Source organism: Hemicordylus capensis, chromosome 3 (assembly GCF_027244095.1).
Source record: "Hemicordylus capensis ecotype Gifberg chromosome 3, rHemCap1.1.pri, whole genome shotgun sequence".
In the NCBI taxonomy this organism is placed as follows: domain Eukaryota; kingdom Metazoa; phylum Chordata; class Lepidosauria; order Squamata; family Cordylidae; genus Hemicordylus; species Hemicordylus capensis.
This window is the reverse complement of record NC_069659.1, coordinates 97321796-97465974: the sequence shown is the minus strand read 5'-3', so window position 1 is coordinate 97465974 and position 144179 is coordinate 97321796. Positions and strand designations below refer to the sequence as shown.

At 44.5% G+C, this 144179-nt stretch overlaps 2 protein-coding genes and 1 long non-coding RNA gene across 4 annotated transcripts; all 3 read left to right on the top strand.

Annotated features, from left to right (window-relative positions):
* The first annotated feature begins 28376 nt into the window (after positions 1–28376).
* LOC128349134 (uncharacterized) lies at positions 28377–38665 on the top strand. Its single transcript, XR_008318576.1, has 4 exons — positions 28377–28831; positions 30086–30122; positions 34049–34242; positions 37980–38665. It is a non-coding gene; the product is annotated as an uncharacterized LOC128349134 (long non-coding RNA).
* A 13955-nt stretch (positions 38666–52620) lies between these two features.
* DNMT3L (DNA methyltransferase 3 like) lies at positions 52621–87483 on the top strand. The gene is made up of 14 exons (XM_053305102.1): positions 52621–52793; positions 53403–53630; positions 55937–56029; positions 57863–57937; positions 59795–59839; positions 62128–62207; positions 64481–64593; positions 65546–65720; positions 68765–68849; positions 73615–73703; positions 75704–75779; positions 83750–83889; positions 85272–85357; positions 87180–87483. Exons 2-14 carry the CDS (start codon positions 53555–53557, stop codon positions 87322–87324), a joined length of 1278 nt encoding a protein of 425 aa, XP_053161077.1. The 5' UTR covers positions 52621–52793; positions 53403–53554; the 3' UTR covers positions 87325–87483.
* Positions 87484–95671: 8188 nt separating this feature from the next.
* On the top strand, positions 95672–133363 carry ICOSLG (inducible T cell costimulator ligand). 2 transcript variants are annotated; one of them, XM_053304603.1, is made up of 7 exons: positions 95672–96126; positions 112358–112401; positions 113569–113760; positions 117080–117352; positions 121619–121768; positions 127867–127902; positions 130099–133363. In XM_053304603.1, the coding sequence occupies exons 1-7, from the start codon at positions 96113–96115 to the stop codon at positions 130122–130124; spliced, it is 735 nt and encodes a 244-aa protein (XP_053160578.1). In that variant the 5' UTR covers positions 95672–96112; the 3' UTR covers positions 130125–133363. The 2 variants fall into 2 exon arrangements, with proteins under 2 accessions (XP_053160578.1, XP_053160577.1); XM_053304602.1 differs by having other exon boundaries at positions 113407–113760.
* The last annotated feature ends 10816 nt before the right edge of the window (positions 133364–144179 follow it).

Below are 144179 nucleotides of genomic sequence, written 5' to 3'. Positions count from 1 at the left end.
AGAGACACCCATCCCCACAGTTTGCTTGCGTCGAGCAACCAGGCTGGGCGGCATCTGCCACTGGCCCACATGCATGTCTCCATGGCCTGACACTCTTGTGAGAGAGTGGTCTGTGAGTGAAGGGCTGTCATTTCACATTATTAGCTATTCTGCCTGACACCCCTGTCCCCACAGATTGTTCTTCTCATGAAGGGGTATCCCCATGGCCTTCCACTCTCATGAGAAAGTGGTCCACTCAGGAGCAGAATCCATCGTCATCACAGAGGAGGAATCTCCCATTTATGTTGCCATCGCAACTGCATGTGCTTGTGAACATACATCTTGATTGCTTCATTTTCAAAGAGCTAAGCACATAGTGCCCATCTTGCCATCCCATTCCCCTTCTCTCCTAACTGCCAGGAGCAGGGAACAAGGGACAGAGTGGGAAGAGGGCATGTCCCCATGTGACTTTCCCATTTGACAGGCTTGAAAGCTTGGGATGGGATGTGGCAGCATCCCTGATGCCGGGCAACTGCTTTATTAGCTCAAAGATGGGGGGCGGGGCAAGAAGCACCAGAGGCATGAAGTGGGTGTGATCCCGGGTGGGTATGCATCTTCCTCTCTATTATTACGCTTACAGAAACTGCACAGAATCATAGTTATGGCAGCATCCACATTCTGATGTAACGCTGCCTCTGCAAAACCTCAGGCTGAGCCAATGAAACTAACTACAAACCAAAGACTCAGATTGGTTTGGTGAGGGAAACCGCAGGTCGCTTTTGTCAAGAAACTGCAGTTACATGCATTCAGATGTTCAAAAATTACAACCTGTGTCCACTTTAACTGCGGTTTCATGTTACGTGTGAATGTGGCCAGAGTCTAAAACAAGAAAAAACAGCATGAAAATGATGGCATCTCAGTTATCGTCAGTTCTAATTTCCAATGTAAATGGTTTGAATAATTCAAAGGATCATAATACATCTAAGTCACAAACAAAATCCAAACTATTGTTAATTCAGTTTGGGTGCAAAGTACCCATAGAATATGTGTCACATCCTATTTTGTCAGGAATATGTCGTTCCCTTTCATCCAGATCATATCTTGTCTCAGGCAGGGATCAATGGACAAGCTGGGGCATCTGTTGAGGCAGTTATCTGAATGTGGGTTCAAGTTCCTGGAGGGGCACAGAACTTGAACAGTTCCAAGTGGAGCAAGTCAGATAAAGGAGTCAGGATCTCAGACAGCTCCAAGCAGGCAAGAGAGAACTGGGTATAGCAGGATAGAATAGATATTGCTCCAGCTGATGTTTGGATTGGAGCTATTTTTATAAATGTTGCCCAAGTAGAGTGGGCACCCTGCCCCATCCCCTGGGAAGGGCTCCGTGGCTCAAGGGGCCTTGCCTGATTTTGCCTGATTATTTAGCTGCTGACTCTAGTGGTGCTACAGCATATCCCCTGAGACTGGCAGATCCTCAAGGGACTCCTCCCAGTCAAAGTTAAGACTGTATCCTTGGGTTGTGGCAGGGGTCCTGGGTCTGGATCCCCCAGTTCTCCTGACAAAGAGGGGATCCCAATGCATGGGATCACCTGAGGTCTGGATCATAATGTCGTCCCATCTGGTCTCATCCCCTGAACTGTTCACCTCATCCTATGATAGTGGGGGGTGAGGCGTTTTCCTAAATTTTCATGACACCTACAAACTGAATTATTTCCCACTGAGATTCAACAAAACTTGAACTGAATCAAGAGTCAGATTGCAATGAGAGGCACTCTTCATATCTTCTTAAGACTGAGACATTATTAGTGCATACAGGTGAACCCTGTTATCTATGGGGGTTCCATTCTCCGCTGCAACTGCAGATAACAGAACTATGGATAAGGCACATTGTGGCAATGGGAATGGAGGGGCTAGATTCCTGCAGGCTGGAAATATGGCAAAAATGGTGGGAAAGGGCCCTAAAAATGGTGGGGAAATGGCCCTACCATGCTCTGTGAGTCTCCACTTGTCCAGCAATACTTCCCAGAAGTCCAAAATCTGCCTTTTTTCCATTTTTTGGTGGGGGGAACCAAAACAGCCACAAAATGCTTCCTTTTCACAAAACGGTGGCCAGAAGTGAACTCCAAGGTCATTTTTGGCCATCCCAAAACCACGGATATATGAGTTTTAACCCTATTGTATCCATGGATATTGAGGTCAGTTGACAATTAGGCAACCACAGATATGCAGAACCATGAATAGTGGTACCATGATTAATAAGGTCAGCCTGTAATTGTGTAGGGAATATGATCGAATACTGACGTATTATAGATACCATGACTTGATTGTTTCCACTATCATTTAAGAAGTTGGGAAGAAAAGGCAACCACTGCCATATTATGAACTGCTAGAAACCTGATCCTATACACTTGTCTCCTGACTAACCTTGCAAATGACAGCTCTGTTTATAAATATCTAAGATTCATGAGGTTGTCCCTTTCCCACTGTCACAGCTAATTAACTTCTACGGATAACGATGGGAACTATTTTAGTTCACCATCACAATCAGGGGCACATATGGAATGAGTCTACCTGAATGGGCTGAGAAAACCTCCCCTACAGTCTCCACATATAGAGACCGAACCAAATGTTGAAGAGTGTGCAGGAGGCATGACTAATGCTGGACACCCATCATTTGCAGAAGCACTGGGGCTTGGGATTGAAGGGTTTACATGCAAAACACCGGCAAAGAAAGGTACCAAAATGTGTGAACCTTAAAAAATCATATACTCTAGAGAAAGAATTTTAGAGGCAAATGATGTTCCAGTAATAATTTGCTATATTGCCTTCTTCTTTTTTAAATGGGAGAACACACACACTGTATTGAAAATACTTATAGATGTGCTGTTTGTTTGACTTGGGCTTGTTTTTCTAGCAGAGTATTGCTTAGCTTTTAGAATCTATCAGAATATTATGAACTGCAAAAAATGGGAAATTGATGAATGTTTGGAAAGGAGCTCCAGTATAAATCCAGATTAAAACTAAAAATTTCTGGGGTTTCTGATTAACCATATTTTCTCAAATAAATACCTCATGAGCTATACAAGTTCTTGTATCCTGGGAGCAGGGTGTGCAGGGAATTAAGTGGGTGTGGGGTTACCAAAGCTACTTACAACAAACAATTAAAATACAAAATCAATATTAATGCAACAAAATCAAATCATCACGATTAACAACAGCAGCAGCAATAACACCCTGCTAAGTGCCTTCAAAGAGGTATCATTAAAAGTGCTGGATCTCATCTTTTGCAGGGAGAGAGCAACTGTCCCTATTACAGCATCCCTCCCAGTGGCTGTTGCTGCGGGGGTGGGGGTTGTACGTGCACACACGTGCATGTGTGGGCTCTTTTGGGAAAGGGAACCATTTTTCAGCTGTATTTTCAGAAATATAACTCTGAGAAATCATCGTCATGTTCTTGTTGAAAAGTTGAACCATCATCATCATCATTGTTATTGTCATCAAAAAAGCATAAGACAACAATGTAAGGAGGGGTAACAGCCATTACTTAACACCACAGGTCTGGCAAAACAAAAACGTTTTGTCTTCTGACTGCCAAGAAGTAATTCATCCAGAGATTCAGCAGGCAGCCTCTCTAGAAGTGGGTAATTTTGTCGCATCTCCACATTGAGAATGCTAGTTATCCAATCGCACCCAATGCAGAGTTGCAATAGAATCACCCACTCCTGACAGAAGCTCACTGGAAGGAAGGAAAGCTAGAGCAGTCATATACAGCAGACCCCCCTCCTCTTTGGGTGGCTACTTTTGGCTCCTAGAAGCTTTAACTCACTTGCTTTTAATATGTTGTTAGCTAACCTTTCACAAAACAGTCTCAAGGTGTCTTGCAATACATATATATATATAAAATAACAGACAACCTAATATGGGCACCACTGAAAAACCACCCACTTGAAATTTGAAGGTGGAGCAATTGATTTCAAGTGAGATCTGATGAGAATCTCAGCTGGCGGGCAGCTTTGTGTGGGAGAAGGTACTTTACATACCTTGGTCATGGGTCATCCAGTGTTAAAGGCCAAGACCAGCACTCTTAATGAAGCCAGAATCAAACTGGAAGCCAACAGAGAACCTGGTCCCTAAAGGGAAGTGCAACCCATTCAGAACAGATCAAATCCCACTTCCCTGAACTGATAAATCATGACCAACAGCACCTCTGCCTTGTCTGAAGTAAGCTTCAGTTTTTTAATCCTCATCCAGCCCATTGAATTATTCAGTTAATTCATGTACTGATTCATTCACTCACACCCATAGTTCTCTTCAGATTCACTAGTGTGCTCTAGCACAGTTTGGGAATTACCACTTTAGGGTCAGGGGAGACATGGCTGAGGTGCCTCAGGAAGGAACAGCCAGGATATTGCTTGCCTCTCAGAGCATCTGGCTATGGCTAGCCTAAACCTGCTGATACCAAAGGGATGTGCTCCTATAATTATACCCTAACTAGGCTGTGTAATGGCAGTAGAGGTCTTGTGCCTAGATGTCAATTTTAGGGGCCAGCAGGGCTCAAGTCTCCTCTGGGATTTCCCAAGGGGTTATTCCCCACCACTACCAAGATCGAGGGAGCATCAGCAAATCCCTGTCTTGTCTTCATAAGGACTCAGCCAAAAAAAAGTTCAGTTCAAAAATGCAAGTCCTGCGAAGCTGTATTGTGCTAGCTAATGTCAAAGTCTGATAACAATGTAAAATAATGTCAGATGAAGAGTCAGGCTCCTTTAAAACCCCAGACTCTGATACTGCAAGCCAGTTCATCACTATGAGAAATATGAAGCTAAGTTATAGTAGATCATACTTGATTCTGCTTATGAAAATGTATTTTCCTTATCTATGTATCTATCATTGTCCAGACCATATGAGATTCTCTGAAAGAAATGTCTCTGAATATCAGTAGAGTTCATTCCTAATAACCAGAATGCACAGGTGTGTATGCATGTGGATTTCAATCACATGCCACAATGCAGTTGCAAACTTTCTTTTATAAAAGCCCTGTCACTGTAAGTGGTGCAGTGGGGAAAATGCTTGACTAACAAGCAGAAGCTTGCCAGTTCGAATCCCCACTGGGAAGATGCTGAAATGCATAATCTCATACTGTGCAGGAGGAGGCAATGGTAAACCCCATTGCCTGTATTCTCCTGTAAATACTCCTGTATTTACCAAAGAAAACCACAGGGCTCTATGGGTGCCAGGAGTTGAAATTGACTTGATGGCACACTTTACCTTTAATCAAGAGTTGCTTGATTGGGTTGGGGAAGGGGGGCTTGGGTTTCAGTCTGCATGATATACAGCACAGGACTATGGATGGGGATTAGTGTAGACCAGGCCTGCTCTTCACTTGGCCTACAAGTTAACTCCCATAATCCCTGGTTATTGGCCACTGTGGCTGGAGATTATGGGAGTTGTAGTGCAAAAACACCGGGGGGGGGCAAAGTTAAGCAGGCCTGGTGTAGACCATATGGTAACATAGACTAATGAGCCTGCACCTTCCCCAGAGGTGACCCTGTGTCCTCCCCGTGGGAAATTAAAACATGTGCACCCCTGGTCTTGCATTAGAAGAGCAAGTTATTCATTCTTTTAATATAGCACTCCAACCACATAAAGGAGAGAAATTATTGTCTCATTATTGCATGCAGACCAAGAATGAAGATATATCCTGCCTCAAAACATTGTTCTTTTCAGTTCAGCTACTGCTGGTACTTTAAAAGTCCTGCTCAGTTGTGCTGACAACACCACTAAAATGCTTTGACAAATTCTGCAAATGTCCCCAGTGTTAACACTGGGATTACTCTGATTACAGTTTGGGAAGTATATGCTGCAATGGAGAGGCTGTTTGTGGATTCCTTTTAACAATCGTTTGCAAAGCATCACAGGAGTCTGGGTACATCCAGGCTGCTTTCCAGGAATCAACAGCTGACATTCCAATACTTTGCAAAGAAAAGGACTTGGAGAACTTTTCCTATTCAGAGGCTTTTGAGAATGGCATTGCCATTTTTGTTTGTTTGTGCTACTCACTAATAAACAGATCGAGTACACTAATGATTGCTTTTAACCCATTGGAGCTAAGCAGCATCCGTTTCAAAGGAAAGATTTTTAATAGAGGCAGAGTTAAGATGTTGCAGCTGAACAGAGTGGAGAACAAGCACCATCAGCCGTATCCTAGAAACAGATTTCAACCCAGCAGTGCTTTCAAAACGTTAATTGCTCAAGTAGGGCTGGAACAACTGATTCAGGTATAATTTCAAGCAGTAAAACAAAAGACTCTCACCCAACTAATAATTTTGGAGCAAATAAGTCATGATTAAGGCATTAAACACTGTGTTAGGACAATTGCTATTCACTTCTGTCAGTTCAGACTTTAATATGTTTGCAGTTTAGCATCTAGCATAGTTCTTTCTTTTCCCCTTAGGTGAATTTGTATGAGCTGTTCTGTGTACCTCCAATGAAGGAGTCACTATTTAATGTTTCATTTAACATATAAGCTTTGTTTTGCTTTGGAACATGAAGATCAAACTAGACATTACACGCAGTTGCACAAAATTTTCATTCAGTTTCTTTAAACAAACAAGAGCAGCCCCAGAACACTGTGGGTTTAAGCAAAGGAATGGCAGGAGGTGGGAGGGCAGCTTGATCCTTTCCCCTTCAGCTGTTTTTCTGAGGCACATGGCATACACCCAAGCTGCTTTTCTATCCATGGAGGAAAAATTATGAGGGGCTGCAGGCAATTTGTATCGGCTGCAAGCTTCTTTTCCTGCTTTCCCTGCTATTTGGAGGATCAAACTATATATGATGGTGGCCAACCCATTTGTATAAATCCAGGTCTTGCCAAAACATGTATAAAATGTGTGGGATGGGGAACCCATTAAAAAAACAAATGTGAACGTGGGTGAGAGGTCCAGAAGTCTTCCCCTCCCATGACTTCCCTCCCTGCAATCCATCACCCAAGCTCCCTTTTCCCCATTGGAGATAACGTCAGTTCCAGGCAAATTGATGGAAATAATCCTCAAGGATAAAGTTGTAAAGTACGTAGAACAACAGGCCCCGCTGGGAGAGAACCAGCATGGCTTCTGAAATGGTAAATCTTGCCTCACAAACCTTTTGGAGTTCTTTGAGAGTGTCAACAATTATGTGGATCAAGGTGATCCAGCTGACATGGTATACCTGGACTTCCAAAAAGCTTTTGACAAAGTTCCTCATCAAAGACTCCTGAGAAAACTTTGCAGTCATGGGATAAGGGAATAAGTACATGTGTGGACTGCTAACTGGTTGAAGGACAGGAAACAGAGGGTAGGTATAAATGGACAGTTCTCTAAATGGAGGGAAGTAAGAAGTGGCGTCCCCCAGGGATCTGTACTGGGACTGGTGCTTTTTAATTTATTCATAAATGATCTAGAAGTTGGGGGAAGCAGCGAGGTGGCCAAATTTGCAGATGATACCAAACTCTTCTGGGTAGTGAAATCCAAAACGGTTTGGGAGGAGCTCCAAAAGGATCTCTCCAAATTGGGTGAGTGGGCAAAAAAAGGGCAAATACGCTTCAGTGTTGGCAAGTGTAAAGTGCTGTACATTGGGATGAAAGACCCCAATTTCAAGTATACGTTGATGGGATCTGAGCTGTCGGTGACTGATCCGGAGAGGGATCTTGGGGTCGTGGTGGACAGCTCACTGAAAGTTTTGACTCAATGTGTGGCAGCTGTGAAAAACGCCAATTCCATGCTAGGGATCATTAGGAAGGGAATTGAAAATAAAACTGCTAACATTATAATGCCCTTATACAAAACTATGGTGCAGCCACACTTGGAGTACTGCGTACAATTCTGGTCACCATATCTAAAAAAGGACATTGTAGAACTGGAAAAGGTACAGAAGAGGGCAACCAAGATGATCAGGGGCGTAGAGCACCTTTCTTATGAGGCAAGGCTACAACACCTGGGGCTATTTAGTTTAGAAAAAAGACAATTGTGGGGAGACATGATAGAAGTCTATAAGATCATGCATGGTGTGGAGAAAGTGGATAGAGAGAAATTCTTCTCCCTCTCACATAACCAGGGATCATCCCATGAAATTTATTGTCAGGAAATTTAGGACCAACAAATGGAGGTACTTTTTCACACAATGCATAATCAACTTGTGGAATTCTCTGCCACAAGATGTGGTGACAGCCAACAACCTGGATGGCTTTAAGAGGGGTTTCGATAACTTCATAAAGGAGAGGTCTATCAACGGCTACTAGTTGGAGGGCTATAGGCCACCTCCAGCCTCAAAGGCAGGATGCCTCTGAGTTCCAGTTACAGGGGAGTAACAGCAGGAGAGAGGGCATGCCCTCAACTCCTGCCTGTGGCTTCCAGTGGCATCTGGTGGCCACTGTGTGAAACAGGATGCTGGACTAGATGGGCCTTGGGCCTGATCCAGCAGGGCTGTTCTTATGTTCTTTATACTGGAAGTGAGCTCTGCTAGCTAGGAGGAAAGTGTCTGGGGGAAGGGACTGTAGAGAAGTAACCAGGAAGGAGGAGGATTCAGTTCATCATACCCATGTGTCTCTTTTGCTCTTAAGAACAAAACATAGCCTATGCCCACCCCTCATGCACATGTACATGATTGGGGCACACCTGAGCTACTTTCAGAAATTCATTAGGAACACAGAATGCAATGCATGCAGGAGATAATAGGCTCCACCCCAACCTGCGCTCATTCATCAGAACAGTGGTGCACCCCAGGGCTCCTTATAGACATTCAAATGGAAGGGTATCTGGCTGGGGATTTGCTTGCCACTCTGATGCTGATGTTCTGCATATTCATCATATCCCAATGAGTGCCTGAATAGGGCTCTCAGTTTAAACCAAGAGGCCTGTCTGCTTTGAAGAGACTTGAGCAATTCTTCCCTTAGCTCTAAGAGACTCACTAGGACCAAGATTGAGAACCCCTGTCATGTTCCATTTATATCCCTTTCATTGAGAAAGGCAAAATTCTTTTGAGTATGGAGAAGCAAAGCCCTTTGAAATCAGATTCATAAGGGCAAGTGTCCCGAGTGTCTGAAAAGTAATTAGCTACATTATCTGATCATTACATTTTGTAACCAGAGCTGGAGCCATATACAGGTCCTTCTAGGCCACTAGCAATTGAGTGTTTTTTGTTTTAAACACTTTTGCAAACACATGTGAAGGTAGATAAACAGACAGACCATTGTCGATAGTGCCAACTCATTTCCTTTCCCCAACTGAGGCTGCCTGCCTCCCCTTCATTCCTGCTCCAGGAGTTGGTGCTGATGCCGTCCTGCTCCCACACTAGCCCCTCCCTGCCCCCTCACCAGTTCCCCCACCCCCACCTTGCTGACCCTGACATTACTCCCTTCCCCTTCACTGGGCTCAGTTGCTTTCTGGAGCATGCCACTGCTTGGCCATGATGCAGCGTGAATGGTGCTTGCATGCAGCTTTGCCCACCAGCCTCTCTGTATTGCTGCTGCACCTGCACCTGCACCAGCACCAGCACCTCTCTCCCCAGTCCCAGCAGTAAACTTGTCCACTGTGCTCTGTTTCAGAAGCAGACAAAGTAGACGAGTTTGATGCCAGAAGGGGCTTAGTTGCCCATCTGTTTGCCCATCTGTTGCCTCAGCAGCAGAAGCAGCAACAGGGGTTGGCAGGGGAAGTTGCTGCTGCCGCTGCATGCAAGTTCTCTTCATGCTGCTTTCACTCCCCAGAAGGAAGCTGAGGCTGGCAAGGGGAAGGGGTGTGGTGTCAGGGCCAGTGAGGTGGGGCCGGAGCTGCCAAGAGGTGGAGTCAGCGAAGAAAGCCAGGACACGGGCAGTGGCAGCAGAGGTGAGGTGGAGCAGCAGCAGCAGCCAACAGGTGGGGTGACGCCAGGAACAAGGGGTGGGGGGTCCACAATCACTGCCCTATGGCACACTCACCATCTGAGGGATTTGCTGGTCAATGACCGAATAAACTTATAACCATCTGAGGGAGCTGACCCTGACTGTCATCCTCTTTAAGATCCAAGGTAGAGGGCCTCAGAATGAGAAGGGTTGTGTGTGAACATTGGAAAGCAAGTTCACTTTTGCAGCAGAAGCTTTTGTGAGCGGTTGGCCTGTATACAATCTCCTCAGAGGCCTGAACAGTTCTAGGCCAAGGTGGACTAGCAACTAGAGACAATCCTCAGATACATTATGTTCTATTTCTTTGTTTTATCAATCTAAATTTTATTAATACTCAATAAATGTATTGGGCATTTCCAGTGTATTCCTTACAGTATGTGAGTTATTAGAAAAGTCTGGTGCATGTTGTTGTTCTCACATATCCCATGGAAAGGAGGAGAGAGCTGGTCTTGTGGTAGCAAGCAAGACATGTCCCCTTAGCTAAGCAGGGTCTGCCCTGGTTGCATATGAAGATATTCCCCTTAGGGGATGGAGACACTCTGGGAAGAGCATCTAGGTTCCAAGTTCCCTCCCTGGCCTCTCTGAGATAGGGCTGAGAGAGATTACTGCCTGCAGCCTTGGAGAAGGCACTGCCAGTCTGTGTAGACAATACTGAGCTAGATGGACTTGTGGTCTGACTCAGTATATGGCAGCTTCCGATGTTCCTAAACAGCTTCACAAAGGAATGCAGGCCACAATGTTTGGATGACTTATCACTTCCCATGGATCTGAAGCCCAAGGATTTCAGACCAAACTACATTTTGCTTTTTAGAAGTCTGTTTACAACCTGTTCCTGCAACAGGAATAGGTGTGTATTGACAGTAATTCAAGTGGAGGGGTATTCTTTTAGATTATTGTCATGAGAGTCAATATAGTTGTGGTAGCATAGATGATAGTATAAGCGAAAAGCCTTTCAAATTTGATTGGTGTATTTATAAAGTAAGTGGAATCTATTTATACTGGTAGAAAAGAGAATCTGTTGCTACGTGTGGACTCCAGGGAGTTTGTTAACAGAAAAAATAATGTGGGGGATTGTAACTAAAACATAGGATTGAGATCAGACCAAAGTCATATTTCTGCCTTGGAAGAAGTCTCTATGAATCAGCAAAGCAGTAGTTACTGAACAAAAGCCAATTTAGCTCTAGGAAGTCTGTCGCAAAGCCAAAGTAAAGTAAGTCAATGGAACTACATCAGATTTAATCCACGCACTGCAGTTTAAGCACCATCACTGCACAGAGAGAAGGCACAACAATGCCAGTAAAAATGGAGCCAATCCTAAATTCTGAGGAATGTGGAAGCCACGGATGTGCACCCTCTCTCTGGCTGGGAGGAAGATCACCACATAGAGTGGGGAATAGCAGCAGCCACACCCTCTCTACAAGGAGAGCTGTCTTTAGCGTCAGCCAGATCTGGTTATTGATTTTGCAGCAATGCTTTCAATCGACATTTTCAGCATTTCAGCTAAACCAGAGCTCGGCAGAAAACAAGGCTGCAGCCGCCCACCTTGTCTCAGACAGCTAGAGCTGAGCCATCAAACCTACCTCCATGTCTAAAAAATTGACATGCAATACTTCTGTGGCTGTTCTTCCATCTGTGAAATATTAACACTTACCCACACCTTGAGGGCGGTTTTTGAGGCTGCATGTGTTAGAGTTTGTAAAGAAAGAGCTTTGAAATTCTATATAAAGGAAAAAGGCTTTTTGGTTCGAATATCAAAACGAACATTTTGCCTCTCATCTGTTTCCCTAGATATTCAAGCCAATGGACTAGTCGGCATGTTATGTTAGTTTATCATGTGGTGGCAGCCTCTGTAATAGCATAGCCCTATCTCTGCCACTGAGTATAGCCATTCTCCACATCATTCTTCCCCAACTCCAATAAAAGGTCTTATGCCCACACAGCCCATTCCTGGAACCTTGGTAGGGAAACATTCCACATCCGGTGTAAGAATCACATGGACAGTGGCACTCTGTGTTACAAGCGTGGCAGAGGTAAGGGGTCACCCTATGGAGGCTATTTCAAGTGGCCTCCACATGATTAAAGTTGTGCAGAGACTAGGCCTCAGGGTGTACTTTTATTTTCAAAATTTGTTCCTCACCCCATATTTTACATCTTTCAGAAAGACCTGAATTCAACACACTTAGAGAAGACTCTGCAAGATCAGTTTCATTTATTTTGTATTTGTGTATGCTGCCTTAAGTGGCACAGCAGGGAAATGCTTGACTAACAAGCAGAAGGTTGCCGGTTTGAATCCCCGCTGGAAAGGCATCATCTCACACTGCGCGGGAGGAGGCAATGGTAAACCCCTCCTGTATTCTACCAAAAGAAAACCACAGGGCTCTGTGGGCGCCAGGAGTCTAAATCGACTTGATGGCACACTTTACCTTTATGCTGCCTTATTCACACACCCATTTGACAACTTTGGCACATGTACTCAGGGCAAGAATAAAAAGGATTATTTCATTTGCAATCTACAACAAACTTCATCAGATATCTTGACAATCATCATACCAAAAAGGGCATTCTCTGTGTAAGAAAAGCAGAAATTGTGCAGTAGATTGCTTGCTTCCATGTTAAACCCTCCTCATTTCCTCTCTGATATCGAGATAAGATAAGCTGCCCTCATGTGGCTCCAAATTCATCTTTTGCCATAGACAGACATGCAGTGATGCTTGATTTTTAAAAATGTAAAACCTAGAGGGAAAAACTCACAAATAGTTCTATTGCTATACAAGAAAAATGCATGAGCCATGATCTTCAGATCCATGCACACAAGTATTTTCCCCCTTTCCTTTTCTCTCCAGGAGCTCCAAGCACTGATCTGCCAAGGTCCGTTTTGTACTAATAGTGGCGTGCCTGCTTGCTGTTTCCTACATATGTGCTATTGGCTCTTCCAGACAACAGCCACTGACTGTTTTCATATACTAAATTATTTTGATATCGGGATGACTAATTTGGAGTACCTTTTGTTGTATTTTGAGGGTCACTGCATATCAGGAAAAGGCATGTGAAGTGACCCACAAAACACAGCAAAAACTATCCAGAGTGAGTCATCCCCAAATGAAAATAATTCATTTCCGTAAATGATGGTTGTGGCCATCCTCCTCTATACACCATATTCTGCTTTTGACTTGCAACACAGATCAAGTTAGCAATAGCACACCAGAACCAGAATCCAGTAAATGCATGTAGCTGCATGTAGCATGTAAATGCATGTAGCATGTAGAAGGAGGTTGAGATGCAGTGGGGGCAAAGCTTTTCCTGCAGCATCCTTGTGCTGTCTGAAATGGCCATTCAAAGAGGTCCTAAATCAATCCACCATCCATTCAAATTGAAGTTCAACCAAGTCCACGTATAGTTTAAATGGCCTGTAAATCTGGGTTCTAGTCTCAGGCTGCATTCAGTGCAAAGCTTGTGCTGAACTCAATGCAATAAGTGTGATTATTCTTACCAAGAAAAAAAGAAACATTAACAAATGTGTATCCCGAGTTATTATTCTTCACACTGCTAAAGAAATTGAGTGTTTTATCTCATAAAAACACTCACTGAAATGTGGTATGCTATTTCTGAACATGTAGCAATTATCTGTTGCCAAAAGATCTATTTTCTGTCCATTAAACTTACTTCTGTTTTCCAGTACAGCAAGCAAAACAGAGAGATGGAATTAAAGCTGAGAAGTTGAAAAGACAGATTTTTCACATTTCTTCCCTCTGTAGAAGAGAAAATCTCAAATTATCCTGTGGATCAGTAAACATTACTATTGCTCCTGCTGTTGTTTCAGTAATTATGCTTAATTTAATTTAATTTAATTTAATTTAATTTAATTTAATTTAATTTATATTTACTTATTTTGCATTCCCCATATTTATAAGGTGAATGTAAAATCCCCATTGCTTAGCCTTAGGATGTACATTTGGCTTGAAAATTACTTTCTAGCTTTCTGTCCCACACAGGCAATGCTCACAAGCAAATGATACATACCAAACAATAGGATGTATCATGGTTCCAGGTGGGAAGTTTAGTTCACCTTGTTCACTCACTTTGTGGGGATGGTTGACATGACATTGTCATCTGCCCATTTCTAATCTGTGCTTTCCTTGTGTTTAACTCACCACATTTTTAGTGCAGAAAATCTGGGAAGAAGAAGAAGAAAAAGAGGAGGAGGAGGAGGAGGAATGCATGCAATGTTTACACATCTGGACTGTCGGCAGTGCTGCTGTTCCATCTTTTGGATAGATGTGTGGGTTTGATGGGTTCAGGGATATCTGAGATGACTGCCTCCCACTGCCACACCTCTGCACTTCCATGCCAGAGCACATGTACACCTTTGCCATTTCCCTCTCTTTTCCAGCTGCCATCATTAGAGTGAGGAACCAATATAAAAGGAAAGGCTGCCAGCCAATCAATGAGTCCCTGTTTCATCATGAGCCTTCCCAGATGTGTTTGAAAAAGGTACGTTCAGGCATTAAAAATCTGAAGTAGTATTCTTATACCTGAACTTACCTGTCCCAAACAAAATGAGGAAGACTCACAATGAAACAGAAACTAATTGATTGGCTGGCAGTCTTTCCTTTTATATTGGAATAACACAAAACCTAAAATAATAATCAAACAGTTCTAATTGTCATGCGAGGCCATCATTTTGTAAACTGGACTGGGTACTTATTTTGAAAATCATTTGGTCAATAGTGCCATACTTGAAAAATAGGCAACAATTAACTTAAAGAATGGCTGACATGATGAGGGATATTACTCAAAGTAGTCCCATTGAAATTAAAAGGAAAAATTAGGTAATATTGAACTTGTCCTTTTAATTTCAGTGGAACTACTTTGAGTAATTTCCCTCATCATGAAGGCCAATATGAATTGTGTATTAACTGTGTCCAAAATTACTATTTTAGCCCCCTTTTTTGTTTTAATTTTTATTATTCCAAAATCAGAGTAAATAAATAAGTAGAGCTCAAACTTACAGGAAAAGGTCCATATAAAAACTATACAAATAAAAGTAGTGAATTACAAATGAATTAAAAGGGGGAAATAAAGCAGCACCAGAAGACAACATGAGAACAACTCCCAAGTGTAATGATTGTCTCCCTTGGCATGGAAACCATTGCAGTCCCAGGAATCATATGACCTTATCAGGCAGGGCTGCTCTAGCAAGGAAGGGATGCTGTGCCTGGAAAGTCAGGTCCCATTGGTGACTCAGACCTTTGGCACACTTAACTGCCATTTATATCTATAAATATGAGATTTGGTTGGAAAAGCTCAAAGTTATATCATACCTGCCAACATGTCCCTATCTTCCCATTCAGGTGAATGGGAAATAAGGACATGTTGGCAGGTATGGACCAACATATAATGAAATTACATTGCTACAGGAATAGAAAGTCACACACAGTGCACCAAAGGAAACACTCAAAGAATATTACAATCTTGCAGTCTGGCTTTCCAATCTGCCACACCCCCACTATTTGGGGCTTCCCAGTGAGGGGCTGGGAAAACTTCCCAAAGGCCTATAAGGAAAGTGAAAGAAAAGGCAATACAAATCTCTTGCCCTTCAGATGTCAATCTTCTACACTTTATTGTCCTTACTTCATAACTGAAGGAGCAACTACAGTCATGCCTAAGAACCATGAATGCCAGTACCACTGGGGGAATAGCCAGATTCCAGATTTAAACTGTTCAACAAGCATTTCTTTCCCCCAATGAACCCTGAGAACTGTAGTTCTGTGAGGGGAGACTAGAGGCCTCTAACAGAATTATCAGCACCTCATCAAACTATAATTCCTGGTTTCTTTGGAAGGGAAAAAGTAGCAGTTAAAAGCTGTATACAATCAATACAAGTTTGTAGTACAGTTAGTGCCTGAGACTGTGAGGCATCCATTACCATGTTCCCTACAATATGGGTAAAATCAAGTCAACTACTTTCATTGGTAATTCTGAGTAACTGACTACAGTTTAAATACTACTATAAACTACTACTTAAATACTACTATAACACAACTGAGGAAATATAATTTCATATACATACATCACAGATTAGAATAGCCTACCTAGTCAACAGATGTCATATTCATTTTTTAGAAAACAACCATAAAAATCAGGTTTTTCCACTAGACACTAGAGGGTTTATTTAATCTGGGCTAACTTTTCAAACCACCAAGGTGCAACATCCTTTGTATCTCGAGAGTGACTCTGGATTCATCTCAAATAGTCAATAACTATGATGTAAGAAATCTTTATGGATTTAATAGTCTAGTCCAGCACCACTTTTTAAATTTCCTCCCTCACGCTTGGCTTGACATACACTTCTTTTGCCGCAGTTCTTTCATGCTTTCCAAATTGATTACATCAGTATGAATGATGGCAAAGGAACCTAGCACAAGACACTGGTATTATTTCTGCTGGGTAAAATACACTCAAGGAAAATTCTGTGACAAACTAAATCCTTCAGATATGCAATGCATAGTAAATGGTTGTGTCAGTTAAAGTTTTAATGTTGTACTTTGCAAAATTACATTCAGTACACCCATTCTTCAATTGCCTAGAGAAGCTATGTACACCAGAAAGCTATTATGGGTACAATTAACATTACAAAAGATACATGTTGCTTTGAGAGAGAAATGCCTCCAATGTCATTGCCTTCTAAAAGTCACACCAATTACAGCATATGTACAACCTGGGGGCTATGTACTGAGGAGTGCTACTGCTGAAGAATTACAGTATTCAGGATTTGTTGAGTGTTGTGTTGCCAGCCCTAGTAATTGTGAGTTCAGCTGCCAGCCCAAAGAAGCAACTCGGGTGTTGTTAGATTTCTGCTCCTGTTCTCCAGGTTATAGAATTCTAACAATCAATGGCCAACATTTAACTATTCCCTCTTCCAAAGTGGTTTGGAAAAGAAAGTGTTGCTAGTGAGCAGCAAGGAGAGGCAGAGAGATGTTGTCAGTGACTGTCTGCCAGCTGTGGTCCTCCAGGGGTCCATGAAAGCCTGAGTCAGAGGATCGCATCTTATGTTATGACAAAGCAGAGAAATTATCTAATTAGCCAAGTCAAATCAAACCACTTGGGACAGAAAACCATTGAGTTGCCCCATAGGCAAAGTGATGCTGATGTGCCAGGCTAGGCCAATGCAGATGACCAGACAAGGTCAACTTCTGCATAGAGAGATCTATGCGCAAGATAATTATCTGCGATCTAGTAGGCTGAATATTTTATAGCTACGGATCTGTGAAAATGTCAAAAAGGATGGAAACTGACACTTCCTGTGGAAATAGTCACATTAATCCTGTGGAACTCTGAGTGAGGAAATCTCTGTATCTAGCCATACTAGAAAACTAAAGTTTTCTTTCAAAACAGTGTCATAATTAGGCAGGCCTGTGAGTTAGACAAGTCTAACAGGAAGATGCAGAGCCTTCCTGTTAGAAAAAGAATGTAAAGGGCGAAAGAGCCATTCAATAGCCTTTGCCAAGCTGACTGCTTTCAGTTATGAAAACAGACTGAACCCTCTCTGGAGAGATTGATCAAAAGTCAGGGAGCCGTGACCAAGAAGGCCCTCTCCCAAGTCACCATCGATCTCTCTTCTGGCAGTGGAGAGTCACAGAGGAGAACCTCTCCTCTGGGATGATTGCAATAACTGGATGAGGCATTTCAAGCTTCTACATTATGTGCTTATATATTTGTAAATAAAACAAATACACCCCAGGTCTCCAGTGACCTCTCATCCAAAGGGAAATAATTTCTGTAGTATTACCCCTGGAACTTTCCTCTGCACAGGGCAGTGGGATAATACAAAGCAAACACTATGAAATGAAATGAATTAGGGCCATAGATGGGACATTAATCACATTTTTGGCCCTACACATTTTAAAATATAAATAGCAGTTTTAGAGTATCCTGTCTAGTTTGGAACCCCAGCATGGAAGAAGGGGGTTTAACTCTTTGCCCCACTGTCTCAGTCTGAATTAGGGGCAAAGAGTTAAACTGCTCAGCTATTCACATTTTTAAAAATGAACAATGTGATTCACATCAAAGGAATATAGGAAATAGGAAGCTCCCTTATCCTGAGTCAGACCATTTGTCCATCTAGCTCAGTATTGTCAACACTGACTGGCAGCAGGTCTCCAAGTTTCCAGGCAAGAGTCTTTCCCAGCCCAGCCTGGAGATGCTGGGGATTGAACCTGGGACCTTCTGCATGCAAAGCTGATACTCTGCCATTCAGCTACGGCCCCATCCCCCACTGAACGATGGCTCCATCATGTATAGTTTGACTCACTTCATTTCAGAGTGGTTGCTTCAGTTGGTTAATTGCTCCCCACTTTCCTGAGCAGGGATAAACTCCAGTGGCAACACAACAGGGTTTAGTTTCCTTTAGATGCATGATCACTGGAGATCTAGGGTGTCTTTTTCCCCAAACATATAAGTAAAGCTTACTGGAAACATGACCCTTCTGGATTTTGTGACCCTCCTCAGAGGCCCTTCTCTGTCCATCCATCTGTCACTGTCCCTGACCTCCACCCATACTGTCAGACATGAGGTCATGTCTCATTCAGCCCTTCAAATCTGCCCATAGGTAGATTGTCAGTCTTGGACCTGGGAAGTTTATCTTAAAACCACAATTCAGCCATAGCATCTCTAAATGGTCTGGGCAAGGTTTCATATCATTGCTCTACATTAAAACATGGTTATAATCATAACATATCCTATATAGTTGTCCATGACGGATTAAATAGAGAAATATTGCCTGATCTGAGTTATAGGCACACAGGACAAATGACTGACTTGGTATCTTTGTCTATAAGGACAGTGCTATGAAGTCAGCTGATGGAGTTCAGTCTCCAGACTGTGATGCACAACATCTGTGGCACACACCCATTCACCCACCCCATTGCAGATGGCATGATCAAATGGCTACATTTGAGGAAAGGCTGTCCATGAAATCTATTCATTCAAAAGAGAAGTAGAGATTGAACTCCGTGCATGATCCTGTCTGGGTCAGCTGGCCAGTATGGCAGAAGCTGCAGACAAGCGGAAATGTCACACTTACTCACCCCATCCATGCTTAAGGTTGAAAGCTATCTCCAAGAGGCTGTCATGTTCTCCACACTGAGCGCAGATGGCAATATGGAACATTTCTCAAGTACTTTCACAAAACATGTAGAGAGTGCAAGTTGCTTTACCAATGTCTTGAAGAGTCTTTGGTGCCTCATATGAGGGATTACACTCATCCTAAGATATTGAACTAGTGTATGATTCAGTGTCCGATCTGCCATGTGTCTTTGAATCCATAGAATACTATGAGTATTTTTAAAAATAAAATAAAATAAATTCCTGCCTTTCTCACCAAAGTTGATCCAACATCTAGCAGTCAAATGAAACAGAACAAATCATAAAAGCACAGACAAACAATTACATCACTAAAAGGCAGCTAAAATAAGAACATGAACCATAGCCGAAAGATCCAGAAATGGCCACCTAGCCACCAAGCAAGCATCACCCTTAGGTTTTAACACAGTGCCTAAAAGAGCATAGCGTAGGTGCCAGCTGGGCCTCTGTGGGGAAGGTATTCTGCAGAGCTGGTGCCATCACCAAAAAGACCATGCTCCTGGTGGATGCTAGCTGTTTCTCAGAGGACATGAGCAACTAGAGCAATGCCTCAGATTGCAAAAAGATGTACAGGAAGGTACATAGAAGCTGGTACTTAAGGCATCCAGGTCCCAAACCAATTAGAATTTTGGGACTCATAACCAGCACTTTGGATTAAACCCAGACACAAATTGGCATTAATTCAGATCATATAAAGTTAGTGTGATGTGCTCTCAACAGGCAGCCCATGTTAATCAGCCAAAGAAGTGGAAGCTGATGAAATGTGCTCCTCATCACCAGTCTTACCTGAACCTCCAGGAGAAGACCCAGATCAAAGTGCATTCTCAGATTTAAAAACTTTATCTTATGTTTCAGAAGAAGTGCAAGCTCATCAAACACCATCTTTCAGACTGGTAGCACACCCAACTAACAGCAACTCCTACTTGTCTGAATTCTATTTCCGCCAGTCCTCCCCCATCCAGTCCCAAATCACTGAGCATGGCCACTTTGATTACACAATGCTGTGAAATTGTGAGGAAATGTGTTCTCTTTTATGGTTACCCACTAAAGCAAAGAATAGCATGGTCACCATCGCATGGAAATGTATCATTCATAAATCAGTAGCTGAACTCAGTAATGAACTGGATGAGGACCAATAAACTGAAATCTAATCCTTGCAAGATGGAGGTCCTGTTGGTGGGTGGTTCATCTGTTCCAAGAAGTGGTGTTCAACTTGTTCTAGACATGGTTGCACTCTCCGTAAAAGTTCAAGTTTGCTGTCTCGAAGCACTCTTAGTCCCAGCTTTGTCACTGGAGGTCCAAGTGGTATCAGTGCCATGGAGGTGCTCCACAGTAGACTACTGCAGCCTATGGGGCTGCCTTTGAAAACTATTCAGAGACTGCCATGGATTCTGAACATCCTAGCCCATTAATACATGATGCTGTTTTCTACTGAGTTCAACTATTGGTCCATCTAGATCAGCACTGTCTGCACATGACTCTCCAGGATTTCAAACAGAGATCTTTCCCAAACCTACCTGAAAGTGACAAGGATTAAACCTGGGAGCTTCTGCATACAAAATATATGCTCTGCCACTGAGCCTACAGCCCTTGATCTAACTGGGACAGTTGCTGTGAATATATCTTGCCAAACTGTCTTAAAGCAAAATTCAAGTGCTTGTGCTTACCTTGAAAGCATAGATTATGAAGAAACACCTGTTCCTGCATCAACTTCCCTGTAGCACCATCTTCTGAGGCCTTCTCCAGGTCCCAGGGGGAAAGTCCCCATTTCTGGCACCCCACTTGTGGTGCTCTCTCTCCATGGAGACTCACCAGGCATCTACTCTGATATCCTCTTAGTGCTAGGCAAAGACCTTTCTAGTTCGCTAGCCTTTTGAGAAGATTTTTTTAATGCTGCTAGTTTTTACCTGTTGCTTTATCTTCTGTATTGTTTATGGGTTTTTCTTTATGTTGTTTTTATTGTCCTTGGTAACTGTCCTGGGCAGGAGCAGTCCTTCCATGATATGAGGTGAGGTGGTCCCCCCAGGCAGCAAATTATTGGGGGTACCATAAGGTCCTCAAGATACCCACCACAACCTCATCCCTCTGCCATCCCCTGCCATCTGAGGAGCTCTTTGCAAGTAGTGGCACAGTCATCACCCAGTAAAGAGCTTCTCCTCACCACTACCATCAACTCTTACTCCTACTCCTCCTTTCTGCGACTTTCTGTGACTGCCTCCTCCCATGTTTTCCACTGGCCTGATAATGAGAAGGGGGAGGAAGTGGAAAAGGAAATGAAGAAAGCTGTGAGACTGCTGGAGATGGTCTATAAAGGGAGAAAAGTGTGCATACTGCATGTCATGTGGTAGCAGTTAGAGAAGAAGGAGCTATTACTGCTACTACAATATTTATATACTGCTCTTCAACCAAAGTTCTCTAAGCAGTTTACATCGAAAAATAAATAATACATCAAGAAGATGGTCCCCTGTCCCCAATGGGCTCACAATCTAAAAAGAGGCATAAGGCAGGTGCCAGCATCAGCCACTGTAGAGATGCTGTGCTGGGGTTGGATAGAGCTGGAAGAGCTGAGTACGTGTGAACACAAAATCAAGCAGTGGCAATTACCACTTGAACAAGTTGCTGTAGTAAGAACTAACTGGCCTACTTTCCTTTCACCTTCTCTACAAGTGGACTAAATTTTGCTCCAAATCGGTTAGGTGGTTCACAGGTTAGTCCATTTGCACCTCAAACATTAATGCATCCACCAGCTTGAATTGGGATGGTGGACATCATCACAAACTATGTGTTTGAACTGTCCCTATGTTTCCTTCAACTGTACCAAATTTGGCTTAAATTGGTTCTCACTTGTACTGCATACTTTCACATGTCTGTCATCTTGAATCAGGATGGATGACATCATTACAAACTATGCCCTTGAGCCATCCCTATGTGTCCCTACACCTGTAGCAAATTTGGTTCAAATTTGCACCTCAAACATTCATGTGTCCACCATTTTGGATTGGGGTGGATGACTCACTCCGCAAACCCGGTTTTAGGGGCGGGGTACTTAGGCGGGTTAACTCCCGGGAGGCAACCGGGCTCACCTGTGAGCCTGGTGACTCCCACGATCAGTCAAAATCAGGCTAGGCTCCCCTAGCCCCATTTCAGCTGATCATGGCAACAGCCTCATAAAATTCCCACTTTGGGGAAAGCCTTCTGGGGGCAAACCTCTCCATCAATTACAATCAAGTATCTGCTCCTTAGGGAAGCAGAGTAATAATCAGCATTATGTCTGTCCGTCCATCCATCCATTGTAAGCTTGGCTTGGCTTGAGCTGTGGTTGTGGAATGCCAAGTTTGCAACAGGCGTGGTTTCTTGTCTATAGCTTTATGGGTTAAGAAAACACTGACTGTCTAGACTGACACACTTCTATGAATAAGCCTGCTTTGCCCTTTTGGAACTCACAGTCAGGACATAAAAAGCTGCTCTGCTGCCCAGCATCCTCCTGGGGGAGTATTTAATGAAGTCTGTAGCAGGGTTTAACATTAAGCATTGTCATGTCTGGGTCCACATGAGATAATGTTTTGGCTATGCAAATCTAGTAATTTGCGCAAGCAGAAGATTCTTTTGTGGCTAGTGTTAAACATTCGAGATTAGAGCTGTTAAAGGTCTCGAGACATCTGGTCATACTGTTGGAATTTGTCCACAGCATACAAGAGAAAACATCCACAAAGCAACTACGAAACATTTGAAGGAGACAAATGAAAAGTATAACACGTAATATGGCTTCTTCTGCAAATTGAGGACTTCCGCCCAGTAGGAAGAAATGATACTTGTGTTCAGCCCTTGAAAAAACAAACCATTTTACCGGTTTATGAACCGCCAGGAATGAGATCACTTGTGCTTGAGTGCCATCTAATGGCATATTATGTCATTTACATGTGAGCAAACATTGCACTTCTTTGAAAAGGAGAATACCAACGCAAAGGTCGTTTGTTTCTGTACTGTTTGTTGCTTGACTGATTTTAATGTAGGATGCATTTTCTAGATGAAGAACAGCATACAATTCCTATGGCCCATGGACTGCTTTGGGCATTTTTTTAAATTTAGGTAAACAATATGAAAACATACAGGTTACAAATAAATAAAGGGGTGTTTTGTTTTTTAACTTAAATATCTGTCTTTTAACTTTGCTTGATTTATATATATTCACATGTTGCAAAGCAGACATTCATTGCTGAAGAACCTGGAGAAAGGGAACAGATTGTCTCCTACATGGAATATCAGCTATATATATAATTAAACCTAAGTATGTAGTACACTGCTCTGGGCGCCTTGGAGGACGAGCAGAATATAAAACATAAAATAAAATAAAATAAAATAAAATAAAATAAAATAAAAATAATAAGGCATACCTGTGGCTAATCCCGTGTGTGGCAGCTCTCGCAAGAATTCTTGAGCAGAAGTACCATGATGATTGGGCAGTGGAGATGCCATATGCATATAGCGGGGAGGAGCCTGTGAGAGCAGAAGCACCATAGTGATTGGGCAGTGGGGATTCCCTATGCAGAAAGGGAGGAGTCTTTGGTACCATGGCAATTGGGCAGTGGGGATTCCATATGCAGATAGGGAGGAGGAGCCTGTGATGGTTAAGGACAGTTGGAATGCAACTGTTACTGGTCAGAAGATGCTCTTGATTATAAAGAAGAGGAGTATATATACCGTGTTTCCCCGAAAATAAGACACTGTCTTATATTTATTTTTCCTCAAGGAGACACACTATGGCTTATTTTCAGGGGATGTCTTATTTTTATTAAGTGTGGTACAACAATCTACATTTATTCAATTATAGTTAAGTCATCTTCTTCTGGAACATCGTCATAACTCCAGGCTCGGACTGGCCCATAGGTCAACAGGGCATATTCCCGGTGCACCCTACCCATGCGGTGCCCCTGCGCCCCAACCCTCACCCTTAATTACCTATTCTGCTCAAAACCTGGCGCCCTCCCCACAAACATTCCGGCACCCTCTCGGTGCCCCCAGTCCGGCCCTGCATAACTCTCATATGATCCATATAAGACCCACAGACTGTTGCTGGTCAGTGTTGGGGAGCAGCAGCTTTACTGGTGTGTGTATGGTGTGAGAGAGACCCACAGACAGGGGTGTAACGATACCGGTAGGGGTGGCAGGCTACAAGCTGAGGCATACGGTAGAGGGAAGTACGGTAAAAATCTCCCGCCCGCCAGTGCGCAGAGCGACGCCGAGGCCCGGCGTCGCTTCCCGGCGTACTCTTGCCGCCTCCCGCACCACCGCGCCAGGAGGAGGGGAGATTGAGGAGGAGATTTTCTGAGGAGATTTTTTACTGTACTTCCCTCTACCGTATGCCTCAGCTTGCAGCCTGTCACCCCTACCGGTATCGTTACGCCCCTGTCTGTGGGTCTCTCTCACCCCATACACACACACACCAGGGGGATAGGGGAAAAGCTTCAGCAAGCAGCCTACTACTGAGCCAGGAGAGATCACCACTATGTCTTATTTTCGGGGTATGGCTTATATTGCACAACTGCTTAGAAATCCTGCTACGGCTTATTTTATGGGTATGTCTTATTTTCAGGGAAACAGGGTATATATATATAGAGAGAGAGAGAGAGAGAGAGAGAGAGAGAGAGAGAGAGAGAGAGAGAGAGAGAGAGAGATGGTGGGCAGGGGTCTGTGAAGAGAGGGGTTGTGAGGGAGGAAAGAGAAGGAGGCTGCCACTGTGTGAATTAGATGAGGAAACAAGATGAACAAGATCTGTTAACTCAGGGAGGGAGGAAGGGAGAGAGAGAAGAAGGGAGGGGAAGAAAGACAGGGTAAAGGGCCCGAGCCGGTCAGCGGCGTGAGGGGAATCAGCTGCCATGGTAGCGCCTATTGGCAGCAAGTAAGGGCCCAGTCAACCACTGCTGCTGGGGCTACCGAGTCTATTGGCAGAGGCAGGCAAGGAACAGGCCTGGGCCTGCCAGCGGCCTGAGGGGAACGAGCGGCCATGGCGGTGGCAGCAGTGAGGAAGGGCCTGGTAAATTGCTGCTGCTGCTCCTGTGGGGAGGAACAGGAGCGGGGAGCGGGTTAGGGTGGGGAAGTCTCTGGGATTGGGGGCTGCAACTTGGCCAACAGGTGCCACAACACTGCAGCCACAACCGAGGGGTGAGGGGGATGGAGTAATAGGATGGAGGAGTGACCAAGAGGGGTGAGGGGGATGGAAGCAACCAAATGGAGGAGGAGGAGGAGGAGTGTGGCTCAGATAAGTGTGGGGAGATCTGAGGTAAGCAGGGCTGCAACAAGCAAGCACTAGCATGCAGATGCTCTGCATGGGTTAAGCTAGTTTATAAGGTAATAGGCAAAAGCTACCATGTATGAGAAGAAAGGAGAATCATTGATGCCTTCTTTTCTAACAAATGTAAAACTTTGGAATACTACTACTACTGCCACAATTTATGTACTGCTTTGCAACAAATGTTCTCAAAGCAGTTTACATAGAAAACTAAATAGTAAATAAATAAGATGGTTCTCTGTCCCAAAAGGGCTCACAATCTACTCATAAGTAAGTAAGTAAGATACCAGCAAGAGACATGTTGTGTTGAACAGATGTTGTGCTGGGATTGGACAGTTGCTCTCCCCCTGTTAAATACAATCACAACTTTAAGAAGAGCCTCTCCTCTGTTAGCAAAAATATTTGTAGTCTGCAATATTATTTGCAATAACACAGAGAGCCAAGATGGCTTCAGACATAAATGAGTTCAAGACCCATCAGCATAGTGAAAGATCCAGATAACAAAGATGCATTGGCAATTATTTCAGCTGGGCACTGAAGAAAAATACCATTGTCATATCACCCTGAAAGGCAAGCTGTCTGCTAGCACTGGATATTAGGGATGTGCGGTTCGGTCTGGATCCGGACCGGTTCGTCCCGAACCGGTCCGGATCCGGCGGTTCGATCCCGGACCGAATCGGGCCCTTCTGGGACCGATCCGGACCGAATCCGAGCCGGTTCGGGAGTGAAATTGAGTCTCTGGAGTGTCTCTCTTAGTCTCTTTAAAGTTCCAAGTGTGTCCTCCATTTTGTGTCTCCTTCCCGAAACTTTTGCTCCTCCTTGCATCCATTTTGTGATGCTATTTCCAGGCATTGTATTGGCTGCGCTATTGATCCTTGATTGGCCAGAATGAGTCCTTTGGTCTGGTAGGCTGCTTGGCTGTTGCACTGTTGAGAGCTGGCACCCTGTTGGCCGTGGGGGGAGTGCAAAGGTGGGGGCTCCCAAAGGAGGGAATTTCAAACCTATATAAAACCAAGCCTCTTCTCTGGAAACTTCTCTTGGCTGCAGTTGTGGGATCATCTCTGAGACCTTGCTTGCTCTTTTGCTGCTGGTGTCTGCTGACTGTGTGTCACATTAGTGTGTGTCTGTCTCTCTGCATTCTCTGTGTGTTGTTGTGTGCCACCTTGTCCATCTGCCCTCTGTCTGTCTCTGTCCAAACCTCTTTAATACTTTCCCCTCAACTTTTTCCAACTTTCCCTGTTGTGTTTTCTGTTCTCTTCACCCTTTCTCTCTCAACCCTTCTCCCAAAGTTTTGGCTTGCCCTCCTCCCCCCCCCCCACACCCCCACACCCCATCTTCTGCATTGCTTTCCTGTTTTTGTGCCTTCCCTGACTTTTGTTCCACTTTTTGAGTTTCATTCAATTATTGCTTCTGTGTAAATTTATATATTTGCTGATTTTTGTTTTTAATTAATAACTTCTGCTATTGTTATTGCTGGCTGCCTGTCTGAGTTGTGTTTCTGAGGATTTAGTTTATATTATTGCTGTAATTTGATTCCTTGTGTTCTGATTTTGATTGTTAATTTGTTCCCCTCTGGCCCTGCTCCTAGCTTCCCCCCTCCCTCCCTCCCTCCCACCCAGATAAGATTGTTTCCCTCCTGTGCTGCTGCCCGTTGAGTCTTGCATTCTTTGGATTTCTTTGTGGAATTAGGTTCTGGTTTTGGTTTTGCTCGCTGTGTGTGTCCCACCCACTCCCCCAGTCCCTCCCCCTGGTAGTTGTTACCCCCCCGCCCCGAGACTTTCTGGCTGCCCTTTGGTTTCCTTTTTTTTTACTTTGTGTATAGATTGTTTTGATTCAAATTTGATTGTTCCCCTGTGTAGCCCTCTGCTCCCAGCTTCCCCCTCCCTCCCCTCCAGAAACCCACTCCCCCCACTGCCACCTCCTCCTCCTCCACTCCTGCCCTGCCTGCCCCCTCCCACCCAGACTGAGTGTTGTTCCCCATCCTCCCTGCTGCTGCTGCTGCCTGTTGAGTCCTGTCTTAGTTACTTTGGTTTTTTGTGTGAAATCAATTAGCTTCTTTTGGTTCTGGTTTTGCTGTGTGTGTGTGTGTGTGTGTGTCCCCCATTCCTCCCTGCTGGTTGTTGTTGGTTCCTCCCCCCCCCCCCCGACTTTCTGCCCATTGGTCCCAGGTGTTTTTTTTGGACTTTTTTTCATATTGTTTGGTTTGCTTTGATTGATTCATTGATTGTTCCCCTCTCTGTGTGGCCCTCTGCTCTGCTCCCAGCTTCCCCCCTCCCTCCCCTCCAGAAACCCACTCCCCCCACTGCCACCTCCTCCTCCTCCACTCCTGCCCTACCTGCCCCCTCCCACCCAGATTCATCCCCCTTTACGCATACTAATCCCCCCAAAACACACCCTGCCCTCTGGTCTCTCCCCCTCTTGCCCCCCAACTCCCTGCTACATACCCCAGACCCCCTGAAACACACTCCACCTCCCAAACACCCTCTGGTCTCTCCCCCTCTTGCCCCCCTGACTCCCCGCTACATACCCCAGACCCCCTGAAACACACTCCACCTCCCAAACACCCTCTGGTCTCTCCCCCTCTTGCCCCCCGACTCCCCACTACATACCCCAGACCCCCTGAAACACACTCCACCTCCCAAACACCCTCTGGTCTCTCCCCCTCTTGCCCCCCTGACTCCCTGCTACATACCCCAGACCCCCTGAAACACACTCCACCTCCCAAACACCCTCTGTTGGTCTCTCCCCCTCTTGCCCCCCTGACTCCCCGCTACATACCCCAGACCCCCTGAAACACACTCCACCTCCCAAACACCCTCTGGTCTCTCCCCCTCTTGCCCCCCTGACTCCCCGCTACATACCCCAGACCCCCTGAAACACACTCCACCTCCCAAACACCCTCTGGTCTCTCCCCCTCTTGCCCCCCTGACTCCCTGCTACATACCCCAGACCCCCTGAAACACACTCCACCTCCCAAACACCCTCTGGTCTCTCCCCCTCTTGCCCCCCTGACTCCCCGCTACATACCCCAGACCCCCTGAAACACACTCCACCCCCCAAACACCCTCTGTTGGTCTCTCCCCCTCTTGGGACCATCACTGCTGCTGCTGCTGTCCTCCTCCCACACCCGAATCCCCCTCCCTGCTGCTACATTACAGCTCCTCCTCTCTTCTTCCTCTCTCTCTCTCTTTCTCTCTCCTCATCCCTTCACTTCTTCTTCCTCCCACAGCTGCAGCCACACAGTATCCTACCTCCGACCTCACCTGGAGGTCCCCGCCATCGGTTTTTTTTTTCTTTTGAAAGTTGTTTTATTTCATTTGTCTCTGCTTGGGGGTGAGTTGAGCAACAACACATAAATAGTGTTGTCTCCTCACTTCTGCCCCTCCATCGTTGAACTACCCCGGTTGCCTGTGCCTCGTGCGGCCACCCTGTTGTGTCCCAGCCCAGGGGGTTGGTTGGCGGCGGCGCATCCGTGACCAGCAGTGAGCGGCAGGAGAAGGACCGGAAGAAGAGGGGTTAGTGCGTGTGCAATTGTGCACCTTTTGTTGCCCCCTTTCTCTCCCTAGCTGGCGGTTTTAAATAGGGACACCCCTATCTTGAAATGCATTTGGGTGTGGGGAGGAGGGAGAGGAGATGTACCGTTGTAACTTGTGTCTTCATGCCCAATAAAGAAATTGCTGCTGTGTGTTGCGTTGCATTGCATGCGTCTTGCAGGTGGTTTTTGAACAGGTGCTTTCTTCCAGAGTGTTTCCTTGCCTCTGGGGCAGTCTGAGTGGGGTCAGGGGATCGGATGCTGCCACTACATGCTGGGCCAATGCCACGCCAGAGTGTTTCCTTGCCTCTGGGGCAGTCTGAGTGGGGTCAGGGGATCGGATGCTGCCACTACATGCTGGGCCAATGCCACGCCAGAGTGCTTCCTTGCCTCTGGGGCAGTCTGAGTGGGGTCCTGGGCTCTGATGCTGCCACTACATGCTGGGCCCATGCCACGCCAGAGTGCTTCCTTGCCTCTGGGGAAGTCTGAGTGGGGTCCTGGGCTCTGATGCTGCCACTACATGCTGGGCCCATGCCATGCCAGAGTGCTTCCTTGCCTCTGGGGAAGTCTGAGTGGGGTCCTGGGCTCTGATGCTGCCACTACATGCTGGGCCCATGCCATGCCAGAGTGCTTCCTTGCCTCTGGGGAAGTCTGAGTGGGGTCCTGGGCTCTGATGCTGCCACTACATGCTGGGCCCATGCCATGCCAGAGTGCTTCCTTGCCTCTGGGGAAGTCTGAGTGGGGTCCTGGGCTCTGATGCTGCCACTACATGCTGGGCCCATGCCATGCCAGAGTGCTTCCTTGCCTCTGGGGAAGTCTGAGTGGGGTCCTGGGTTCTGATGCTGCCACTACATGCTGGGCCAATGCCACGCCAGAGTGCTTCCTTGCCTCTGGGGAAGTCTGAGTGGGGTCCTGGGCTCTGATGCTGCCACTACATGCTGGGCCAATACACACATATGATGATGATCATGATGTTCAATCCATGAGGCTGCCATCAAGTGTTTGCTGCTGCTTGCTTGCCATGGCATTGGGCGGGCAGAGTCACAGAGTGGGTGGGTTCAACCTCTGTGTAGGTGTGACTGGGTTCTGGTTTTGGTTGTGTGCAATTTAGAGTCACTGAATAGGCTGCATTGAGTTTGATGCTCCCCCCACAGGAGCATTACTTGAGAACCACCCCCCAGAACCCACACTTTGTGTTCCAGTTCACTAAATAAGGGTTTCCTCCTTTGATCTGCAGGTTCCAAAGCATTGACTGCGTCCCTCCCCCACCCCCGGTAGGTGCTGTGCCCTCCCCCCATCCACTCTCCCCCCCAAAAAAAGTTAAAAACTTGCCACCCACACCACAACTACTCCACCCAACTGCCCGTGCCACCCTCCCACACCAGGGGTCCACCCTTTAACCCCCTATTTTTTTAAAAAAACCCTCCCAGACCCATCTCCCCAATTGGCTTGGTGGTTGACTCCCAAATTCTAAAAGGACACCCTCCCCCTCACTTCAATTGGCTCCCCCCCCCATATCAAAAAGTCTTCCTTTCCCCCCAATTGGCTTCCTTTTTTTAAAACAAACTCCCCCCCCCCGCCGTCTCCAAATCAGCTGCCTTTTTTTTGGCCCCTAAGCCCCTCCAAATTATTTTTTTGACCCTGTCTGGCCTTCCTCCTAAAGTCTCCCTCCTTCTGACCTAGCAGCATGTCTGAGCGCCGTGTGGCGGGCAGGGCTCGCTCAAGGCTGGCAGGCAGAGGTGGGAGAGGCCAGGTGCGGGGTGCGCCTGCGGCACGGGGAGGGAGAGGACACGGGGAGCCTGAGGACACCCCAGTTCTCCCCATTGGAGAATTCTTTGCTCCGGCCCCATCTTTGGTGCGCAGGATTCAGTTCCCCACGCCTGCTGCCGCCAATCGCGGCAGAGGCAGTGGCACCGTTAGGGCTGTGGCGGGTCCCTCCTCGCCGGCGGCACCAGGTGCTGCTGAGGTACCGCCAGTTGTTGAGGTGGAGGAGACTGTGGAGTTGGAAGAGCAGGTAGAGGGCGGTGAGGACCGTGCGGCTGGCAGCGATGCAGCCAGGTTCTCCCTCCCTCTGGGGCCCCTTCCCCCTATCCTTTCGCCGCTCAGTGGGCCCCCCCTCGTGAAGCCCGACACTCTGGTGGGGAGCGGTCTGGCGAGGTGGTGGAGGAGAGGCCTGCCTCTCTGATGCCAGTTGAGCCGGGCCCTTCCTCCACTGTGGAGGGCGGAAGGGGCGGGTTGGGTGGCAGCAGTGGGCAGGCAGCGGCGGCCGCCACCCCCCCCCCCCAGGACTGCAGCCACCCCGCGAGAAACGGCCTAGGACAGCGCCCAGGGCGCAGGAGGCCAAGGGCAGTGGTTCATGGGTGCATTTTGAGGTCCCTCAAGATGCCCCATTCCACACCCGCTGTGTCCACTGCAGGATGCTTGTCAGCCGTGGAAGGGACCCTGCGCACCTGGGTACGACGCCTATGTGGAGACACATAGAGCGTCACCACCCAGGTCTCAGGGGACAGGCTGGCAGCGCTAGTGTGCCTTGTGCATCTGCCACTAGGGCGGGCAGCGGCAGTGTGCCAGCCAGCAGGCAGGCTACACTGCCCGTCCAGCGGTGGATGCAGTCCTCGGGCAGCCAGCGTATTGTTCGTGTGGACCATCATCACCTCACCCACCTCATAGGGGAGATGATTTCCACCGATGACCAGCCGTTTCAGGTGGTCGAGAACAACGGCTTCCGCCGGATTCTCCAATACCTGGCTCCCGAATACGTCATCCCCTCAAGGACCACGTTCAGCCGGAACGTGGTCCCCTCCCTGTACCGCCGGTGCAGGGAGCTCGTGTCGGCCGAGCTGCATGCAGCTCCGGCCGGGACAAGCGTGCATTTCACGACTGACCTCTGGACCAGTGTCAGTGGGATGCACGCTTCTTTCCTGGCCCACACTGCCCACTGGTGGGGACCGGAGAGTGAGGGGACCTCCGCGGGCGATGCTTCCGGGTCCGGCGCGGCTCCCGCTGCACTACGGCACAGGTGGGCCGTCCTGCACGTGGAGACGATGGACACGAGGCACACCGCGGAGGAGGTGGCGGCCGTACTCGACCGCCAGATAGAGGAGTGGATTGGCGGGTGTCCACACCTCTCCCGCGGCTTCATTGTCACCGACAATGGAGCCAATGTTACCGCCGCTGTCGAGACAGTCATGGACTGTGTGAACATATGGTGTATGGCACACACACTCCATCTGACCGTCAGGGACGCCCTTGGCCTTAAGGAGCTGAAGGCGTCCCAGGAGAAGGGGGCCCGCCCCATCCCAGCTGCTGTTGCTGCCACGGCCACGCTTGTGGATAAGTCTTGCAAGCTGGCCGCCCACTTCCACCGCAGCGAGAAGTCCAGGAGACTGCTTCGCCAGAAGCAGGATGACCTTGGCCTTCCTCGCCATCTCATCCCTACGGATGTGGAGACGCGGTGGAACTCCACCTTCCTCCTGTTCCAGCGCCTGTTGGAGCAGGAGAGAGCCCTTGTCGCCCTGGCGAGGGACGAGTCCTTGGATGTCTGCGACTTCTCAAACGCAGAGTGGAAGCAGATGTCCGAGGCGGTGTCGGCACTCGAGCCCTTCCAGCTTGCCACAAAGGGCTTGTGTGGCGACACCACTCCCTTGAGCCAGGCGCTGCCCACAGCTGTTGGTCTCGAGAAGCTGATGGGTGGACTCCATATCTCTCTGACCACGCCAGAGGGTCGTGCTCTGGCTGGGAGGCTGAGGTCTGGGGTTTAAAAGTGGCTCGTTGATGTGCTGAGAGACAGGGAGGAGTATGTCCTCGCTTGTCTCTGTCACCCAGCCCTCAAGGGCAATGCCGTGAGTGCCGATGAATTGCCCAGGTGGAGGGGCATCCTGGTCGAGAAGGTTAGGGAGGAGGAGGCCGCTAGGGCCCGCAGAGACCAGGGTGTTGGTAGTGGTGCGGGGGCAGCCCTCGCGGCCCAACCCGCACCCAGCAGCAGCATGGGTGGCCAGCCGGCGTCAGCTTCCCCTTCCCCTCCCTCTTCCCAGTCCAGCAGCGCGGCATCCCAGGCGGCGCCATCGCAGCAGCCACTTGCTACCGACTCGAGATCCGCCCAGTGGTTTCAGCGGTTCTGCTATGGCGCCATGCCTGGTATGCGGGAGGCTCGACCTGCCAGGCCCCCCTCCAGTGCTGAGCAATGCATTGCGCAGTACTTGGAGGAACCTGTGGAGGGAGACGGCGTGGACTGCGCACAGTTCTGGGCGAGCCGCCGCCAAGTCTGGCCAGACCTGGCGGTGGTGGCTGTGCGCCTCCTCTCCTGCCCCCCAACCAGTGTCCAGAGCGAGCGGGTGTTTTCACGTGCCGGGGACGTGGTGACACCCTCTCTTGTGGATTCTGTGATAGCAAATGAGAGTGGATTCATGGTGTCTCATTGGAAATCTCATTAGCTATCATAGAATCTACACTCAGAACACCTCAGAAAAACAACAGAACCATCACTCCTATCTCTACGGGGATTGCTGGGAGGGACTGAGGGCATTTTTGCCATGGCCCCGGACCCACTTTGGGGGTGCTGCCACCCCACAGAGGTGAGTCTGGGGCAGCCCCAAACCCCCATTCTAGCCAATGGGAAAAAATTTTCTTCAAAAATTCACCAATAATACTAGGAGCCACCAATTGCCTTGGGATTTTGGGGGTTGAGGACACCCATGGGTGGCTACCACCCACCCCAGCTTTTTTGCCCCTAAGGGCTCCACATTGTGAGTTATGGGCAAAAATTAATTTTTTAAAAAAATTGTAAAAAATCAGAGGAAGGTCCAATCGACTTGAAATTTGGGTGGCAGGTAGAACACAATGTCCCCTTCAAAACCAGCCACTTTTTGTGATCCGAACCGGTTTGGTTCAGATCCAAACCGGTTCGAAACCGGACCGGACCGGGGGGGTGGTCCGGCAAAACCAAAACCGAACCACCCCGGTCCAGTCCGGACCCGGTTCGGACCCGAACCGAACCGGGAGTACCGGTTTTATGCACATCCCTACTGGATATATACTGAAAAGAAAACCCAGCTGAATTATCCAAAAACTCTATCATACATAAAGGGGGCAGGAATAAGCAAAGATGGGCTGGAAGGAGGGAATCACTGCTTCAGCAAAAAATTATGTTTAATGAAAGTTGAGTGAGGAATGGAAGGTGCTTTTTAATTCTCCATTATAGGTAATGATCATTTTGGTCAAATATTTTGAAGCACCGAAGAGGCTGTAGAAGACAAGGCCATGGGTCTTTGGACTAACTTAAGTACAGCTATGAAGTTATGAAGGCTCGGAAAGCCAACAGCTGGGCAGAAACTCAAGAGGAAATACTGGCTGATGCCATCGATGAGAAATGGAAGGTTACTCAAGACAGTGCAGGTAAGCTAAAGTGCCATCAAGTCGGTGTCTTGGGGCAGAATATACAGTAGGAGGCACTGGCGGCCCATGAACGCACCGCTGGAGGCGTGGCGGGAGGCACCTTTAAGGGTAAATGAATTCTGTGCTTACCTCCTCAGCCGCCGCAACTGAACACTGTTCAGAGAAGCAACGTGCCACCCAGCATCCCCTGCAGCGAGGAATCACCACTGCCACTCACCTTGCTGACATGGAGCCGAGCCTCTGCCAGCGGCCAGGTGAGTGGAGGCAGCAATTCCCCACCGCAGGGGCTGCTGGGCGGCACACTGCTTCTCTGAACAGCGTTCAGGTGCGGCAGCTGCGGAGGTAAGCACAGAATTCATTTACCCTTAAAGGTGCCTCCCACTCTGCCGCCCCCCCCCCCCGCGGCACATTTACAGGCCACCACTGACAGGAAGGATTTACCATTGCCATCTCCCACGCAGTATGAGATGATGACTTTCAGCGTCTTCCTATATTGCTGCTGCCCGATATAGGTGTTTCTCATAGTCTGGGAAACATACCAGCAGGGATTCGAACTGGCAACCTCTTGCTCCCTAGGCAAGTTACTTCCCCTCTGCGGAGGTAAATGACCTTAAAATAGTGGATATGCTGGTAACCGCCAGGCTCAATTACTGTAATGTCCTCTACACGGGGCTGCCTTTCTACGTAGTCCATAAACTACAATTGGTCCAGAATCTGGCAGCCAGATTGGTCTCTGGGGCAACCCAAAGGGATCGTATAACACTGATTCTAAAAGAACTGCACTGGCTACCGATATGTTTCTTAGCAAATGGGTTTCTTCTTCATTTCTAAAGTTCTTCTTGGAAAAAAGAACTGGAGAGGAAAAAATTAACAGAGTAGGTGGCTGGAAGGAATCCAGGTCAAGAAGCCCACTTCCCATCCATTTAAAAGGCTGGGGCTAGACCTGGATCATCGATGGGCAAAATCACATCTTGGGTGTTTTTTCCCCTGGAAGCCAGATGTGGAAAATGTTGCTCCGCAGCACAGTGGTAGTATCCCTCCTTATGACTTATGACACATTAAAAAAATTGGACATACTTGTGGAAAGGAGCAAAGCAGTTAAAGAGCCTTTAAATGTTAAATGGTGTGGTTGCATCAAAGACTCACCAGGAAGTAAGGATTAGTATATTTCCAGAAATGACAAAATAAAATCCTGTGACTCGCTTTTTTTTTTTAATGACTGATGAATCACTTTTGCCATGTTAGTGACTGCCTAGCTGGGAACATGCATGACAAAATATGCTCTTTCACTGAGGGATCCTGCTGGCAGGTTATAGTGTGTATAGCTGGACCCACATGCTCAGCTCAGGGGCTGCCCTGCAGTCCCTATCCTGGTAGAGCAAGCCAGCCAACATCTGCCATCTTGAGTGACCTGGAGCCACAACCAAGGGAGAGAGCTGGTCTTGTGGTAGCAAGCATGACTTGTCCCCTTAGCTAAGCAGGGTCTGCCCTGGTTGCATGTGAATGGGAGACTTGAGGTATGAGCACTGTCAGATATTATCCTCAGGGGATGGAGCTGCTCTGGGAAGAGCATCTAGGTTCCAAGTTCCTTCCCAGGCATCTCCAAGATAGGACTGAGAGAGCTTCCTGCCTGCAGCCTTGGAGAAGCCACTGCCAGTCTGTGTAGACAATACTGAGCAAGATGGACCTATGGTCTGACTCAGTATATGGCAGCTTCCTGTGTTCCTATGTAACTGCTAGTGAATCTGAGCAGACACCAAGAGAGAGTGCCATGGAGGCTCTCAGGTTCTGTGCCAGATTCCTAGGCTCCAACCATGCAGCCACAAGAGCAGCAGAAGACATTGGCTAACATGCAAGGGGACCCATGACTTGATATGTGTGTAAACTTGCAGGGAGCTTTTCACATAAGAGAATTCAAAACTGTGATCCCTTCACCTCCAGCCTGAAGTAGTATAGACAATGGAGTGGTACAGCTTACAGACCTCTGTCACTTCTTTCTGCTGTTTGTGTAGAACAAGGGAGTTATTCGCACATGGTTTCATGCGGCGGGGTAAATGTTAAGCGAAGCCACTTCAAAGTACACTTGCACTGAGGAAAGCAGCCCCTCCTCTCTGCTCTCAGGTTTGCTTTTTATGCAAGTTCACATGTTTTCCTTCGTGTTTTCCTTCTAACCAATGGTGGGAGGTGGAGAGGGAGAGAGTACTGAAGAGCTACATCTGTATTTGTAAAGAGAGTATCCCTCTTATCATGCTAATGATCCTACATCAGTGCCTCTCCCTATTTACTCCTGTGTTTTCAGAAAAAGTAGCTTAAAACTAGCATTTAAAAAACCCAGAAATACCTTGAGACAAGCTAGAATTCACAAGACAAAGCCCGACTTACGTGTGGAGTGGGTCCAAGGATCTTGAAGGGACCTCGAAGTAAGTTTGGCTGGTGTGTGAACACACACACTCTCTCCTGAAGGAGATTCGGGGTAGAAGCCCTGTGTATAAAGCTTCGTGGCTAGTAAAACTGCTGTGCTTGAAGGCAGAAAGGCCCTAACAGGTATCAGCCAGATACATCTCCCCCAAGTATTTGGGGAGGGCTTCCCCCTTTCCTAAGGATATTTTCCCCTATCTCCTGGGATGCTGTGATTATGATCAAACTTTTGGTTTTTCCTACTATGACACATTCATTGTTTTCTCTCTCTTTTTTAAAAAAAATCTTTTTATTGTTTTTTAACAAAATAACAGAAATAAACAAAAAACACAGGAAAAAAGGATGATAAAAGTAATTTTACCATTAGTAGTTCTTAGACATCTCATAATTACATACATCAATCAGGAGGTCCAGCAGCCTTCTATTCTCCACCTTCCAAAAAAAACACCCACCTGCACAAATCCACCCTTGCCAAGAATTATTAGAAAAAGAGAGAGAGAAGAGGGGGGGAAACACAGAAATAGCCATGTATTATTCTAGAAAGAAAAGCCAAATCTTGGATGAAGGTGTTGACCCCGTGCTAAATTGTAAATTATGAAAGGCTCCCAAGTAGAAATAAATGTTTCATCTGAAGTATTCTGTAAGCAAGCAGTAACCTTGGCCATAGAGGCATATTCCCATAATTTTAATAGCCACTCATCTACTGTCGGGATTATTTGTTGTCTCCATTTAGCTGCGTATAAGATCCTGGCTGTAGTAATCATATACAAAGACAGCTCCAAATACTTAGTAGGAATATAGGATTTAGTCATGTTTAACAACAACAACAACAACAACAACAAACCCTCTGGAGAGTAAGGGAAATTTATGTTTAAAATTTCTTGCATCTTAACGGTGATTTTCCCCCCAGAATTGTTGCACTTTGCTACATGTCCACCCCATGTGATAAAATGTCCCCGCATGGCTCTTACACTTCCAACAATCTTCAGAGTAGTTACTATCCATCTTTGCAATCATTATAGGGGTAATATACCATCTAAAACACATTCTGTACCAATTTTCCCTTAAAATACTATTTGTTGTAAATTTAATATTCCCCTTCCATTGGTATTCCTATTGTTGCATATCAATTGTTCAGTTTAAATTTTGCATCCACTTGATCATACAGTCTTTTATCTGTTCTGTTTCTGAATCATATTTCAATAGCAATTTATATATCAATCCCAGTAAATGATTGGTATTTTTAGTAATTAATACTTTGAATTCTGTTAAGTCTCTAAGTTTGTCACCTTGTCTCTGTATTTCTTTCTGCACTATAGTACTAATTTGTAGATACTGAAACCATGAGGGCTCATTGGACCACTCTGAAGCAAGAGTCTGGATGATCCAGTCCGAAATCCATGACAAGCAACTGGCGTGATGATATAATTTCAAATTGGGAACAGCCAATCCTCCTCAATCTTTTGCATCTTGCATGACCCTGAACTTAATTCTTGGTTTTTTATTGGCCCAGATAAAAGAATTTCTATTCCTCTGCCACATGTTCAATGTTTTATCCTCAATTTTAATAAGGATAATTTGAAATAGAATGTTCATCTTTGGTAAAATATTCATTTTAACCGATGCTATCCTTCCCAGCCAAGAAAGATTTATTTTTTTCCACCTGGTTAGATCTGCCATAATAAGGCTCCACAAAGGTGAATAATTACTCTTGAACAGGTCTTTATTATTTACTGTTAAATTAATCCCTAAATATTTAATTGGTTTTTCTGTCAGTTGAAATCCAGTCTTGTCTTTCAAATATAAAAGTTCTGGGTCTGACAGATTCCATGTAAGGCTCTGCATTTTGTTTTTATTAATCTTATATCCTGAAACCATGCCTTAATGATTTATATGCTCCATTATTGTTCTTGATCTCTGAATCACTTTAAAGGTCTTACCTTATTCTATGTTTCAAGAGATGTAATCATGCATTGTTCTTTTACTATCTTAAATAAATAAATAAATAAATGCTCCATTATTGAGTCCAAAGAGTGCTTTGGTTGAGTAATTGTAAGAACTACATCATCTGCATGTTATTTTATTTTATGTTCTCTTGATCTGCCATTTTAATTCCAGAGACATTTTGTTCCTGCCATATCTTCATCGCCAATGGTTCAAGAGCTAGGATAAACAGCAGTGGTGAAAGGCAACACCCTTGTCTAGTGCCCTTTGTAATAGTGCATTTTTTGGATATCACCCCATTATCTTTGCTGATTGTTCCTGGTAAATGCTTTGAATCCATGAGAGAAAATTAGGACTGCAGTTCATTTTTTCGAATAGTTTAAACAAGAAGGACCAATCAAAATTGTCAAAAGCTTTCTCCATGTCCAAGATAATCATCACTGCTTTACTCTTATTCTTGGAAATATCATCGATTGCATTCAATAGATATCTCAGATTGTCTTTCATGTATCTCTTCAGTACATATCCTGTCTGATCTGGATGTATTATATCAATTAAAAAGCCTTTCAGCCTTCCTGCCAAAAACGCCGCAAAAAAATTGTGATCCACATTCAGCAGAGAAATTGGTCTGTACGATTCTGGTCTAGTTGGATCCGCATTAATTGTTTTCTCAGTGCTGGGTCAAGCTCAGCAGAGGTAAGCAGGGTCTGCATGTTGATTTTCCTCAAGTGAGGAGAAAGACTGGGAGAACCAAGTGAGGAATAACAGAAGAAAAATAACCTTGAGCAAATATCTATGGTAAAAGATTTAAAAGCAAACACCCTTTTATCCATCAAGCTTTCAGAACTACAGCTGATCAGGTGAACTCTCAAAACTCATTCATAGATTCATCACATATTTGAGACAGTAAAAGGCAAGAAGTGTCAGATTTTGAACAGTGCAGCTACTATACCAGTGAAAGGATGGAGACTGGAAGATTTCAAGAATTGATGGGATAATAATGACAAAAGTAGTTGTGCTCCTTTAAAATACACAAAACAATGGAGCAGCTATATGACAAGAGGTAAGAATTTCTCTGATATAGAACAGGAAGTTCTATATTCTGTAGGAGGTTGAAGCTCCAGCAGATCCAGCAGATCTGTTGAGTATTTTATCATCTCAGTCCAGCAGATCTGATGAGTATTTTATCATCTCCAAATGTGTGTATCTAATCCTAGGGGACCAAGGAAAGACTGGGACTTCTGGTGTACCAATCATCCCGCTGCCCAACAGAATCCCTAACTGAGCTGATGGATCTGGTTGCAGAGCTGACATTGGAGCTACCCAGGTTGTTGTTGGTGGGGACTTCAATGTTCATTTTGGGGGCAGGTTGTCAGAAGCTGCTCAGGAGTTCATAGAGGCCATTACGACTATGAGCTAGCTGGTCTCTGGACCAATGTTCATGATGCTGATCACATGCTTGATTGGTCTTTTGTTCTGATCAGGGTGGTGTTCCATGGCTGGGGACTCCTGTAATCTCCCCATTGTCATGGATGGACCATCACTACACAGAACACCTTCAAATATCTATGCTCTGGCAGTTTAGGCAGCAAAGAAGCAGTTCTTTTCTGCCCACATTGCTTCTGCAAATTCACATCCAGCAAAGTTGCTTGGGATGTGAGAGAGCTAGTATGTGCCCCTTTCCCCTTGAACTGGATTGCACAGTTACTGCAGAGTCTGTGGAGGTGTCCAGCAACTCCTCTTATAGGATTATATTGAATCACTTTCAGTTTGTGACTCCTGAAGACAAATTACTTTGGACTGTATATCCTGTTCTCTTGACCCTTACCCAACTTGGCTTATTTCATCTGGTAATGAAATTATTTCATCTTTCATATTATCAAAGATGGTCTGGTAAGTATTAAAATACCTCTCTGAGGGAAGGCAAGATGCCTCTTATTCTTAAGGAGGCTATAATTAGACCATATTTGAAGAAACCTGCATTGGATCTCTCAGGGTTAGCTAATTACAGACTGTTTCCAACCTTCCATGGTTGGGCAAAATAATTGAGCTTGTGGTGGCTTCAGCTCCAGGCAATTTTGGATGATACAGATTATCTAGACCCATTTCAATCTGGCTTCTGCATGAGTTATGGGATTGAGACTGCCTTGGTCAACCTGATGGATGAACTCCAATTGGCTTCTGATAGAAGGAATGTCACTCTGCTGATCCTTTTGGGGGTCTCAGCGGCTTTTGATATTATTGGACATGGAATCCTTCTCGGTCGCCTGAGGGAGGTGGGATTGGGTGTCACTGTTTTACAGTGGTTCTGCTCCTACTTCTCTGATAGATTCGAGATGGTGTTGCTTGGAGACTGCAGTTCTGCAAAGCATGAACTAAAGTATGGAGTTCCACAAGGCTCCATATTGTCTCCTATGCTCTTTAACATACATGAAACCACTGGGAAAGATTATCAGGAGGTTTGGTGCAGGGGTTATCAATATACTGATGACAACCAAATCTATTTCTCCATGTCAACCTCATCAGGAAATTGCATAACTTCCCTGAATGCCTGCCTGCATGTGATAGGCTGGATGAGGGAACAAACTGAAGCTGAATCCAAATAAGGCAGAGGTACTGACTGTGGAGGGTCAAGACCCGAGAGATGGTTTAGATCTGCCTGTTCTGAGTGGAGTTATATTCCCCCTGAAATATCAGGTATGTTGCTTGAGATGAGAATGCTCCCAGATCCAAAACTCTCGTTTCACAGTTGAGGCAGTGGCCAGGAGTGCTTTTTATCTGTTTCGGCTGATATGTCAGCTATATCCATTTCTGGAGATATATTACCTTAAAACAGTGGTGCATATGCTGGTAACCTCCAGGCTCAGCTATTGTAATGCACTCTATGTGGGGCTGCCTTTGTATGTAGACTGGAAACTACAATTGGTACAGAATATGACAACCACACTGGTCTCTGGGACAACCTGAAGGGACCATATAACACCCATTTTGGGGGCAAGTCTCCAACCTCCCATGGCTGGGTAAGATGGTTGGGGGTGTGGGGACTGACCAGTAGGAATGTGCAAATCGGTCTGATATCGAACTGGTTCACACTCAAACCAGGCTGGTTCAGAAGCTCAACCTCAAGGTCAAACCAAACCTCTTGGCCAGTTTGGGCCCATTCCAAGGGTGGTCGTGGGGTGTTAAAATACTGCAGAATAATGAATTACTTAGCGCTGCTGTCAGCTGCGGCCCATATCAGAGTTTCATTTTTTGGCCGCTGCTCATGTGCACAGACCATTTGCATGACCACAAAAATGTACAAATGGCTGATGTGCATGCACGACAGCCCAAAAAATGCCCACTGGGCACACAGAGGGCCAAAACAGACCCAAAATGGGCCAAGTCAGCCCTAGGAGATGCAGGGGGAGGGGGAGCTGCCGAAGACACACACCCCCCACAGTCAACTCCACAGTCTTCAGGTGCCACCAGTTCATCTGGTAGCAACCTGGGAGCAGGCCCTCTCTGTTGTCACCCCTAGGCTGTGGAATATATTCGCCGTGAATATTAGAGGATTGTCTTCCCTGGAGGCCTTCAGGAGAGCATTAAAGACCCATCCTTTTATCCTGGCTTGTAATGGTATTTAGTTTTGATTTTAATTTTAATCTGCTTTTAGTTGGTTTTTTATTTTAATTGTTATGTTTTTGTTTTTGTTGTAGTGTGTAAACCGCCCTGAGCCACTTCAGGAAGGGCGGTATATAAAATAACTAAACAAATAAATGATTTTAAAAAGAATTGCACTGGCTGCCGATACGTGTGTGAACAAAATACAAAGTGCTAGTTATTACCCATAATGGCTTTGGTCCAAGTACTTAAAAGCACACCTTTTTTGTCATGAACCCTGCCGCCTATTAAGTGTTGGAGATGCAGCTCTTGATGGCATCGACTCTTCGCACCAGCAACCCTATTGACCACTAGGGGCATTAGGAGCAGAGATAGCCAGTAAGGGCATTCCCCCTCTGGCCACGTTTTCTCTACTCTAAGTGTCAGGTTTCATTCCCTCACCTGCAGAGACAGACAGATTGCCTTCTTCTCCCTCCTCACTTCCTGTATCTAACTAGTAACGAGGTATGGTAGGTCTTATCTATTTCCCTGATGGATTCCCCAAATAAACTACTTTATTTGGAACTTTAACTCCATGTCTCCAGATAATATTAATTAGCAGTGCTCCCTTACCTGTGCACTTCCACTGTAGCTGGGATAGCTAAAGAAATCTCCCCACCTCAGCTCTCTAAGATTACGATCATCTGGTGAGGTCTGGTTACAATTGCCACCAGCAACTTTGGTGGTGATTGGAGACCTGGCCTTCTCTGTAGATGCCCTATGGCTTTAGAATATGCTCCTTGTCAAAATAAGAGCATCTCCATCTCTGATTGCTTTTAGGAAGATGCTCAAGGCACACCTGTTTTCTTAGGCTTCTAACTGAAATTGAGCCAGCGTAGTGTAGTGGTGGACTAGGACTGGGGAGACCTGAGTTCAAATCCCCATTCAGCCATAATACTAGCTGGGTGACTCTGGGCTAGTCACTTCTCTCTCAGCCTAACCTACTTCACAGGGTTGTTGTGAAAGAGAAACTTAAGTACAGTATGTAGTACACCGCTCTGGGCTCCTTGGAGGAAGAGTGGAATATAAATGTGATAATAATAATAATAATTTTAAACCATTTAATTGTTTTTATCCCATGAAATTAACTTTTTTATTCTGTAATATTATTTTAATTGTTTTTCCTCTGTTTTATATTTGTTTTATTTTAAATTTTGTACACTACCTAGAGATACACATATCAGGCCATGTTATCTTTGTCAAAGCTTGATTATAGGGGGAAAGAGGTACTTTTCCAGGAAACTACAGTGAAACTGATAACAATAAGACAAACTTCATTAAAAAGATTGATTGGCAAGGCTAAATATGAGTCTCTAGTACACTTAAGAAAGCAAAGAATTCATAATAAAAACAGAGTAAGTCACATAACATTACACTGTCTGCATCAAATGGGGGTAAGCCTAAAGCATCACAGATGAATGTCACTAACAGGAGGTAGGTATTTTATTACCAAAAAAATAAGACAGTCACCTTTCTTGGTTAACTGGCCTATTCAAACCAATTACAGAAAATATCTATGATGGTTAAATGTTTGTTTGATAATTGTATTGACTTATTTGCAGATTGAGTGGCAATTTTCCAAGTTAAAAATAACTCTAATCCAGAGAAAGAGAGACTTCTCTATGGTCAATGAAAAAAAATCTCACAAACAGAGTTGTATGGAGAACAAAAGAGGACAACAACCACAGAAGACAATCTTCATTTTCAGAAATGAGCTTGCAAAGCATAAAGAAATGCATATCGAGGTTTAAGGTCAGCTCATAACAAAAAAATATATATGATGCAAAGTAAGGAACATCATGTGATGTACTCAAAGGTGCACCTAGGTAATTTTGGAGCCTGGACCTAAAGGCCATTGGAGCCCCTCCACTCCACTCCATTTTGGAGGCCCCCTCACACACACACACCATGACACACACAGTATTTTTAACATGTGGGTTCTTGAGGACACAAACAGCAACTGAACTCACAAGAATGTAAGAATATAAAATAGGTCTATTTATGCAAGTATGCATTAGCAGAAACATTTTGTGATGTTTGAGTAACAATAAACCACTTTCTAGTTATCCTTTCAGGCAGGCAGAGAGGGGGATAATGGATGCTGAACCTACATCTGTAAATTCAGAGCCAGGCAGATGAGCAGTCATCAGAGCTGCTCTATGGTTTTCAACAGAGGACACAATAGAGTCTGCTCTGCAAGGTTGGCCCCTAGACACCGGGAAGACATCCAAGAGAGAAAACAGAAGGAGGGAGCACCACCAATGTGTGTGCTTATGGACCTTGCTCACATAACCAGGCTAGTGCTGATTGCCACTTCTGGGGTCAGGGAGGAATTTTTCTTCCAGAGCAGATTGGCCAGAGATCCTGGAGGTTTTTTGCATTCCTCTGGTCATCAAGAAGAGGTAACTTCATAGGTTTGTTGACATATTCATATAAATAAAATATCTTGAAAAGAATTTAACAACAAATAATCAGGATTAGCTAACCTAAAAAGAAGAAATATAAAGGATAAAAGAAAAATGAATGTATTTGTAGAGAAATACTTTTGCATCCATCGGTTTGCTTTTTCCCCATTGATATACTGAGCACAAACCATATAGTTGGCTGTTAGCAAGAATTCTGTGATGGCACTGCTTGCAGTGCAGCCAGACAGCTGAACTTATGGATTGATATGTCAGAAATCTTGATTCTGTTTGTACTGGAATCTGTAGTTCTGTGTTCAGTTCCTAACTATTGGCACAGAGAAAATACCAATTACAACATTTCATAACGCTGAGAACTAGAGTCAATGTGAGCAAGGCTGCAAAATCATGCAGTAAGTTTAGTCCAGTATATGAAAAGTAAGCCCCATTAACATTTACAGGCTTTAAAAGTTCCACCTGAAATTGCTTGAGATATCACTGCTAAAATCCTCAGAGTAGTTGGCTCACAATGGTCATGCTATTTCCAATTGCCTCTGGGCAGAAGTGGGTCTGCTGACTTGTCCACTTACTTGGGAGTAAGTCCCATTGAACTCAGTAGAATTACTTCTGAGTAAACATGCACAGGGTTTCACTATTACAATACAAATCCATATAACTTCACAAATACTAAACAAAAGCACTATTCTCAAGTGATACAACATTCACCCAAATTCCAGCTCTCTCTCCCCTCAGATACATATCCAGTGTGGTCCTCAGTCATTACCAGCCTGGTCTCTAGAGTGATGTAGATCTCAGCTGCAATGTCATATGAGGATACGGCCTGTTATTTTCTTGCTTACTAGATCGTCGGAAGCAAAGTGTTCTGTACTCTGTTTTGTTAAAAAGCAGTTTCCTAGTCAACCCCAGAGAACTCCTTGGAAACGTATGAAACATGATGACAGTAGTCTTTGGAGACTATACGGTCCTTGAAGTGATTGACATGTGGAGTGAGTAGGAGCAGTTCTCCTAGGAGAAGCTGTTATTCAGCTACCAAGTGATAGAAAGACAAACTCTAAGCCAAGAGAAAGAACCTTGAAATATTCAGGACTGTGTATATGCAACTGACATGACTGCCTTGTATACTCTCAGCTCTTCAGTAAATTATATCAGGTTTTTGTTGTTGTTGTTTACGTAGACAGTTTGGACTGAATTCAGGCAAGAGAGTGTCTCCTGCAGATAGAAACAAACTTCTGCACACACCACAGCTCTCAGCATTGCATGTGCAAAAGCCAGCTGCATGATGGGGAAAAGACCAAACACAGGAATGTGTGCATAATCTCATGCCTTCTTCAGTACTAATTAATGTGGTATAATCTTTAAAAAATAAACTTTGTAGCTACTATTGGTCCCAAACAATCTCTGGCTGTGCCACTTTTTAAAATTCCGGTATTACATAATTTAACTGGCTCCAATAAGTATCAGCCAGTTTAACACGGCTCTGTGGCAGAGACTAATCTTGCTACTTGCCCTCCTTTGGACTTCTATCCTGTATGTGTTGCTTATTGATAGCTCCAATGTTGGAAGAAAATGGTTCCAAACCCAAACCACAGGGGGGGAAAAGGTGCCTACTCTTCCAGAAGGAAAGGAAGGAACGTGCTGAAAGGATGACAAATCAGTGTTGGGATTATATGGGGGCTGGGTGGGGCCTGGTCCCCTTAGCTTTTCTAACCACCCTCTTTTTTTAATGCTATTTTTAGAAGGTGACAGGGGAGCACAATTTGACTAAAATGGTGGGGAATAAGCAATTAAGGCTTTTGTGTCTCAGGAACGAACTGCAACCTTTCTGCTCATCATTTGAGTAATGTTACAAATAGGTGGGGGAGGCCAGTGGAAGAGCAACAGGATCCAAGGGATGGTGGTCCAGAGAAGGCCAAATAGCCATAACAATACTTTGAGGGCCAGAATCTAAAGAACAGTGCATGTAATTTGACATGCTAAAGGAGGCTTTGAGCTTGTACTTCCCAGACAGTAGAAGCTCGTGTTTCTCGGCCCCTCTCTCCCTTCATAAAGGTAAAGTGTGTCGTCAAGTAGATTCTGACTCCTGGTGCCCACAGAGCCCTGTGGTTTTCTTTGGTAGGAGGGGTTTACCATAGCCTCCTCCTGTGCAATATGAGATGATGCCTTTCAGCATCTTCCTATATCGCTGCTGCCTGATAAAGAACCAGTGGGGATTTGAACCTGCAACCTTCCATTTGTTAGTCAAGCATTCCCCTGCTTTGCCACTTAAGATGACCCCTCCCTTCATGCCACAGACTAAATGAAGGAGATTTTCTGCATGATCTGGCATGTGGGCCTGATGTTCCAAGGAAAAGAAACCATTTTAAATTCCACTGGGTATGGACAAACCCTTGCATATGTGTAAAGGACATCTTTGGTTCCCAGCACTAGTTAGTGGATATGCAGAAGCAAGAGTGATAAATAACAGCCAGATCAGTCCAAGGAGCTCAAGTCCCTTCTTCTTTCAAAACTGGGTTTCCCAGCTGCATTTTTCTGGTAATTATTGTTGGTTGTTTCTAAATACGCTCAGAAGCATCTAAGTCCATTAATTTCAGCTAGTGTCCTACGGAACAGCTCATGTGATGCAGTGCATGAAGTGCTGACCTTGGACTTGGGACAGATTAAGTCTCTCACTTTGCATAGTTGTTTACGGTGGATTAACGGTGGGGGGGATTCCATCTACAATTCTTGGAGACAGACAGAATAGTGATGTGACACATCAGTAAGAAGTTAATTCCAAGCAAATATATTTAGAATCAGGACAATATCTCAAAAGGAAGTTGCTAGGGTTCAAGCCTGCCTGAGAATCACAACTTCTGAACTTTTCTTCTCTCTTCATTTATTTTTTACCTTTCTGGGGCCTAGATCTTGGGGTCGTTGTGGACAGCTCATTGAAAGTGTCTAGTCAATTCAATGAGCTGCAGCTGTGAAAAAGGCCAATTCCATGCTTGGAATCATTTGGAAGGGAATTGAAAATAAAATTGCTAATATTATAATGCTCTTATAAAAAACTACAGTGAGGCCACATTTGGAGTACTCCGCACAGTTCTGGTCACCATACCTTAGAAAGGACATTACAGAACTGGAGGAAGGGCAGAAGAGGGGAATCAAGATGATCAGGGCCCTAGAGCACCTTTCTTACAAGGCAAGGCTACAACGCCTGAGGCTTTTTAGTCTAGAAAAAAGTCAATTGAGGGGGAGACATGATAAAGGTATATACAACCATTCATTGAGTGGAGAGAGAGAAAATTTTCTCCCTCTTCCACAACACTAGAACCAGAGGTCATCCTGATTTCCAAAAAATGTAGGACCAACAAAAGGAATTTTTTTTTTCACACAACACATGGAATTCTCTGCCGCAAGTTGTGGTGACAGCCAATAGCCTAGATGGATTTCAGAAGGACTTAGATGACTTCATGGAGGACAGGTCTATCAATAGCTACTTATCTGAGGGTATAGGCCACCTCCAGCCTCAGAGGCAAGATGCCTCTAAATACAAGTTGCAGAGGAGCAATAGCAGGAGAGAGGGCATGCCCTCGGCTCTTGCCTGTGGGCTTCCCAGAGGCACCTGGTGGGCCACTGTGTGAAACAGGATGCTGGACTGGATAGGCCTTGGGCCTGATCCAGCAGCGCTTTTCTTATGCTCTAGAGCAGTACCTCACAACAACCCTGTGAGGTAGGTGAGATTAAGAGAGACTTATCACTGTGAAGTAAGAAAGGATGTGACCCTCCCCCATTTCCAACACCTAAATCCTCAATTGTGTCATATCTCATCGGCTGTGCCATGTCAGGAAGTCTCTCTCTTTTTCCCAGAAGTATGTGGAACATAATATGTTTCCTCAGGCATGAGGAACAGGCGTTTTGCATATGCTCAAAGAAATATTTATTCTCTTTTATTGCTTCACTTGTTCCATCCCTCCCCCTCTCTGGCAGTGATTGGCTGTCCAGGCTGTCCTTCATGCAAGAAGGAAGCCCGCACAACCAGGTCCCCCTCGTCTCTGCAGTCTCCCTGTCTGCAGAGAGCCTCCTATTTGTTTCAGCCGAATGTGGACAGGAGAGCAGGGTGGTGGGGAGCGGAACCACGGGTCCATTGGACCATGGCTCCATGTTACATGAGAATGCAGCCATACTGACCCAGATGGAACAGTGAGCTGACTCAGTGGAAGGTAGTTGCATATGTTCACTTTCAAGGACTACTGTGTAAAAGATCAACTAGAAACAACATTTTCCTTTTATTAAAACAAAAACAAAAAACGAGGAACTAATAATTCAGAGAATGTGGTTTCCAAGTAACAAGTGTGGCTAGAGCAAGATGTTCAAATGCACATCCTCTCACAGGAACATGTTGCTGCCTCCCCAGCAAAACAGCCTTGATAGCACCCTCCTTCTTCTAGGAACTTCAACTCTCTTGGAAGGCACTCAGGTAGCCACTTCTGGGTGTTCCAGGTACAGCCAGACTTGCCACCTACACATACTATTTTCATTTGGGTGGTATCCAGATGCTGTACTCTGAAGACATTTCCAGTGTCTTCAGGGCCAGCCTGCCCATCAAAGTTACCTAAGCTCCCACTTAGGGCGCAAAGCTCACAGGGGCAGCGACAGGCTGGGTCACATATGAACCAGGGTCACTGCCCTCCTCCTGCTCCCCGTGACCCCCCTGCTCCCTTCCTGTCCCCCTCCCATTCATCCATCCATCCTCCTGACCATATCAGGTGTGAAGGGCAGGAGGGTGGTCACTGGGTGGGTGATGAGGCCTGCCCACCTTGCTGCCACCTCCACCTGCCATTTTGTAGCGGTGGCAGCAGTGCTAAGGTGTGGGAGGGCAATGGGGACTCCCTTACCCCTCATCTACCCACCCTCCTCACTGCCACTTCCACCTACACCCACTGCTTCTGTGTTGAGTGGCGGCAATGAAAGTGAGGAGGGTGGGTGAGCAGGTTAGTGTTCCCCATCACCCACCTGCCCTCCTCACCACTGGTTAGAGGTGGGTCAAGGTGGCAGCAAGGAGGACAGGTGAGAGCTGCCTGTCACCCACCCAGCACTGACCCTCCTGCCTGCCACCTACTGTGGCCAGGAGGGTGCCCACGTGAGGAACACGGACAGTGGGGGACACCTGTGGGGGTGCCCAGGCAGGGCATGGGAGCACCCAGATGGGATTCACCTGAGGTGCCCCTGACCCTTGGGTCAGTCCTAGGGAGGAGACACCACCCCACCTGCCAAACATCTGTGGCTGCACACACTTTCTCCTGTGGCTCATCCACCCAAGTGGCTTCTCCAACACCACCTGCAGTTGCATGCTCTCCCACATCTCCACAGGTGGGAGGAGGCAGGCCCCACGTAGGTCGCAAGTGACCTCTTTCTTAGGTCACAACCTCTTCTCCTCTCAAATGGTCACAGTCATGTGGCAAAAATGATTATGCAGTGAACTTATGCAAACTTACTCAAAGCTTGTGCAATGAACAAAAATTACACTTTGGCATAATGGTTTGGGGTTTTTTTAATAACAATTTTATTGAAGGTTCTTCAGTTTCTTACAAGTATACAAACAGATAAGGAAAATATTAATACATCAACAATACTACAAATCTACAAACAATGGTTTTGACCTACCTTATGAGATGTTCTCACAGCGTCTTGTGGGGCAGGGTTTAACAGCAGAATCTCTACATTTTTCTATCAGAAGCAGTGTTCAGATTATGGGAGGCAAAGTAGGGGGCTCCTAAATGCAGTCCAGAATCAGAGCCCTTTGATTCACCCTGCAACACACAGCTGTAGCTGAACCATGAACTCCCCCACCCGCCCTGCCCCAATCTTTAAGTAGCTAAGGAGCCTGCCTTGCAATCACAGAAGTGCCATCCATTATAGGCAAGGCTGTTGCCTCATCAGACAAGCCCTGTTGTAAGCAGGAGCACTAGCAGGGCACACTGCTGACTAGGGGCGCATTTCCTCCCCCTTTGCACCTGGCCACAGCAGTGCAAATTTTGAAGGTCTGAATCAAGCTAGTGACTCACATGTGATGTTGAACACAGGTACAGCAGCACACTTCCTATCTTTCTGTATCATGCATTTGAGGGGCCTAAAAAATGAACATGGGTACAGTCTTTCACACAAAAATATGTACATGTGTACAGATATATGAAGGCCCATTCACACCTTATATTCAACATTCCAACAACAAGTGGACAGTCTACACAAATACAGATGTATACACAGGTACAGGAATTCACATGTCATGTTGGACGCAGGTACAGAAATACACTTCCTATCTGGACCATGCATTTGAAGGGCCTGTATCCAGGTTCACTTTTGAAATGAACACGGATACAGTCATTCACTCAAACATATGTACAAGTATAGAGACACCAGTACACGCATACAACATGATGTCGGAATACGGCTTGTCACAAAAGGTAATGGTCATGATACTCTATAATTCATGGACTGTTCACAATCAGTCCCCACTATGCTCAGTGGATCCTGCACAAGCTTACAGCCTATGAATCCTATGCACCCTTGCAGTGGTAGGATGGGGCAGCTAACAGATAAAGTTGATTATTTCTTCTTATTAATAAATAAGAAGTTGCCGTTTCTTGCTACAACTGTGTGTGCACTAGGAAGTCTATACTGAAGGAAACCAGCTATGATGCCACTTTTGCTGCAGAATAATAAATAATTAATTAATAAATATCATCATCATCTTTATTTGTTAGCTGCCACAAAACTAATTGTTCTTGGCGGCTCACAACACAGCACTAAAACATGAAATAAAAACCCATAACACATTAAATCATAACAGACCAAGTGGGGGGGGAAGAATACAATACAACAATACAAAGCAATTTAAAAACCCTTTCAAAATCAATTCAAAATAAAATTTGAAAATCAAATTTTAGAAGGCCTGAGAGAACAAAAAAAGTCTTTTCTAGGCATCTAAAAGAACAAAGTGATGAAGCCAGGCAAACCTCACTAGGGAGGCTATTCCATAAACAAGGTGCAACCACCAAAAAGGCCCTCTCCCTAGTAGCCTCCTGCCTCACCTCCTTTGGCGGAGCACTCAGAGGGCCTCTGAAGACCTTAAGGTCCAAGTTGGGACATATGGGGTAAAGGGACTCTCTCAGGTAACCAACAGAATGGTTGCTAGACATATGTACAGATTAGAGTCCTGCTATAATTTAACTGGGGTTTGTGGGAGTCACTGAACATAGTTAGTGACAGCCAATAATGTGACTATTAGGAGACACTTGCAGAATTTGGCTTCTGTTAACATTCGGGGAGGAATAAAATGTATAGCAGAATACAAACCTAACATTCATTTATGTATTCTGCAGTATTATTATACTGCTTTTCAAAATTGTTACAGAGTGGTTTACAATACAAAAGCATAATACAACATATAAAAAACAATAAACTACACAACTAAGAATAGAAGTAGTCAAGCAGTAGTTTATCAAACAGCAGCCTCCATGGCTAGATAAATCAGATATGTTTTCACTACCTTTCAAAAAGTAGCCATTGATGGGGCTGAGCCCACACCTCCTGGGGTGGGCATCCTACACTGTTGGTGCAGACACTACATCTTGCAGATCTCTCAGTGTGACAGAGTAAAGTCATACCGCAGGAGGAAACGTTCTCTGAAACAGCATTTCAACGACTATCAAATTTTTAATCTTTGGCAAAAAATCTATACGATTTAGTTAGAAATCGCACTTTGGGTTTGGATTGTTAGTGTCAAGCGAATAAAATCATCAAATCATCAGGGCAAATTATACACTAATAGTCTTAGTAAAAGATAGTCGCTGAAATGTAGTTAGAGAGAGTGAGATGCCGATTTATTAAGACATGTGCTACCATCCTATAACCAGTAGAGGGCATCAACTGCCTCTGACTAGAAACAGTTGAGTAAGTTTCAGCGTCGTTAAGTCTGGGCGGCATTTCTACACGCGTTTTTAGGGAGGAAATGCTATTCAATGCAATGGTTTACTGTCCCGAGTAAACAGAGTTGCGATGCAGGATACTTAAATGATGTAAGCCTCAAACCCCTTTGAGGTCAACTGGTAACACCACGATCCTATGTGTGTTTCCGCGACAGTGAGTCCAATGACATTTACTAGTAAAAATGTTTAGGAGCGCTACTTTTACCCGAAGTACAACCCGTAACTGAGCGTGGGCAAGCAAAATCTCTTGAAACGTGCGGCTCTCTTGACCGCCACTGAACGATCTAGTTATTATTTTAACACATTTCTATACCGCCAAAATCACGTCTCTGGGCGGTTTACAACAAGCAAACAAACAAAAAGTTAAAACACTAGTTAAAACAAAATAAATGATACAGTAAAAGTTAAAACATTACAATTTAAATTTTAAAACAACATTTTAAAACGATGTTAAAATATTAAAACAATATTTAATTAAAAGCCTCGGTGAATAGGTGCGTCTTTAAAGACTTTTTGAAAGTTGTCAGAGTTGGGGAGGCTATCCACTAAGTAATGGATAGTTAGTCCCATTACTTCTCGTCTTTCGTCTTCCTTCCAAGTGCAGGACGTATAAATTTTTAGCCTGTTAACCAATTGCCATATTATTGCTCCCCAACAACTAATCCTAGCATTTTGCGGCTGGAATTTCCCTTGCAATATTTCCTTTACGGGTTTTCTCGACTTCCCTCCTAATCCTTCTGCCCGGCATCTTCCTGTTTTCCAGCGCGATCACTTCCTCGGCTCCTGCTGCTGCACAAAGGCAAAGCCACGCCCTTCTTTTCCAACACGCTGGCGGGCGGCGCACACACACACCACACCCTTCACAGCGCCGGACTCCGGAGATCAGTGCCTTGAGGCGGAGTAGCTTATGTCGTCATGGCTAAAAAGGAACCGACTGTCATTGTGGTGGACACCGACAGCCCAGAAGAGATCTCCAGCCTGTCGGAGGCAGGTGAGTGAAAGATCGCCCTGCTGGGCACAGACTCACGTGAACTCTAGAACATCAAGAAACAAGAAGAACATCCAGCCACCCAGTTCTTGTCTGATACTATTATAAGATCGTCGCCATAGGGACGTTGCCCAGACGAATATTGTGGTCGCCACTACTCCAAATCCCAATCACTCTTTAAAGGAAAGGATCAGAACAGGACGCCATGCATTTGAAGGGATGCCTGCAGCACTGGGGCAAATTAATGTTGCAGTCACAAAGATGCCAAAGAAAGAAACTTGTTAAAGTAATAAAGTGATAAAGTGAGCATGTTTTGCAGCCCCCATTTCTGTGCTTATTGCCTTGGAAGGTCCTGCTGGGTCCAGTGGAGTTTATCCATATGCACATTTGCTTTGTCCCCAGTGGGCAGCATCCAAATTAGTTAGTCATGACTAAGCGCCACTTAATAAGACAAGTTAGGGAATTAATCATGATGATGAACTCAGTCTGGATTATGCCAAGTTAAACCTTTCTGTGGCAGGGTTCACCCAATCACAAGGATCCTGGTTAAAAGGTTAATCAGGATTAGTGAGCTGAGCTGATTATGTGAATGCAGATATTCAGGATAATCCTAGTCAAATCATTCAATTTAACCAGGCTAGATAACTAGGATTCAATCCTGATGAACTGCCCTGGTTAAATGCTGTTTAATTGGAGTGGTTTGACCAGGATTACCCTGAAATTCTGGGTTCTCTCAATTAGTGGTGTGCATGGAACCAGCATCTGCTTGTTCGAAGGTGGTGGTGGGGATATCTTTAAGGACAGAGGAAAATGCTCTCTTCCCCGCCCGTGTGCGTGTGCACCAGGCATATCTGGTCACTTCCAGTGCAAGGAGGCACCGGGCGGCAAGGAGGTATGCTTCTGCTCCGCCAGACCGTTCTAAAAGGTAGCACTGGCAGGGGAAATGTGGCAGGAGGGATAAGATCACCCTTCCCCATCCTTAAAGATCTTCCCCCCACCTTTGAACCAGCTGAACTGCCAGACGTTCAAACTGGTTCAGAGGCCTGTAAAAGGGCCTCCGAACTGGTTCATGTGCATCCCCTACTCACAATCAGTTCCACAAGGCTCACTAATCCTGGTTAACTTTTTAACCAGGATCCTTGTGGCTGTGTGAACCCAGGCTTTTTAAACATACATAGGATTGCACAGTTAACTAGATGGCTTATGGAGCGAAGAGTTCTTTCTAAACACAAATGGTTGTTTAGTGACTTGAGGAATTCCATGACTCTTGAATATCAAGGCAGCTTTGGACATGCCCTCACTAGGTTAGAAGCTGTGGGCTTCTAGGAAATGTCCACGAGTTACCTGCTTTGTGCAGGAGACTCTCTGCCAACTAAGGTATTCCCAGGGATGTCAGTTGCTTGCTAGCATGGAACTTCTGTGTGAGGGTCTGTAAGCAGATAAAATAATGTGCAGCAGACCTTAAAAGAAGATTCTACCTCCAGCTTTTGCTGTACTGTGTTAAAGTCTTGCTATGTAACCTGAATTCACGAGAGGAACAGGCTTTGCATTTGTATGCAGATGAAAAACAATGTCTTCTGATCCAGAAAGTTCTAGCGAGAGACTGCCTTCACTCCTTTGTGCAAGAGCATGTGCCCTGTGGAGAGATGTTTCCAGCATGAAGTTACAGGTGTCTGCTTTGCTCCTTCTGCTAAGCCAAGAGGTGTGTGCCCAGAGGCACAACAAGGTTCCTGTGATGCAGGTATTCATCGGTGCCAGTTTCCCCAAGAACAATAATCCAACCCACTCATAGACTTTGTAACAGCTGGACAGGCTCAATAATAACGTTGGCATTCGCTAGCAATAAGGGCTGCAGAAGTATGATACACCCAAACAGCGAATGAATATTCTTTCTGAAAGATCCTCTCAACGGGCAGATTGTCAGGGAAATACAGATGCAGATTCATGGCTCCTCTTCCTTTCAAGTAAAACTGTGAGCAGTATTTTTTCACCACACATTGGTTAAACATTTGGAGAGCTACCAGGGTTGCTTTACCACATACTGTTGCTTTGTGGGCCCCAAGTGGCCCTTAAGTTGACCAATTTAGGGTCTTAGCTGGATTGCTCTTTTAGGACATCCATACTACTATTTCATACATAAATCATTAATTATTTTTTTAATCCAGTCTTCAGAATGTGTATGGGCGTGATAAGGCAGCCTATGCTGGCGCCCCCACCATTTGACACGGCGGTAGCAATCTGGGTGACCACAGGAATCCCTTCACAGAGGAATCACCCTCATCATGTCTCTCTCTCTCTCTCTCTCTCAGCCCTGCCATTCAGCTACAGAAGCTCTTCTGAAGTCATTTCTGTCAGTTCTATTGGAGAAATTCCTCCTGCAACTCCCCTAAGACCAAACACAGGTAATGTGTTTTCAAGATTAATTTAAATGCTATGTTGGCAATATAGGAACATAGGAAGCTGCACTTTGGTCCATCTAGCTCAGTATTGTCTACACAGACTGGCTGCAGCTTCTCCAAGGTTGCAGGCAGGAGTCTCTCTCAGCCCTCTCTTGGAGATGCTAGGGAGGGAACTTGGGACCTTCTGCATACAAACATTCAGATGCTCTTCCCAGAACGGCCCCATCCCCTAAGGGGAATATCTTACAGTGCTCATATGTAGACTCCAATGTCCCCTCTAACAGGGATTCCCAGATGTTGTTCGCTACAACATCCAGCATCCCCAGCTGCAGTGGCCTTTGGCTGGGGAATATGGAACAACTGGGAATTCCTGTTAGAGGGAACACTGGTAGTCTCCCATTCAAGCGCAAAGCAGGATGGACCCTGCTTAGCAAAGGGGACAATTCATGCTTGCTACCACAAGACCAGCTCTCCTCCTCAGGTCGACCAGAAGAAACAGAAAGAGAATATTTGATATGCAGCAAAAGTTACGGATACCAAAGTAATGTCCATATGGGAATTGTCTGTCTTCCTGCTTAATGTGATACTGTGCAGCCATTCAGGTGCTTTCAAATGTTGCTCTGACCTCAGCAGTAATGGTTGCTTCAAACTCAAGAAGTAGGCCCTGACTAGCATTAATGCAGAATGGCCACAAGTTGCTTCAGAACAACATCTGCTTCATCACTGTTTTTGACCCTACCAGGTTCCATCTGGAATCAGTTAATAGAAATCAGTAGGCTTAAGCATGCTTAACTCCTGTAGGACTGTAGACAACAATGTGCTCAAAGTTTAACAGTGTCTGACAATATAATGTGTCTGCTATTGGAATATTTTTTTATTTTGCAAACAACACTGACACAAGGCCACAGTGCTAACTGTGCATGTGCACACACAGTAAGTGTTCAGGTGCATACCCTGAGAGAGATTTTAGGCCCATTGCCTGAATGTTCAGTTTCATTGATGAAGAAGACGACGACTTCCAGGCTCCCTTCAAACTCTTAACATTCTATGATTCAATAAGTCTTCTAGCCCCTTTTCTGATATTCATATAAAGGAAATTGTATGGGTATTGTACTGCATGGTTCTTTAATAAGAAATAAGGCTGCTCCCACCTGCCAATGTTCTGGGATACCTGATAAGCACTTGTTTTTCATTGTATTAAAATTATTGAATAAATGTTTTATTTAAGCTTATTGAATTGCAATCCTGCACATGCTTATCTGGGAGTAAGCCTCACTGGATAGAGTAAAACTTCTGATGCATAGAGGTTGATGTACTGCACAATGTTAAATACACCTTGCATCATAACATTTGTGCAAGTGCACTGCTGTGCTAACCACAAGATTGTTCAAATGTGGTTGTGCAACCGATGGGCATTGTTTCCAGCAGCCTTCAGTTCGAAAAATGGGAATTGAAAAATGGTATATAAACATGTATCTATCCATTGTTGTTAATTCTTCCGGTTAGCACAACAGCACTCTTGGGCAACTGCACAAATGCTACATTGCAAGGTTCACATAATGTTGTGCAGTATATCAGCCACAATCAGGGTGTTCAACTATTTCTTTGTAGGCGTTTACTCTTCCTCATCGCTTACAGTCTTCTCACACAGTGTAATCTTGGGTTCATTCCACCCCCAAAAGTTACATGTATACAAGTTTGTGCTTGAGACATAGTTGCTTGTTGCAGTTTGCCCTATAAAAAGTATCTAGTCTATAGGAAGAATGTGGGGTGGGAGTTTTAATTCCCTTTTTTCATACGTTGTCTGTCTTCTCATTCACCCACATACACACCCAGCTGCATCACTGGAGAACTATGGTTTGGATGTGATCTCTGTGAGCTCTTCAGAAGGGAATCTTCCTGCAAACAGAGGTAATCTTGTTTTCAAAAGGAATTAAATGCACATTGGCGTTTGACTGTGAACAGTGTATCTAAAGGTTTGTTCTGTGTGAATCTATGTTGTGTCTGCCACACACCAAAAGTTTACACACAGTTGCTCAGTGCAATTGTGCACAAATATCAGACCTAAAAGAAGGGGAGTGCATTCCTTTTTTGCTAAATCTCAATGTCAGTGTTTCTGGGTCCCCTCCATGGGACAACCCCATGAGGGGCTGGGTTGATCTTTCCTGGTTAGCTTCAGAATCCCTTGGAGAAGGTGTTACAGCTGTTACACCCTGTTACACCCACAGGGGGTTACACCCTGGGTCCTCAACCAAGCAAATGTTCCCTGACGTTGAGCCTCTATCTAGAGGACCCCAACTTGCCCAGCACCAGGGAGAGAGAGCTCCTCATCATTGGCCAGCGCTCCCCTAAATAAGCCCAGGCAGGCCCAGCATGCGAGACCCACCCCCAGAAGTCCTGCCCCTTCGGGCACTTCCAGATTCCTCACTTCCGGTTCCAGGAGCTCTGCCCCTCCACCCAACTGTCAGAGCCAGGCCTGCCATGGCAGTGTTTGACCACACACTGCAGAATTTGGGCTCAGTTCCCTGAATCAGCTCACCCCCACCTGTGCCCGTTTCCCCCTCAACTCCTTTGGGCGCAGCCGGAATTGGCTGTGGCAGTGAAGACAGAAGATGATGGAGCCCTGCCTTCCTGTCATCTTCCGGGGGATGGTGAGTCTTCCACAGCGACTCTGGCAGGATCCTGACACTGAACAAAACTAGCATCCAGATTCTAGGAAACAGGAAGATAACGTTTATGTTTGTTCCACTTCCCAGAGTGTTGAGAACTTCAAGAGCTAAAGGCAGTTCCCATGATCAGTGGGAGCCGCCTGGAGAAGGTTAGCGGGGAGAGCGGGCTTAGCCCGCTCTCCTCGCAGAAGACCCAGCAGTCTATTCCAGGCAGCCAAACCTGCCCTCCACACCACTGCCGGCTCCATTACAGAGCCGGCAGGGGCTGGGGGATCGGGGGTCGTGCGGCCCCCGGAAGCTCCAGCATGCCGTACGCAAGTGCGCAGGGCATGCTGGAGAGACCCCCAAGCCGGGAGGCTGCTTTTAAGCCTCCGGGTTGGGGGGTCTACTCGTGAGTTGCTGCGGCGCGGAGCCATGCTGCAGCAACTCACAATTGTGGAGCCCAGGTTAGCGCTAGCCTGATCTTCTCCCATCATATGAATAGCCTCATACTGTTACTCCGTTTTGGAGCATGTACAAGTAGAACATAAATGGAAGCAAACAGCATGATCTGCAGCCTGACCTCAAGTTTCCAGAGAGAGAGAGGCCCTGCACCCCACAAGATGCCTTCAGCAGTCTGCCCTCTCCCTGCTTCCATCCATGTCTCTATTCACACAGAGAGAGTCACACACAGTCAAACACACAACTGCCCCCTCATTCCTGCTTAAATTAACATCTATTTAGTAGAGCTAGAGCCTGAAACGTATTCCCAGACTCCGCCACCACCTGTGCAGCCTACACACCAACTTGAATCAGCCCTGTGACTATATTTTAACAAAGGACCTAAGAGTCTGGAGGCAAGTATAATTCCATTCCACACACCAATTGACCCTGATGTCCTATTTGTACTGTAATCCAAGAGACTGTTTCACATGACACTAAAAAGAACTTTTGAGCCTGTCCTGCTGATATTGATGCTGTGTGTGAATATTATCAGCAGACAGAATACAACCCAGCCAGTGTTATGTTTACATTAAATACATAAAAATTATAGACCAGTGTAAGCATAAACCAGTTTAAGGCTTGCATATGAAAAATGCTATGATTTATTTTTTTCTAGAAAACATTATATATGATGTAATCCATGGAGTGAGAACTATTGAAGGTGAGATGTTACTTTGTTGCTATTGATGCTGCAGCTGCTCCAGTTACTATTACTGCTATGCTTAATACAACAAATAAGAACTGTTATTAGAACTGCAACATTCCATTAGAGTAACTGATTTAAATCTATTAATGGGTTAAAAAGTGTCCCCAAATTAATTGGGCAGCAGATTTTTTTTTAATTTACTGACATACCACACAGGGTAACATGGGCAGTTGGAGCACTGCCCACACCCCGGCCTCTGTGTCAACACCACTGATGGTGTTGCAGCACAGGGCAGTTCCTTCCACCCTGGCATAAAGTAGTACAAACCCAGTTGTGCAGTGTGATGCCCATAGGAAAAAATGGGTGTCACTTTGCATAGCTGCTTTTGCACAACTTCATGTCAGAGTGGAACTGCCCTGTACTGCAACACCATCAATTGTATTTACACGGATACAGGGGCATGGGCGAAGCTTCAGGTGCCCATGTTACCCTGTGTGGTATGTCAGCCACTATTTTTTTAAATACAAATGCTTTTAAAAGGTGCCATTTTCCCTTACCTGGAAGGGAATATTTCTTCTAAGGTTATCTTTGCATCATTTAAAAACAAAGCAAATGTGTCCATTTTTCAGAATCATTGTTTCTACATATATAAAAATATATGCTGGGTAACAATTAGCTACTCAGTTAAAGTTATATGATTAAGATTTCTTTAATTCAGTGACAGCCCTAGTTAATATTAAAATTGCTGATGTTCTCCTAGAGCAGGGTTTCTTAACCTTGGGCCCCCAGATGTTGTTGGACTACAACTCCCAGAATCCCCAGCCACAAAGGCCATGTCTGGGGATTCTGGGAGTTGTAGTCCAACAACATCTGGTGGCCCAAGGTTAAGAAACCCTGTCCTAGAGTATTTAATTCAATGGCAAACAATCCATTAGCCCAAAACAGCAACAGCAACTTATCTGTGGAAGCAAACAGCCATCATGCACAGATCAGCTTGCTGAATCAACACCTGTGTGTGTGAAAGCTCCCTTGCTTGGCACTCAACACACAGCAATCAAGGCTGATTCCTGGATACAGTACAAGCTATGTGCAAATTTCTAAAAAGACAGTCAAGCACCAATCACCTGTCTGAGGTTATGTGAAGGAACTAAACCCAGGCTTGTCCAATTCAAGCCTCTCTCACCCCATCAAATCTAAAAGCACCAACCATTTTTATCAGTGCACACTTCTGTCCACACAGATATAGAATGGAGCTCCTTTACTATGGCACATTATGGGAAGAGGCTCCCATGCTTCTCCCAGACTTATGTCAAATTAATGACATTAATTTTTTGCTTCAAATTATTTATTTTATTTATATTTGTTTGTTTGTTTGTTTGATTGATTGATTGATTGATTTCTATACCACCCTTCCAAAAATGGCTCAGGGTGGTTTACACAGAAAAATAATAAATAAATAAGATGGATCCCTGTCCCCAAAGGGCTCACAATCTAAAAAGAAACATGATAGACACCAGCAACAGTCACTGGAGGTGCTGTGCTGGGGGTGGATAGGGCCAGTTACTCTCCCCCTGCTAAATAAAGAGAATCACCACATTAAAAGGTGCCTCTTTGCCAAGTTATCAGGAGTTTATCTAAGAAAATGGTGAAAAGGGCGGTAATGTTGACTGGGGGAATGGTATTGCCCCCAAGGGGGTGGGTGGATGTTAAACCTGGCCCTGCAGAGACACTGCCCTTCTGCTGTCTTGACAGCATCACTGCCCATGACTACTTTTAAGCTTTTTTAAAACAATGGGCAGCATCCAGACTCTTAGTCGTGACTAATAGGACCATAGTCCCAGTGTTGAGAGCGCTGATCATGGCTCTCCCATCCCATGTCAGGTATCCTTCAGATCCCTTGGAGGATACACACCTAAATCCTTTCATTTATTATTATTAAATTATGAGCTTGTAAGCATCTGCTTTCTGTTGCCAAAGCAAGTTCTTTTCTTTTAATTTATACACACACACACACACACATATATATATATATGAATGAAAATGACATAGCATTTCTGTCAGGACTGAAGGCAGTCAGTGTAGAGGAGCTTGTTCCATGAAACGGGAGCATGAATAGATTCTTACACTGAATGCTTTCTTATACATTGTGATGTATTCTTAACAGTACATATTTTATTACTTCATAGCTGAATCATTAATAAAATAGATTTTTAAAATTTAAAAAAAACTACATGAATTTGTGGGAATGAATGCTATACACTAATTAGGCATTGTGTATAACTGAATTCCTTTGTGTTTTGTAGAAATCTGTATATGCTGTGGAAAGCTCGAGATCCACACTCAGCACCCTTTGTTTCATGGAGGAATATGTGCTCCATGCACAGTGAGTATTTCTTTATTCCCCCACCCAAAATGCTCTTTTTGTTGTTGTTGCCGATATTATGCTCTCCCCTGGCTTGGACAACTCCTTTCTTGCCTTCCTCTCAGGGGACACAGGTCTTTAAATATGCAAAGGAAATAAATAATTTAAGTAGTATTTTCTATGTAAACTGTTTTGAGAATTTTTGTTGCCAAGTGGTAGATAAATATAAACCTCTCCTCCCAAAAAGAGAGGGGAAAGACAACTTTTAATTCAGTTGGTCCCCATGTGGGAGACTGTAGCCAATTACAGGGTCTGGTTTGTGGTCTGACCCTGATGTCATCTATCCCAGCAGCCAGGCCTAGACTCCGTTAAACCTCTGCGCACTACAAATACCAGTTAGATTGCATGCCAGATTCTACAGAATGTAGAAGGCCTACAAAATCCTATTTATTTATTTCTTACATTTTTATACCGCTTTTCTGCCATGAGTACCCAGAATGTTGGGGGCAATATGCTAAATCATTGTAAACCGCTTAGAGAGCTTTGGCTATAGAGCGGTATATAAATGTAAGTGCTATTTCTATTGCTATGATAAAGGCACCCAAAGCAGTTTACAATATTAAAAAAACAAACCAACAAGTTACATAAGATTTGCTTATTTACTTATCTTTACCCCCTCTTCCTCCAAGGAGCCCAGATACATGGTACATGGTTATGTTTATCCTCACAACAACACGGTGAGGTAGCTTAGGCTGAGAGAGATGTGACAGGCCCAGAGTCTTCCAGTGAGTTTCATGGCTGAATGGGGATTTGGACTCGGGTATTTCTGGTCCTAGTCGAACACTCTAACCACTACACCACCATTTACAAAGTATTGTTATCTCAGGCCACTGATGATCTTTTTTGGAGCAGAGGACAATTGCTCCCAGACCTGGTCACTTCCTTTCTTGTCTTCCTCTCAGGGCAAGAAGATCTTTTAGCACTCTTGGGAAGGTCGGGGACGGGCTGCCCCAACAGTCCTCACAGGCCAGGGATGGTCTCCACGGGAGACAACGTTATGCTCGCCCCTCGCCTGGGCACCTCCTGACTTGCCTTCCCCTCAGGACACACCTGAAAGTATCTGATAGTGACAATGACATTAGCCATAAGTGTAGCAATCACCAGCAGAGTTACCCTTTATTTTCTTTTTTAAAAACCCTATTTACTGTTAAATGTTCTATCTATCTATGCAAATGTTCTATCTATCTATCTATCTATCTATCTGTCAAACAAGTATCTTAAACCAAACAAGAAGCCACATTTTAAAAAAAGTTTCTTTTAGAGAACAACTCAAAACGCCAATGGAGAGGAGAGCTGGTCTTGTGGTAGCAAGCATGACTTGTCCCCTTATCTAAGTAGGGTCTGCCCTGGTTGCATCTGAATGGGAGACTTGATGTGTGAGCACTGCAAGATATTCCCCTCAGGGAGTTGGAGCTGCTCTGGGAAGAGCTGCTCTGGGAAGAGCATAAGGTTTCAAGTTCCCTCCCTGGCTTCTCCAAGATAGGACAAGATTTTTTTTTTATATAGGACAAGATTTTTTTATTGAACCAACAAACTACCAAAGGCTGACAGAGATTCCTGCCTGCAACCTTGGAGAAGCTGCTGCCAGTCTGTGAAGACAATACTGAGCTAGATAGACCAATGGTCTGACTCATTATATGGCAGTTTCCTATGTTCCTGTGTATTGTCATCTGAGCCTATTTATGAAAGCAAAGGTGCTACTGATTGATACAGCAGCATCATGGCTAAGAATATGTGCCTGCCAGTCCCGGGTTGAAATCTCTTCTCAACCATGAGCTCACTAGGGACTTTTATACACAGCCAGCTTTACCGCTGGTTTACTGGGAGGCTTTACTGCGAACTTGAAGTTGTCCCCAAAAATCGACGCAAATAGTGGATATTTTTTACCCTGATATAAATCAGGTTACACTCTAACATACAATGAAAAACCCAAATTATGTGTGAACTGTTCCCCAACAACTTTCAGGGACTTCAGGGTAAATCTGGTCGATATGTGAACACCCCCCCCCACTCCATTCTGGAGCAGCTGCAAGTTAAAGGGCTTTAAAAGCCCCTTGTGAAAAACTCTTAGGTGGCCTTAATCTGCTGTCTATAAAATGGAGAATATCAGTCTTTCCTTTAAAGGGTTTTTGCAGCTAGGATAACTGAAATATTGTATGGGATGTGTTTTGAACTCTTGAGATGGTAAGTAAGATTATTTATTAATGGCATTTTCCCTGGTTTTCTTTTTAAAGGAACAGTTTTTGGAGCGATTCTTCCTGTGCGATCAAGATGGCTACCATGGTGATTGTGCTATCTGTTGCAGAGCGGAATCACTTATAATGTGTGATGATGAAACGTGCAACAGGTGACCAATTCGCAAAAGCCACAAATATGAACTCTAGATGATGCCACATTAGAGCTTGGGGATGCAGGAATGTTGACTGTGATTCAGTCCAATATTGCAATAGGGCCCAGTTTAAAAGCTCAGATAGAATATACTCATTCTTGCCAAGTAGACTAGTTGACAGCCCACCACTAGAATTGGGGGTGCATATTGCAGCATATCCCACATTGGAAGCCAAAATATGTGCCATAGTTCACTGTGATTGCAGCCAGTCAGTGACTACGTATGGCAGCACCTCCCTAACCCAAGAGAGAAATACTTCTGCTGGTTCTGTCCATCTGAAAATCACAGACATCCTCCACGACTCCTAAGGACAATGTCACCTCTCCCTAATGGGAGAGACATTACTAATTGCTGACACTTCTTTGGAGCCACGGAGGCTCTTCAAAAGTATGCCCACAGTTTTCAGATGGATGGAAGCAGTGCAAGTGTCTCTCTCTTGGGTTAGCAAGGTGCTGTGCTGTATGTAAGTCAGTGTCTCTGTAGCCCCCTGCTTGTCAGAGATGCTTGCCCTAATATAATTGCCAACTGAGGTGCCAGAAAGTGAGTTCCTGTTGTCACTCCTAGTCAGATTGGGCCCTAGTGGTCCATGGCTAGTAGGATCATACAGCAACTCAGTTACATACTTTAAGGCCCATCTCACTGTGCACTAAGCTTTAGATATAAACTTACATGTCTTCTAATTCCTTGTAAAGCACCATGCACACAGATGGCCTTCTGTGAATAATGGTCATCCTGACCATTAGTCAGTCATGCGTTCTCTTTTGCATTTTTGGTACAAGATCCAAAGCAGAAATTCTCCTATATTCCCTGCAGTGAAATATGTGAGCATCTGTTGTGATTTAAAAAAAAAAAAATTAAAAGGAAAATAGTGGTCCCTGGTTTCAAAGTATCTCATTTTACATTTCTTTAGGTGCATTTGTCCATCATGTCTTGACACGCTTATAAGGCCTGGTGCTGGAAAGGAAACAGAAGAAAAAAATATTAAATGGACTTGTTTACTATGTGTGCCCTGGGAAAAAAATGGAGTACTGAAGAGGAGGACAAGGTGGCGTGCAGAACTGAAGCGTTTCTATGACCAGGAGTCTGTAAGGGAAAGTTCTGTAGTTGACTTTTATGGAAGTAAAGAATGCGAAGGGTGACTTATTCTTGCATTAACTGGCTACATTTTTTTCAAGATGTACCACACAGAATAAAATTTGAGATCCCCAAATTACTTGCTTTCTGGCAGAGGTTCCATTTAGTTTGAAGACAGCAGCCAGTGGCTGACATCTCGACTAACAAAACATGTTGCACTAATGGAAGGATGTTGTGCTAGTGAGTTCTGTTAAGTTGGGAGTTTGTGTTCCAGACAAGTATTGCACTGATGCATTTCCACTAGTGCAACATGTGGTACACCTCCTGCTGTGAAACCTCTTTCCCCAGCCCATATATGTTGCAGGGAATGGTGCAATGCTGTCCACTATCCTTGTTGTGCAAGTGCAGTGCTTGCAGTAGTGAACCCAGAGCACAAGAGATTGAGCAACTTTGAGCATCTGCTCAGCTACATGACCTTCTTGAATGTGTGTATCATTATACTAACATAGCCTTAATTTGGATGTCAGCATCACTACACTAGGAAAGGAAAGGAAAGGAAAGGAAAGGTTGTGCCGTTGAGTCGGTGTCGATTCTTGGCGACCACAGAGCACTGTGGTTTTCTTGGTAGGATACAGGAGGGGTTTACCATTGCCATCTCCCACACAATATGAGATGATGCTTTTCAGCACCTTCCTATATCTCTGCTGCCTGATATAGGAGTCTTCCATATTCTGGGAAACACACCAGCAGAGATTCAAACCAACAGCCTCCTGCTTTCTAGGCAGGTTGCTTCCCTGTAACACAGCCTTAATTTGGATGTCAGCCACTGTTCCCAGAGAGCTGGTCCTGTAGTATCAAGCATTGAATTATCCCCTTTGCTAAGCAGGGTCCACCCTGCTTTGCATTTGAATGGGAGACATGTGTGAGCATCCCTTGGGGATGAGGCCGCTCTGGGAAGATCACCTGCATACTTGCATGCTGAAGATTCCAAGTCCCCTTCCTGGCACCTCCAAGATAGGGCTGAGCCTGAGAGAGATTCCTGCCTGCAATCTTGAAGAAGATACTGCCAGTCTGTGTATATAATATTGAGCTAGATGGACCCATGGTCGGACTTGGTATACTGCAGCTTCCTATATTCCTATGTACAACTACCAAGAGATACAAGATTCTGTGAAGAAATCTATCGGAATTGTGTATGTGTGTGTGTGTGTGTGCTTTATGTCCAGCAGGTGGTAGTAGTGTTCTTTCAGCTAGTGTGATATACCACATGGTTACTTGCAAAAGTGACATTTGACTGTAAGTCAAACTACACATGCACACATATGCCTGCTGACTCAGAGATGTGTTTCCAGCAAGAACTGCCTCTTCTTCATCCAAAACAGCTGTGGGAGGGCCTACTCCTGATCATGAGCACAGTCCACAAGTTTAATTCTTCCCTTTCTTTCCCCACCCAAAATCATTCCCCCTCAAAAACGCTATTTGCCCCCAAAGTGGCGATTTCCTGCAAACAGCTTGTTTGGGGCAAAACGTGCTTTAGGAAGATTTCTAGCAGGTACATAGCATGAAGGGATCAGGGGCAGGTCCCCAGCTGCCTGAAAGTAGAAGCACTTAAGCTGGAAGTACCCCTCTGAACATGCATTTGTGTGATAATCGAGTTTGAACGCTGGTATTCTTATCAGTCACCACAAATCCTGAAAAGCCACCCATCCAGAAGTATTGCTGTGCATCAAATACATAATAATCTGCCTTCACTGTTAAGTGAAGCTGTAGCTTAACTTGAGTCATCATTTAGTTGTGACCTAAGCTGCATTACTTTCAATGGGATTTGATCACAACAGTAGCCCTATTCAGACATTGAAAGAGGAGTAGGAGTGTGCGAGCTGCCCATTTAGCTGATTCAGTTCAAATCTGGATTGGATTCAACCTGGCCCAGTCCACTTTGGGCTTGGCTGAACTGGATCTGGTCCAATCTGGCCATCGAACCAGGCTGAACCAGTTCACGGGCCAGTTCAGGGATCCTTGAGGATTCCCCTTTACAAGTAAAGGGGGCATTCCCTAATCCTAAAGGCCACAGAGAGGGGTGAGCAAAAGGGTCCTTATTACCTTCTATTTTCAGGTGGAGCCAGAGAGTCTCTGAAAACATCAGAGGCAGCCACGGGGGCCCTCCAAGCCTCCCACCGACCTCCTGAATGACAGCCCGGACTGCCTGCAGCCTGGCTCATACCTCCGCGCATGCACAGAGGCCCAGACCAGGCTGCAGCTGGCCCAGGCTGTCATTCAGGAGGCCAACAGGGACCTTGGAGGATCCCCCACCCCCACCTCCTCTGATGTCTCCAGAGACTCTCCACTGCCACCACTGCCACAGCCTGAAAATAGTAAGTAATAAGAACCCTTTCACTCCCCCCCTCCCCGCGGCCTTTAGGGTTAGGGATTCAGGAATGTCCCCTTTACAAGTAAAGGGGAATCCTTTACCTTAGACAGGCCGAACCAGGCTGGTTCAATTCAAACCACGGTTTGAATCAAGCCGGCTTGCATACTCCTAAAGAGAAGTATGCTGCCTCCCCAAAAATGCTCTGGAAGTTCCACTGATCATGGAAATACCCACCTTTGCTGCTTCAGACAAAGGCTGTAAGTGTGACTGACCCACACAGGGGTGGGTGAGTAAATGATGCACCAGGCAGGACTTTTGGTTCATTTTTGGAGGCTGTACATGAATGCAGCCTACTCTTACAACATCTGCATAGGGCTAGTGTTTCACCATTTGCGGGGGCTTAACTGGCGTATGCTAAGAGCAGTTCATCATTCATCTGAAGAGAGGATTAGCTAGTGCAACAGAAGTATATATTTATATTAGTTTACAATGTATTCTCAAATTGTAATTGTGTCAGTTATGCAATACAAAAACAGTCTCTTGCAGATGTTAATGTGTAATAACTGAAATCACGACCAACTGTCAACATACCTTGTAATTGCTACTGTTACTGCTGGGCTAGTCTGACAAACTAATAGATCACTTGTGCCCCCTCCTCAAAAAAATGTTTTTCAATTGTGTCAGAACCATCTTTGGATATATCAGCCACTGGGTCCATGGGAGCAAAAACCTATACATGTGCTCTCCCTCTTCGACAATATTACAAAAGGTAAGTAGCTGGGAAGTTAGGTTATTATTATTATTATTTATTCAATTTCTATACCGCCCTTCCAAAAATGGCTCAGGGCGGTTTACACAGAGAAATCATAAATAAATAAGATGGCTCCCTGTCCCCAAAGGGCTCACAATCTAAAAAGAAACATAAGATAGACACCAGCAACAGGCATTGGAGGTACTCTGCTGGGGGTGGATAGGGCCAGTTACTCTCCCCGTGCTAAATAAAGAGAATCACCATGTTAAAAGGTGCCTCTTTGCCAATTTGTCAAACTAACATCTTTCCCCCTTCCCCTGTAGTCTGTGTCTTGCCTCACTTGCCCAGATCTTTCTGGAGCAATGCTTTACAGAGACATTGGCTAAGATACCAAGCAAAGGTAAGTCAGCCCAGTAATGTAGTGTAGATGCAAAAATTGTACAAATGATATTACACAGGAGTCAGCCCATTATTTCAAAAGGGTTTGCTCTTCTGTAAGTTTGCACAGTTTGTGTGCATGCTTCTTTACTGGGCTAACAGACCCTTGCATGGTATGGCAGCCTATTTCTATCATGCTCTCATCTTGTGGTGCATCATGATCTGGATTGCATGGCACTGTGGGGCAGGGAGCAAACTGCTGAGCCGATGCTCTTGCTTTTGAATAGGTTGGACAAGGTAGGTAGCCTTTGGGGCCCTTCCAACTCAGATTATAAACCGATCAGTGGGAAAGAAGGACCAGATTATGAATTGACTTCTTGTCCACTGAAGTGGTCAATGACAATAATATATTTGACTGCTAAAGGATATTTTATTCTCTACAGCTGGTTGACATTTTTCAGAAACTAAGCTGTATGAAAGGTGGTTGTTATTTGTTATTTTTTAAATCTTATTTTCCAAAACTATTGTGGCAATTTCTGCCCCACCCCACCCAAAAAGGACCATGATCCAGCCAAAGCTGTTTTAAGTCCCATTGGTTTAAAAGGCAGATGTCTGAGCATGTGCTTCTCTCATTGAAATCAATGAGATTAATTTGATGGGATTGTGTCCTTTTTATACACTATTACCCAAACCTGACTAAATGGTAATCAAACATGTTCTAGTTATCACTTTCAGGTAGGAATTCAGGTTTCACCTTTGCTTTCAGGTAGGATGTATATAGGCATGTACATCATTTATTTATCAATGAACCTGGAATGATCATAAGAAGAATGCTCAGGCCAGAAGTCTCATCAAACCCAGCATCTTGCTTCCCACTGTGACCAAGCAGATGCTTCCAGGAAGCTCACAAGCAGGGCATGAAGGCTAGCTCTTACTCTCTAGCAACTGGTATCCAGTGTTCCCACATCACTAAGGGTTCAAACAGCAAAAGCCCAGGTTTTTGCTCACCTGAGGCAAGCCGCTTCTCAGCACCTTGACCACCTTGCAAGGTCTGCAGTGGGGCTGAGCAACAAGAAGCTGAGGCCAGCAAGCAGCCTCCTCGCCTTAATGCTGTATCCCAAACATTGCCAAAGCTGGATGTAAGCACTGCCACCTGACTTCTGCAAGATTCTGGAAGGGCACCCTGTGAGGAAGGAAGGCTACTGGCAACTGTCCCTCTCCATGCAGCACCTTTCCAAACACTTTGCAAAATTCAGATCAGAGCATCATTCCCCAATTTTTGCAGGGCTCTGCAAAGGATGGTGAGGTTGCCAGAACCTGTGAGGATGGTGGGTTGCCAGAACAAGGTGGCCCTTCTATGAGGCAGGGTGAGGCAACTGCCTAAGGCAGGTGCAAGGAGGGGCACACCGTGCCACAACTACTGGCCCACCACCACTAGGGGTGCCACCCTATGGGTCTTCCTTCTGCCTGCTGCCATTGCCCTTCCTCACTCTACTGGGGCATGCTGGTCATTTCCCCCTCCTTATCCCACTGGGTTGCAACTCTTTGTTTCCCCCGCTTTGATGAGAGCAAGGAGCACCCCTGCCTGCCTTGGTGACATAGTCTGGGAGTGTCCGTGTGCCACAATGCCTCGGCAGCATGGCCAGAGAAATGCAGAATACCCACCCACAGATGGGGTGGAGCATCATATTGTTTTTTGCAGCCAGCAGCAAAATGTCTTGGACCATCCCTGGCCAGAACATGTGGCACCTTTGCAAGAACCTTGCAAGGCTCAATGGGACACACCCCACTCAATCCTTTCAGGGCTCTGGGAAGGGCCTTTGCAAAGATCAGGTCGGAGCAGCCCCACCTGGATCCTTGTTAGACTGTGGAAAGGTGATGTGCAAGGAGAGAAGGCAGACAGCAGTCCCACCGCCCCTACATGATGCCTTTCCAAAGGCTTGGGATTCAGGTTCAAAGAGAGCCTCCCTTCCCTTTGAAGTGGCTGCCTGTTTAAAACACAGGGCAGGAGACAGCAGGGAGGGGGGAGGGGGAGACGACAAAGTCAGGAGACAGCATGCTGCAAGAAAAACATGTTTTGGGGGGCAGAAGTGGTAGGTCTAAGAGCTGCAGGCAGCGGTGAGTCCACAGAGCAGCCAATCTGCTGCTGCCGCCAGACATTCATAAAATTTGGATTTGGATTAAGTTCTGACCCAATCTGACTTCAGCAATGCTGGTTTAATGCTGGGCTCTGATGATGTCAGATATTGGATCAAATTCAGAAACTGAATCCAAATACGGACTTAAATTCAGATTTTTCTCCATAGCAGTCAAATGTCTAATCAGGAAAAATCACCAAAACTAACACTTGGTTCTAGAGCACTGAAACCTGCCACACATGAGGGGAATGGCGTCAGTGCACCCAGTGGTGAATTTTAAGAGAATTGGTCAATTCCCTGGTTTTTGGTATTTTTTTTTTTTTAAATTGTTTTAAAATGGCTAAAAATGGTGAAATCTGGCTTCTTTCAAGTCAGAACTTTACAAAAACTTCTGAAATTGAAGATCCTCCTTGGACCATTATTCCATTCAACACCTTGTGGCGGCATCTTCCTTTTCCCTTCATGAAAAGGAGTAACAGCATGCCCCATTTGCCACCCTCTTACATTTCTGGAATAGATGGGCATACATTTATGAAATCTGGCACACATGAAATCTACATTGGTAGGAATCTGTGTTGTTGCTTTCAAAGCTATGGGTCAGTCCACTGATTTTGGTGAATTTTTGAAAAAAAAATTATTTTAAATTGGCCAAAAATGGTGAACTCTGGCTTGTTTCAAGCCAGAACTTTACAAAAAGTTCTGGATCTGAAGCCCCTCCTTGAACCATCATTCCACCACCCCCTTGTGGAGGATAAAGGACATTTCTTTGCTTTTATATTAATTTTTTCTTCTTCATTGCAGAAACAGGTAGACATTTTAAAGAGGATTAAAAGGATTTCATACCTTTTAATCCCTTAGTGGCTAGAAAAGAAAATGGTTAGAAAATTATTTCTAACCACAAAAACAGAAACATCCAAAATACTTTCACTTTTACAGCGTGCTTCTGCAATGGGGAAGACAAAAATTTAAAAAAACAACAAAGGAATGTCCTTGTTCCTCTACATGGGAGTGGAATGACAGTCTTAGGGAGACTTCAGATCCAGAATGGTTTGTAAAGTTCTGACTTGAAAGAAGCCAGATTTCACCATTTTTAGCCATCGTGGACTTCTTGTGTGCTAGATTTCATAACTCTATGCCCATCCATTCAGGAGATACAAAAGGGGGAGCAAAAGGGGCATGCTGATACTCCTTTTCATGAAGGAATTGGACAGATTCCTCAACATGGGGGTGGAATGATGGTCCAAGAAGTGGCTTCAGATCCAGAGGTTTTTGTAAAGTTCTGCTTTGAAATAAGCCAGATTTTGCCATTTTTAGCCTTTTTTAAAAATTCCCCCACCAAAAGACCACAAGCTAAAATCATTGAATTTTTAAACTTTTGCATTTTTCTCCCGCTTCCACCACCACCACCACCAAAAAGCCCCAAACCCCATGAAAAATACACCAAAGAACATGATTTTGCCACTTTATTGAACCCTGAGTAACAATCACACCAAAATGTGTCCCAAGCATCATTTTGAAAATTCTGACATATTTCCAAAATTAATTTCAATATTTTGGAATTAATTCTGATTTTACTGATGCAATTTTTGGGTGGGGGAGTCAGATTCTGATTTTACCCATTTTTACTGATTTTGTGCAATTTCAGATAAAACCCAAATTTCACAGGCTTATAGTCCATTGCTTGAGGCAACTACCTCACCTCACTCCATTAGTGAGGTGGCCCTGGATTCAGAGAGCCATCATGATGGGTAGCCATTAATAGAATTGTCCTTCATGAATTTCTCTAATCCCCCTTTAAAGCCATGTAAGCTAGTAGCAATCACCACATCTTCTGGCAGTGAATCCCATAAAAGAAATTAAAACACCTGTGAGAAATCTGACATTTCCAATTGTCTGGCCAAACAGAAAACACCAGCTTTTGGCAATAGTCAGGTTTTCCCCCAAAGCTCCGTTAAGAGATAGGATCAACAAGGGCACATCAGGTTCTGCACCCAGGTGCAAAAACTCTGCAATGCATCAGGTAGCATGGCTGTCACAGGTCTGAAGGCTCCTGGGGCAGCCACTGGCACTCTGCACAGTCAACATGCTGAGCTGTCCAGACATAAGCTGTAGAGAAGGACTCATAAAGGGCTCACCTTCAGACCTGTCTTTTCTCATGCAGCACATTCAGGGTTTCCACGGCTGGTTAATAAAGGCAAACCAACACCACATAAAACATTGTTCAGGACTGTATGATATTAATGCAGTTTTACATTTGCATTCTTCAGAACTGAAGAACTATGGGTTTCTGGGGAAAGGCATGGGCAATGGCAGACTGAAGTATTTGGATGATGTTACAAATGTGGTAAGGACACAGGTAAGTACCTGTCACTAAGACAATTAGCACAACTTTACATTTTATTAAATATTCTTTCTGCTCCAAATGTGATTGCATGTTACTGCGGTGGGGCCCACATTTGATGCCAAAGAATAGAGCCTTAATTGATGGGCAGCACAACAGCATTGTTTTGTTTGGTGTTTGTTACATTAAACTGAGAAGGAGAAAAGACTGATCTGCTAACTCTTGGCACGATTGCAGGGGAAATGCTAAATGCTGGTTGCTATCCAATGCAGTTAAGAATGCTTCTGGGGAAATGGGCTTTTCTGAGGCTCAGGTGGGGAATTCCAATTCCAGAAGCACCTGCACCACTCCCTGGACCTGGAAGGAAAGTTAATTGGGGGAAACTTTTTGAAATCCCAAGTCAAGGAAGGAAGGCAGCTCCCTGCGTCTGTGTCCTCCTCCCACCAGAGAGAAGGTCAAGCTACACAGCCCATCCCCTGCCCTCACCTGGGAAAGTCGCTGGGAAAGGAGCAAGATAAAAGGGTAGTGAGGGGGCAGGATCCAAAAGAGCTGTCGTGAGATCTCTGAGATGACACAACAGTTGGGAGGAGCCAACACATCCCCTCTTGACAGTGCACAGGCCCAAGACATTCTCCGGCAGAAGCACATGGTGCTGCACAATCACTCCAGCAGAGCAGAATCTTCAGTGGCAGAGATTTGTTGGGCTGTCTTAGTAGCGTCACCTTACATTATAAGATTGTGAAGAGATGTTGCTGGAAGATGGGTATATTCCCTTCCCCTCTCTTTTCAGCCCAGTGAAATCAGTAACAGCTTTTTGTCCACTGAAATGTTTGCTGAGTACTCACGTAGAATAAGTCTTTTCACAGACCTGGATGGACTTTGGCTTGGTCTGAAATAAAAGGAGCAGCAGATGCTGCAGTTCTTTAATATATTCCTTCTGCATCTTTTCTCCCCAATAGTGAAAGTGGATCAGAGCAAGCAGCAACACAGTTTTAGCAAAAACACTTCCAGAAAATAACTTCAACCTGATTCATGACTGGGTTGGAGTACCAGCATGCCATTACAGGAGTGCCACAAAAACCCACAATCTGTTTTTATCAGTGCCTTTTCCAGGGCCAGATTATGATATCCTGAGGCCCTAAACTCTGGCAAGATAAAAGGCTCCATAGCATCACAAAATGGGTCAGAAGTCCAACCCTGGCACGTCACTCACCACATTGGGTCACCCCACACATTGCTTCACTGTTGCTGCTGCAGTGTTGGTCTGAAGAGGCGAATGCTACCCATAACAGTGATGGCAGGTACTGGTCTAAACCAGGCCCTGGTCCAATAAAATTTCAGTATAACTTACAGTTATTTCTGCACAGATTTATAAACTCAATATGATAAAAAGTTATGCAGCCATATAAATATATATATTGTCTTATTGGAATGAAGCAGAGTCTAAAGCAGAGTCTTTTTTTCCTTTCTCCTTTATTTTTCAACCAATTATCTAAAACTTGAAATCTCATCATTCTTTGGTATTCAGAGACTCCTCATATTTGAGGCCCTAAGCTATAGCTTGGCTTGTGCCTAAATCTGGCTCTGGCCTTTTTCTTTTCTGATGTACTGTAGGTGGGAAGTTGAATTGTCTATTCATGCAGTGCTTTTGTTTTGTTTTAAAAGATTCATACACAATTATTTAAGTTCAGTGTTGCTTATGCTGAACTGGCCACTGAGTAGCCAAACTGTGTCAAGCTAATGGTGTTTGATTCATTATGTACTATATCACAAGAAGCTGAGGTTGAACTAACTAGAAGTGTTAGTGGTTAGAGACAGCCTGCTCAGCAGATTCAATTTGACTCAGGGCTTAGGAACTTCTCCTGTCACTTCCTAATCATGCTAATCTGAAAATGTCAATAAAGCAAAGGGATGCAGCTCTGAAAAGACATCAAAATCAAAAAGGAGCCCAACTGAAATATGAAGGATACTCTCTCCCATCTCAAATAATGACCTTGTTTTGTTTTACTTACTAGATAGAAGAATTGGGCCCTTTTGATTTTATATTTGGTTCTACTCCTCCAGTAGCAAAGTCCTATAATCATCCTTCTGGTAAGGCAAACAATAATATATGAAACAATGGCTATTCTTACCTATAGCTCTTGTTAGTACAGTGTGCTTTACAATGTTGTTGCATTTATGCTCATGGTGGCCAACAGGCTGCACAAGGCAACACTCACATTTCTGACTCACCAGGGCTGCTGCGCATGTGAAAGTCAGCCCTGGCAGTTTTGCACAAGTCCTCAGTTGTGCCGTTACTTAAAACAATGCACTGCTACTTCCGTTGAAAACATGCACTGTTCTGAGTAGCTACACAATTACACTCTTGCACAATACTGCCAGGCCTGGTTTTCACGTGTGCAGCAGCCATGGTGAACTTTCCCAGACAGCAGGCTTTACACTGGGCTTACTGTGAGGCTTTTATGCACGTTCAAAGCTGCCAAAAAAAACCGACGCAAAAAGTGGATCTTTTAACTCTGGATATAAATCAGGCTGCGCTCTAATGTGCAGTGAAAAATCCGAATTGTGTGTGAAGTGCTCCCTCCCTGATAGCTCACAGGGACTTCAGGGTAAATCTGGTCAAAATGTGAACACCGCCCCGCCTCCATCCTGGAGGAGATGCGGGCTAAAAGCCAAATGTGGAAAACCTCATGTGGGTGGGAAATTTATTTGTTTGTTTGTTTGTTTAACATATTTCTATTCCGCCCAAACATGTGTCTTTGGGTGGTTTACAATTAAAATAATTTACATTAAAATAATTTAAAATCCAACATTAAAATTATTAAAACTATAAATCTAATTAAAAGCCTGGGTGAATAAATAGGTCTTCAGTGCCTTTTTTAAAGTTGCCAGAGATGGGAAGGCTCTTATTTCAACAGAGAGCACATTCCAAAGTCCAGGGGCAGCCGCAGAGAAGGCCCGTCTCCGAGTAGCCACCAGACGAGTTGGCAGCAACCAAAGATGAACCATACAGACAATCTTAACTTATCGGCAGTCAGTGTAGCTCTTTCAACACAGGAGTAATATGGTATCTCCTAGATGACCCAGAGACCAAGAGGCCATCACATTCTGTACCAACTGCAGTTTCCAGAGTACGTACAAAGCAGGCCACATAGAGCACATTGCATTAGTCCAGCCTGGAGGTTACTAGCATATGTATCACCATTCTGAGGTTGTTCATCACAAGAAACAGATGCAGCTGGCGTATCAGCGGAAGCTGATAGAAAGCACCTCTGCCCACCACCTCAACCTGGGACACCAGGGAGAGGTTTGATCCAGAAGCACCCCAGACTGCGTACCCGTTACTTCCGGGGGAGTGTGACGTGACCCCATCCAGAACCGGCAGAACAAAATCATCTCTTGATTTCCAGCCCTGCACAATAAGTACCTCCATCTTATCTGGATTCAGCCTCAGTTTGTTATCCCTCATCCAGCCCATTACTACCTCCAGGCAGGCATTTAGGGAGTTTATGCCTTCTCCCGATGATGTTGACATGGAGAAATAGATTTGGGTGTCATCAGCATATTGATAACATCTTGCACCAAATCTCCTGATGATCTCTCCCAGTGGTTTCATGTAGATGTTAAACAACATCGGAAACAACATGGAGCCCTGAGGAACACCATACGAAAGCTCAGATTTTGAAGAACAGCAGTCTCCAAGAGACACCATCTGGAATCTGCCTGTAATGTAGGAGCGGAGCCACTGCAAAGCAATGCCTCCCACCCCAAGCCCCCTCAGACGTTCCAGAAGGATACTATTGTCAATAGTATTGAAGGCCTCCAAAAGGACCAACAGAGTTACACTTCCTCTGTCAATTCCCAATTGGAAATCATCCATCAAGCCAACCAAGGCAGTCTCCACCCCATAGCCCACCCGAAAACCAGTCTGAAATGGGTCTAGATAATCAGTTTCCTCCAAGACCGCCTGGAGCTGGAAGGCCACCACCTTCTCAATCACCTTGCCTAGCCATGCAAGGTCGGTGACAGGCCTGTAGTTGCTTAACTCTGAGGGATCCAAGGAAGGTTTCTTCAGCAGCGATCTAATGATTGCTTCCTTAAGACAAGGAGGCATCCTGCCCTCCCTCAGAAAAGCATTTATAATCTCTACCAGGCTCTTTACAACAGCCTATCCTTGCCAGATAGTATAAGCCATGTCAGGGAAGGATCAAGAGGACAGGTGGTAGGCCACACTGCTCCAAGCAACTTGTTCACATCCTCAGGAGTCATGAACTGAATCTGATCCAGGGTCATCACATAAGAGGAGCTGCTGGATACCTCGGCATCAGACACTGTAACACTTGTGGAGTTACAGTGTTGCCTTGCGCAACAAGTTGGACACTTGAGATTAGACTTACTGCCAAATTTTAAATAAAATATAGAAAATAGATAATAATGTATGTTTAGAACTAGGTCCCACTCACTTCAACTAAATGTACTTCCAAGTAAATGTTCCTGGTGTTATAGCCATGCAGCAAGACTTTACATATGTTTACTCAGAAGTAAATTCAATGGCTCTTACTCAAGTGTGCATAGGGTTGTGGTTGAGTTGTCTAGTCTCATGACAGCGTGGTGTAGTGGTTAGAGTGCTGGACTAAGACTATAGCCATGAGACTTGCTGGGTGACTCTGGGCCAGTCCCTGCTCTCTCAGCCTAACCTACTTCACAGGGTTGTTGTGAGGAGAAACTTAAGTATGTAGTACACCGCTCTGGGCTCCTTTGAGGAAGAGCGGAATATAAATGTAAAATAAAAATAATTAATAATTAATAATTAACAACAACAATAATAACATTATTTCACTTCTAGAGCTCTCCAGAAACAAAATAGTATGAAACACAATAGCAATGTATAGAGATCAGTACAGCGTATTAGCGCTTGCCCTTAATGGAAAGTACTTTGTGCAAAGATGGGGGCTAGCAATGGGCAATAGACTAGCACCTTTACTGGCTATTTCATATATGAATACCATCAAGAGAAGGAGCATCAATTCTGATGTACATAGATTATTCGATTATTATTACTTCTACTGAAAAGTAGGCAGATGAAATATTTGAGAACTTGAATATGGGAGGCAGTATAAGACTCAAGAAGGAAAAACCAAATGAGGAGGGCTGACTTTCTTTTCTAGATATGGAAATTAAATTAAGAAATAATCATTTAGAGACCAAATGGTATAGAAAATCAGCCAAAAAGGACATTTTATTAAATAATCAATCAGCACACCCCCAAATAGTGAAAATACAAACTATTTAAAATGTGATAGAGGGCAGAGGATATCTCCACAGCGGAACATCAAAAGGAATCTAGAGAGAAAGCTGAAAACCTAATTAGGAAGAATGGGTATGAATTGCCTGTTTTAATAAGTTGGAAAAGAGGTAGATTCATTAAGGGTTTGCCAGTACTTAAAATACCATTCATTATTGATAGATTTACATGGCAAACCCAAAGAATCTTGGAAAGACAGGGAATGAAGGTGAATGTGGCTTGCACAGCACCAATGACACTTAGACAATCGTTAAGTTAACTCTAGATTGTATGATAGGAAATGTGATTTACAAGATTGTGACATTTGTGAACAGGCGGAAGGAAACTGTGGAATGAAAGGTACAATATATAATATTCAATGCTTAGGTTGCACTTCTTTCTCTATTGGGGAATCTGGCAGGTCATTGAAAGAAAGATATAAAGAACATCTAGCAGATATGTGGCATTGTGCAAAGAGAACGAAACCCTGGTCATTGCATATGAGGATTAAGTATGAAGGACAAATGGTGCCCGGATTTTAGGGATTGAAAAGAATCTACAAAGAAGGAAAATCAAGGAAGCATTATTAATAGAGAAATTGAGACCTGACATTAATGCTTGGAAGGCACTGGCCGATGCCATGAAGTTTATTAGCCTCTGAGAAGAATCAGGTGTTTCCCCCTTCTCTCTCCGCCCCTCATTATTTCTCACAGGAATCTGTGTGTTATCATGTCTAAGGAATTTAACAGCTGGGGAACCAAGGTTTTCATCTGTGCACATTTGTTTTACTTAACTGAGGATGGTGTGTCACACTGAAACATCTTATGTTTTTATGTTTGCCAACTTTTAGTTTTTCTTTGCATGATAAAAGGCCTTTATTTTTAGAGTTTGGAGTTAATATGCGCGTTGCATCACCAGCATATTGACTTATTTGAAGCTTCCCCTTGATTTCACCCACTGCAACTACTAAACAACCCCCAGTGCAACTACATACGTGCCACCACCCAGCCTCCCCCTTACTGCAAACTGCCTACTTACCCTTTTTTCCTCGGCAAGAGGCACGCCTTTTTTTTTTTTAACCACACAAATGTGTCCAGCTGCATGTTGGGGCTGAGGGAACACCTTGTTATGTGTGGCCTTGGCTATACATCCTCCCCAGTTGCAACAATAGCAATAGCACTTACATTTATATACCGCTCTATAGCCGAAGCTCTCTAAGCGGTTTACAATGATTTAGCATATTGCCCCCAACATTCTGGGTACTCATTTTACCGACCTCGGAAGGATGGAAGGCTGAGTCAACCTTGAGCCCCTGGTCAGGATCGAACTTGTAACCTTCTGGTTACAGGGTGGCAGTTTTACCACTGCACCACCAGGGGCTCCACAATGGAGCTGAGGTTCCTAGTAAGCAATTATATCTGGAGTCCTTATTTGGAGAACCTGCAAGCACTCAAGAGGACAAATAGGAGCAATATGCCCTTCCTACTTTGTGGTTCTAGGAACATACAGACACGCTCTGGGAAATTTCACTTGTCATATTAAAACTTATTTGGCTTCCCTTGAAAATTCTCAGTTGTTTCTTCTTGGGAAGAACCTCATAATTCATATAAATTTCACTTTTTCAACATCTCAGCTCTACTCCTAGTTGTCCTTGATTATGTGTCCACACTTGGTGCTATTTTTCACCAAAGTGCTCTATCACCAAGTTCCCAATTGTGTGCTTTTGGTTCTCTAGCCCATGGAGGAGGCAGATTATGATGATATATGAGCTGCTCCCTTGTTGGAGTTTATATATCACAAAGAGTGGGATGCAATCTCCATCAGACTGTGCTTGCGAGTCTCCCAAGATGCTAGACTGGTCTGAGTCAGGCTGTTCTTGCATTACTATTTGACTCAGGATCATTGCTTGACTTATACTTTATGTGCTTTACGACAGCAATGAATGCACCACTGAGACATCTTAAAGGCCAAACTGAAGACAGATCATCCTGGAGAGAATCTATCTATGTGGTCGCTAAGAGTCGACACCGACTTGAGGGCACTTAATCAATCAATCAATCAATATATGCTTGCTACTGAACTGCGAGTGACTGGGAAATGATCACATTAATTGAAGTTATTGTTATTGTTATTTTTTACATTTATATCCCGCTCTTCCTCCAAGGAGCCCAGAGCGGTGTACTACATACTTGAGTTTCTCTTTCACAACAACCCTGTGAAGTAGGTTAGGCTGAGAGAGAAGTGACTGGCCCAGAGTCACCCAGCTAGTTTCATGGCTGAATGGGGATTTGAACTCAGGTCTCCCCGGTCCTAGTCCAGCACTCTAACCACTACACCACGCTGGCTCTCAGTGATAGTTACATCTCTGTGTAGCTGCTTGGAACTGTAGCCTTAGCACTATTAGGGGTGTGCAATTCGGGAATTCAGTGATTCGGTTCGGGACCCAAACCAAATCACCCCTGTTCTGTTTTGTGCCCGAATATGGGCCACCCGAATCACCCTTGATTCGGTTCGGATTCGGATTTAATCTGAATCTGAATCTGAATTGATTCGGGGGGTAAAAAGGGGCCCAGGGGCAAAATTTTGGGGTGGGGTGGTAGTGCCCAATGGGTGGAGGCTACCACCCCAATTTCAGGGGAATTGGGCAAAGGGCTGATTTTTGGGGAATTTTTGAAATTTTAGTGACTTTGGGGCAGTTCAGGGGCATAGCATGGGATCTGGGCAAAAGGAGTGGGGTGGGGTGGTAGTGCCTAATGGGTGCAGGCTACCACCCCAATTTCAGGGGGATTGGGCAAAGTGCTGATTTTTGGTGAATTTCTGAAGTTTTCATGTATTTGGGGCAGATTGGGGCAGAAAGTGGGGACTGGGACAGAATAGTGGGGTGGGGTGGGGTGGTAGTGCCTAATGGGTGGAGGCTACCACCCCAATTTCAGGGGGATTGGGCAGAGGCCTGATTTTTTGGGAACATTTGAAGTTTTGGTGTCTTTGGGGCAGATTGGGGGCAGAAAGTGGATCTGCCCCAAAGGAGTGGGGTGGGCTGGTAGATAGTGCCTAATGGGTGGAGGCTACCACCCGTCCCCAATTTCAGAGTGATTGGGCAGAGGGGTGAATTTTGGTGAATTCTGAGGTTTGTCTTCATAAGGTGAAGTGTGCTAAATTGATTACTTCCTCATATTCATAGTAATTGAGAGTGTGAAAAAGTGAAAGTTGGGCCATGAGAGTAGTCTAACTGAAAAAAATCTCATTTGCTATGATAGAATGAGAATCCACACCTCAGAAGTTGCCCACCCATTAGGCACTACCACCCCACCCCACTCTTTTGGGGCAGATCCACTTTCTGCCCCCAATCTGCCTCAAAGACACCAAAACTTCAAATATTCCCAAAAAATCAGGCCTCTGCCCAATCCCCCTGAAATTGGGGTGGTAGCCTCCACCCATTAGGCACTACCACCCCACCCCACTCTTTTGGGGCAGATCCACTTTATGCCCCCAAACTGCCCCAAAGTCACTAAAACTTCAAAAATTCTCAAAAAATCAGCCCTTTGCCCAATCCCCCTGAAATTGGGGTGGTAGCCTCCACCCATTAGGCACTACCACCCCACCCCACTATTATGCCCAGATCCCATGCTATGCCCCCGAACTGCCCCAAAGTCACTAAAATTTCAAAAATTCCCCCCAAATCAACCATGAATCGAATCACCCGAATTTTTCATGCCCGAATTTCGGGTGATTCGGCTCAGGCCCGAAAAATATCGGGGGACATCGGGGGTGATTCGGTTCAGCCCCGAATCACCCAAAATTGCTCGTTTCGGGCACAGATCGTTCTGTGCCCGAAATATTTTGCACATCCCTAAGCACCATGTAGTTAATCTCATATTCTTCTCACAACAGCCCAGTGAATTGATGGCTAAGCTACCAGATCTCCCCATGTCTAGGTCCCTTTTCCTGAAAGTGACCATCTATTTGCTTACTCATGATGGCTGAGTGAGGAGCTACATGCCTGTGCCTCTTGCTCCCTCTGCATGACTGAATTAGTCTTTAAAGCAAAACTCTAGGTGGTCTAGCTCTGCATTTATGCATTACTAGTAAGGCTGTGCTTTGGAGCACCCAAAGCCAAATAATATGCACCAGTTCTTTGGAACAGTGTGGCTGTCTCCACACAGCCTGAAACAAAACTCTATGGGGGAAAGCGCTTGGAAGGACTACACCTCCCAGCATACCCCGCTTGCCTTCCCAGCTGTCACTGGGACAATATGGAGCTCTGCTTCCTGTAAAGGAGGCTGGACTGTCTTCCATCACGCTGGAAGCATGCAGTACTGCATGGAGATGACCACACTTGAAGCAGTTCCCGCCACATGATTCTGAATGGCTGTTGTATATTAAAGCAATACAGTTAATATTTGGTATTCTTATGTGTCCAGTAGTGTAAATTACTGAGAAGGAAAAAATGATAGTTTGTCAAATTAAGAATCCAATTTAAAAGATAGGCACATTTCATTTCAAATTAATGTTATTTCTTTGGAAAATCAAATATATCTGATGTAAATGTTAGAAAAATGTGTTCCATTTCAGTCTTGGGCAACTGCAGTCTTCAGAGCTAATTGCTTGACAGTGCAATCCTGTGCACCCCTACTCAGAAGGCAGTCCCATTGGGTTCAGTTATAAGTGCATATAGGATTGCGGCCAGTGTTGGTCTTCTTTTAAAGCCCACGTTCAAAGGGTGTTTTGGGAAGCCATCTCCTTATGGCTTTTTTTCTCATCTCGCCTCCCTCTCAAGCCTGGTATTTCTACCAATACTATCGAATCCTTGAGTATGGAAGACCCCCAGCAAGAAGTGACAAGCCATTTTTCTGGCTATTTATTGACAATCTTGTGCTGGAAGAAGAAGAGAGAAATACAGCTTCTCGCTTCTTTCAGGTAAGCACAAAAGCAAGTTGCTTTCAAGAAGTTTATTTATTTATTTATTTGATTTATATACCTCCCTTCCCAAAATGTCTCAGGGTGGTCAATATAGTTAATGAGAGTTTGGTTTTTTTGGTTTTTTGCTTTAATTTTAAGACTAAACGGAAAGAGATTTTCAGTGGCATAATCTGCAGTTGCAACAGCTGGTCTAATATAGCAGAGGCGGTGTCATATGTGTAAACAGTTGACACTTCTGCTGATGTGGAATTTCCATTTCATCACTTTCATCAGTTGCATCATTTTGTGATGGGGAATGGAAATTCACAGTGAGGAAGTGGCTAGGACATGGATAAGAATGTCTGGTCCAACATTAATAGCTATATCATTTTCTATTTTTCTGTAGATGCAAAGTATGCAGAACTACTTCAAACTGCTATTCTCTAAAAAAAACTTAATTGCTGATATTAATAAAAGTAACAGGAGCTAATCAAATTAAGGATTTCTCATTGCCTCTTTTCTATTTGCCATGGTGTGCCGAAGCACCATTTTCCTACATTATTGGTTTGGCTCATTAGTACAAAAGCAGCAGTTTAGGAAGTGAACAAAGCAAGTATTATTACTACTAATACTACTATTTATAGTGCTTTCCAAGTACATGGTGCTCTAGGCAGAATGACTCACAATCTGCTGGCACAAGGGAGACTACAGAGGGAAATGGAAACAGGGGAAGAATATTATTTCAGTCACATACATACCTAGGCTTCATTATAGTAGGACAGGCCTGCTCAGCTTTGGCCCCCAGCTGTTTTTGGACCACAACTCCCATAATCCCAAGCCACAGTGGCCAATAGCCAGGGATTATGGGAGTTGCAGGCCAACATCTGAAGGAGGACTGAAGTGTAGCCCTGGAGTAAAAGGTTTTTAAAATTAAAGACACTAAATATATGTCGTCTACTGTGTGAGAGGAAAGAACAGATGATGTATGCTGAGGATCTTGGAGGAAGTGCAGGATAAAGAATTATTGTTTGGTTGTGGTAGTGGTATATAAAATGGCTGACATGTTGCACAGCAATAGGTCAGTTTAAGAAGGGCTGCAAGTCTGGCAGAGAGCTGCACAGCCAAGCGGGCATGGAGGGGTGAGTAGGGAGTGGTTTTTGCTTCTGTTCCTTCCCTTCAAAAGCCCTTTCCACTTGCAGGGAAATATTCCTGAAGGTTGTGCAGCAACCTTTGAATTGAAGATCAAATGTTTTCCTGCAACTGAACAGGGCTTTTGGAGGGAGGAAAGAGAAGAAGAGAAAATCACTGCCCCTTCCCCTTCCATCTCCACTTGGCAGTGCGACACCCATAGATGTAGTTCTAACCACTGGAGTATATCTATGACTTTGTTCATTTGAAAGATGGAAGGTCTGCTCAGATATCAGCAACATGATGATGTCGTCCAGAACGCTGTGCATATTTGGAGCAATATTCCTTCTGTTCAGAGGTAAGTAACTGCTTTCTCGGGAATGTTTTCCATAACACTACAACCCTCTGATGTTATTACAAAATCCTGGGGAGGTAGAGTTGCCATGCCCCCTGAAATTCCAGGTTTCACCCAGATTTTAAGCATCTCACTCAGATTGCTTAGCCCACCCAGATTCTCCAGGATTTCAGCTTTCATTTTAAAAATCTAAGGGGAAAAAGCTAAGCTGTAGCCCTTGTAGAAGCGGAATTATGGAGCAAAACGTGTAGTCACTATTTTGCTCAAAAATTATTTTCAAGCCAATTCACCTTTTCTACTAAGAAGGGAAGAAGAAAAACAATGCAATGTCATTTCACTTTCCTTCCTCTGCAGGCCATCTGTGGTGGGTGGGTGCTGGGTAGGCTGCCATAAAGTTCCTCTGAACTCAGGTTTGTTTGTTTCTTTACTTATTTAACACATTTCTATACTGCCCAAAACTCACGTCTCTGTGTTACTTCCTCACAAAGGCTCTTTAGTGCTGCTGAGGCATTTTCTTCCACAATCAGCTGGAATTTGAAATGTAATTAAAATGGTGGTTGGTTCCATATCATACTTAAGCACTATAACATTCCATCCCTCCATAACATTCCCACAGTGCCCAACATCATGGACAAGATATATTTTCATTCAGAAGTGAACTAACATTATCCCAATGACATTATCCGCTGCTGCCCCGAGGCTTTGGAATGCGCTCCCCAGTGAAATAAGAGCCTCCCCATCTCTGACAGCTTTTAAAAAGTCTTTAAAGACGCATCTGTTCACCCAGGCTTTTAATTAATATTGTTTTAATAATTTTAATGCTGTTTTAAAATATTGTTTTAGAAATTTTAAATTGTTGTTTTGTTTTAAACTTTTTGTTTTTGTTTTAACTAATGTTTTACTTTCTGTTTTTATTTTGTTGTAAACCATCCAGAGACATAAGTTTTGGGTGGTATAAAAATACGTTTAAATAAATAAATATGTTCATAATTAGCGAAGGTGCCACTTCTCTCATCTAAAGGTAAAGTGTGCCATCAAGTCGATTTTGACTCCTGGCGCCCACAGAGCCCTGTGGTTTTCTTTGGTAGAATACAGGAGGGGTCTCAGCTACCAGCCCTTTAATTAGTTGTTTCTTCCTTTCCCATTCCCACTTCTCTATCTTACTGGCCTTTTAGTCTTTTCTTTGTATACCTCAGCCACTGCACCTCCAACTCCATTCCTGCATTCCAGCTTCTGTGGGGAAATAGGATGGCAACCCTTGATAGCACAGCAGTAGAATTGGCACCCATTATGAGACATTATCAGATTTCCCAAGAAAAAGTGGGAGGGTAGAGTCAGAAAAATTCTCCTATATAGATAGAAATGAAAATCTAAATTATGCTTCCATTAATACAGAATAAGGGAAAGAAAGAATTCCAAGTATAACTTTGAATGTCTGTATGAACATCTTCTTTATATATATTTCTCTAAGGCATACCCATTACTATCCAAAGTGTGGCAGCTCTCGCAAGAGTTTGAGAGCAGCTGCCCGGATAGCGATGGGGATGGGGGAGAAAATGGTGGTGGTAGCTGGCCAGCTGGCAGGAAAAGAAAATGGCAGCGAATGGTGGCGTGCGGCTGGGTGGCTGGCCAAAGAAAACGGGGGCAGATGGGAGAGAGGAAGATGGCGGCAGGGAGCGGGCAGGGGAAGAAGATGGACGGGGGGGCGAGCGAAGACGACGAGCGGGATGGCAAAAAAACAGCAGTGGTGGGGTGGAAGTGAAAGCAGAGGCAGGAGAACTAGGCCCAGCTAGTGGTATCTTGCTTTGCTTCTTTTTCTCTCCAGCAAATACTCTGTTTCACCCTTGTATGTGGATTTGTGTCTCCTGGCAAAGAACATACAGAAAACCAGAATTTTCTCTCAGCGTCCAGCCACTCTGATTAAAGAATTTTTTGTTCCCTTGAAAGAGTATTTTAGGACTTTTTCATAAGACAAACCTACCATTCAAGGCCAAACTGAAAGTAAGGTTGCTGTCTTTTCAGTCTGCCACTGTAACTGTGCATTTAACAGTAATCTGATGTGCAGGTTATGAGATTATCTCCATGCTGAGAAAAAAACACCTTTCCCTGCCATGTATGTATGCATATCAAGATGCTATTTGAGATATAAAACCTGGAAAGGCTTTTCGCTGCAACCATTCTGTAAGTATTGCCAGTTCATGTAATTTCTATACCAACTGAGTTCTACAAGACTTTTCATTTGACTTTTATTGGCTTTGCATCAAACATCTACACAAACCATATTGCTCCTTAATGTTTTCTGGGATACCATTGCTGCTTGTTGCATTTTATGCTGGAGATTTTACTTTATTGAGTACTTTTGCCTGATCTTTGACAGTCACTTTGACAGTCACTGGGATACCATTGCTGCTTGTTGCATTTTATGCTGGAGATTTTACTTTATTGAGTACTTTTGCCTGATCTTTGACAGTCACTCAGCAGACACTGAAGCAGTTAAAGAACCTTACACCTTCAAGAAAGCCCAGTGGATCTAGTGGATGTAGTTGAATAAAGGACCACCGCAGTACTACACCCAAGCTCACAAGCATTTTCAGAATCTTAGTGAGAATGATTCATATGAAATAGTGGCTGCATGATTGGGCTCTAAATGTTTTCATTGATGTCAAGTGACTGCAGAGTTGGAATCTAAAACAGAAAGCGTTTTAAACAGAAACAGATTGTTATGCCTTATCTCCTAGTGTTAGTAAACAAAGTACTAGTAAAAATACAAGTTGCAATAAATCAAACTATTTTATGTTCTGCTAGATTTTACCTATGTTGTATATACTTGGCAGCAGGGGTATTTTTAAAACTATTTTTTAATAAGTAGCAAGTGCGTTTTTTAAAATCTAATAGTGTGAGAAATGTGTGAATGCAATCCTGAATGTGAGAAACGATCACAACATATGGCAGCAAATATGTTCCATTAGGGAGAATAAGCTGTGTTAATGGCAAGAATGAGAAAAATATTGCTGGCATGTGGATATATTGTGTTACACATAGTGTTCAAAAGGTACTTTTTAACAAATAAAAGTTATTTTGTGAAATTATGAGAGAAATACAAATTATTTAATTCATCCTTTCCATGGAAAGCAATTGCCGATTCACCATAAAGGTGTGTTTTCTTTTAGTAAAATATTAATTGTAGTGGATTATAGCCTTTGTCTCAGAGCAAACTCACGTGAGGGGAAGGAAAAATGCTGAATCATCCCTGCTGAACTCTCTGGCAAAGGCTACTCCTAAAACTCTTCTTTACTTTTGGTACATTCAAAAATGGCTCCCCCCCCCCCAATTGCAGAGCTTAAACCTCCCAGGGAAAACTCTCTTTCTTTTGCTATTAGAAAAGTACATAAATCTTCCATGTGCAAGCCTACATGTGGTGAGAAAATTCGTAGTTGCTGAATGTCTGAGGATGTTATTGCACCAGAGTAAGACACCTTCTAGCCCCCGTCTCCCACTTTCTCCTGAGTTAAAAATCTACTCAGAGAGACCTGTACAAGAACATAACAAAAATAAAACATTTTTATTCAGAATGCTACATACTGCTTCCATCTGAGGTTTTCTCAGCTTTCAGTTACAGGTAAAAATACTCAGTAAGTTACAAGAATACTTCAAAAAGCACCCCAGATGAAGTTGGGACAGCACGCTTTAAAAATCGTGGTTTCTTAGTTGCAAGGAACAAGCATATAGGAAAATACAAAAGCACAATTAAAACTTACAGAGTCTTTTGCAACGCCTTGGCTGGATGGGCAAAGGCTAGTGTTTAGTTACATTGCAGATAAACAATAATAGACCAGTATCAGGGATATACAAAGCGCACAAAAAAGAAACAGAAAGTCTAATGCAAAATCTGACTAAACAAACTTTTGCTAGACTAAACTTCCTGGAGCCAAAAGCCCAGGCTTCCTTTGTCTTGAACTCACCAAATCCTGGATGAGGATTCAGGTTTCCTTCCCTCCTGTCTTTCAAGGAGCTGCAGAGACATTTTCCTGCAGCCAATCCTTTATGGCCACACGTCATCCTCTCAGCACTCCCAGCCTGCTCCTTCTCACAAGGAAACTTACCTTCCTCCCAACAGCTCTCTAGGTCCCACACCCATGGTGTGCTGATTGGCTGCGCCCTGGAGTTCACCAGCCTGTCAGTCACAGTAGACACAGTATTGGATGGGGTTGCCAACAATTCATTGCCAGAATGAGGGACACAATTTTGGGGCTGGGGGGTAGGGCCTGGGGGAGTGGGTGGGGTGGGAATATGGCAAGGAGGTGTATGCAATGGTAATCAAGAGCCTCAGTATCAGTGACGTATATTTATGTATTTTATTTACAATATTTCTATACTGCCCAAAACTTGCATCTCTGGGCGGTTTACAATTAAAATCATTTAAAACATCAAATCAATTAACAATTAAAATCATTTAAGACATTAAGAACATTTAAAACCCAGTATTAAAAATTTTAAAATTATAAATCTAATAAAAATCCTGGGTGAAGAACTGTATCTTCAGTGCATTTTTAAAAGTTGCCAAAGATTGTGGGGGGCTCTTATTTCGACGGAATGCATTCCAGGGGCATGTCCAGGGGCAGTCCAGGGGCAGCCATGAAGAAGGCCCGTTCCCGATTAGCTGCCAGACAAGTTGGCAGCAACCACAGATGAACCTCTCCAGATGATCTTAACAGGCAGTCGGGCTCATGGCAAAGAAGATGCCTTAAATACCATGGCAAGCAGCTGTGGCAGACACACGACCAAAAAAACGGGGCTAACAGAACACTAACTCCATTAACCTCGTTTAAGAAGGAAAGCATTTAGGTGGGCTTGCTGCCAGGAGTCACCCAGCCAATATTGCTGCACACGAGCAGCAAAAACCTGGCTAGGCTCCCTTAGCCTGATTTTTGCTGCTCATGAGAATCACCTCAATGTTAAGAAGAAAGGTGGGAGTCAAAACCGTGCATCACCCAGAAACCTACAAGCGAATCCCTATTTACTTTTTCCTTGCCCTAACTATTTCTCAGCTCAAAGATAGCCAACCTGGGACTCACTAGCTGCTGTTGGACTATCATTCCCATCATCCTGAGCTACAACAGCTGGGAATGATGGGAGCAATAGTCCAGCAATGGCAAAAGAGCCCCAGGTTGGCCACATCACAGTCAATGATTTGCAGGAGCACTTTTCGCCTCCAGCACTAATTATACCCACAGGAAGCTCCAGGTGAGTTAGCAGCAGAGGATCATGCTCTGGCTGGACTCTGGAGACAAAGCAACAAGACCTCCCCACCTTGCCAGCAACATCTCCTTTCGGGCACAAAAGAACCAGGGGAAAGAAATAACTTTAGATGTCTCCCCCCCACCGACTTCTCCATTCCCTGTTTAGGTTGTTGCAGCGAGAAGAGCTCTAGCAAAATAAGTTCAATACATGAGCCAGAGAGAGAGCTCCACCCAGGAGCGGAGCCACCATCGGTTCCATGGGTTCAAAGAACCCAGGCTGCCAATGGGAAAAGACCAGCGAGCCCCGTGGCTCTCCATAGGATCCCAGAGCAAACTCCCCATGCCCGGGTCGCCGAGAGCCCAGGTGAACTCTCCACCAATTATTTCAAGCAGCTCTGACTGCCCGATAGAACTTTTTCCCCTTCCTCTCCCTCTCTGGAGGGAGAGAAAGGGGAAAACATCCTATCAGGCAGCCAACACTGCCTGAAATGATGAGCTGAGTGCTCGTTCAGGCTGTCAGCAGCTCAGGCCACACCCCCTTTACAAAGGGGCGTGGCCTGGGCTACTGAGCCCGAACAAGCTCTCATCTTGTCATTTCAGGCAGCGTCAGCTGCCTGATAGGACGTTTTCCCCTTTCTCTCTCTCCAGAGAGCGAGAGGAAGAGGAAAACGTTCCATCGGGCAGTCAGAGCTGCTTGGAATAATTGGCGAGGAGTTCGCCCGGGCTCTCGGCAGCCCGGGTGTGGGACGGGGGAGGCTCTCGGCGGCCCATGCATGGGAGGAGGGAGTTTGCTCTGGACTCCTCTGGAGCCCGAGCCACGCCCCCGTGCGCATGATGTCACGCACACGGGCGTATTGGAGGGGGCCACCAAGCGGGGCTGGATGCATGCCGCTGCTCGGCTGGCTCAGCGCCTGGTTCCGCCATTCAAAAGCTACACACAATAAGCATGCTCATGTCTAATTCTTCTAAGGCACTACAAGAGTCTTAGCAAAGCAGTTTTAGTTCTCTCTGCTATTGAAAGACAGAGGTGTGGGGGGGGGGATGAGAGAGTGGAAACAATCCACATGGATAATGCACGCCTGCTTGCTTTCCTCCCTGCTTGCCTTTTCCTTTTCTACACGTGCCTCCCCTTTCCAATTCCTCCCAGCCCTGGGCCAGCCCAGACAACGTCCGTACCTTCAATTTTATTATTAGACTAGTGCTGCGGTGTGTCTTTGTGTGTGTGCACAACTGAGGGGAGAAAGAGAGTAGGAAGCTGTTAGCCGCTGTAGGAGTCTGGAGAGGACTGAATGGCTAAGCTGGTCCTGGCAGGCTCCTGTGCAAGCCCCACCCACCCACCTAACAGCTGATTGGCGGGAAGGCCCCAGGAGCAGCTCAGCTGAAGTTACAGCAGTAGCCGAAGCCTGCAGGCTGAAAGCCTCTATGGATTGCTGGCGGGTTGCCAGCCCGCCTCTGCCCACCCCTTGCCACTCAAAGGCAGGAGAAATGCTGTCCTGAACAGGACGAACATTTCCTCCCTGAAATGAGGGACGTCCCTCGTATTTTGGGACAGTTGGCAACCCTAGTACTGGACCTGGTCTAATGCTGTGGTAGCAATAAAAGTTACATCCACCACAGTCCATAGAAATAGTTCACGTTTTTTACAGACCATGGCCAAATCAGAACATAAAAGCATAAACACATGCCTAAAACCATAACAATGCACAGCAATAATCGTTTGTGCATATAATTGCAGTTATTTTATTTTTAAATTGCTTCCATTACATCATGAGAAAGTAACTGCTAAATCAACATAAACACATTCTTCACATCAATGTGCCTCTTCGGAAGAAATAAACTTGGACACAAGCTATCTGCTGCTATCATAGCCAAAAGAGATATCTGATCACGATATGCAAGAAGAATGGCAGCCTTTCACAACTAGGTCTGTTTTCGAACAAGTACAGGTGAAACTCGGAAAATTAGAATATCGTGCAAAAGTCCATTAATTTCAGTAATGCAAATTAAAAGGTGAAACTGATATATGAGACAGACGCATTACATGCAAAGCGAGATAAGTCAAGCCTTAATTTGTTATAATTGTGATGATCATGGCGTACAGCTCATGAAAACCCCAAATCCACAATCCCAGAAAATTAGAATATTACATGGAACCAAGAAGACAAGGATTGTAGAATACAACAATATCGGACCTCTGAAAAGTATAAGCATGCATATGTATTCAGTACTTGGTTTGGGCCCCTTTTGCAGCAATTACTGCCTCAATGCGGCGTGGCATGGATGCTATCAGCCTGTGGCACTGATGAGGTATTATGGAAGACCAGGATGCTTCATTAGCAGCCTTCAGCTCTTCTGCATTGTTTGGTCTCATGTCTCTCATCCTTCTCTTGGCAATGGGTCAGGCGAGTTTGCTGGCCAATCAAGCACAGTACACTGTACACTTTTCAGAGGTCTGATATTGTTCTACTCTTCAATCCTTGTCTTCTTGGTTCCTTGTCCTCCAACTCCCATAATCTCTGACTATTGGCCACTGTGGTTGGGGATTATGGGAGTTGTAGTCCTAAAACAGCTGGAGGATCAAAGTTGAGTAACCCTGATGTACACTGTACTTCGTTACCAAATAGCTGCCTAGTGCTGCTGAAAATACATCAATAAAATAACTTGGGTACTGCTACTATTGAGTCCCGTTCTAGATATTGCTGTCTTCTTGATTATGCCTGGCAATAACATGGGTGTAGCAAGGGTCCCAGTGGCCTGGCGACAAGCCTCCGAGAGTGCTGGCCATGCCCTTTCCCCTATGGCATCACGCAAATGCAGGGGACATGGCCAGTGTGGGGAATGGACACATGGTGGGCGGGAGGGGGGGGCTCGCTGTCTCCAGTTGGAGAAACGCTTTCACCGCCAGCTGGATGCTTCCTTGCTCTCCCTCATGAATTAAGGCAAGCAGAGAAAGTGCTCTGCTAGACTGGAGAGGGTGAGGAGCCATCGCACATCCATTCCTCACAATGGCATTGGCCACATGTCCAGCCTTGGCACGCCCAGCCTCCGTGGTTGGGGTGGGTGGGAAGCAGAGTGTAGGAGGTTTAATGGAGCAGAGGATAAGGAGCACCTTGACAGCACCCCTCCCCCCGGGGTCCTGTGGTCCAGGGACATTTGTCCCTCCTTGCTCCATTACCCCTAGGCATAGAGTGTTGCTATATAAGGAATGCTGCACATGATCAGAGGCACTGTCTCCTTTCTTACTGCTCCAAATGTTTCATGGCTTAACACTAGTATTCAAGGTAAGTTCTGGACCCAATTATGCTATTTATATAAAATGCAAAAATAAAATAAAATAATTACAGCATGGTCCTTTTGGATTTTACAGCACAGTCCTTCTATAGCTAGTCCTTATAAAGTATAGCTATGTACTATTTGTGTTTGGGAGAATTACCATCTTCAGTTTGTCCAGAAAAAGGATCTTAGAAAATCTTCTACTACCTGCAGCTGGGACTTTAAATGTCTTCCAGCCACTAGGCTATACTACCTAAATTGTTGACTCTGCACTTACTGCACCACCAATAATTAATTTTCAGCTATGCCAATATTGACAATTACATTTCTCTTTTCTTCTCTTCTCTTGCCTCACAAGGGGCCCATGTGTTCTGTTTACCACTGGTGACAGAACCAAGTAGATTTATATCTCCATTCCAACAAAGACAGAGGAGGAGCCATTATTGTATCCCCCCAAACAGCAGGATGTACTGGGAACACTCAAGAACTATATTTTAGGACTGGAAACTTTACAGAATAGAACACAATGGAATGACCCCTTGAAAATCACACTGGATGTGGGAAACAGCTTTTCTGGCTTGATAAAAGTATAATGGGAAGATTTCAGTTCTAAACATTCTTCAATTCTAAACATTCTTTTAGTTCTAAAACATAGCCTGCTGTTTTTTGCATCCAGTTTAATTTTTAAGGGCTCATTCCGGCCTGCTCTATTCCATTCTGCAAATGGCTGGGAATTTTTAATGGGAGTTTTTACTAATGTATGTATTTCATTCTTTGCATTCTATTTAGTGCATCCCATGGAGGTTTTTTGCAAATAAATTTTATGAAATGACCACTGTGGGCTGCTGTGAGACAGCTGATAAAAGTATAGTATTGTAAACATTTCAGTTTCAGTTCTAAAATGCTAAAGATTTCAGTTCTAAAATGTTGCTCTTAAGTGTCTCTAACACATCTTGGTGTTTGGGGGATCAAGTTAGATTGTTGAGAGGTCGGCCATTCCACCCCACTCTGTTCTGGTTTTACACAGCAGCACACCAACATTAAGAGAGGTCATGACATTTTCCCACTCTAGCTACTGTGTGACTCACTGTTTTGATTCCTGCTTACTATACCGTTGTTAAATGCACGGGCGCCTCACGGGGAGGCGGGAAATGTATGGTGGTCTCAAAACTAGCTCAGTCACTCTTTGACATTTCTGAAAATCAAAGCGCTCCTATCGAGATCGTGGATCAGGGCCGGAAAAGCATACCCGCCGCCGCATCGTCTCTTACTCTCTTAGGCATAAGAGGAACGCGACCTCGTATTGTAAACGTATTGCCAATACGGCGTACAAGGCGCTTTGCCCTTTGTCGACTTGCTGGGATTGTGTCTGATCAGCAGTCGCGGCACCAGGTGGGGTACTGAGGGCGGAGGGTACGAAGGGGCAAAGTGCATTTAGGACAAGATTTTTTTAGGACAAGATTTTTTTATTGAACCAACAAACTACCAAAGCATACAGTACGTTGCCAAAGCACAATTATATACAAAGTGGTTGTTTGTACATCATATATCTACAAAGATTTACACACAAGGATTTGGAAACACACAAGTTATGAAGTATATGCAGGTAATTTAGGGGTGGTGAGCGAATGTCCCACATATTAGATTTTTGGAACAGAAATGGGGGGTGGGCGGTGAGGGGGACAAGCCGCTTTTCGGAGGTGGCGGGTGCTTGCTTGCATCTCCCCTCTGGAGCCACCCTTGCAGAGATCAAGTCCACCAACGTTTCTGCTGAAACAAGGCTCCTCGGAGGCATTTCCGCAACGGGCGGAGGAAGCCGAGATCCCTGCCTGCGCAGACATGCCAAGACGGCTATTTCCTTCCTTTTTCTTTTTTCTTTTTCTGCGGCTAGCTAGAAAGTTTCTAGTAGAAACGTCGGTGTTAGTATCGGGTCAACGATCCTTCTTCGGTGGGGATTTCAGAGGGAAGCAGCGCTCGGGCCAGGCTGAGCGCCTCATGAGACCGAGCGAAAAGAGCAAGACACCTACGCGCGGCTGGCAGCGTCACTCGAGAAGACAGCCTGCTCAGCTCGGGCCACTATTGGCAGCAGGTACCTGAGGCGTCCATTGAGCCCGGAAATCCCCTCGTGGGAGGAGTAACCAGCGAGGAGCTCCGACCGATTCTCCCGAGCTGGAGCTTGGGGTCGCCACCGCTTGTCTCCCCAGCTGTGCTCTCACCCACTTTCCTGGATGTGGCCACAGCCAGGATGCTGCCCAAAAGGTGAGTGGAACTGAGTCTCCGCGCAAGGGTTACCTGTGCCCCTTCTCAGGATGGAGTAGCAGTCGCCGCTCACGGGTACCTGTGCCTTGATTCCTCAGACTGAAGTTTGGTGGTAGGATTCTAGTTTGCATTCCAGCCGTTTTGCTCAATGTAAAGTAAAGTTGTGCCGTCCAGTCGGTGTCGACTCCTGGCGCCCACCGAACCAGGTGGTTTTCTTTGGTAGGATACCTCCTCTTCCTCCCTAGGCAAGTTACTTCCCCGCTGCACAATGAGGTGGCTTTTTGCTCTATTTAGAGGGTCTGAAAGATTATGACTCTCTGGATGTTGCACTGGTGCGTATGCAGATATTTTGTGAGTTTCCCAGCACTAACTCTTTAAATGTCTGAGTGATACAGAAGAGCAGATTTTGAAAATCATGAATTTCCAGTATTCTTTATTATTTCATGTATTTTGTTCTTATTCCACCACGGATTTTTATTTCCTCCAGGGTCTCACTCCCCTATTATCCTCACAAAAACCTGGTGAAGTGGGCTAGGTTGAGAGATTAGGGCTGATTGAGTGAGGATTTGAAACCAAGTCTGTAGTTGTCTGGCACACTAACCCCTGTACAGTACCAGCGTGCCAGCCAGAAGTACATGTGGAAGTGGTTTTGTTTGTGCCAGTTTCTTTTTTGTCCTCTGCCAAAATGATTTACTTTTTCTTATAATGTGAAACAAATGGAACTCTATTCGCCTAACAGAGTGGTGCAGGGTGTGTGGTTTACTCAGGTTGGCTAGCTTTATTTATTTTTTCATTTAGATCTGACTCATTGGATTCTAGCCCTCACCTCCTGCTGCTGAGATGTTACCAATTTGCCATTAGGCTCTACTTTCATCTGATTATGGTGGAGCTGAAATCAGCAGCTATAGATTCAGTACAGAAAATCCCACCAAATTAGGTAGTGTTTCAGTTTGGACCCATATGGAATCTGCCAGGATCCTCAGATCCTCATCACAAGTCCTACTCTTGGTCCCACGATTGATTGATTGATTGATTGATTGATTGCATTTCTAGACCACCCCATCCAATGGCTCTGGGTGGTGCACAACAAATTTTAAAAACATGAAAACACCGGTTAAAAAACACACTGCTTAAAACAATATTAAAACAATTCAGAGCCCTTTAAAAGCAATTTAAAACAATTTTAAAACCTTGGAAGTCCAGGTTAAACAAGTAAGTTTTTAGTGCTCTCTTAAAGACCATCAACAATTACAGATATCTGCCAGGAGTGCATTCCATAGGCCAGGAGCAGCTACAGAGAAAGCTTGGCTCTGAGTTGCCACCAGACGTACCAGTGGTAACTGGAGACGGACCTCTCCAGATAACCTCAACATGCAATGGGGATCATACAGAAGAAGGCGCTCTCCAAGGTAGCCCGGACCCAAACCATTCAGGGCTTTAAAGGTAATAACCAGCACTTTGTATTTTGCCCAGAAACATATCGGCAGCTAGTGCAACTGTTTTAAGACAGTCATAATATGGTCTCTCCAAGTTACCCTAGAGACCAGTCTGGCTGCCGCATTTTGAACTATGCAATTCTGAACTACGTACAAAGGCAGCCCCACACAAAGCACATTGCCGAGCCTGGAGATTACCAGCTGATGCACCACTGTTTTGAGATTATTCTCTTCAAGTAATGAGTGCAGCTGTCGAATCAGCTGAAGTTGATGGCAAGCGCTCCTGGCCATAGCCTCCACTTGATATACCAGGGTGAGGCCTGGATTCAAGAGCACTCCCAAGCTGCATACTTGTTCCTTCTGTGGGAGTGTAACCCCATCCAGCACAGGAAGATCCAACTCACCCTCAGATTCCGATCCCCCACAATGTGCACCTCTGTCTTGCTTGGATTCAGCTACAATCTGTTATCCCTCATCCATCCCATTATTGCCCATAGGCAGGCATTTAGGGAGTGAATGCCACTTCCTGATGATGATGATGATGATGATGATGATGATAAGGAGAAATAGATTTGGGTATCATCAGTATACTGATAACACCCTCCACCAAATCTGATGAACTCATCCAGTGGTTTCATGTAGATGTTAAAAAGCATTGGTGACAGAATGAAGCTCCCATTTAGAAAAGCAACCATCACCCAGCTCCACCATCTGGAATCTACCTGTGAGATATATTAGCAGAACCACTGCAAAGCAGTGCCTCCTATCCCTAAGTTGGGGACCCCAACTCCCCCAGGCCATCGAGAAGGATACCATGGTCGATGGTATCAAACACCGCTGAGAGATCCAAAAGAACCAACAGAGTCACACTCCCCCTGTTGATTCCCTGATAAAGGTCGTCCATCAGGCTGACCAAGGCCGTCTCAACCCCATAGCCTGCTCTAAACCCAGTTTGAAATGGGTCTGTATAATCTGTTTCCTCCAAAACTTCCTGGAGCTGGTTAGCCACCATTCTCAATCACCTTGCCCAACCATGGGAGATTGGAGACCGGCCTATAACTATCCATCACTGAGAGATCTAGGGAAGGCTTCTTAAGAAGTGGTCTAATCATTGCCTCCTTCAAACAAGGAGGCATCCTACATTCCCTCAGCGATGAGTTAATGATATTAACTAGGCCATCTCCAACAATCTCCCTGCTAGACAGAAGCAGCCAAGTCAGGCAAGGATCCAGAGAACAAGTGGTAGGCCACACCACCCCAAGCAGCTTGTCAAATCCACATCCTCAGGCATCACAGATTGAAACAGATCCAATCTAATACTGCAGGAGGATATTAGTAAAACTGATCTAATCTAATACAACTGACACAGATTTGGTTGACCAGGACTGGGGACAAAGCCTTCTCAACCGTCTTTGGAATGCTTTTGCAGAAATGCTTTGTCAGTCTTCCTTAAGCCCCACTTTTTAAAGGAGCAATTAAAAATTGGTTTGAACTGGATCTCCATTTAATCTTATTTTATTCTGCTGTTGATTTGTTTTAATGCTTGCTTTATTATTTGTTTGTTATAGACTGCCCTGAGCAGCAGTATGCTGGAGGGATGGTGCAGATTTTTGTTTATTTTAAATATTTATTTCTATTAGGTCAGGCCTGCACAATTTGTAACCTACCAAGCCACGTATCAGAGATGTGAGGTGACCCACCCGGGCTTGAAATACTTGCACAGTCTTCCTGGTACTTCATAAACAGGGTGCTTATCAAACTTCTGGTAAGCCATAATACACTGTTGGCAGATGGGGTCACAAATTGTGTAGGCCTCCATTAGATAAAGCCTAATGGAACAGCTAATTGAAACGCCATTGTAGAGAAAAGCAGTATGCTTTGGATTTTCAGATGCTGTGGAGAAAGCTTGAAGTCTATCTCTGAATGTGTGCAAGTATGAGCCTTAATGCAGCAAATCACCTTCTTATCCTCATTTTAACATTGTCATATAAACATGTCTGAGGTACAGTAATATACCTTGATTATTAGATGCTGGAAACAAATGGGAGATAGTTGTCTCAGCTGCGCCCTGTTGAACTGGTTACAGTTAGAGACAGAGGGCTGGATGAGAAGACAGATCTTGGCCTGATCAAGCAATGTAATTCTTTGGGTTCTTATGTTCTTGTCTTTAGTTATCATGCTGTTAATACCATTTATCCTCTAGTGTGTCTCAACCTATTTGCATACCTGCCAACATGTCCCTATTTTCCCATTCACCTGAAAGGGAAACTGGGGACATGTTGGCAGATATGCATTTGTATACATTCCTGTCACCTTTGGTCCACTTTATGCAGCTGATATAGTAGACACCTATGAAAACCTTTGCCAGAATAAACCAATCCTAAGAAATCATAATTTGTAGTGTATGATGAGCTTGACTAATACATTTTATGCTGCTGTTCTGGTTTAAGTGCCTAAAGTCATGCGATCATGTACAAAATACTTTAAAAAGGCAAAAGGCCTGTTGGGTGTAGGCTACAAAATAGCTATCATTTTTTGGATCTGTACTTGCAGTTATTAAGGCAGATTCAAATCTCCACTTCAACCACAAGCACAATTTTAAAAGGTGGGGAAACTCCCAGGCTTCTGAGGCTTCTGTGGCCCGTCTCTGTGGCTGCCCAGGCTTTGGAATATGCTCCCTGTTGAAATAAGAGTATGTCTGCTTTTACAAAGAACCTCAAGACAAACCTGTTTTCTCGGGCTTTTAACTGAAAACTTTAAATAATGTCATTTTATCTTGTGAGATTGTTTTTATTTGTCTTGCAAATTTTAATGTTTTAATACTGTTTTTACATTTGTTTAAACTTTTAATACCACCTAGAGATGCACATACGAGGTGGTATAGAGATATGATAAATAAATACACATTTTAAAATTATATTTATCTGAGTACAAGGCTAGATTTTTTCCAAGTTTTCTGATATTAGAAATCAGGAGGTAGTCTTAAATTCAGTGTCTTGTTTCTTCCAAATAAATGCAGGGACTATTCATGCTTGCTACCACCAGACCAGCTCTCCTCCCCAATAGTCATCTTCTATTCGGTTAAATACAGGTATAACTATCCTGGCTGTGAGGGCTGCTGGCTGTGCTCTTTGTATTCTCAGCATGATTCCCTGAGAATCCAGAACACGGATGCAGCTTGCTTGTCTCTCTTGCAGTAGCAGCTTGTCCTAACAACCCCGGGAGGGCAGGCGGGTGGCTTCAGCAAGGCGCATCTGCCTCTGGTTCAAGGCAGCTCCAGGTGCACCTTTCTCTCCCTTCCCACGCCACCAGGTGGGATGGGAGAGAGAGGAGCAACAGGAGCTGCCAGGAACTAGGGGCAACTCTACCTTGTTTACCTTGTATCTGGGTCATTAGCACAAGCTGCTGCTGGTGCTCTTCTGCTATGTTTCACTTTAAAATATATGCAAGTGGGAGCCAGATGCAGGCTGTACCATTGCTTGTGGGTATTTTAAAATAGAGTGCTACAAGGAAACATGCATAAGTCCTGCTTAGCTTGCTAGGGCTCACGTGTATTTTGTATTTGGTTTGCTTTGACCTGAACACAGGGGTGAGAAATGGGCACAAGGATTCCAAGTGTCCAATCTACTCTACAATACAGTGAGAGTACGTGGGGGTCCAAAAATACAGCATATGCAGTCTTTATGTCAGGCCTCTAAAATGATAGCCTTCTAAACAGGGACCATAACAATTCAAGTTCTATACAGAGTCTAATTGCTAGATGAATGTTAAGTAGTTGTAGCCATTATTACTGCATCAGAACACTTATGCTCTCAGTAGATGTTTATAGTGTTTGATCACAGATGAGCTTTCAACTCATTTTTAATTATATAATTCTAGGTTGCTCAATGCACTTAAGGCTACATCAGAGACAGTGATGTACGCTGGAGGCTTATTTGGAACATGTTATTTGTGTTATTCCCCAGCAGACATGGGAATACCGTTCATTTACTGGGTTCTTTTGAGGAAACCACGAAGGACAAAAGAGCTTTGTGAAAATGAAAATCCTGGATATACTCACCAGCAAGCCAAACTAATGAAAGGCACTTGCCTACTTGTGTTCTTATTTACATAAATCTAACTTTCAGACTGGATGTGATGTTTGCTCAGAACATTTTGCTAGGACTCAAATTCCTTACTTCATTGACAAGTTGATTCTAGTTGATTCTTCATTGACAAGTTGATTCTTCTGCCCTGTACAGCAGTATCATCTGCATTACTGTCTCTTGTAATACTGAATTTGGTAACCCCATGCCTAATAGTTCAGCAGCAAAATGGAGCCACCCAAGACATCATCCTGGGTTCTTCATGTCTGGGTCCTGGGATTCCTCAGGTATACTACAGACATACAATTGTTTGTAAATTAAAAGAAACAAACAAACAAAAAGCCTATGGAGGACTGACTAGACTCAGTGGCTACAGGGATCCATGAAATGCTGACAGGATTAATTGAAAAGGGGAGGGAAGGAAAAGGGAGTAGGAATTGGCTTCCTTGAGACTCTTAGGATTTATAGAATGGGTTCCCAACCTTGGGTGCCCAGATGTTGTTGTACTACAATTCCCACCCACCCCTGCCAAGGCTAGAACAACAGGGGATGGTGGGAGTTGTAGTCCAACAACATCTGGGCACCCAAGGTTGGGAAACCCAGATTATAGTATTCTGGACTTGGTGATTAGGATCAGGGGCATATATGCCATTAGGTTAAACAATTCCAGTCTCTGCACTATACAGAAAGGATGCCTTTTTTCTTTTTCCAATCAGCAGAATTCTCCCCTCTCCTAATATTTAGCATACAGTTCTTGGGTTTGAGACTAAAGTGAGTGGGGCAGGCTTCAGGAGGGTGGGAAATATTTTTCCTCTGCCCCTTTTGCAAGGGAAAAACCTCCTTCCCCCTGCAAGCTGCAAACAGTGCTACAAGGTTCTTATTCCAAGCTGGCTGTATCCTTTAATAGGAGTGCTCCTGTTAAGGGCTTGGGATACACCTCAGCATTTTTGTTGCTGGTTCCCACTTGCTAATCATGAATGTTAATGATGGATATTCTCATATACATGTACTGTATGTACAAAATAACTTGCAAAGTCATCTGAGCAGAACCTAGACTCTGGAATGATGAACTTTTGTGTTGGTTTCAGGGATATCGTAAGTGATGTTGGTGCATTGCTCACCCCGTGTTACTATCCTTGTATTGTGAAATATAGTGAAGGGAGTCCTCAGAGTTATGACACTATTGGTTCCTGAAAACTTGACTTAAGACAAAATGTCTTAACTTGGAACCTATAAATGGGGGGTTGGTTCCTGAGCCAAGCCTGGGTACCACCACCCCCACCCTTCTATCAAAGCTGGTGGTGTGTCAGTCACAAATGTATAGACATACAGCAGAGAAGTTGATGGTGGGGAATTGGAAATTGCACACCTTTGTCACTCACTTCCTTCCCGGTCCCTTCTAGGCTATTTCTCACTTTTCCAGGGGAGAGAAGGAGGTGACTGGGCAACTCACTTCAGTCTCCTGCTCCTGGGCAACAGATGGGGAAGGAAGGAGAGTGGGGGCAGGAAGCGACCTACGGGCTGGGCTCTCTCCTGATCACCATCACAGCACAGCAGCTGAACCTGGAGGATGCGGTGTGGAGGTAGTAGTGGTGGGGGCGGGGCATCTTGGACAGGCGAGTCAGCCAGTCCCTCTGCAGCCTTGGATGCAGCTGCTGCTACTGCCAGGACTGCCAGTTTCACTGTCAAAATGAACCTGTGCTAGCAACCAACTAGTGGAGCCTCCCTTCCCATAGCAAATGTTATAAAGTTAAAACGTGGTGTCAGTTTACAATGCCTTAAGTGCTGTTCATCTTAATTGGAGTATCTTAAGTTGAGGACTGCCTGTAAGAATTTGATGTAAAGGCATCACTGTTCCCTCTAGCACAGATTCCCAGATGTTGTTCACTACAACTTCTAGCATCCCCAGCTTCACTGGCCTTTGGCTGGGTATTATGGAAATTGTAATCAACAACATCTGCGAATCCCTGTTAGAGGGAACACTGAAAGGCATTTGGCCCCATGTACCAAATCTATTTTGCAACAATTGTTTAACACAACTAAACTATCACTCAGTAAATCTGGTCTTGTGCCTATTGAGACTTCTTCTTGTCTTGCCAACTCTATGAGGATGACTCCTCATCAGACTCCTGTTCTATTCTTCTGTAATAGATCAAAGGGCACATAATTTATTGCCATGATTTGAGATAATCTCTGTTTTGGAGTTGGATAGATTTGTAAAATAATTTATTATTTGTATCTTGGTGCCCAAAATATGGATCACTTCAGAAGAAAACACTTTCTGGGTGTGTGTTTTTAACCCCTCTTGAGTCCAGAGTGGCTGGGATTGTTTCCCTGGGCCCGCCCCTTATCCCAAATGTTATTGGCTGCCATAACTAGAAACTGTATGTTGGGTGGGATGCAATAGTGACCAGGTTCTTTCTTTGGAAATCAGTGGGTTATTTTTGCTTACTTTAGCTTTACCAAGAATTAGTCAGTGCCTAGTGCGTCCCACCTCTGCAGGGGTGAGGGACCTATTAGAATGGTCCGTCCAAAAGGGTTATTGGATCCAATAGGATTCTAAGAAGCCTTGGAAGGATTGATTGTTGGCCCTGCTGGCGATCCGGTTGATGCCCTGGTGGAGAATTGGAATAATCAGCTCACCAGGGCAGTAGACATGATCGCTCCTAAGCGTCCTCTCCGACCCGCTTCAAAAATGGCTCCTTGGTATACAGAAGATTTGCAGGAGCTGAAGCGGCAAGGTAGATGACTGGAGTGCAAGTGGAGGAAGACTCGACTTGAATCCGATAGATTGCGAAATAGAGCACATTTAAAGATCTATGCTCTGGCTGTACGTGTAGCAAAGAAGTGTTTCTTTTCTGCCCGTATTGCTTCCGCAGGCTCTCATCCAGTAGAGCTATTCAGGGTTGTGAGGGGCTAGTAGGGCCCCCTGCTCCCCTGAATCTGAATTTGGAACCATCAGTTGGCCGCTGTGATGCTTTTAATAATTTTTTTTGTGGACAAATTATCTCGTATTCGGGTCGATCTAGATCTAGATTTAGACTCCACAGTTATCGCAGTGTCAGATGCAGAGGTATCCAGCAACTCCTCTTGTGTGGTTAGACTGGATCAATTTCAGTTTGTGACTCCTGAGGATGTGGACAAGCTGCTCGGAATGGTGCGTCCTACCACCTTCCTGCTTGACCCTTGCCCAATGTGGCTTATACTATCTGGCAAGAGGGTTGTTGTGGAGAGCTGGTGGCAATTATAAATACTTCTCTGAGGGAGGGCAGGATGCCTCCTTGTTTAAGGGAGGCAATTATTAGACCTACTCTTAAGAAGCCTACCTTGGACCCCTCAGAATATAATAGCTACAGGCCTGTCTCCAACCTCCCATGGTTGGGCAAGGTGATTGAGAGGGTGGTGGCCTCCCAGCTCCAGGCAGTCTTGGAGGAAACTGACTAAGACCCATTTCAAACTGCTTTTTGGATGGGCTATGGGGTAGAGACTGCCTTGGTCAGCCTGATGGATGATCTCCAAGACAGAAGAAGTGTGAATCTGTTGGTCCTTTTGGATCTCTCGGCGGCTTTCGATACTATCAACCATAGTATCCTTCTGGAACGTCTGAGAGTGTTGGGGGTGAGAGGCACTGCTTTGCAGTAGTTCTGCTCCTACTTTTCTGGCAGATTCCAGATGGTGTCACTTGGAGACTGTTGCTCTTCAAAATCTGAGCTTTTACATGGGGTCCCTCAGGGCTCCATACTGTCTCAAATGCTTTTTAATATCTACATGAAACTGCTGGGAGAGATCATCCGAAGATTTGGTGCTGGGTGTTATCAGTATGCTGATGACACCCAAATCTATTTCTCCATGTCAACTTCATCAGGAGAAAGCATATCCTCCCTGAACGCCTGCTTGGAAGCAGTAATGGGCTGGATGAGGGCTAACAAACTGAGACTGAATCCAGACAAGATGGAGGTACTTATTGTGCGGGGTCGTCACTCAGGAAGCGATATTGATCTACCTGTTCTAGATGGGGTCACACTTCCTCAGGAGGGGCAGGTACGCAGTCTGGGAGTGCTTCTGGATCCACAGCTTTCCCTGGTTCCCCAGATTGAGGCAGTGACCAGAAGCGCTTTCTATCAGCTTCAGTTGATATGCCAGCTGCGTTCGTTTCTTGAGGTTCATGATCTCAAAAGAGTAGTACACATGATGGTAACCTCCAGACTTGATTACTACAATCCACTCTATGTGGGGCTGCCTTTGTACGTAGTCTGGAAACTACAATTTGTACAAAATGCGGCAGCCAGGTTGGTCTCTGGATCATCTCGAAGAGACCATATTACTCCTATATTACAGGAGTTGCACTGGTTGCCAATAAGTTTCCGGGCAAAATACAAAGTGCTGGTTATAACCTATAAAGCCCTAAACAGCTTAGGCCCAAGGTACTTAAGAGAGTGTCTTCTTCTGCATGATCCCCATCATCCACTGTGTACATCAGGGGAGGCTCGTCTGTGGCTACCTTCATGTCGTCTGGTGGCCACCCAGGGATGGGCCTTCTCTGTTGTCGCCCCAAGACTTTGGAACGTGCTTCCCATGGGAATAAGAGTCTCCCCATCTCTAGCGGCTTTTAAAAAGTGTCAAAAGACATCTTTTTACCCAGGCTTTTTAGCTTTTTAACTTTTTAAACTTTGGATTGTTTATTATTTGTTTGAAACTGTTTTTAGTACTTAATTGATTTTAATGTTTTGTTTTTGTTTGTTGTGAACCGCCCTGAAACCTTGGGTTGGGGCAGTATAAAAATGCGCTGAATAAATAAATAGTGATCTTTGGCTGGTGGTTAACTATTGGCTTGGGGTTGAGTGTGGGTGCAGAGGAAATACTTTCCTAAAATTTATAACATAAAGCTTCTTGGGCCTCACTGACTGATATGGAACTCCCAGACCAAACTGCAAAAGATAGAAAAATACAGTTTTTACAGGCAAGTACCGGACCTTGCCCAGACTACCCACCTCCCCATGGAAAACCCTAGAAACATTCATAAAGCATGATTGTCTAAACAATCACGAGGGTTAGCACTAGGGCAGGGGTTCAAACAAACTTTGAGTACTTTTACACACAGAAAATCAATACTTTGTGGTATGCATGCTTGCAAACTGCAAGCTATCTTACGTGTGTGTGTGTGTGTGTTTGGTTTATCTTGCTTGCTTGAGCTGCATGGAGCTGTCTGTTCTAGAGCTGAACTGGATCCAGAAATTGTCATGGCAGCAAAGTTAATGCAATTTGAGATTCGAGCAGATGTTACAAATTGTTGGGGCTTATTCCCAGCTCAGGAGTCATAGGGGTTCTGCAGCCAGCCAGCAGTCACCAGCTGCCTCTGGGTGGTTCCCCTACTTGGGGACCCCAGGGAACCGTTACCGAGATAGCCTGCCAGTTTAGAAGCTTCAAGGGTTCTGCAGCCAACTAACAGGGGGGTTATATGCCCAGCAGTCACGGGAGTGGTATACCCAGCTTTCGGATTCTGGCTTATGGGTGTGTGAGGAGAAGCAGTGAACAAGACCAAGGCTGTCTTTTGTAATTTTACTTAAGAAGCAGATTAAAGCAAGTACAGCGAAACTGGGTCCTAGTCGCAGGGAATACAACAGCCTCACCTGCAGCCCAGATGCACAGCAAAACAGCGTCCTGGTGAGCACAGGGAATACAACTGCCTAACTTCTTGTTGTTTAAAATATTTATACCCCACCCCTCCAGTACACTACTGCTTGGGGCAGCTCATGAACTGGGGTGCGAAGGGGTGGTTGCACAACAAAACAGATACAAAGCAGGTACAATGTAATTAAAAGATTAACAAACAAGTTAGAAGTCCAGGCTGTTTCAAATTAACAATTATTAATTAAAAAAACTAAAAAGTGAACTAAAAAACCAACCAGATATAAGCAGCAGATAAAACATTTAAAAGCCTCTTTAAAAATATGTGTTTTAATTGTTGTTGTTTTTTAAACACTGAGGGAGGGAGCATGGCAAAGCTCTTCAGGGAGGGTGTTCCAAAGCCAAGGGGCCACAACTGAAAAGGCCCTGTCTCTAGTCTCCGCCAACCAGATCTGTTAGTGGCGGGGCCATGAGCAGGGCCTGAGATGCCAAGTGGAGTGCCCTGGCAGGTACATATGTGCAAATGAGGTCCGGCAGGTACCCCTGCCCCAAGCTGTGTAGGTCTTTAAAGGACAACTACGGACCAGATGCTAAGGGAAAGGGGGAGAGAGAAAGAGAGGAGAGGAAGAAGAGCTATAGTTTACCAAGGACCAGGAAAGTGAGCAGGTAGCCAACTCCACCGCTTTTCCCATGAGTGGCTGGGGTGCAAAGAGTTTAAGATGCAAAGAAGTTGAGGTGTGGAGAAGCTGGGGTGCGAAGAGGTGGTTGCGCAACTGGGGGGGGAGAACGAAAAGACACCTTTTGGCCTCTTTCCAATGGTTGGCTCCATCTGGCTGCCTCAGAATGCCCCATAAGTTATGATGCAGCATCATTCCAAGGGGACTCCTTGGGGGAAATAACACAGCTTGACAGAGTTGACTGCCAAGAAGAGATCTAACACTTTTTGGCTATCTGTTCTGTTCAGTGCTGATACTACCACCTGCCAAGACAAACATAACTGAAAAATGTCACACAGGTGGAGAATAAAATAGCTTTTGTTTTGTTTTAAGGGGAAAGGACAGCTGCTAGCTTTACTAAGCAATAGTAAGCAGCCTCTCATAAAACTTTAAGGATTTTGCATACCCATTCCCTTTAAAATGTCAAATTCTTCTCCTGTCCATGTCTTCTAACTCAGTATTGTGCCAATTAAGATTGACAGACCTCCCCTGCCCCCATAATAACTGACTGCTTGGATTGTACTTGTGACTGCTTGGATTGGATGGGACGGAGTGTAATATGACTGGTGTTTTGAATAATAAATTTGACAAATCAGGAAATGCATGGCAGTCTAACACACTGTTTCATTCCTTTAGAGAAGGAATGCATTTTTTACATTTAGCAGATATATGGCACTTTTTATTCTATACCAGGTCAAGAAGGTAGATAATGAGGTCTTGCACATGACCTCTCTGAGGAGGATGGGGAGGAGTCAGGCTCCTACCTTCCTCCCCACACATTGTCACCCTCCCCAGTTCACTCTGCCACTGACCATGCAGATGAGCGGCAGAGCAGGGAGTCGAAGGAGGAAGTCCTCCAGCATTCTTCGATGCCCCGCACTAGGAATATGGTGCCTGAAGGGATTCCCCCTCAGCCAGGCACTCTTGCCACCCACTTGCACCTTTCTCCCTCGGTAAAAGCCCAGGGGAACACCATGGGCTACCCAGTGGGGCAGAGCTGGGATCAGCCACAATCCCAGCACTTCACACGAGCAGCCCTGCCTTGGTAGGGCTGCTCATGTAAACAGCCTTAGTGGGCGGGACTATGCTTTTGATTAGAAGGCCCCTCTGGGGCCGCTGCCAGAGGCATTGCTAGGTACTTAAAAGATGCAGGGCCCCAGCTGACAGCCTCCCTTTTGATAATTAATCTCAATCCTGTCCCCGCAAGAATAGTTACTTATGCTTTTAATTTAAAAGTCTCTAATATAATAACACAGCACCTATGAAGGTGGGAGCAGCAGAGAACTAGGTGAGGCTAGGAGCGCCCTCCCATCATGCTTTGTGCAGGTGCCTCCACTGCTGCCCTTCCTTTCTGAAAGAGGCCATGGAGGTGGCTGATTCAGGGCCAATGTAGCAAATGTTTTTTGTAGCCTGTCAGATTTTCTTGCCCTGTGCAACTCGGCATGCTCATTTACAGTGGAGCATGTTCAGTATATGCCACCTAATGGCGCAGCAGGGAAACTGCCTGCCTAGAGAGCAGGCGGCTGTTGGTTTGAATCCCCCCTGGTGTGTATCCCAGAATATGGAAAACTCCTATATTGGGCAGCAACAATATACCGTATTTTACGGACTATAAGACGCTACGGACTATAAGACGCACCTTAATTTTAATACAGTTTTTCAGAGTTTTAACATATTAAACTGTTAAAACATATAAGACGCTCCTGAATTTTGGCAGATATTTTTCGAGGGAAAAAGTGAGTCTTATAGTCCATAAAATACGGTAGGAAGGTGCTGAAAGGCATCATCTCATACTGCATGGAAGGAGGCAATGGTAAACCCCTCCTGTATTCTACCAAAAGAAAACCACAGGGCTCTGTGGGCGCCAGGAGTCGACACCGACTCAAAGGCACAACTTTTCCTTTTTCCTTTATGTTCAGTATGATCTAAGGAAGCTGCTCTCTCTTTCTTCTGTCCACAATTCCTGTCCGGTGTTTTTTGTTTGTTTGTTTGTTTGTTTTTAAACCTTCTTCAAGACAGAAATGAAATCAAGCCAAATTCTACAGAAAAGCCTCAGATTGTGTTGCTTGTGTAATTTGGCACCCACATAACTCAGAAATACAAAGAGGGGGAAACTACAAAGATGCTTAGTAAGGCAATTTTGAAGTGCTGTGAATTGCCTGGAATGCTGACCAAAAAAGAGCATATTCAATCTCTCCTTTTGTAGCCAGTGCCCTTACACTAACAGAGTAATGAAAAATTATGGTCCAGTCCATCAGAAAATGTTACTGGAAAATACTGAAATCTGACAGAGTAATGATAAATTATAGTACATCAGAAAACATTACTCATTGGAAAAGCTTATTGTGGGAAAGTATGCTGTGGAGGGCAGGGGGGAGAGTCTGAGATTTCTAGGACACTTTTTGTATTTGGATAGCACTCATGCATGAAGGCGCTGTGAATTGTCCGCATTCTCCAAGAATGATGAGCTTTGAAATAAACACAGTTTGGCAAGAAAATGCAGCACAATCAAATTTGTGCTTTAAAACCATGACAATGTATTCACAATGTTATGAAAGTGATTAGTGAACCACATCAGCGTTGAATTTCAAGAGCAAATTGCTACAGGAAAAAGAAAATATGAATCTAGTCAGCAAACATCTTTCAAACAAGCTTGGGAGGCTTTTTAAGTGGAATCTCCTACACTTGTTCTAAACCTACAGCAATGGTAGTATTTCTGAGTATATCATTAACTCTTTATGAATCTGTTAAAACACTTGGGAGGTGTGACTCAAAAGAGAAATTCACAGACACATGTATATTATTTCCATGCCAGCACTCCCTTTGCCCCTGGAGTGTCCAAACATTACCATGGCAACTTCAAGCAGACTGCGAAAGGGACTTTTCAGTACCTACTAAAGTGCCTCAGTAACATACAAATTGAGCCTGGGTAAAGCCACCTAATGGTGTAGCAGGGAAATAACTTGCCTAGAGAGCTCTCGCTGCTGGGGTTACATTCATTTTGGGGAAGCAAAATGAACATTATCCCAGCAGCGAGGGCTGCCTGCCTAGAAATGAGCTCCAGAGAGCTCCTGGCCACAGTGGCCCCCACCCGCTCAAAAAAATTATGTGGGGTGCCTGGGGGTGCTGGCAAGGGTGGCAACCCCTTTACTAACTGCTGGTCTGGGAAACTGTGCACAAAGAATGTACTGGTCCATGAACTCCAAAAACATTGAGAAACACCGTACTAGGTGATCCTAGGCAAGCCACTCTCTCTTAGCCTCATGCCTGCCTCATAAGTAGCACCTGAATTGTTTTCTTGCTATAAGGAGACAACAGAGCAAGGGAAACGTGGATAAAGTGGGGGAGAACATGTGGATATTTCACACTTGCATATTCAAACTTAGTTACATTATGGTGCGAGAACTACCTGGATAGAAAATCCTCCAAAGAGGAGGCTTGCTGGAATAGGCCTCCTCCCTCACCAATCTCATTGTCAGCTTGGGCATCTCCTGCCACACAGATCTTCCCAGAGACAACTGGCATGATGGTCATTAGAGAATCCTGATGGGAATAAAAATCCTGGTTTACCTGATGGGATTTCTGGATTGTGAGCCCTTTGAGGGCAGGGAACTAAGTAAGCCACTTTGCAGGCTTTTTGCTGAAAGTAAGTAGGAGTAATAGACTGTAATGTAAAAATTACTGGAACAATGTTATACGAAGAGCTATGAGGAGTATAGCAGAGGGTTCTATACATAAACAGTTCTAAATAACATTTTCTTCTACCAAGGTCTGGTGCATGTGCGTAATGTCCATTGGACAAGCAGGGACAAATGTCCCTGGCCCAGAGGGTCGGGGGCCCCCAAGCAGACCACCCCGCCACCCCTGCCCTTGCCCCACTTCCGCTTCTTATCTTTGCCCCCGTGCGGCGGTGGGCACTGTGGCTGGGCCGGGTCTCTCCGGCCAGCCTGCATGCCTCTCTTTCTCTCACTGGCCGGCTGCACTAAACACCTGCGCAGTTCGACTATGGAAGTCGCATGCCCATGATGTCACATGCCCATGGAAGTCGCATTTCCATGACGACATTAGTTGGGTACAGTGGTAACACAATCAGTGTTGCATAGCTGCTCCCACAGACAACTGCATTCTCTCCTTAAAGTGGGGAGAATGTTGCCCCACTCCTTGCTTCTGACGCCGGATACAGGGGGCGTGGCTCGGAGCGTGCATGCGCTTTGTGCACACAATGGGGAGGCCCTACAAAGATTTTGTCCCTGGGCCCCCAGTCTGGTGGCTTACCAGCTGTCTCTTTACAAATTCTGAAGGCTATCTGTATTTAGTAATTATTTGTGAAGATACTACCTCACAATCTACATTTGTTTTGTTTTAGTCTTGGACTCCTCCTTGTCTTGTTTCTTTGGATTCAGAGAATTGGTAAGTTATTACTACATTGATTACTGTATTCAAATGTAACAGAAGTAACAGATTATGTAACAGAACATAAATTATGTAACAGAACATAAATATTATGTTAATTATAATCAGAGCTGCTTGGTTGGATTGCAGGATTATAAACAAAGAACACTTTTATATTATACAAATAACTACATTAAAATGTCATAACTATCCTACTAGTTGTTTCCTCATCCACTCGTCCCTTTCTGTTGCCAGGGGAACTGCCATTCTAGAGTTTCCAGGGTCTTTTTGTAACACAATAGATGCATAACAGATAAATATCCAACAGATCGATCCATCACTGACTGTGCAATCCTATGCATGTTTACTCAGAAGTCCCACTATGTCCACCTATGTGCTTTAAATTGGTCAATCATATTCCCACCATCTCGTGCATGTAGCTAGCTGAACAAGATGATGGGCTGGTTCCTGATTGCAAACTCACCATTGTGTTAATTATAAAGTTGGCCTAAACCTTTTCTTTTGAGGCTACTATGTGATGGCTAGGAGTAAGTTAAGGGTTTAGTGTTCCTTTTTAAAAGTATAGCTCTTGTATCTTAAATTTAACACATTGTAGTATTTCAAGCTGGTGTTTTGTTGTCATAAGCTTCTTCTCCATCCTGAGTGGGTGGATAAGATTAGCACTATATATTATTTTTATATTGTGCTACCTGAAGGGATTAGTCTGACTTTCTCTTGTTTCATGAAAGAATCAGGCCCTGCTTCTAAATACGTATTAACTTGAGTTGAACTACTGACCTCTGAAATCAGTTGTAGAAATCCTGGTATCTTCTCACTTGGATCATCACTATGATATTAATCTCAGTCTCCCCAGTTTGTTTCATAAGTAAAGGGTAGGGCATTAGCACTGACAATGGCAATGAAAGGAAACATAGCCCACATGAAAACTGAATTATTTGTAGACGTCCTTGAGAAGCGAGTGATGCAATTTATATTCAAGTTATTTACCGTTTGTCTTTGTAGTGAATGAAACAGAAGTCAAGGGCATAATAGGAAATACTGTTGAACTAAAATGCCATTATCATAGGAAAGAAAAAGAAGTGTTCATCTTAAATAAGTTTAGAGTTCATTGGCAAATAAACACATCGTTGTATTGCTACGTGGCCGCCTATTATCCCGATGAAGATCAAAGTCACCAATGCAGAGAATTCAGCAACAGGACTCGATTTAATGAAAAACTGAAGGAGGGTGACTTTTCTCTGACGCTGTTAAACATCAGTCGTAAAGATGAGCACAAGTATGAATGTATTATACAAAGAAATGAAAATGTCGTCTTTGCAGTCGTTCAGCATACATATATAACCCTCAAAGTAGCAGGTAAGCACCTCTCTTTCATAACAACTTTTGACAAAACATAGGTCAGTGATCCAGATGACCAAATGGACATTCTCGCCTAAATTCCTCTTCTTTTGCAAAACTGTATTGAGGTCAGATCATTGCATAGGTAAAATATGTCTGAAAGTGTATGAGTTTCTGAGTTACAGAGAACTCTTCACAAGAACAGAATAGCAAGAGTGTTTTAAATACAGCATTGTGCTAACACATCAGGGACAATACGGTTCCATAATGCATCTTTCCCTACCCCCTATAGTGTGCATGACTCTTTAGGAAGGAGACCCCTACCACTGATTGGTCCCCTTCTGCCTTGTGCACAGAGAGCTGCTCTCTCAGGAGAGATGCTCCCACCTAGCAGCAAGCCGGTGTGAAGGAATGGATCAGAGCAATATAGATTTTGGCATGTACCTCTTTTGGGTATGTGTTCAGATTCTTCTCTCCACTGAAATGACAAATCATGATTTAAATTTACCTGTGGGGGCAAGGGATATGGAGCTAAACTTAACAAGAAGTTCTGGTAAGAACTAATCTGCCCATTTTCTTTTTTCAATAATCTGAATTGATAATTACCATCTTCACAGGTTAGCCCACTTGTGTCTCAAATGTTCATGTGCCTACCATCTTCAACTGGTGTAGATGACATCATCACAAACTACACCATTGAAATGCCCCATGTGTCCCTACAACTGTACCAAATTTGGTTCAAATCGGTGCAGGCACTGTGATAGAGGGAGGGAGGGACGGACGGACGGACGGACGGACACACACACACACACACACACACACACACACACACACACACACAGAGAGCTGGGTGATCTCTTCAACTTACTCTCCTTAAGGAAAGTAGGCTAACAAAACAAAACAAACAAACAAGCCTTGGGGGGCTTAGCACATTGTATTTTAATACATTTCAGCCAGAGTGGTGGTGTGTCATAAAATGAGAGGCATTCCTTCACTAACACCCACTGCAAAAATGAGGGCCATTTGGAAGCATTGATGAGAAGATGCATCTTTTATTGGGACTGTGTCATCATGATAGGTTCACGGTTTAAGAACATGCCAATGCAGCAGTGTAAGGGCAAGTCCCAGAGGATTTGTTCTGCCCCTGTGCTGATTCCATGCTAATCCTCTGCTATTTATTGTGACAGACTATGGAAAGAGTGGATTTAGTCTGAATGATGAGCTCAGATGGGCAACATTCTGTGGCTGGGGGTTATGGGAGTTACAGTCCAACAGCAGCTGGGGGCCTAAGCTGAGCAGGCCTGAGGTAGAGGCTTGGTTAGCCAGGTAGCTGGTAAGTGCTGGAATGTAGGTGGATGGAGGAGGAGGAAGAGAGAAAGGTAGAATAAACATAGGAACATAAAAGCTGCCCTCTACTGAGTCAGATCTTTGGTCCATCTAGCTCAGTACAGACTGTCAGCGGCTTCTCCAAAGTTGCAGGCAGGAATCTCTCTCAGCCCTATTTTGGAGATATCAGAAAGGGAACTTGGAACCTTCTGCATGCAAGCATGCATGTGCTCTTCCCAAAGTGACCCCCACCCCTGAGGGAGAATAGCTTACAGTGCTCACATGTAGTCTCCCATTCAAATGCAAACCATGGTGGGCCCTGCTTAGCAAAGGGGACAATTCATGCTTGCTTGCACAACACTAGCTCTCCTCTCCTATAAAGAGCAGCTTTATAATTGTCCTTGATTAGGTGTCTTGTGAGTGACCCCAATGGTGCTGGATTGACACTGTCAGGGCTAAGGTACTCTGAATGCCAACAGCTAGCAGTGGGGAACACTGTGGTTTCCAAGGCAGACCAGTACAGGGGGTTGCCCATAGCAAACCCACACAAGGAACAGTCCAGCCTTAGCAGTTCTGGACTCCGCAGTCTAGGATTCCACTTCTAGGCAATAATAATGCATCACATACAACTTCCTAGGGGATTGGGGTGGGCAGGATCTCAGCCGTGTGGAACATAGGAAACTGCCATATACTGAGTCAGACCATTGGTCTATCTAGCTCAATATTGTCTTCACAGACTGGCAGCGGCTTCTCCAAGGTTGCAGGCAGGAATCTCTCTCAGCCCTATCTTGGAGAAGCCAGGGAGGGAACTTTGAAATCTTTTGCTCTTCCCAGAGCGACTCCATCCCCTAAGGGGAATATCTTACAGTGCTCACATGTAGTCTCCCTTTCATATGCAACCAGGGCAGACCCTGCTTAGCTAAGGGGAGAAGTCATGCTTGCTACCACAACAAGACTCTCCCACGCGAGTCTGTGTAAAGGGGAACAAGGAGGAATGGAGACTATTTGGAGACCTAGGATGGAGACTCAGTGTAGCATCAGCCTTGTGAGCATACTTGAGGGGAAACTGAGGTAAGGGAGCATGTTCACAGTGCACCAACTGGGTGGCTTCCCAGGGCAATAGAGAAGAAGTTTAAGCACTGCCATCTCCTATCTGGAAAACACAACACTGGGAGATAAACACAGCAGCTAGACTGCTTAAAAGGTTTTTCCTGTATGACTTCAAAGGAGGGAAAGTAAGACATACAAAAGAGATAATGGGGAACCTTTCAATGCAGGATCTAGAGGATATGTGTGGATTTGTGATCATTCAAATGGATCTCAAGTTCAAGTTATTTAATGTTACAGCCACAAGCCAAAACAGAAGAGAAAGATTACAGCTATATAACAATAAATTGAGTGTATATAATTAAAACAGGCTGAAATTAGAATTAGTTAAAAAAATCTCGACAAAATTGAAAACATAGTGATAATAAAAATTTAAAACAGTAAAATATCCTTATTAATCTCAAGACAAAGGGCTCTATTATGCCAAATGGAATTAGATGTCTGGAAGCTTGCTTGGATGGCATTTTAGGCTGGGACTTTCCATGTTCCCAGGAAGAATGTTTTGATTAAGTCTGCTTTGCTTAGAACTCTGCCTTTAATAAGAATGCAAGGAATTCAGGATGGGTGCTTTACCAGGTTGTTTTGCATCCACACAGGATTGCATGTCATGGCAGTTTGATCCCAAGAGAGGCTGTTTCCCTCAAATGCTTGTCAATGTTCTGGTTCTTCTGGTTCTGCTCAGTCTTGCTCTAGTGAGAAGCCAAAGTGAGAAGCCAAGCTCCTGCCAGCGTCCCCACCCCACTGGGAGGGTGGCAAGAAGCTGGCTGCAAGCTAGGTTGAAAATCCCTCCCCTTCCCTGCCAAATCATGTTCCCTCCAGCCTTTATATTCATAACACTACCAAAAGTGGTAGAGCAAGCTGGGAAAATGTTGCAAAATTATAGCACCTTTACTTCTTTTTCCAGCAAATTACAGCAATCCAGTTCTAACAGGTTCAGGGCAATCTGAGGAAGAAATGAACTTTACTTGCAGTTCTAGCCATGGATATCCAAAAGGAAACATCTATTGGATAAATCAAACAGACAACAGCCTCTTGGATGCAAAACAAGTGTTCACTGAAGAACCTGATGGGACTTTCAGAGTTTCCAGTACACTGACAACTAAAAGAACTTCCAATATAAAATTAGAGTGTATCATTGAAAATAAGCAACTGAACCAAAACCTGACTACCACCTTCAGTAAGTTGATTTTTGTATTTTGCTTGTATCCGTTCTCATTAGGGATGTGCAAAAAATTTTGGGCACAGAACGATCTGTGCCCGAAATGAACAATTTCGGGTGATTTGGGGCTGAACCGAATCACCCCCGATGTCCCCCAATATTTTTCGGGCAGGAGCCGAATCACCCGAATTTCGGACCCAAAAAATTCGGGTGATTCGGTTCATGGTTGATTTTTGGTGATTTTTTAAAGTTTTAGTGACTTTGGGACAGTTCGGGGGCATAGCATGGGATCTGGGCAAAAGGAGTGGGGTGGGGTGATAGTGCCTAATGGGTGCAGGCTACCACCCCAATTTCAGGGGGATTGGGCAAAGGGCTGATTTTTTGTAAATTTCTGAAATTTTCATGCCTTTGGGGCAGATTGGGGCATATTGGGGCAGAAAGTGGGGCCTGGGGCAGAATAGTGGGGTGGGGTGGTAGTGCCTAATGGGTGGAGGCTACCACCCCAATTTCAGGGGGATTGGACAAAGGGGTGATTTTTTGAGAATTTTTGAAGTTTGGGTGTCTTTGGGGCAGATTGGGGGCAGAAAGTGTATCTGCCCCAAAGGAGTGGGGTGGGCTGGTAGATAGTGTCTAATGGGTGGAGGCTACCACCCATCCCCAATTTAAGAGTGGTTGGGCAGGGGGTGAATTTTGGTGAATTTATTTTTATGAAGTTTGTCTTCATAAGGTGAAGTGTGCTAAATTGATTACTTCCTCATATTATTCATAGTAAAGGAAAGTGTGAAAAGGTGAAAGTGGGGTCATGAGAGTTGTTTAATTGAAAAAAATCTCATTTGCTATGATAGAATGAGAATTCACACCTCAGAAGTTTTTTCTGAGGTGTGAATTCTCATTCTATCATAGCAAAAGAGATTTTTTTTCAATTAGACAACTCTCATGACCCCACTTTCACTTTTTCACACCTCAATTACTATGAATAATATGAGGAAGTAATCAATTTAGCACACTTCACCTCATGAAGACAAACCTCATAAATTCACCAAAATTCACCCCTCTGCCCAATCACTCTGAAATTGGGGACAGGTGGTAGTCTCCACCCATTAGACACAATCTACCAGCCCACCCCACTCCTTTGGGGCAGATCCACTTACTGCCCCCAATCTGCCCCAAAGACACCCAAACTTCAAATATTCCCAAAAAATCAGGCCTCTGCCCAATCCCCCTGAAATTGTGGTGGTAGCCTCCACCCATTAGGAACTACCACCCCACCCCACTCTTTTGGGGCAGATCCACTTTCTGCCCCCAAACTGCCCCAAAGTCACTAAAACTTCAAAAATTCTCAAAAAATCACCCCTTTGTCCAATCCCCCTGAAATTGGGGTGGTAGCCTCCACCCATTAGGCACTACCACCCCACCCCACTATTCTGCCCCAGGCCCCACTTTCTGCCCCCAAACTGCCCCAAAGTCACTAAAACTTCAAAAATTCTCAAAAAATCAGCCCTTTGCCCAATCCCCCAGAAATTGGGGTGGTAGCCTGCACCCATTAGGCACTACCACCCCACCACAAAATTTTGCCCCTGGGCCCCTTTTTACCCACCCGAATTGATTCAGATTCAGATTCGGATTAAATCCGTATCCGAAACCGAATCAAGGGTGATTCGGGTGACCCAGATTTGGGCACAAAACAGAACAGGGGTGATTCGGTTCGGGTCCGAGCCGAATCACCCGAAAACCCGAATTGCACACCCCTAGTTCTCATTCATAGTTTGCAATGAAGGACAAATGTGTCAGAGTGCCAAGCATGTTAGAGCAGGGGCAGGCAACCTTGGCTTTCCAGCTGTTGTGAAGATGATTGCGGCTGGAGTTGATGGGAGCTGTAATTCAGCAACAGCTGGAAAGCCAAGGTTGGCTATTCCTGGGTTAGAGGGTTGTATGAGGAGCAGGGAGACCAAGGTTCGAGTACTCACTCGGCCATCAGATTCATTGGATGGCATGTTCCTATAAGTGTGAGATCCAGACTAGTGTGGAACTTCTGCAATGCGAAAAATATATATGCCTCAGAGTGGGTTGGGCTACTCTGGAAAGTAGAACAGCCACCAGTGGACAATCTTTTCTGGGACATATAAGAGATTTCGCAACAATTAGTGCCCCATGTTGTGCAACATCCTCTGTTAGCACAAGAAATAATCTGGAACAGTGGTTATTTCACAACGTTCTTATGTTACTGCAACATTCTGCTTGGGGTCTGGAAGTATAAACTCTCTTTGATCATTTTTGATCATTTGTTGCTTAAAAATGAAAATTTGGAATCTTATGTTTTCAGCTGAAATTTTTTGAATTGGAATCCAATCTGAACAAGAAATCATATGGGTCTACTATGACTTCTGTAACAAATATTTATATACTGTTTTTCAGCCAAAGCTCTCGAAGCAGCTTACGTAGAAAAAGTAATAAATAAGATGGTTCCTTTCCCCAAAGGCCCACGATTTTAAAAGAAGCATAAGGTAGATAGACACCAGCAACAGCCACTAGAAATATGCTGTGCTGGGTTTGAATAGGGCCAGTTGCTTCCCCATTACTAAACATAAGAGAATTGCCACTTTAAAAAGATACCTCTTTGCTCAGTTATCAGGGTCTAATAATTAATGTGCTGCTTGGCACTCAACAAATAGTTTCAACCAGTATGTGAATTTTCAGCATGCATTCAGCTTATTCCCTCTCTGCCCACTCAGGATTGTTAGGTCATAGTGCTGCAGTGACAAAAGAAACCTCCTCCTTAATTGATTTCCACTCCCTGTGGAATGCTTAGATTCCTGGAGCTCTCCCGGGGCTACAGAAGGCCCTGCTATCCTTCCCTAGCTGTCTAGGTCACAGTCTCTAAGCCCAGAAGGGTCCCTTGTCTGGCCCTTCCTTCCTGATCATAACACACAGTCCCTCTTGTCCTTTTGTGACACTTTGCTGAAGTCCCTTTTTCTACTCGTCCCCACCCAGGGCTGTAATGGAAGAGGAACGTGCAGGAATAGAGGCCCGGACTTCTTGGGCTCTCTGGCTGTCAGGGTGGGCATGGCCATGGGGGGCTTTCACGGACAGCTCCCACACTTCTGAATTTTAAAATATGCTGGCCTGCCCCACCATTTTTCAGCTTTAAATCTTCACTGCCCATCTTTTTATTATTATTATTATTTATTATTTATTTATTCGATTTCTATACCGCCCTTCCAAAAATGGCTCAGAGACCTTTCCCCCGGGTCTCTGCTTTTCAGGCCACCCAGACACTGTTCCATGTTGATTATAGCTACTCTGACCTTTTTGTAGCCTCTCTAGCACTCCTGTCTCACCCCTCTCTTTGAGTTTATCACTGCGGTCACTGGGGAAGTTGCTTTTTTGACAACAGCCTTGCCAACAACAATCTGATAAGCCCATCAGCATCCATCATATCAGTCCTTTTCTGTTGCATCCAAAATTATTTGGGACAGAAGGTTTAGTACAGGAAAAACTGGGAATGGGGAGGCCTCTGGTGTGATGGGAGAGAGACAGCTGCTAGTTGTCTCATCCATTGGCTGGAATGGAGAACAAAGCTAAGGAGGAGGTAACAATGTGCCGTCGAGTTGGTGTCAACTCCTGGTGACCACAGAGCCCTGTGGTTGTATTTGGTAGAATACAGAAGGGGTTTACCATTAACATCTCCCGTGCAGTATGAGATGGGAGAAGATCTCCGTAATTCATCCCTCCTCTCCACAAAAACACTTTCCCAAGCACCGGAGTTTCGAACTTCTCATGATCCATATAAGCTGCAGAAAACATGGTAGGAGGAACATCTTGGAAAACTGGTCTATTGCACAAGCTACTAACTCCATGGGCTTATAAAGTGATTGGATTTTATTTTTTAAAGCCACAGTGTGGCTTTCCCTTTCAGTGTTAAGAGTTGCAAAGCAGTATGCAATCTGGCTGGCCTTGTGGAAAGTTGCTGGAGTGGGGGAAGTTAAGAACTCTGCATGGAGCTTCTTTGATATACTTAATGACACATCAATATGACTTATGTTTCTGTTCCTTTTACATGAAGTGTACTCAGTAAAGGGATACTAGACCAATCTGTTAACAGGCAGTCCTTAATTTACTTTGACTTTTGTGTGTGTGTGTGCAATGGCATTTTCAAGTCTGGTGTAAGTGTTTAAAATGCTAAACGATGCCATTACATTATCTATAGTCCACTTCTGAGTGAGCCACAGTTCTACATTATCTGTTTGCTTCCCTCCCCCACCCTTTGATGTTATTTTTCTTTAGCTGCTATAAACAATACAAGCCGTCATTCTGCAGAACCTGATCAACCTAAAACAAATGCCATAGTCATAGGTGGTGTTGCAACTGCTATAGTGATTCTTGCAATAATTCTGAGCATCTGGCTATATAAAAGGCAGCAACGAACATATACTGGTAAGTAAACTATATATCCACTTTTACAGAACTGTATGGGGGAGCAATAGTCCAACATCACTAGATTGCCAGGGTGGTTAGCCCTGCATTTCTGAGGCAGCAATATGGCTGGAAGTTAGTTTAGGACATCCAAGTAGCTTGTCTTGTGTGAAATATACATGAACTGCATATGATCCTCTTAGGGTGCTCTCTGGACCTACTCTTCCAGTTGGGTACTTGCACCTCAGGGAGGAAGTCTCTTCCCATGATTGCCCATTGGGTTGCTCTATCCTGCATTTGGGTCATAAGCCAGCTATAGCAGGGCTGAAGGAGGGCACTGAGGAACAGCAAGCAGTGATATCTACTACGGATGTAAACAAAACAGATTTTGTGTCTTGTTTCAAGCTCAAAACAAAATGCAAAACAGCCAAAATGTTCTGTCAAAACAGCTGTCAAACTGGCTGTTTGGACAAAACAACTCAAAATGTTTCAAGTGTTTCAGCCATAGGAAACAATGGGGAAACTAGAAACATCCCATTGTTCCCCATGGCTAGTTCCTAGGGATAGCAAAGTAGGCTGGGTGGTAGGGCATGATGGGTGCTACCCGGGGCGGAGCCACCATTATATGAACAGGTTCAAGAACCCAGGCTGCCAATGGAAAAGGCCGCTGAAGGGTGTGTGGCTTGGGTGAGTTCTCCCCTGTCCATTTCAGGCAGTATTTGCTGCCTGACAACCTTTATTTCCCTTTCTTTCCTTCCAGTGAGGGAGAGAAAGAGATGTCATGTGCAAAGGGGACATGACCCAGGCTTAGGATAGCCCGAGTGAGCTCTCCCCTGTTCATTTTAGGCAGCGCTTGCTGCCTGACAGCATTTATTTCTCTTTCCCTTGCTGAAGGGAGAGAAATAATAATAATAATAATATAATTCAGTTTCTATACCACCCTTCCAAAAATGGCTCAGGGCGGTTTACAAAGAGAAATAACAAACAAATAAGATGGCTCCCTGTCCCCAAAGGGCTCACATTCTAAAAAGAAACTTAAGACACACAGCAGCAACAGTCACTGGAAGTACTGTGCTGGGGGTGAATAGGGCCAGTTACTCTCCCCCTGCTAAATAAAGAGAATCACCACGGTAAAAGGTGCCTCTTTGCCCCGTTAGGGAAATAAAGGCTGTCAGGCAGCAAACGCTGCCTGAAATGGATGGGGAAAGCTCACTCGGGCTCTCTGAAGCCCGAGCCACACCCCCATGCACGTGACATCACACAACTGGGGCATCATTAGAGGGGATGTGCACAGAACACAGGCCACCATTTGGTTGGCTCCGCACCTGGTGCTACCTAGCACCCAACCCACAAAATAGATAGGCAAGAAGGTGATTTTTAACAAATTTTTAACTTTTCCCCAAAACCCACTGAGGACACTTATTTTTAAATTTTTACCAACTCCTAATGATTTTTTTAAAAAAGTTAAAAACCACCCACTTGCCTATTTGGTTTGTGGTTTGGGTGGTAGGTAGCACCCATCATGCCTGAACTACCCATGGGGAACAAATTGACCCATTGTTCCCCATGGCTGGAACAAGCTGCGTTCACAGTAAAAAAGAATCTGTCCCTCCCAACACAGAACACATTTCAAACACAGCCTAAAAATGGCCAAAAAAGAATCACTGACCCAGAATCCACTGCCATTGCTATAACATCAGTGGCGCAAGTTGCTCTCTCACATACAATTATGACTCCTTACTTCCTAGCATTGCAACAGCTGCCACGGCAGCAGCACCCTTCACAACAAGCACGGCCATAAACTCAACTAGTGTAACTTCAGCCACATTTTGACTGAGTATACCTTGCAGTGCAGATTGCAGAGTAGACCAGAGCAGTGAATGAAGCACAAGTTAATTTCAAGGCCAGACATGGAGCTCATTACAGCAATCATCACTAAGAAATATTACACACACACACTCACACCTGCCACTGTCCATTGCTTGTCACAGCACTATCTCAAAAACAAAACAAACCACTACTCAAGGAAGGAAGGCACCCAATTTCTGCCTTTGTCAATCTGAGATCCAGCAAAACCAGATAGTTATAGCAGCAATAGCATAGTATATTATACTCAGTGCTGAGAAAGGAAAACCACCAAAGAAAATCTACTTCCCTCCTCTCCTGATGTATCCTCTTCAAGAGAAGCATAAGGGCTTTCTCTGCCTCCCAGTCCCTTTGAATACATTTTGAAATTCCCTCCTTCTGTGTTCTTCCTCCCTTTCCCTAACCAATGAGGGGACAGTTGCACATAACATTTAATTTGTATGATAACAAGCCAACCAAGAAGCAAGGAGATTGCAAGTCAGTGCCAGAAACCAATCAGCAAGGGGAAAGCAGGCCTCCAAAATGGTGCTTGAAACGTTGAAATGTTTTGATTTGTTTTGAGCTTGAAACAGGCCCTTTATTTGAAGGGTGTTTTGTTTCGAGTTTGAAACACTCAAAACGGCCCATTTTGAGTCGAAATGTTTCAACGTCAAAACATTTTGCACATTCCTGATATCTACTAGCAGGGAAGCCAAAGATAGACCTGCACCCTCCTGCTGCTCTCTGCTGTCATACTTTTAAAAAAATCAGTCAGCCCACATGAAGCATGAGGAGAGGTACAAGAGGCAGCATTCAAATCACTGGAAAGTAAAGTCTGTCAAATGCAAGAGGGATTCAGTGGGAGGGAAGCTGGCCTCACTCCAAGTGAGGAAACAGTGTTTTAAGGTGGATTTGTATGCATGCTAAGCTTCGTGGAGCTTTCCATTTGTTCATTCATTCATGGCTTGGGAGACTGAAGGGATACTACAGTGACCCATACAGAAGATGCCCACATATTCAGCAGCTATGAAAGGGGAAACAGACATAGGACGAGACCTGGGGAAGGCTATCGGATCACCTAGAGCGATGCATAGAAGATGGCATATTGCATTTTTGTAGTCCACATAAGCTGGATACTCAAAACTTGGAGAGCTTTCAGAGTCCTACTTCTATGCAAGAATTCTGCCACAATCTTAATCCCTGTCTCCTCTCATCCTGGCTAGTGCTAGCAGCTGGAACATGTAGAACTTTTTTAAAAAATAAAAAAATCTGTTACAACTGGGAGCCAGAGAAAAAACATGAACTATAGTAGCTGAGCTTTGCCAACATATACTCCTCCTAAGTAACTGTCAGGCAGGAAGCCAGGTGCATAAAAGGCAACAACCAGCTGCCTGTTTATCCTCCGAATCATAAAAATTGCTGCTGGCTAGAAATGTGCTAGGCTTCCTACTGTAAAAGTATATGATGGGATAAGAGCCACTTTACTTACAATTCAGTGGCATACAGAAGGATAATGGATCATAAGCATGACCTTGTTTCTTAAAGTATGAAGACATCTTAGTCCTCTAGCTAGACATAGAGAGAGAGAAAAGGCCACTATCCGGTAGGAGTATGATGCTACTAGAGTGCACTATGGGTCTGCTTAAAAGTTGTTTCAGAAAACTTGTGAATGTATCCTTAATAGAATCTGAGGCAGGAAGCAAACTATATGTCATCCCCAGTCATGCTTTTGCTTTGCGGCAGCTGTGAAATTTCAGATATCTAAAAGGGATGACCAAAAATGTCACTTGAGAAATTCAGGCCTGGATCACTCTCAGCATTATGCATGCAGCTTGATGTTGTTTATACTCTGTTTGGGTTTATTTGTAGAGAAAGAACATCTGCTGGATATAAAATTTAATCTGTAGCTTAACATATGTCTGTACTTTGTGTTTTTAAACAAATTAATATTATTGCTTAAGTCCAGTGGTTAATCAGCCAATCACATTGGCCATATCAACTACTGAAAAGGAAAGGTTGTGCCATCGAGTCAGTGTCGACTCCTGGTGACCACAGAGCCATGTGGTTTTCTTGGTAGAATACAGGCAAATTATGGTAGAATATGGTAGGAATGTATGGTAGAATACAATGGCCAATTATCATTGCCACCTCCTGCACAGTATGAAATGATGCCTTTCAGCATCTTCCTATATTGCTGCTGCCCAATATAGGAGTTTTCCATATTCTGGGAAACATCCCAGCGGGGATTCAAACCAACAGCCTCCTGCTCTCTAGGCAGGTTGCTTTCCTGCTGCGCCATTAGGTGGCTTATATCAACTACTAGGCATATTCAAAACAGTGGGACAACCACAATGTAAGCATCAGTGAATAAGGGGCAGAATAAAACCCACACCCACATGACACTTTATTAATCATGGAGGCCATCTAGGACATGTTGATCCACACAGTCCAATACATATTTGCTAAGAGCTGCAAAGACAGTGAGGCTGTTCACATAACCAAAAGCTGGGTAGGACAAGTATCCTACCCAAGTTTGGAAGCTGTGTGCACTCCCCGTCTCCAGTTGTGTGGGAGCAAACAAGGTATGAGGAGGGAGAAGTGATTGTGTGGGAGACAGGAGCTGGGTAGGACAGCGTCATCCTACCCAGCATTTGACCAAGATAGGAGGAAAAGCTGTCCTATGCAGCTTCTGCCCCCCACACAATCACTCCCCACCACTACCTAGTTGGTTGCTCCCACACAACCGAAAATTGAGAGTGTGCACAGCTCTCAACCCTGCATAGGACACTTGTTCTACCCAGTTTTTGGTTGTGTCAACAACCGCAGTAAGTCAAGACCCTTGCTTTTTGTAGACTGCTTGCTTGCTTTACTCTCTCTAAAAGTCCCCTTCCATCTATGTGGGTTATTCTCCTTGTGCACTTTTATATAACCCTAACAAAGAGAGAATTCTAATGCATAGAACAATCATAAATTTATAATGGTTTTCTCCAGCTAGGTTAGCTCTAATCTAGTATATATTTATCAGAGCTATCTCCACAGAAGAGATTGTGTTGCAGAACTTCCAGCAGTAATGTGTTAAGAAGTCACTGAGGCTGTTCTCACAACCAGGTGGATGGACGGGAACCTACCTCCTACCCCCACCCCCAATGATTCTTTGTCCTCTCGGGGTGTGCCACTGAGCACCCACACGATCCTCTGTGCAGTGCAGATAGCTGCAGGCCGGGACTTGTTTTCCTGGTCTCTGGGAATCCTTCAGTGCACCATGCATTGGGGGATTCCCTCAGGAGTCAGGTGCTCTGGGGCTCTGTGCAGCCCAAGCATGCACACAATCCTGGTGCCGGGGTTAAGGGCCTGCTCACACCAACCCTGTCTAAAGGTCAAGGTTAAAGGCTCAGAGCTAAAGGCCAAGTATACACACGACCCCGGCGCCGGGATCAAGGGCTCACGAGCATGCCCTTAACCCTGGCCAAAGGCCGAGGTTAACCCGTGAGGGCAACATCGGGATTTGTGTGCGGTGCACATAGGCAGCCAAACTCAGCCTGGGCTGCCCTTGCCTGGGTTTAGCTGCTCATGTGCATAGCTTTACTGTTCAGTATTTCATACACCTAGATATAGGCCAGGATTCCAAGAACCCTGTCAGGATAAAAGGGCATCTCTGTGCACACACAGAGGGCATACCCATTTTTGTTCCTGACTGCAGCAGCCCCAATGATCCTTTGTCTTCTGCATAAGACTACATAAGATGCTAAACCAGGGGGCCCCTGACCCTTAAGAATGGCTTTTGAGGGGCATAGAGAACTTTTATGAGGCGGGGGGGGGATTTTACATCAAAGTTCCTGGTTTAAATACAGGACCTACCTGTCAGTCTTTTGGATGCCAGCCCTGGGTTGCATTCCTGAACACAGGACTCCAGGAAGCTAATGCTGCTGAAGTAAATAGAATTTAAGTAGCCGTTGTGTAGGATTGTTGCCCAAATCCCTTATCTCTGAGTAACATGGATGTAGTCCCCCACTCGGATTTTGTGCATAGCAAAATAAGTCCGCTGTGTTCCTAGAACTCAGCCACTTCTCTGTAATTCCATGCTGGGAGATTCTATTGAGTTTATCCTCTCTTCATTACTTTGCCTCTTCCAGCTGGTGAGTGCAGCTGAATAACCAATTTATTTGTGTTCTGAAGCCCTAAATGTCATCTAGCAAAAGTTAAAAGGAGTATTTTATTGCATTATAGTACTCATTATGACACGGTACATCTTAAATTCTATTTTCCTTTAACAGATGTCTGTCAAAATGAAGCAGCAGCAAATTGCAATGGTAAGTAGAAAATATTCACCATCCAATAACATGTTTTTCTTGAGGAAATGTTTACTTGAGACCTCCAAACTGAAAATTTGTCATAGGTACACAATTTTTCATAGGTACATAGTTGGTCCAAATCTCTGAGCATATTGTGACTCTTTAAAATAGTAGTACAGTCAGCCCCTGCCAACCACGGTTTTACCAACTGTGGTTTTGCATATATGCAAATAGGAAATTGTGACCGGTCTTGCCAACCGCAACCCAAGTATCCATGGTTAGCGAGGGGTTTTTTTAGTGATTCAGCGATTTTGGGAGGTTCAGAGGTTCGATCTGCTCATTCCTCTTGGTGACCTTTGGTGACCCTTGCTGACCTTACGGTCCCTTGACAATTAAAAATGCCTTTGAGTGATTTTGGAGGGTTCAAAAGATGTCCAGAGGTTTGATCTGCACATTCTTCTTTGTGACTCTTGGCACTATTACATGATTTTTTGTGATTTTTTAGCATTTGTGGTGTATTTTTCCCCTTTTATTTTTATGACTTTTTGTGGTCGTGGTTCCCCTAACCCCCCGTTCCCCATAGACTTTAATGCCTCGCCAACCACGAATTTGCCAATGGGGAGGTTTTGCCAAAATAGAGCCCTGGTGGTTGACGAGAGATGACTGTAATTAAGAAATTGCCAGTCTTGGTCAGATACTGCATTGCACAGCAGGTGGGGAAAGAGGTGTACAAAAATAAAGGGAATAGAGCAAGAAGAATCAACTTCCTCATCCCCACTGGGAATTTTAAAGACATAATGCAAATCTCAGGTTGTGACCTGGCATCTCTATGTCTGTCTGCACCTAAAATAGTTGTTGATACAGAAACTTCCATAATTACGTCCTATAGTATGGTGGCTTCTTGAATGAATCTAAGCAAAGTTCCTTGAGCAGAGTTGGCTAGAATGGGGCACCTAACATGTCATTTTGATTGTGTGCCATGATTTGGTGTCTCACTCCAAATCCCATGCCGTCATCCCTCGCCAACCACAGGTTTCCCAATCACGGATTTGAGTAGCCACGACTGGGAAATTGTGACCGGTCTCACCAACCACGACCTGAGTATCTGTGGTCTGGTGAGTCCCCGCCCCCATTTGGGGTTTTTTGTGACTTTAGGGGGTCGGGGGTCATTTTCGGGGGTCCCCTTCACTCACTCATTCACTCTTAGAGATTTGGGGGGATTTCCCCCTAATTTTTACTGTATTTTGCAGTCCTTTTGTGGCCCCTATTCCCCTAACCCCTATTCCCCTAACCGCGAATTTGCCAACTGAGAGGTTTTCCTGGAACGGAACCCTTGCGGTTGGTGAGGGCTGACTGTACTTTCCTTCACCTTCTGTGATATTTAAGAGTTTGGGAAATTCATACCTGATGTGCATGCCACCCCCCTACAGAAAATGGGCAGCTCAGAAGCTTAACTACCATTCATTACACCTAAACAAATTTTTAGCTTCTTAGCTTATCTAAATGTCCATAAGCAGAATTTAAGTATATCTATGTCTGTCAATATTACCTTCCTCTGTTTTTAAGATACCGCAATATGAATGCTGTATTGGTGATAAAGTTTTGAACCTGCATATGAATGCTGCAGATGATAAAGTTTTAGACAAGGGCAAGAGACCCACTATCCAAGTCCACATGCAGAATTGGTTCAATTAGCCTCTATCCCAAAATTGTTTTGATTCTGTCTCGCTAAATGAATATCGGTGATGGTGCAGTGTAGTAGTTAGAGAATTGGGCTGGGAGCAAGGAGATGCAGGCTCAGTCCCAGTCAGCCATGAAACTCACTGGATGACCTTAGGCCAGTCACTGAAGCTCTTCTCACGACTGGTGAGAAGAGCTTCTTCTGGGTCTGCGGGGAGAGCGAGCTTAGACCACTCTCATGCCCTGCATGAGTGCACAGGGCATCCAGGAGAGGCCCCCAAGCCCAGGAGGCTGCTTGCAGCCTCGCGGTTGGGGTCTACTTGTGTGTCATGGGAATAGCCTCACTGTCTCACAGCTTATACATTCTCACTGGGTTATTTTAAGGGTAAAGTAAAGTGGTGGGAGCAGAACCATGTATGGTGCCTGGAGTTCCTTGGAGAAAGATTGAGATAGAAACGTAATAAATAAATACATATTAAGTAGTCTTCTCTTGTCTGTTTATAAGTGAAAGCTTTTAAACTTTTTTTTTTAAAGCTCCTGCTGAAATTGTACGTTTCTAGAGGTCTTGACTGCCGAAGAGAGATTGAGAGAGACCTTGAAGGAAACAGAGTGGCATCCCTTTGAACAGCGGTGCTTGTGTGTGGGTTTTCTGCAGCAGAGCATGGACTGAAGCAAACCATTTACATGTGACCTTATGGATTGCCATTCTGGTAGTGAAAAAAATAGTTGCAGCCAGTGCTGTTTAGAAGAAGAAAAAAGATGACACTAGAGAATCAATCCTCTGAAAGAAAACTAGAAGTGCCTTTTCTAGGCTCAGCCTAGGACTGACACCATAAGGAAAGTTGAGCCATCTGAGGGCTGCTTCCAGTCAGAACTTCTCAGTATGGAAGGAAAATATCTTCCATACAAACAAAGACTGTCACAGATGCTGAGGTGGGACTCCCTTGGTGGGAAGAGCCCTCTCTCAGGCAAATGGATGTTGGCAGCCTACTGTGAATCCCTTACAGACAAGGATTCAACCCCTCCTCCACACCTCCTCTGGCTCTGGTAGGAGTCATGACAGGAGGCATTTATCTCTCCTTGTCTTGTATTTAGGCCTTTGGCCTAGTGATGCTGGAGTGGGGCAAGAAGAAGAAGCCCCAAGATGGACACACGGATCCCGGCACCTCCAGTTGGAGGCTTCTCTCAGGTCTAAAGCCTTTCAGAAAAAAGTACTTCACACAAAACATTATTAATTTATAGAAGTCACTGCCACCAGATGTGGTGATGCACACTAACTAGCTGAGATGGCTTTAAAAGGGAATTGGGCAGCTTCTAAGTCTGGGGAGAGTTGATGGGAAGGAAGGAATATGGAAATCACTCCATCAGCAAATAGTGAAATATGGGTAATTGGGGGGTTTTCTCGATCCATGAGTTCCAGGATTCATTTGCTAAACAATATATGCAGTTATGCTGGCCTTGGGCTGAAATAAACAATACACTTACAATATATGCAGTGCTTGGCCAGCCCGGTATTGGAAGAGGGCCATTTTAAGCTGGTAGATATTTAGATCTTTATAGCATTTGATGTCTTCCTTGATGAGGATCTTGCCTCAGCAACTATTTCTGAAGTTTCCTTTATACCACCTCTTTGCCTTTCAATCTCACTGCCACCAATTATTCTTAAAATTCCCTGGATAAAAAGGGATAGGCATTAGGTGCAGGAAAGAACCAATCAAAGAGACAAAGTGTATTTTAAGCTAAAAGTATTGTGTTGTATTATGTAAATTTGCCTCTTAGTTCTATACAGAAGTATATACAGAATAGAGGTGATGTGCTTATTAAAAATATTTAGAGGCACAGTTCCAAACAAACTGTGGCTGCAGTGACTCTCCCTGATTATACTACATTGCCAATTTCCTTGAAAGGAAATTTAGATTTTAACCGGGTCCTCTGTCCCCCTGCCAGCCAAGGTGCCCAGCAAAGCCTTCCTCTGCCTAGTCTACCTGACTGCAAGTGATTGCTGCTGCAGACATACCTGTCATACCTGTTCCACCTCAGTCCCAGACCATGGAAAGCTACTGTGATTCCAGCTTCTCTCTTCTCCCTTGCCTTGCCTCGCAGTCTTTTTCTTCTAGCCTTCTCCTCAGCCTCGATCTTTCTTGACTATCTCCATTTAAGGAACTTTTCCAGCTGAACTTACTTAACTACTAGTCTTAAGTAGCCTTAACTGTCTTTTTCACTCTAAGGCTCCATCAGCAATACAACCACTATCAGCACTTTCTAGCTGCTGTACTTCTCCTGCCTTGAAACCTACCTAGCTGGTTCTGCCAAGCAACAGCAACATATGTCACCAAGAGAAGCCTTAACCATGGGCCTCACAACTTTGGCCCTTTTATTGCTGAGCAATAAAACAGCAGAAGTGTTCTTATCAAGTTTACTCTGACACATGGCCTTTTTTTCTTCAGAATCCTTTTAAAGGGGACTGACTCTCCACCTAGCATTTGACTAAATTAGTTTCATCCTCATAAATTAGGACTGGAGTTCGTGGGTGCTCATTCTTCATTTCAAATAATTTCATGGAGTTGCCATAAGTGTTGTTAGAATATCTTTACTTTGGTCTTCATTCATCAATTTTCAGCATTCTGAGCCAAAATCTGTTAGTGTCCACCACCACCCCTCCCCCAGACATCTGTGATGATTGGCTTGGTCTTGAGACACACACTTTAAAGCTCAGAATAAATTACAGTCTTGTGAAATGTTCCAACTAGATTTGTATTCATTTCTTTTACATCCACCAGAGCTCCATTGATGATGATGATGATGATGATGTTGTTACAAATGTTGACTGTCTCACAAGTCAGTCCTAGACGTCAATGATTACTTACTTGAACACTTTCCCCAGTAAGCATGCTTGAGAATCCTATATAATAAAGCCCTTGCGTGTGCGCCCGTGTCTCTGGTGTCTGCGTCCGTGTCTCCCTCAGCTGATCTGGGCATGCGCCGAGCGCATGCCCAGAACACGCCAAGGGAGACACGACCGCAGGCACCAGGCGGCCATGTTGGCCAGTTGGTCGCCTGGCCATGGGGAGGCCAGAGGCGGCACCCGCGGGATCGGCTGGGCTGCGGGGAGGGCAGAGGCGGCAGCGGCGGGACCGGCCCTGCCGCAGGGAAAGCCGAGGCAGCGACGGCGGGTCCGGCCCGGCCGCGGGGAGGGGAGAAACGGCGGCGGCAGGTCCGGCCCAACCGCAGGAAAGGGAAAGGCGACGGCGGCGGTATCAGACCGGCCGCGGGGAGGGGAACTGCGGCAGCAGCGGGACCGGACCGGCCGCAGGAAAGGGAGAGGCAGCGGCGGCGGCGGGTCCGGCCCAGCAGCAGGAAAGGAAGAGACGGCTGCGACGGGACCGGACCCGACCCGGAAGGCAGAGAAACGGCGGCGGCAGGACCGGCCTACTAGCGCCTGTTATTTTAACGGGCTTAAAAATACTAATGCATTATAAAAGTGTTGTTCCTTCCTTGCAGTCTTCAGTTATTGTGTATATTCCTGTCCTGTAAATAAGCAATATTTGAACTGAAAACTTTTGTGAAGCAAATACCTTATCTGTTTTCAAGTTAAACCTGTGGGAAACAATTCAGTGTTACAAAATTGAGTGTTTGGGGGTTTTGTTTTATTTTTAGTAAGCTGCCATTGTCTGTTCTTGACTAAATGATCAACCTGTAAGATGTGAATACTTCTGCCATAAGAATGCCATTGATTTTTATTCTCGTCAATTCTTCCCAGACTAATTATGCTCTATAATTAAACATAATTATGAATGTTTCTAAATAGAATTTGATCTGTGCCCACAGAAAGTGACTTATTATTTATTACATTTATAAACCGCCCCACACAAAGGATCTGGGCTGTGTACAACAAATTTAAAACACACACCATTTAAAACACAGTGCTAAACAATATAAAAACAATTTAAAAACCATTTAAAACCATTTAAAACTAATTAAAATACTTTAAAAAACAATTTACAAACCTTGGAAGGCCAGGCCAGACAAGTAAGTTTTTAGGGCTCTCATAAAGTCCAACAGTGAGCTTAAACTGCGGATATCTGACTTAGTGTTTGTGTCACTAAGCTCATAGTTCTAGCAGACTTGGAGGCAGTTCCCATGATCAGTGGGAGCTGCCTGGGGAGGGTTAGTGGGGAGAGCGGGCTTAGCCGAAGCGGCCGCCCACACAACAGCTGGCTGTGTTGCAGAGGCTGGGAGGCCGTGTGGCCCCTGGAAGCTCCAGCATGCCCTGCGCAAGTGCTCAGGGCATGCTGGAGAGACCCCTAAGCCAGGAGGCTGCTTTTAAGCCTCCCGGTCAGGGGTCTACTCGTGAGTTGCCGTGGTGCGGAGCCGCGCCACAACAACACACGATTCAAAAAAACGGGTTTGCGGAGCACTCGCTCCGCAAACCTGGTTTTAGGGCAGGGGTAGTTTAGCAGGTTACTTGCTGAAGAACCACCAGGCTCGCAGCCGAGCCCGGTGGTTTTCATGATGGGAGAAAATCGGGCTAGCCTCCACTAGCCCGATTTTCTCCCATCATGTGAATTGCCTCTTGGAGTTGGTGTGAATGTTGATCAGATGCAGGCCTTACAGAAGCAGAAGCAGCAGCAGAAGCATTGGGATTTTCTGACTCCCCAGTTCTTTTGTAGCCTACAAAGCAGGACTCCAGGATCTCTAGTGATGACCTTTGGAATTCATGCTCAACTTTTCCCTTTTGCTGTATTGGAAAAGGCGGGGCTTGTAGATCTTGCCCCCAGTGAGCTCCATCAACTCTGGCATTCATGTAGCACTTGTTGACTCACTCCTAGCAAGATCCATGAGCCAAGCATTCACCTAGTGTATCAGAAATAGAAAATCAAGGCACAAGTAGATCCTATCTCTGAGAACATCTAATTTTCCCCTTCCAGCTATGTATTAAGAACATTTGCATATAATTAACTAATCAAAAATATTTCCCTTTTACTTACCAAAAGGCATGAGAAAATAGTTTTCTTCCCCATAGGGCTTTGCAGTCGAATGAGAAACAAAAGGGATATACCAGCAACAGCCACTGGAACAATATGATGCTAAGCTGAATAGGGACAGTCACACTCCACCTGCTAAATATAAGAAAGCCACCCCTTTAAAAGGTCTCTACCCCAGGTTTGTACAACATAAGGCCCAAGGGTCAGATCCAACCCATGGGGCATTTTTGCTGGCCCTCCAAGTAGGACGATCCTGCAGCAACAGCAGGAGCTATGGAGAGCTCCTCCTGCTCTGCCCTACTGATGAGCAGCAGAGGCTCAATTCAGTTGGCCACTTGAGACCAGATGCGCCTCACCCCTGGGCCAGAGCCCATTGACACAATCCTTTCCTCTCCTCTTTTCCTCTGACTCCCACCCTCTGCCCCCTCACTTTCATTTATGTTTTTAATAATTAATTGTAATGTAGTACTTAATGTTGATGAAGGTTGACTTCAGACCTCACACACACCAAGTCACGGCTGGTTCCGGCCCACTGGGGCATTTGAGTTGGTGTTTGCGCTTACTACCCAGTAAGCAGGGACAAACACTTCCCTGGATAAGTGCTCTGCTGCCTATAGAGGGGCCTACTGTGGCTGTTACAAACCTGCATCTGCAGAGGAAGTCTATCCGACCCTCCCTTCTTGCAACGTGCAGAGCAGCCCCGCCACAGCAAGATTTATGAGTTTCATGTCAATCTGGAAGCTGTACATAATTCCAGAGGTGCAGGCACATGATGAGTCCTTAGTTTGCACATTGCACCACAGACACACAAAGAACGGTTCATTGGCTGGCTCAGACTGGTGTTGTCAAAACCAGACTAAGTAGCTTAGCAGAGACAATGTATTCCTCTAAATGTATTTTTGTTCCCCATTTTAATAAGTCAAGATTAATTCCAGCTTTCCCGTGTTTTGAGCTGATATGTTTATGCTGTAAAGTGTTTTCCAGACAGCATAAATGTTTTCATTGAAACATGTTTATCTGCCCCCGCCCTCCTGCTCCATTTGGGCCAATGGAGTCGTGGAGTGTGTGTGACGTGACAACCGTTAAATATATATTTATATAATTTCTCGGCTGCCTTGTGCTAATCCGCCAGCAGGAGAAAGTACCATTCCAAAAACCTTTTGTTGTTGCATCATTTGCACAAGTGATTCCAGGAATGTATTTTTTAAATTATTTCTTAAATGGGGGAGCAAAAGGGAATCCTGTGGTGAGCCTGGAAAGGGGGAAGAGAGGAACTGGCGCGCCCAGGTGGGCACTCTCTTCTATCGTGGTGGCAGCAGCCAGCAGCCCCTCAGCTTCCCCACTGCGGCTGCTGGGGGCAGTTGTAGAAGCAGCAGCAGCCGCCGCCTCCACCACTCCCCCTCAGTTGGTGCCCCAGGCAGAGCCTCACTAGGGCTGGGGAGCCTCGTGGCGGCAGTGGGGTGCCTTTCTCTTCTCCATCGCCCTCGCTGCTTCCCTCCTGCCAGGCCTTCTCCTGAGGAGGGAGGAGGGAGGCAGCACACCATCTGAGTAAGGAAGAAATAGGAGGGGAGGCAAGTGCTCCTGTGGTGAGGGCCGTGGGATTGCACAGAAGTAAACGAATCAGCATTCAGTTCAATGGGCTTCCTTTTAAGTAAGTGACTGTTCTCGCTCCCTGCCCTTTGCCTTGTAGTAAACAAGTGGGATTGCACAGAAGTAAATGATCTAGTTCAATGGGCTTCCTCTTCAGTAAAAAGGAGGAACGGGTGAACAGAAGGACGATGAGTGGGGCCTTCCGTCACCCTGCCAAGCCTGTGGGGGAGGCCAAGCAGGAGAGGGCAGCTGAGTAAGGGGGGCCTCTGTCGCCCCACCAAGTCTCTTCCCACCAAGGGAAGGCTGAGTGAGGGGGTGGGAAGGCTGAGTGCACTAGCACTAGTGCACAGATGCTCTGTCCAGGTTCAGCTAGTAACATTCAGAGAGCCACACTTGACTGCAGATAATGAGTTTCCCAAATGATGTCCTTTGGTCAAGAACTTGGAGCCATGTGCTGTTTTCTAATATCCCTTCTCTTGCCAATATTTAGGCAATACATTTTTGGTGGGAGAACCTTTTTTGCTTTTTTTTGCTTTTGACCACCATGTGTATGTTTCTATGTGCACTTGAGTAGATGTTTATAAATCAGCCTATGGAGAGTTTTCACAATGGAGGGAAGTAAGAAGTGGGGTCCTCCAGGGATCTGTACTGGGACCAGTGCTTTTTAATTTATTCATAAATGATCTAATTAGGTGTAAGCAGCGAGGTGGCCAAATTTGCAGATGATACCAAACTTTCGGGTAGTGAAATCCAAAAGGAATTCGCTGCCACAAGATGTGGTGACAGCCAACAACCTGGATGTCTTTAAGAGAGGTTTTGCCTTCCCTCCTAGACAATCCTTTGATGAGTCTTTGGCACGCTGCCAGATGCCCAGATGATCCTTGCTGCTCTGTGCAGTGCAGATTGTTCAAGGCTGGGACTTGTTCTCCCATGCTCCGAATATCCCTCAACGCACTGCACGATGAGCACAGTGCATTGGGGGAATCCCCCAGGAACTGGGCACCTAAGCAGCTGACTCGTGCACGCACACACGACCTTGGGTAAAGGCTAAGTAGGGTTACAAAGTACAAAGTAGGGTTAGGTGGGTGGGCAGCGCAGGATCCATGCAGATCCCAGCACTGCACACGCGGATCGTGCAGTGCATATGAGCAGCCTAACCCCGGCTGACCTGTCATAGCCCGAGTTCGGCTGCTCATGAGAACAGACATTATGAGCTGGTCTTGTCACGGATACACTTCATGGTGAAGATGTATGCTAGAATAGTACTAGTTAACTCTAACACTGGTAGTGCACTGTACTGTCCCCATGCAATGTAAGGGGAGCTTTGCTGCAGGCAGAAGAGCTAGCATGTTCCCTGGTTCACAGCTTACTTATCCTTTTTTCTTTAAACTTAGGTGTGCAGCCCAGTCCTGGAGAGGGAGAACACATAACCATTGGAACAATCCAGCCAATGTCACCAGTTTTAACAGAACTAAGTTATATGCTTAACCTTTGACATTTTATGCTTGGATTTTATGGTGCTTCACTTTGGCTGGATTGTGACCCATATTGTTGAAAGGGGAGGGGGTGTAATATGTTTTTATTATACATGTATATGTGTACAGAATTAGAATATATTAAAAACTGATTATAGATATGCCAATTGTAATCAATAATTATCATAGAGACTTGTTGATTGTAACAATTATGTACACAGAAGAGTTGTACATAATTTTCATTGACTTTATCCTGTTTATCTTACATCCATGACTTAGTAATTTCCATGTTTCTTTTACTGAACTGAATGTCATTTGGAATTTTTGATATCCTGTTCTATATCTTCCACGGTTTTCTTATTGAGGGAGGTGGTATGGAGCTTCCAGTATCTGGCACAGGCAAATCTGGTGGAGCATTCATTCATTAACAATAATGTTTAAAGTGGAATTTTTCAAATCCATTCTCAAGATAAGGATTGTGTTACTGGTCACTAATCATAAGTATTATCCCATGAGTGTCCATGGGATTTAGCTATTGTGGACATACAATTTGCTTTCCAAAAGGTGTGCCAGGCAAGGAAAAGATATTTGGATTCCCTGCAACTAAGAAGCAGCTACACATAGTACAACAGAACAACAATCTGACAAGTCACTGCGATTTGGGTGTGGGTGGGTTTCCCTTTCCTGTTCCTGTTTTTTCTTCTCCCCAGAAAATACAACATTCTGTGCCACTTTCCCCTTAAGAGTGAAACACTTAGCAGACAGAATAAAGCTGAGAAAACTTGTATGTGGAAGCTAAGAAATTCCCCAGTTAGTAGCCACTCCTAAGGTAGCAGGTTTCACTTCATCCTGGAAATGTTCCATAGAGTCAGGAGTCACTTGAAAAGTATTTCAGTGACTGAATGCCTATGAGCTTGAAATAGCTATGAAACAAAACTTTCCCTTCAACTTCCTAGGAAAGCCCCACTAGGTTTCCCTACTCCTCTCCCTACCACACTTGGCTAAGAATTTATATTGTGTGCACCAGTATTTGAGAAGGATCTCCTTTTTTAAAAAGTAAAAACAAAACTAATAGCATTTTGAGAACTTTCGTAGTAGAACAAGTAACGTTTTTTTGTTTGCCAAATCATGACTGATTTTCAAAGGGCTTGAGGAGAGTACACTCAGAGTTAAGCATTGTTGTCTAATAGGTTTTATTAGTATATTTTATTTTATTTTATTTTATTTGTACACTGCCCCAAACATCCATTTCTGGGCAGTTTACAACATAGGATAGGTAAAGCATTTGCTTCTGCTGAGTTCAGTGGGCGTTAGCAGTGCTTAGCTTTGGCTAGATCAAGGGCGGTACGTCCATGCGGTGAGGTGAGGTGAGGTGAGGCACGGCACTCAGGTAACAGAGTATTGGTGGCAAGATGCCCCCTGCTGCTCTCATCAGAGCAGCTGTTTGGGACAAATCTGGCCCTTGCCTCTCCTTGCAAAGCTTGCACAAAGCATAAGGAATGAAGAGGAGGCTGCTGGCAACCTTCCTTCATCCCTGTCCCCTGCAGGGGTGGGTGGGTGGAATCTGGATTAGGACCACAATGTGGGGGGGAAGGGTCTTTAAACTTACTCCCCTTAAATCTGAAAGTGGCTAAATTCTGTGCGACTGCTTGTAAGCTCAGATCAATAAATTGTGGTTCTTGTGATTGGTCCTTTTTCTTCACATTAACTGGATATGATTGATCAATCGATCAAGTGCCATCAAGTTGGTGCTGACTCTTAGCGATCACATAGATAGATTCTCTCGAGGATGATCTGTCTTCAACTTGTACTTTAAGGTCTCTCAGTGGTGCATTCATTACTATCATAATTGAGTCCGTCCACCTTGCTGCTAGTCATTCTCTTCTTCTCTTTCCTTCAATGTTTCCCAGCATTATGGACTTCTCAAGGGAGCTGGGTTTTTACATAATGTGTCTGAAGTATGATAACTTGAGCCTGGTCATTTCTGCCTTGAGTGAAAATTCTGGATTGATTTGTTCTAGGATCCATTTGTTTGTTTTCCTGGCTGTCCATGGTATCCTCAAAAGTCTTCTCCAGCACCCAAGTTCAAAAGCATCAATACTTTTTCTATCTTGCTTCTCCAAAGTCCAGCTTTCACATCCATAGAGTTTCACGGGGAAAACCATTGGCTGAATGATTCTAATCTTTGTAGGTATAGACACGTCAGGGCATCTAAATATCCTTTCCAAGGCCTTCATTGCAACCCTACCAACTACTAGTCTGTGGCATATTTCTTGACTGCTGGATGCTTTACGGCTAATGGTTGATCCTAAAAGGCAGAAGCTATCCACCACTTCAATGTCTTCATTATTATTATTTAGCTTAATATGTTAATTGTGTCTTTTTTACAATCTTGTTTTAAAATTTTGCTGTAAACCGCCTTGGGATTATTTTAATGAAAGGCGGTATATAAATTTAACAATAAATAAAAAAACACAAAAATTATCAATTCTGATGCTGGTTGCAGTACCCGTTGTCATTCGTTTAGTCTTGACATTTAGTTGCAATCACATTTTTTTTCTCTGTGCTCCTTGATTTTCATTACTAGAGCCTGCAGATCATCCGCATTCTCAGCTATCAGATTGGTGTTATCAGTATAGCGCAGGTTATTGATGTTTCTTCCTCCAACTTTATAACCATGCTCATCTTCTTCCAATGTAGCTTCTCTCAGTATATGTTCAGCATATAAGTTGAATAAAGGAGAAAGTATACAGCCTTGTCTTACTCCATTGTCAATCTGGAATTGGTCTCTTTCAAAATGTTCCATCTGGACTGTGGCTTCCTGTCCTGTGTATAGCTTTCTCATGAGAACAATAAGATGTTCTGGGATGCCCATTTTTCTAAGGATATTCCACAACTTGACATGGTTTACTCAATCAAAGGCTTTTCTGTAGTCAATAAAGCACATATTGACTTCTTTCTGGTATTCTTTGGCTTTCTCAATTATCTAGCATGCATCAGCAATCATGTATCTTGTTCCTCGGCCTTTTCTGAAACCAGCTTGGACATCCGGCATTTCCACTTCCATATAGGGCTCTAATCTACATTGGATGATCCTGAGCATTATTTTAATAACATGTGAAATTAAGGATATTGTGAGATGGTTTGTGCAATCTGTTAAGTCTCCTTTCTTTGGTATGGGTATGTAGACTGACCTCTTCCAATCTGTTGGCCACTGTGTCATTCTCCAAATTTGCTGGCATAGTTTGGTTAGAGCCTTGACTGATTCTTCTTCTGTTGCCTGCCATATTTCTGTAGCTATTCCATCAATTCCTGTAGCCTTCCGACTTAGTAATAACCGGAGCGCTGATCTAACTATCTTCCCATCAGGGGCGTACCTATAATTGAGCGAAAGGGCTCAAAGAACATGGGCCCCCAGCTCCTGAGGGCCCTCCAGCTCCACCCCTCACTATTTTCTTCATTATCTCCCTCACTCTGAGGGGCCACCAGAGAGAGGGATGAACACGGGCCCCTCTCCCCTAGCTACACCCCTGCTTCCTGTACTAGAGGTTCTTGCAAGTAGAGAATATCTTCTAGAGTATCTTGGAGGTTGACATCCCTGTTGTACAGATTTTCACTATATTCCTGCATTCGCTGTTTGATCTTCTCTGAATCAGTTACTACCTGTCCTTTGGCATCCCTTAACATACCAGTTTGAGGTTGGAACTGCCTTCTGAGCTCAGTGATCTTTTGGAAAACTTTCCTTGTTTTTCAGTGTCTATTTCCATTCTTTACAGATGTCGTTGTAGTATTGTTCCTTGTCTCTTCTAACAGCTTTCTGAAATTCCCTATTAAGTTCCTTCCTGAGGTCTTTATATTTCTTGACTTTGACTTCTCTCCTCTTGACAATTTCCACTGTTTGTTCTGACATCAATTTTGCTTTCTTCTGTTTCTTGGTCTTTGGCAGTCTCTGTTCACATTCGTCCTTAACAACTTCTTTGATTTCATTCCACAATTCCTCTGGTTCCCTATCAATGAGGTCCAGAACTCAAAGTAGTTCCTGATGTTCTCCTTGAAAATGGTGGGTACATTCTCAAGATCATATCATGGAAACTGGATAGGTTTTATGCCCTCCCCCCAGGTCAATCAACATCTGTTGCTTCATGACAAACTAATTTGCTATTAAATCTTTGAAAATGAAGTTGTTGGATAAGACACAATTCTTCCCTACTCTTTCAAAGAAAGATGCCACATAACTGTATGGCTTGATTCCTACACATAAGGAAGATTTTGCAACCACAAGAAATAAATTCCCTGAGTAGTAGGGGAAAAGGGACTTTCAGGGGGAAAGAGGAATCAATTTTACTGTTGCCAAACACAAGCCACAATTAGGAACAGAATCTGATTTCTCTTTGTGAAAGGGCCAGGGACTATCACATGAATCTGGCACAGGAAATCAGGGTCAAATTTTAAATATCACGAGTTTCTAGAAACCACCACTATTAGCACATATATTTAATTACAATGGTCTAAAAAGTCCACTTGTAGGATATGCTTTTGGGAGCACAATTTATTAAGGAATCATTATTAATTAATTATTATTATTATTTCTTGTTTACACAGTCAGACAGGTGTTATTGACTGGTTTGTTTTATCCAGACATCGAGTCCTTCCCAAGGACCTGGGATGGCTGAATTTTATTGTCAGTTGTTATAGATATCGTCGCAGAATATAGGCTGTTCCCAGTAAAGCTGCTTTTTGTAACTGGCTGATGGTGATTTCTGTGGCTCCTATGGTGTTGAGGTGCTCTTCAAGGTCTTTTGGAACTGCACCCAGGGCGCCAATTACCACTGGGATTATTTGGGTCTTTTTCTGCTACAGCCTTTCAATTTCAATTTGTAGATCTTCGTATTTGGTGATTTTTTTCTCTTTCTTTTTCTTCTATTCTGCTATCCCCTGGTATTGCTATGTCGATTATTTTGACTTTCCCCCCCTTTCTTCTCGACTACAGTTATATCTGGTGTATTGTGTGGCAGATGTTTGTCTGTTTGTAGTCGGAAGTCCCATAATATTTTTACAACTTCATTTTCTACCACTTTTTCAATTTGATGGTCCCACCAATTTTTGGCTACAGGTAGCTTGTATTTTTTGCAGATGTTCCAGTGTATCATCCCTGCTACTTTGTCATGCCTTTGTTTGTAGTCAGTCTGTGCAATCTTTTTACAACAGCTGATTAGGTGGTCCATGGTTTCATCTGCTTCTTTACAAAGGCGGTTGTTGTTATTAATTATTATTATTATTATTATCATCCTAGTTTTAGTTTGTCCATGAGCACTCAGAGGCTTGACTGTTTTCTATTTAAATTTCCATGATTTCAATGTCATAGGGAAACAATGCTTCAAGTGCCCTTTTGATGTGGTTTAGAGTGGCTCCTACTTCTCTGCAACACTGACGAGTAGCAACAACCATTTGGAGGGCCACACACAAAGAGAGAAGGGAGGCTGAGAGGGCTTTTTTCCTTAAAGGCGGAATAATAAATTAAATGGGATGAAAGATGGTAATATTGATTAAACTGGCCTCTATAAAAAGAGACCACATTAGGTGAGAGCCAGGGGGGAAAGTGCTTACATGTGAAAGTGAGCATCCACTCATTCTGCACCTCAGTACATGCTTCTTCTGGTTCTCACCATGGTCGTGTTTTAAATTAAAACAAGTTATAGTAAGAACTAATAGCCGTAATCTGCCCTCTTTCCTTTCACTATCCCTATAACTGGACTAAATTTGGTTCAAACTGAGGTCAAGTTAGACCTCTTGCACCTCAAGTGTTTATGTGTCCACCATCTTGGATCAGGGAGGATGACATCATTACAAACTACACCACTGAGGTGTCCCTGTGTGTTACTCACTACAACTGTACCAAATTTGGTTCAAATTGGTTAGACAGCACACAAGTTAGTGCACGTGTGCCCCAATAATTCAAATGTTTGCCATCTTGGATTGGGGTGGATGACATCATCACAAACTACATCAATGGGGCAGCTGTAGCAACTTTGGTTCAAATCAGTTAGGCGGTTCACAAGTTAGCCCACTTGCGCCTCAAAGGTTTGTGTGTCTGCCTTCTTGAATCAGGGTGGATGACATCATCACAAACTACACCCTTGAGGTGTCCCTGTATGTCACTCACTACAAATGTACCTAATTTGGTTCAAATTGGTTAGACAGTCCACAAGTTAGCCCACTTGCACCTCAAACGTTCACACATACACCATCTTGAATCTAGGTGTATGACATCACCACAAACTATGCCATTGAGGTATCCCTATTTGTCCCTACAACTGTACCCTATTTGGTTCATATTGGTCCAGGCATTGTGAAGTTGATGGGGAGTGGGGGGACACACACACACACACAGAATGCTGGATGATCTCATAAGCCTTCTGGAAAGTAGGCTAAAAACCTCTGAGGCTAGTTTGATCAATATTACCATCTTTCAGCCCCTTTTAAATTTTTATTCATGTTTCTTTGTTATTCAGCCTTTAGGGAAAGAAGTCTTTCCCCCTCCTCAGTCTCCTTGGGAGTGGCCTCT

Bases quoted from the DNA above. Each gene is read 5' to 3' on its own strand.
- DNMT3L (XM_053305102.1), top strand. From the start codon at position 53,555: ATGGCTAAAAAGGAACCGACTGTCATTGTGGTGGACACCGACAGCCCA. The intron at 59,840-62,127 runs GTGAGATGTTAC...TGTGTTTTGTAG, and splicing joins TGGAGTGAGAACTATTGAAG to AAATCTGTATATGCTGTGGA. The intron at 62,208-64,480 runs GTGAGTATTTCT...TTCTTTTTAAAG, and splicing joins GAATATGTGCTCCATGCACA to GAACAGTTTTTGGAGCGATT.
- ICOSLG (XM_053304602.1), top strand. The intron at 117,353-121,618 runs GTAAGTTGATTT...ATTTTTCTTTAG, and splicing joins AAACCTGACTACCACCTTCA to CTGCTATAAACAATACAAGC. The intron at 121,769-127,866 runs GTAAGTAAACTA...TTCCTTTAACAG, and splicing joins GCAGCAACGAACATATACTG to ATGTCTGTCAAAATGAAGCA.